At 36.4% G+C, this 128,973-nt stretch overlaps 1 protein-coding gene and 1 long non-coding RNA gene across 10 annotated transcripts; both read left to right on the top strand.

Annotated features, from left to right (window-relative positions):
* Positions 1-8,110: 8,110 nt before the first annotated feature.
* Positions 8,111-9,009, top strand: LOC128093609 (uncharacterized). The gene is made up of 2 exons (XR_008212627.1): positions 8,111-8,818; positions 8,950-9,009. It is a non-coding gene; the product is annotated as an uncharacterized LOC128093609 (long non-coding RNA).
* Positions 9,010-13,911: 4,902 nt separating this feature from the next.
* LOC120414616 (PDZ and LIM domain protein Zasp) lies at positions 13,912-124,132 on the top strand. 9 transcript variants are annotated; one of them, XM_039575847.2, is made up of 18 exons: positions 13,912-14,051; positions 14,482-14,736; positions 30,285-30,322; positions 61,330-61,436; positions 90,760-90,911; positions 94,751-94,919; positions 94,983-95,143; positions 95,200-95,291; positions 99,174-99,369; positions 100,504-100,701; positions 105,620-105,710; positions 109,447-110,013; positions 114,147-114,429; positions 115,102-115,169; positions 116,499-118,789; positions 119,760-119,943; positions 120,003-120,242; positions 122,686-124,132. In XM_039575847.2, exons 4-18 carry the CDS (start codon positions 61,332-61,334, stop codon positions 122,761-122,763), a joined length of 4,875 nt encoding a protein of 1,624 aa, XP_039431781.1. In that variant the 5' UTR covers positions 13,912-14,051; positions 14,482-14,736; positions 30,285-30,322; positions 61,330-61,331; the 3' UTR covers positions 122,764-124,132. The 9 variants fall into 9 exon arrangements, with proteins under 9 accessions (XP_039431781.1, XP_039431777.1, XP_039431772.1 ...); XM_039575843.2 differs by having other exon boundaries at positions 115,102-115,652; XM_039575838.2 differs by having other exon boundaries at positions 115,102-118,789.
* The last annotated feature ends 4,841 nt before the right edge of the window (positions 124,133-128,973 follow it).

The raw sequence follows: 128,973 nt of genomic DNA, 5'->3' as shown, positions 1-128,973 counted from the left end.
CAAGTTTCATTTTTAAACCTTATGAATGTTTTCGATCGATAATTTGTTAGTTTAATTAAACTTGCTCCACCAGAAACACTTTTTTTGTCCTTTCCACAATTCATGAACCACCCTAACAGCAGAAGCCGCGCGGTGGGGAAGGGCCACGAATCGATTGGAAAATTGATTTTTGCAAAGATTTCCACTACACATCCACCGGTGGTGGAGGCGCCTGCCCGCCCACCCACTCGCCTCCTGCTGTTGCTTCTATACCGTTCCAAGACCTGAGAGGTTTTCCTAGGAAGTGACACGCATGAGCAGCGTTGCCGTGCAACATTATTGTTGTCGTGCGACATGCTTTCAAAGAAGCTTTCAATGCATGGTTGCGTTACGGGTTTGGAGCTTTTATGCTGGATAAAACAGCTTTTCAGTCGTATCTGAGATGGTGGCTTTTGTGAGAGTGCTTTGAGAGAGCTTTTATGGAAAGCATTTAATTAGGGTGGATTGTTTCATTAGTTTGGGGATGTTCATTTTATTTACTTTCATTCCACAACAGGCTCAGAAAATTTGTGGCCGAATTAAGTCAACATACGCAAACAGCACAGCTTAGATTTTTCCAAGTTTAATCATTCAGAAACAAAACTTATAGCTTTAAAGATGAAATGATGATGAAAAATGAATGAAAAACAATTACCTTTAAAATCTGTAAATTTGGAATACTTTTTCTTAGAAATTCCTTTCGGTATGCATATTTCTTACGAACTTTGGCATCATATGTTTCAATTAAACAGGTTAATATGTTTTACAAACATTTTTCTTGAAAAAATGTGCATTTAAATTTCTAGATGTACCTACAAGACAATTCCACAATTCGATGCCGATGTTCATAAAACTTTTTCATAAAACTTGTAATATTAGTTGCATCCTTCGATTGCTAAAACTGCGAAAAGCAAAACCGCTAATCTGCTTAGCAAGTCTACCTCTGCACTTAACTTTTACTACGTCCTCAATCAATATTTTTAAGACCCTTCTCAAATGCAAAAACCTATTGTTTACCACGTCAGCCCCTTGAAACCAACTTCCCAAATCGGAAGCAATAAAACCGGCTTGGTATGCTAATAATTGCATAAAAATTCCCCGCGCACAGAGCACACAATCCTCCAGTTAGAACCAGTTTTTGAGGGTTCTCGGCCATGAGTGTGTGCGCGCACCTTTACGCGAAACACCTTCCGAAATAAATGCCACAAATTTCTGAAACGCAAATTCCTTAACTGCCGAAAACGATTCCTCGCCGCCTCTCGCATTCCACTCTCTCTCTCCCCCGCGACAATAAAACCCGATCGCTCCGGCGAAGACTCGGCTTAAGTCGTCGTCGTCGTTTTGTCGGCGCATGGAAGTGTGGAGTTTGTTAGATTTTCCCGTCTTTTGTTTTGGTTCGCTCATTCGTTCCGAGTGTCTGTGCAACACACACACTGCAACGCTTGTTATCAATTTTAAACAGAACACACGCACAGGTGAGCAAGCTCTGCTCTCTATCGGTGGTCTAATGGAATATTTTCATATCAATGAATGGAAGCATAAAGCGCGCCATGCTGCGTAGAAACTGAAAGCATACTTAGGAGAAGAGAGTGCGAGAGAATTCTGAGAGAAGAGATATTTAAGTCTGGAGGGAGAGAACGGTTCGCTCTTTAAGAGTTATCAGATATACAGCGGTGCCAGTTAAAATGTTCCACAATAAGTTTAACAAATATAATGATTTGATATTCTGTAATTTGATTGTTCATTTGTGAAGAGAGCCTGGTATTTTACTTTTTTGTTGTAGATGGAGAAACTACAATGGAACAACAACTTCATATTTTATTTTATTTACCAAATCTTGCCGTAATCTGATCTATAGATTAATGGGTGGCCTGATGTATGCATGAACAATAGGGTGCTCAGGAAATAATACCCTCACAAGTAGAAAACGGTTTTTTGGGTTATTTTAAGCATCTGTGTACATTTTTAGCGTAATTGGTTGAGATTAACCCATTGATACCCGAGCCTGAAGTTGGTGAAAAAAACATTTTTCATACAAAAATTACATTTTTAAATTGCTAATAACTTTTCAAGATCGAGTTTTACAGCTTTGGAATGTTCTACAAAGTTGTAGAACAATAAATTCTCAATGAGAATCTCACCTTAGAGAATATTTGGCTGGAAGTAGTGCACCATACAAACCAACTGTAAAAAAATATGGTTTTTCATACATTTTTTCGATTTTTCCCATACAATCCTAACCTTCGAGTATCAATGGGTAAATGTATCCGATTTTGCTCATATTTGGCCCAGAGTCCTTAAATAGCTCAAGAAACAATATTCAGCAAGTGGAGCGAGGTTTTAAAAAAAGGCATTCTAATGGACAGTCCTAGAAACTTGTCCAAATCATTCAGAACATCTATTTTTTATCGCAATTAGGCCTCAAAACAACCTTATAACGAACAAATTTGAGAGCAATTGGTGCAGACTCGGCTTTTCGCAAAGCATTTCAATCTTATATGGGTCATTCCACCTGAAGTGTGCAAGAAAAAATGCAGATTTGAGAATTACCATCTCCGATTCTGCTCAAATTTGGCAGAGCTGTTGAGACTATCAAAACATGCAAAAATCCCGAATTTCATCCAAATCGGACCACTCTCTGCCGCCACAGAGATATCGAATTTTAAAGTTTTAAGTATTTGAGATTAGCTACACTCGCCGCATATGCTAGAAGCACTTGGGCGCGCTGATCAATAACTGCTACCTGGTTATTTATTGAAATAAGATTTCATCCCAAATAATCATTAGCAAATTAGGCAAAAATTGTATGAAACTGCTGTATTATCTTAAATTAAAAAAAAGTATACGATGAATTTAAGTGCTAGCCCACAGGACAGAGCAAGAACGTCACGCAATACACTTGTAAGTAACACTTAAGAAAAAGTGTACGATACATTATCATGTTAAAATTGTGAAATAACGTGAATAAAACTCTCGTGAAGCATGATTAAGCAAGAGGATTTCTGGAAAGTATAAAACTGAAAAATGTAAGAAAATCACAAAGATTAATCGGATTTATTATTTGATTAAGATCAAATTAAGTGGTGTTGATTTCGACACCGTCCGAACAATTATCTTTTTTTTTGTCAATCATTTCGAAATCTTGGAAGACGATACAGCTGCTGTAAACATGTATCAAAAGTATATGGTTTCGTTTTTGAAATTAAATGCACCAGGGTTGAAAAAAAAAATCATCAATTATTCAAATGAAACTGGCTCACAATATAAAAATCGGTTTAATATGATCATGCTCAATCTTTCATACCGTAAGGCAGATTTTGGGGTGTTTGCTGAATGGCACTATTTTACTACCGCACATGGCAAAAGCTCTAGAACCCATGAGAATTATTTCATCTACTACATCTAGCTCTACATTTGTTCTCGCTTCAAATAAAAGAAATAATTTGATATAGTGGGAAGAAATGAGGAATTAGGAAAAATATGAAAACAATAGAAAAATTTTACTTTTTTTTAAGAGCGAGTTTTTCACCAATGTGTAACAGGTCGTATCGAGGTGCTCCGATTTGGATGAAACTTTCAGTGTTTGTTTGTCTATACATGAGATGAACTCATGCCAAATATGAGCCCTCTACGACAAAGGGAAGTGGGGTAAAATGGGCATTGAAGTTTGAGGTCCAAAAAACATGAAAAATCTTAAAATTGCTCGCATTTCCGTAAAACTTCATCAATTCCGACTCTCTTAGATGCATTCGAAAGGTCTTTTGAAGCCCTTCAAAATGAGCCATAGACATCCAGGATTGGTTCGACTTTTTTTCTTAGCTTTTTAAATTACTGTTAAAAATGGATTTTTTTAAAACCTTAATATCTTTTTGCAACAGCCTCCAACACCCATACTCCCATAGGTCAAAAGATAGGTAATTTCATGGACTATAAGCCTACGATATTAACTTTTTGGCCAATCGCAGTTTTTCTCATAGTTTTTCGATTTTTCTAGAACAAACATTTTACAACGTTAGTTTTTGCCCTGTAGGCCGCCATAGCGGCACTTTTTGGTCTCAATTTTGTCATATTCGGAATCCTCGGACAATTTCACGTAAGTTAGTAGTATTGGAGTTGTAAATTTGATTGGGAAAATTGCCATTTAGAATGAATTAAAATATTTTTTAACTATTTGTTGGATTAGGGGTAAAACAGGTTTTCGCCTACTTGATACAGCATTTGACGTATTGATCACAGGGTAAATAAGATCTATTTCTTTTTTCAAAAATGTTTTATTTAATTATTTTTTAAATCAAATTTACAACTCCAATACTTTTAACTTACGTGAAATTGTCCGAGGATTCCGAATATGACAAAATTGAGACCAAAAAGTGCCGCTATGGCGGCCTACAGGGCAAAAACTAACGTTGTAAATTGTTTGTTCTAGAAAAATCGAAAAACTTTGAGAAAAACTGCGATTGGCCAAAAAGTTAATATCGTAGGCTTATAGTCCATGTAATTACCTATCTTTTGACCTATGGGAGTATGGGTGTTGGAGGCTGTTGCAAAAAGATATTAAGGTTTTAAAAAAATCCATTTTTGACAGTAATTTGCAAAACCTAAGAGAAAAAGTCTAACCAATCCTGGATGTCTATGGCACATTTTGAAGGGCTTCAAAAGACCTTTCGAATGCATCTAAGAGAGTCGGAATTGATGAAGTTTTACGGAAATGCGAGCAATTTTAAGATTTTTCATGTTTATTGGACCTCAAACTTCAATGCCCGTTTTACCCCACTTCCCTTTGTCGTAGAGGGCTCATATTTGGCATGAGTTCATCTCATGTATAGACAAACAAACGCTGAAAGTTTCATCCAAATCGGAGCACCTCGATACAACCTCTAGAACAAACCGAGCATTATTTACAAATACTGCCTCTTAATTGTGTTGTAAAAACGTTGTAGCATTTGCAAATAAATATTTCAAATTTTACCTAATATGGTTCAATTACACTGAGATCAGGAAAAACAGTGCATTCAAAATTACCCAATAAATATTCCTTAAACAAAAAATAGATTGTTCAAGGTATTGATTATCTCAAAATCGTATAAAATTATAAAAATAATTCATCTTACAGAACACCAAGTAGTAATTATTGATCAGCACGACTGAGTGCTTCTAGCAGATGCGGCGAGTGTAGCTAATTTAGGTAATCTCAAATACTCAAACTTTAAAAGTCGATATCTCTGGAACGAAACATATTCCTTTCTGTCAATAAGTGATTCTTATGTAAAATTGGATGGGGAATACGATGGTGAGGTCAAATTAAAAAAATAAATAGGGCTGTTTTGAGATACGGCCATTTATAGTTTTCAATTGCGCAATACAGGTAGAAAAAATATGTTAAATAAATTTTGATCACGGAAATGGATTCTATGTCCAATTTCCTTTAAAATTGAGTTTAAGACCGACCCTCTAAGATTTGTGGTTCCTGAGTTATCGATGTTTGAAGATAGGGGTTTCGCTCAAAAATCGCCAAAAAGTCGATTTTTTGGGAGGACAAAACTGGAGGGGGAGGTCCGATTTGGATGAAATTCGGGATTTTTGCATGTTTTGATAGTCTCAACATTTCTGCCAAATTTGAGCAGAATCGGAGATGGTAATTTTCAAATGCTGTTCCGCTTCAGATGGAATGACCCATATGAGAATTTGTAGCCCGGTTTTTTGTCATATGATTTTTGTAATTTTCATGGTTTACCAATCGAAATACTAACACAATGGCGTTCAAACTGAGAAAATTTGCTAAAACTTTCTCAAATAAAGTATGTTGCTATGTTGTTCAAAGCCAAATATACAGCATTTTTTAAACTGATCTAAAAAGTATTTTTTACATTTTAAACTGGTTTTGAGCACCCTTTATCTTTTGCAATCTCGACTTGATTATCCGAAGGTTTTTTTTTTTTTTTTTTTTTAATTTACTTCATCATTGTTTACAAAAAGTTATCGGGGTCAGTGGTGTACTTGTAAGCGTGATTGCCTAGGCACTCACCCCAGTTTCCCAAAATCCAGAAAAAAAATTGACCTTTTTTGATATATTTTCGGGGACAAAAAACCGCAACTTTTGAGCCATAGGTAAGCCATAGGTCTAAAAACATTCCTTTGTGGACCACCAATCAGTGAGGTACTCCTGGATATTAGCTCCTGAAAAGTGCTTAAAAAGTGCAAAAATGCCTCACGGCAAGAAAAAGAGGCGGTCCTCACCAGCAGGATCGGCAGATTTGCAGAAGCTAAAGCATGCCGAAGCGCTACCTGCAAAGCCAGGCAGTTTGAGCAAGGACGCTCAAAAATTGTCTGGAAACCAGTTCGCTACCCTCCCTGTGGACGTGAGCGAGAAGGAAGAATTTGAACGACGGGAAAAGTTGCCACCCATTTTTTGTGAAAACATCGTCATCGGATTCGGTGCGAAAGTGGCTGACCGGGTTTATCAAATCTGGTGCTTTACGAGCTTCCATTCGCTTGTGTGCTGATGGACTCAAAATTCTGCAACCTACCAGAAAGGATTACAACTACGTTCGGGATTTCCTGAACAACACAAAGATTGAATACTACAGCCATGACGATTAAGGTAAACGCCCCATGAAACAGGTCCTCCGAGGCCTGTACGACATGGATGCCGAAGTGTGCTGAAAGAAGAGCTCAAAACTCTTAAGTTGAACGTGATCGAAGTCTTCAAGATGACGAGACACAACAAGGACATCAAGTATCGTGATCAGCTGTACCTGGTTCATCTCGAGAAAGGATCGACAACGCCGTCTGAGCTGAAAGCAGTTCGGGCAATTTTCAACATCATCGTGACTTGGGAACGTTATCGTCCAGTGCACCGTGACGTGACACAGTGTTCGAACTGTTTGCAGTTTGGACATGGTGGAAGGAACTGTTTCATCAAGAGTCGTTGTGCAACCTGCGGGGGTGAGCACCAAACTCAAGCTTGCGAAACAATCAACGCGAAAAGCTTCAATTGCGGAGGCGACCATTCTACCAAGAATCGAAGCTGCCGAGCTGAGTTTGTAAAAAATCGGCAGCAAGCGACGACGAGGCACCAGCCAAATCGTCGCAAAACACCACCAGGATACACGGACGTGGATTTTCCTGCTTTGGCGTCACCAGGAGCAGGATCTACTCGAGTGGTTCCAAATCTGCAGCCATTGCCGTTGAATCAGCGGCAAAAAGTTGCAGAGAATAAAACACCTCCTGGCTTCAATCAGCAACCGAGCGAAAACCAACCAGCATCAACTAATGAAGGCAGTAATGACCTGTTTTCACCACAAGAACTTTTGAACATTTTCATCGAGATGACAACAACACTGCGTGGTTGCAAAACTCGTGCGGAACAAGTAAGAACTCTTGGAGCATTCATCTTACAATACAGTTCGTAGTTTACTCGTTCTAGTGATGTAATTATTATAAGAAAGTTCAATTAAGACATATTTAAGGTCTGTAAACAGAAATTTTGCCGTCAGGTTACAATTTTTTGAAAAAAGTGATTTTTTGAAGAATAGAAATTTTTCTTGAATATAATCAATTTGGCAACCGAAAGAATTTTTCAATGGTGTTTATTAGGGCTAGTGATTCTTCGCGATTTCGCGGATGCCGCTTAATCCACGTAATTTGCCACTGGCCTTGAAACTTAGTAAATACTGTGAAATGCCGCCACATTTTATATAATTATTAGAAATAAAGCATTGATTTTTTTTATTCGTGCACTATAGTAAAAAAATGCAAGGCAAATTTAGAACAGATTTTTTTTTAATATTGTTAACTACAATATTCTTCAATGTACAGGTAATGCATTGCAAATTTCCAGCAATTTTTTTTGAATCCGCAAGCTCTAATAAAATGTCAAAGAACGTTATTCATAACTACAGTAAAAGAAAAAGTAAACAAAATGAGCTATATTATTTTTAAACTTTGTAACATTATTTAAAATATGGATGAACAAGTTGCATATAACGTGAGATGAATGAGAAAAAGAATTTTCTACGTAAAATATCCAGATCCATCTCAGTTTATAATATTTTGCTCCAGCCACGTCGTTACAGGTGTGTATTTCTTAAAATATCGACTTATTTTCAATCGAACTGCTTGAGTATCGAGTCACATTTTTGATCCAAGTTGATTGAATTTATCATAGCATCACAACACCTGGCAACACTCCCACCAGAACCTGGCCGGCTGGTCTCGAGCTTTTCTCAGAGTCTCTCAACCAACTCAGAGTCGATAGCGCACACTGCACCGGTTTGGCGTCGTCGTCGTCGTCGCTCAAACCAACCTGTGGTGTATGCAACGGGCGGCCGTCTTGACTGCTTTTGGCGTCGTCGGCGTAGGCTCGCTAGCATAAGCTGCTTCTGCTGCTCAGTTTGCATCCATCGCTCGCTCCGAAAGCACCTTACGCGCGCGCGCTCCCTCTTGCAACGGACTTGAGTCTTTATGGTCTTGCGTTTCAGTGATACGCGTTCGTGCGCTTCTGGATATAGTTTGCTGAAAGGAGTTTGAAGTGAAGTTTGTAATTTTGAATTGAAAATTTATAAATTAGATTTAGAAAACAAGATTCTAAGTTTCTCAAAAAAAAAAGTGTACTTGAAACTGTTCTTGAACCGAAGCCAACTATTGGCAGAGTGCTGAGACAACAGTTCTTTATGTTATTTTTAAGCATAAACCAGTAGGTGAAAATAGATGAAACTTTGTTTTGGTTTAGTGCAACTCGGGGAAAGGGAGCTGACGACGTGTGAGAGTGTGTTTTCTTTTGTTCTAGCGAAATGTTTAGGTGAAACACGATTCAGTGAACTGTGCTGCATGTGTGAAAAGTGGTTACTGCAGTTTTGCAGAAAGTGTTTGAAATTCTTGAGGGCAAATTCCAGCTTTTTCTCATAATAGTTTGTTTATTCTTTATTACAGTTTATTGAACTGAACAGAAAACTAAAAACAAATCTAATAAGGAAAATATCATTGTTCAAAGCCAGATAAAAGTGTAAAAAAGGATTATATTTTAAAAAAAAAGAATAAGAAAATTAAAAGAGAATAAGGTGAGTAAAAAAATCTTTAAATTTTTGCAAATTATCAATAATTTTATTTTTTTATTCAATCATATGGTTTATCCTTTCTTGAATGATACTAAATCCTGACCGAATATCTTGATCTTGGCTGCCAATATCTTATTAGATTTTGGTTTTGCCAACTCTATGGGGACGTATTTTGTCTGCAAAAAATAGACTGAATTGATGTTTGAAATAATAAAAAACTGTTTATCTTTTTTAATGTTACTAATTATTGAAAAAAAAAAACAAGATGTATACAATCATTTGTCACAGTAAATCCACAATATTTAAATGAGCAAGTCATAATAAAGCCCAACGTTAATATGTTTTGGTGTTTATAGTTCACTACACTGGCCAGAATACGTGGAAGAAGGGTCAGGCAAATTAGAAAAAAATTGGAGAATATTCTCTGCTCTTCAAAGATATTTTTATGGGGGGCAAACATAGGCACTAAATTTAAAAATAAATAACTGCGACTATTTTCAACAAAGTTACCTTAAAAATGGCTATAACTTGAAATCGATGCAATTTATCAAAATTTCACAGATGTACTTTTTGATTGCAAATGCAACTTTACATCAAAAAATGAAGATTAAAATTTTTAGTGACCGATATTTCGATTTTTTTTAAATCAGTATTGATTTCAAAATTCATAACTCGATCAAAGATATTTAAACACTAGGGGAACAGCATCTAATTTCAGCGTGCCTCTAATGTTGGCAGGTCAGAACTTTGACATTCAATTAAAGCTAATTAAAAGCGTTTTCAACTGAAATCGAGTGATAAATAGCTCAATAACCCGAGCATGGGTAAATAACAAGGGAAATGCGTAATAATACCTTTCTCTGGTATCAATACCAAATTTTGGTATTCCTGGACCCTTTAAAATTTGTCTTAAGGATTATGCAAGAGCAAAATGTGGTATCATACCAATTTAAGGTATTGTTTTGATATTGCAAAATTGCAGAATTTGTCAATGGTCGAACACCACATTTTGGTATTCTTTTGGTATTACAGTATTTTATCAAATTCCTCTGAAACTATGGGAAAATTTTGACCAATTTTGACAGAATAATTAATTTTGCGCTAAAATGATGTCTCAAAGCGAATGCTTTCATTAAAATCCGGAAATTTCAAACTTGATTTTAAACATTTTTGATATACCCGCTACAGAAATGACTTGAAATTGTGGAAAATTTTCTAAGTCAGGATGGCACATTTTGGTATTGAAGTGTTTTATCAAATTCCTCTGAAACTATGGGAAAATTTTGACCAATTTTGACAAAATAATTAATTTGCGCTTCTCAAAGCGAATGCTTTCATTGAAAACCGGGAATTTCAAACCTGATTTTAAACATTTTTGATATACCCCCTACAGAAATGACTTGAAATTGTGGAAAATTTTCTATGTCAGGATGGCACATTTTGGTATTATTTTGGTATTGAAAGGTTTCATCAAATTCCTCTGAAACTATGGGACCATCCATAAACCACGTGGACACTTTTTTGGGAATCTCGTACCCCCCCCCCCCCCTTTCGTGGACAATTTTCCATACAAAAAAAAACTTTTTTGTATGGATCGTGGACAATCGTCATACCCCCCCCCCCCCTAAAGTGTCCACGTGGTTTATGGATGGTCCCTATGGGAAATTTTTTATAAATTTTGACGAGATAATTAATTTTGCGCTAAAATGACATGAAACCCAAAAATGTTAAAGCTGATTTTATTTTTTTTTAAAACGTTGAAATTTTTCTAAGTCGGGATAACCAAATACTTTGAAAAACAAAAAATATTGAAATTTGGTGAATTTCAATTCAGTTTCATTTTAATAACACTTATTTTTCAATCTTGTTATTTTTCAGAATCTTCAAGAACTTCAAGCACAGGCCGTCAATGACAAATGCATTCGATGTGGTGAAGAATATCACTAAGAACAACATGGAATCATCAGGTGAGTAGATTTGGCGATTGCATATGGATCATTTCCGTTTTTTCACTAACTGCAACTGCTGCACTAAAAATGGTATGAAAATACCAAATTTTGGTATTACTTGTGCAAATATCAACGACCAAAATGTGCTCTTGGTTGCCCAGTAATAGATGGTAAAATACCATGAAATCATACCAAAATCATGTATGTGGAAGACCACAGGAATACCAAAATATGATTTTCCAAGGGCGCGGGAATACCTAAAATTAAACCATGGCAATACCAAGTTTTGGTATTCAAGCAATGTTCAAAAATCCAGAAGACCTCAACTTGGTATTGAAATGGTTTTATTTTGAGGTATTATTTTACCCTTGGAATAACACGGTTTGGTAGTGTTGTGCCCTTCCACATACAAGACTTTGGTATGATTTCATGGTATTTTACCATCTATTACTGGGCAACCAAGGGCACATTTTGGTCGCTGTTATTTGCCCAAGTAATACCAAAATTTGGTATTCCCGTGTTATTTACCCCTGCTCGGGAAGAAGTGAGCAAGCATGTTTCTATCAAAAGTTCTGCAAAATTAGTTGTTTAAATAGTGAAAATCAGCAAATTGGATGGAGTTAGGAGCGAGTGCTCAACCTGCCAAACATACGAGAATTTCCCCTACTTACTTTTACTGCTCGTACAACCTCCGGGTCATGAGCTGTCTCCAGATGCGCGGCCACTGAACTCAAAACTTTTTTTCGTAAAATCGCGATAACTCGTGATGTTTATAAGCAAACCCCTTATGTCTATATATCAAAATTTTTGTAATTGTCTGCTCTACAACTTTTTAGAACATTGTTACACTGTATAAAATAACTCTGCAAAGTTAGAAAAAACACGAAATTTAAAATGAAAAATTTTGTTCTAAATGAAAAAATGACCCTTCTTGGTCAATGTAGATTCGAAAAGTACATTAAATTTCCCATAAAATGACATGTTCCAAAATTTGCTACAGTCGAGTAACGGAAAATGGGAGAATTTTTCAAACTTTTTTAGTGTTTTTTTCGATGAAAAATACGTTTTTTCGGAATTCTGAGTACGCCATCAAATCGGGCGTCTAATTTTACATAAAAGTCCCTTTGACACCAAATTTCTATCTCATCACCGTTTCAGGTTGCAAATTATTGCAAACACCTCTTTTTTCGCATGTTCAAAAATGGAAGGGGTCGTACCGCCCCTCCGTCACGAGATATCAAAAAACGGACCTCGGATTCGTGATCAGGGACAAAAGTTACCCCTTAGGACAAAGTTTCACGCAAATCGAAGAGAGGTCGGGGCAACTGCTGTGTGAGTTGGCAGAGAATTACCCATATGTAATGTTGTTACACTTTTATTTATGTATTTTGAAATTCGACTTGACAATTAAGAAAATTTTTGTTCGATATTTATTTTTTGTCACTATTTCAATAACTTGATGATAAATCAATGACAGTTTAAAAATGTCAACAATACCACTGCAACAAAAAATGTTTAAAAAAAGTTTTAGCACTATGTTTTAGGTGTTCCAAAAGTTGAGCTTTTCTCTACCCAAATGGGTGCTTTAATTAACTTTTTAGCATTCTTCTTAGGCGACAGAAGAATGTAAGTAGTTTCACAATGTCGATGAAACAAAAAACAAATTATAACACAGTTGAACCGTTTAATACTGAACAGTAGGGTGCCCAGAAAAATGACTCCCTGCTCCACAAGCAAAAATCATTTTTTTTTGTTATTTTAAGCATCTGAGCCAATTTTGAGGGAAATTGGTTGGTATTAACCCATTGATACTCGAGCCTGAAGTTGGTGAAAAAAGTTTTTCATACAAAAATTACATTTTTAAATCGCTAATAACTTTTCAGGATCGAGTTTTACAGCTTTGGTATGTTCTACAAAGTTCTAGAACAATAAATTCCCAATGGGAATCTCACATTTGGGAATATGTTGATGAAAGTAGTGCTCCGTGCAGGCCAAACAACAAGAAAATAGTTTTTTCATATTTTCCGAGTATCGATGGGTAACTATTGACCGATTTTGCGCATATTTGGCCCAGAGTCCTAAAATTGCTCAAAAAACAATAATTAGCTTGTGGAGCGAGGTTTTGAAAAAAAAATCCAATATTTTGGGCACCCTACTGAACAGTCATTACACTTCTTTGAATCCAATCAACGAAAATATGTGTTGTTGTTGTTGGTTCGTTTATTGAGGCAATTTTAACCTTTTCGGTCGAACAAAAAGTATTTTTCTATTTATTAGTCATGTACCAATTTAAAAATAGCTTTTATTAATTTAAAAAAAAGTTGATGAGTTAAAAAGAGTCACCAAAGCACGTCTGGGTACGTTCGTCTGAATTTCTGATGATATGCAATTGGAAAATAATTTGAAATCATTTCTTCGTGACTAGTTTCTTTATAACGCTAAACAAACTCCTGTTACTAGAATACAATAAGCTAAATAATATCATGCTGCAGGATTCATGTTTCTGATAAATTGAAAACTAGGGTTAGATTAGATTAGATTAGATTAGATTAGATTAGAATTGAAAACTTATTATTCAAACTGTTGAGTTCAAGTGTTATTTCTATAATTTTATTTCTTCATGAATTCTTACCGATTAGCTTGTTAGGCAAATTAGTATTACAAAAAAAAAAAATCAAAACACGTGTTTCCCCGCCGAAACAAATCGTCCATTTGTCCCACCGTGTTTTTCACCCAAATCGATCCAAATGTCTTATCTAGTTAGTCACTCAAACTAAACGACTCAATCCAATCTGTATTTGTACCAACCGCTCTAGGCTTAACCCCCTTGCACATCGTTAGTATTGGTGAAAAATCCCGCTTCACCTCGAAAATCTCACTCTCTCGTGCCGTGAAAAGCGACGGGAAAACTCGCTGGGAAAATCGCGCGCGCTGGGAGTTGCGCAGATTTTCCAACCCGAACCGAACCGTCATTCGACGTTTGACAGTCTAGCGAGCTGGTCGAGCCGATCTGCAAGTGTGCCGAATTGTGAGTTTTTCCGACTTTTTTTTAAAGGAAAATCGCGCGCTTTTCTTGAAAGACAGTGAAAACGAAGAGGAAAAGGGGGAAAAAGAAGAGTGCGCGAAGAAGAATTCGCTTGAGCTTAAGAACCCGAGTTACGTCACGGCCAGCATCCGAGCAACTGTTTAGAGTGAAAGAGTGTGGAAAAGAAAGGAGAGAAAGAAGAGGAGAAAGAAGGAGTGAAAGAGAACGAATGGTGGCGAGCTCAAGATTCGTGATTTTCGGCACAGGCTAAAAATAAAAATTAGCAAATAAATTCGACTGTTTTTTTTTTCTCGTGTGGCAGACAAAAACGAAGTGACAAGCGCGAAAATTCCTCAATTTTCTTGAATTTTCTGAAAAAACGTGATTTTTTGACGATTAATCTACTAAATTTCAATTTTCTACTTTTTTCCAGTGTCATTTTTGTGTCTCGTGTTTTAGTGTTTTCTCAGTGTGGTGATCCTTGCATCGCGTAAGCCCCCCTCCAAAAAAGGGATAAAAAGAAAAAGTGTGTGCGTGACTCTTGAAACACGCGGGCGAAATCCAGTTTTTCCCTAACAAAAAAAAAGGTGTCCGTGTGTAAGTGAGCAAAGAGTCACTTCTGCGAATCATCCGAACTCCGTTTTTTTTTGCTGCTGTTGCGCTGCGCAAGTCTACACTTCATTTCAAGGTGAGAATTAAAGCTCCTCGGCGTACAAGTTAAGGTTGAACGACGTCGCGCGCTTCTCCCCTTTCCGCTAGAGGGGATCTGGCTGCCGATTAAGGCGCAAGGTCTTTGTCCTGTGGCACGATACGATATCGGGGAAAACGTTGATGGTATTTTGTTATGAAGCGGTTTAAGGACATTCTCAGATTTTAAATCATGTAACAGTTATTAAATACAAATTATTGTTCTTGTTTATTACGAAACATGAAACTACACAAAAGTCTTTACTTGGACATTTGTCTACACTTTACTAAATAACAATGATGAGTTTAACAAGAAGTTGAGTAATGAAAAAAAGTTGGTTTCACAACAAACAAAAAATAGGCGTCATCCATAAAGTATGTCACGCTAAAATCGGCCAAAATTAACCCCCCCCTCCCCCCTATGTCACACTTTGTCACGCTGGTTCCGACCTCCCCTTGAAAAGTACGTCACGATTTGTTGGACCCCCCCCCCCTCCCCATCATGACTTTTTGTACAATCTTTATTAAATTTTCAAAAGGTCCTTTCTGCATAGGAAGCCCATTACTCATAGGTTGTTTTGAAAATTTGACGATTTATATATGTAGAATTATTATTCAATTCGGAGTTCAATCGAGGAAGTTTTTTTTTATTTTTAAAGGTTGTGTTTGGATTTTTTTTAATTTGATTTTTAAATATTATGATTTAAGCAAATTAAATCTATTATCAAAAACTCTTTTTCTTAACGTGAAGACTTCCATCCTTGTCATGATTTTTCCTTCAAAGATATAAATTTTGCGTCGCTTTCAATATTTTGACAAAATTCCTTTAACAAGTTGTTTAGAAGAGTGCCCTACACATGCTGATTCCTTTTGGTAACGATTATCCCATTCCTTGTTAAGTTATGGAAATCGTCATTAATCAATGATTGCCAACTAGGACGACAATGACTGTGCCACAAAATTATATAATTTTTGAAGTACAATTAATTTAGATCAAAAATTCCTTCAGTGGCTTCAAGAAGGCAACAACCGACACATGCTGATTCCTTTTGGTGCTGAAATTCGTTAAATTGAATTTAATATACAATATTTTATAGTGATGATTAATTTTCTACAAAAATGTTCAACGGCTTCACCTTAATGCCTTGTATTTTATTTCATTTATGAGTAATTTTTATCAAACATTAAACTTCTTTTTAAATATAGTTTAAGAATAAATTTTCATTATTCAAAAAAAAAGTCTTGCGTGACGTCACAGTCTCACGAACCCCCCCTCCCCCCCTTGTCACACTTTGTCACGCTTGCGACAACCCCCCCTCCCCCCCTAGAGCGTGACGTACTTTATGGATGACGCCATAGGAGATTTATAAACATTACCAGTTCTATGGAGTGTTAAAATAGTAGTTTATGCAACAAGTTGCAAAAAGAGGATTTTTTCAGCACGAGTCGTACATTTATCCAACGAGGTTCACCGAGTTGGATAAATACGACTAGTGCTGAAAAAATCAAGTTTTGCAACGAGTTCCATACAACATTTTTTGCAATTCCGAAAAACACCCATTGAGTGCAATTTTAAGTCAAATTTTCATGTATTTTGTCAATAAATCGTTTACATCAATTTTTTTTTGAAAAGTGTTACTTTTCGAAACAAGTGCTGAAAAGTTCAACTTTTCAGCACCCATTTCAGTGCTGAAAAGTAGAACTTTTCAGCATTTATTTTGAAAAGTGTTACTATTCGATTCTGTTATTTTTGGTACAGAAAAGTAGGCTATTTCGTCGTTCAAGATTGACAGGAAAAATAAGTAGTTTCACGACGGAATTGCAAAAATATGATTTTATTCATTCCTAGGAGTTGTTATCACATTTTTTACATTTCTCTTTTTTTGACTTTGTTGATCGTACTGCTGAGATACAACCTCTTAATGCTGACATGTTGTGAAAAATCAGTTTTTCTCAGTGTCATATTCCCAAGCAGAGGTAAATAACACGGGAATACCAAATTTTGGTATTACTTTGGCAAATAACAGGGACTTAAATGTGCCCTTGGTTGCCCAGTAATATATGGTAAAATACCATAAAATCATACCAAAGTCTTGTATGTGGCTTGAATACCAAAACTTTGTATTACCATGGTTTTATTCTTAGGTATTCCCACGCCATTGGAAAATCAGATTTTGGTATTCCTCTGGTCTTCCACATACATGATTTTGGTATGATTTCATGGTATTTTACCATCTATTACTGGGCAACCAAGGGCACATTTTGGTCGCTGGTATTTGCCAAAGTAATACCAAAATTTGGAATTTTCATGTCATTTTTTAGTGCAGCAGTTGCAGTTAGTGAAAAAAAGGAAATGATCCATATGCAACAGCCAAATCTACTCACCTTATGATTCCATGTTGATTTTAGTGATATTCTTCACCACATCGAATACATTTGTCATTGATGAACGGCTTGTGCTTGAAGTTCTTGAAGCTGCTGAAAAATAACAAGATTGAAAAATAAGTGTTATTAAAATGAAATTGGATTGAAATTCACCAAAATTCAATAATCTGTCGATTGACTCGTTTTTTAAAGTAAATGGTTATCCCGACTTAGAGAAGTTTCAAAGATTTAAAAAAAAATCTTAGTGGGTATATAAAAAAATGAAAATCAGCTTTAACATTTTTGGGTTTCAAGTCATTTAAGCGCTAAATTAATTATTTTTCAAAAATTTCCTATAGTTTCAGAGGAATTTGATAAAACACTTTAATACCAAAATAATACCAAAATGTGCCATCCTGACTTAGAAAATTTTTCACAATTTCAAGTCAATTCAATTCAATTCGGTTTTATTGGTGAATAATCAAGATACAATGAGTTATTTTGAAGTGCATAACAGAGTTTTGGAGTTCCTTACAGCTGTGTGTTGCATCATAATCCATTTAGGAACAATTATTTCTTTAACTAAGGCACTAGCAAGAGTAAGAAAAAACTATAAAAAAAAACTTACAGAAGTTGCAAAGGAAAGGGTATAGAGGAAGAGAAAGCTTATATCTAGATCACAGTTTTTTTTATCTATTGTAGATGTGCTTAATCATTAGCTCCCCGAGGGCCAGAAATTGCTCCGCCTTGTTACGGCAGGTCCGGAACCGCGTTATCATCTCACCCGCTAGAGAAAAAAACTCCGGCAAGGTGAAGAGATCTTCCCCGGTTACTTCTTGTTGGGCCGCATCGCCACTACCGGCAGCGACCACGCTGGCGAACGATCGCCCCCATCCAGGAGGGATCGCTGGGTTGTCCGCTACAATTTCAAGTCATTTCTTTAGGGGGTATATCAAAAATGTTTAAAATCAAGTTAGAATTTTCCGGTTTTCAATAAAAGCATTCACTTTGAGACATCATTTTAGCGCAAAATTAATTATTTTATCAAAATTGGTCAAAATTTTCCCATAGTTTCAGAGGATTTTGATAAAATACTGTAATACCAAATGAATACCAAAATGTGGTGTCCGACTATTGACAAATCCTGCAATTTTGCAATATCAAAACAATATCTGAAATTGGTATGATACCAAATTTTGCTCTTGCATAATCCTTAAGACAAATTTTAAAGGGTCTAGGAATACCAAAATTTGGTATTGATACCAGAGAAAGGTATTATTACACATTTCCCTTGCTATTCCCATTCTCGGGTAGTTAGCTCTCATTTTTAAGCTTGCAATATGTGAAAAGTTTAAAACAAAGTGGTTTGTCATATTCTGCTTTTTCTATAGAAATAATTTCGAAACGAAGCTCTACAATAGTAAATCACCAATATAAGTGTTTTCGGCTCATTTGAAAGGTTACTCTTGATTCTAAAAATATGAAGATATTTTCAAAGAAAAAAGCATAACATTAAACAAAAGTTTGATTTTGAATTGAAAATGAATAATTTGGTAACACTGAAAAATCTCATTGTTGACAAATTAAAAAGGCCTTATCTTTGAAAACTACGATATTGAAAAAAAAATGTCTAAGCTTTTCTACTTTGAAAACTACAATATTGAAAAAAAAATTTCTAAGCTTTTCAGAAATATTCTTGAACGGGTGTTTCTCATCATGAAGTATTTTTAAATTGCCACAAATGTTACGTGAATGTTACGCCTATATATATAGGTCGTGTTCGATTACAAATTTGATTATAAGATGCCTTTTGTAACTCCTAGAAACAAATCAAAAAAGGGGAAATCCTTTCTCAAGATTCAGATCTTCGCTCATTTTGTATGACCTGCCCGAAAATTTGTTTAGAGCTTTGTCATCAAAAACTAATTAATTATGCAAAATGGCATTCTCACATAGGGAATGCATGTATAACTTTCATGCAAAACTAAAAATAAAAAATTAAAAATCTCGAAAAAATAATTCGAAATTCTTAATCGAAATTAAATCTTGAGGAAAATCTATACCATAAAAAGTCTAACATTCGAAAAAAGAACAATGCAATTTTTGATTAATTTTGCATGTTTCAATAACCCACGTCTGTAAAATTCAATTTATTTGAAACTCTAAGCAAATTTCTATGCCTCAGTCCTGAAAAGCCCGCAAAGCCTACCGTATCGAAACCGTTGCTTCAACGGCTCTGGCTGGCACCTTCGGCTCCGATTCTCAACTGGCGCGAAGGTGAATAAACTTTTTTTTTTCGTTTGCAAGTCCTCCTCAAACTCCCTGATCAACTCCACGTCCTCCCGACCCCATCAGCGTTGATCAGCGGCGAGCTGAATTGCTAATTCACAGAACGTTGCGAATTTCAGAACCTCGCGCGCGCCGATTGCAGATGCAAACCAGAACCAGAACGGCTGACCCGCCGCCGCTGCCGCGTCTTTCCGCGTGATCTTCAACGAACTCCTGCAGTTACAGTGCACAGAGTAACAATGGGACTTCTTTTTAGACTTGAAGTCCGTCTAAAGTTGTTGTTTTGTGAAAGTATAAGGATTTTAAATGTATCTCAAAAGTTGTATTCTTGGCTAAATATCAAGTATAGATAAAGTCTTATGAAATTTAATTTGAAGAACTGATCAAACTTCTGCGCGTAAATAGAAGCCTCACTGTAGTGCCTTAAAAAATGTATGTTAGCAGCTCCGCTGCTGGTCACTGCTTTTGCGTGTTTGGGCAAAAAGTGAACTCTCGTGGGGCACGTGGTCCCCCTCTGGTCTGGAATCGAGCAGGTCAGGTGGAGGGGTTGGGAAGGACGGTTATAGGATTGTCCAGCCAGAACCAGTTTAATGAGTTCAGCCGGCGACGCGATCGTAAAAAATACGCGATTCTTTCTGGGCGCGCTCTGCTGGGTGACTTTGCTGAACCTGATTCTTCGTGGTTCATCCCCGATCACTGTTGTACGGCCAGAAGAAGCAGGATTCGCTTCAGGAGTCCAGTGGTTGTCAACCAAGTTTTGAAATCTCTTTTTAGCGTTTAGGGAAGAGGTTTGCTTGAATACCACTGTTTCAGCAGCCTTCGCGATCAAACACCAAAGGCTTGAGGACGAACCCCCCTTCCTTCATGATACGCAAATATCTACTAGAACAAGTCGTCGTCTTCCTGATCATCGTCGCCATGCAGAACTTGTCCTGGTCCCGCCCCGTCTCGCGGGTTGAACGGCGATCGCGCCCCACGGAAGATCGTAGATTCGTTCTGAATAGAAATCGAAACTGGTGCTCCTGCCTCGTTCGACGGTGTACGAAAGTGAGAACGCTCTAGTACTATCACCTTGTGGGCTGGAGAGGAGCCCCGTGTGTGCAGAATTTATAGCCTCTAATCGGCTTGGGGCAACAACTGTGTAAACACCCACTCGCAGCGAAGACCTGCTGGAAACTTGCCACCGATGATCAATTGATTATGCCATGAAGTCGTTTCGCATCGGGAGCTCAGGGAACGGTCCGGTTTGGTTGGTGTGAAGCCTTTGTGGTCAGCTCGTTTTTCGGGCCCCTGATAATGAAGCTTGTTTGTGTGTGGTGACAATACAACCTAGGCGAGGTTCTGTTTTTCGTAGAAATTTGATACTGTGGATCACTGGGGCAGCTGCCTTACACTGCCAAGGTCAGTGTTGTGGTGCGTCACTGGGGCTAATTGATGATGTTTAGTAAGGCGTCATCCATAAAGTATGTCACGCTCTAGGGGGGAGGGGGGTCTGAGAAAGTGTGACATTGCGTGTTATAAGTATAGGGAAAGCGTGACTAAGGGGGGGAGGGGGGATAAATTTTGGCTGATTTTAGCATGACGTACTTTATGGATGAAGCCTAATATCTCTATAATTGATTTGACCACAGTAAATCAAAGCTTATTAGTATTTGGTTAAGTTAATGGCTTGTTTTGAAATTAAGGCAAAATATGAAAGATTGCATTGCTCTTAATTGACAGAAAAAATGAAATTTTGAGTGAAAAAAAAATCAAAAATCACTCCGCAAAAAGAGCCATATTTTTTTTCACCCAAAAGAAACAGCAGCTTGTAGAAAATTTATCGGAGAACATTTTCCTCAAAACCGATATTTTGTATAACCTTTCATACAAAAAAAAACCTTCTTTTTCACAATTATTTTTTTCAAAAGGTCCTATCTGCATAGGAAACCCATGACGGATAGGTTGTTTTGAATATTTAATAATCAAAGCTTTTAGTTGAGTTCTGCTGAACTGTTCTAATTAAAAGAAATAAACCAAAGAATCTGCAATTGACAACAATTGATTTTCTAAACCTGGCTCGTAATTAAAAGCATATAAAACTTTATTTCAATTTTTATTTGAAGAATTGGTAATGTTTGAAAAGAATTAAAAACTAACAGATTTTTTTAACAAATTATTTTCAAAGGACTGTTTTTTTTAAACAATGCAAATACAATTAATTTAAAAAAAACTGGTCATGATGAAAAGAATACAAAAACTCTCAGAGATGAATAAAATCATTTCATAAATAGTCTAATCAACTAGTCACGTTTGAAAGAATAAAAAAAATACAGAAATATTTTTTTTTAACTAATTTATTTTCAAAGCACTGGTCATGTTGAAAAGAATGCATCCTTCGGACGCCTAGAAATGAGCAGAAACATCCGAGGGTCGTTGAAGTGGATTGCTTTTTAGGTCCAAGCTTCAATGTCTCTTAGGAAATTGTATGGGAAATTTTCGGAACTTTTTGAAATATTTTCAAGAATGGACAATCAACTATTTTAAAAAAATCGAAAAACGGACATTTTCAGAAAAAATAAACTTTATGTGGCTTTGTATTGATAACGGTGCACTTTATCAAAAAATCTGTAAAATACTTTTCGACTGAAAATTTGATTTTACATTAAAAGCAAAAGTCATAATTTTTTTTGACTAAAATTTTTATTTTTTCATAAAAAAATCATTTTTTATATCATGGATCGGCAACATTTTTCTCTATATTTCTCTATGGCTCAAAAGTTGTGGTTTTTTATCCCCTAAAACATATCATAAAGTTTCAAGTATTGCGGATTTTGGAACATTAAAATTTGGTCAAAAAAAAAGATTATTTAACAATCGGCATTTTTTCGTGTATTGTGCATCTTTACGTGCCATTTTTGTATGGACAGCTGTATGGAGCCTTGGATGTGATAATTGATGACACAAAATGTAAAAAATATTAATAAAATCCATTTCCGGTTTTGGTGGAAAATTGTTCATTTAAAAAGTTCTCAAAAAAAATATTGTCTTCCATATTGCCTCATATTTGTCCTACAAATTTGCGGGGGTCTTTCGTTTGATCTTTTCACTAATCTTGAATTTAATCTTAGATAAGGTTCTTAGGCTTAAGCTTAAGGTCATGTTTCATATTTTAGCTCAAATCTCTTGTCAGATCCAATCACAGATATTCACTCAAATCAGTACATACATTTTTACTCAGATCTTGTCTCCAGTGTTGTACCAGTTATTGCGCCATATTTTGTTTCAAATCTTGACTTAGGTTCTATTTCAGATCTTGTCTAAGGTAATTTCTCAGAACTTATGTCAAATCTTGTTACAAAGAAATTGTCTCAAATGTTACGTTAGGATTGTATAATATATTCAGATTTTATTTTAGATGTTGTTTCCAATAATGTCTTAAAATTTGTCTTGATTATTACTCAGAACTGCTCTGAGATTTTGACTTGTTCCAGATTTTGTTTTAGATCTTGTGTAATATTTTTTAATTCTTGCCTCAAATCCTGTTTCAGATCTAGTCTCAATTCATGTCTCAGAAATCTTCTCATGTTCTAGACTCTATCTAATGTTTTGTCTTTGTTCTTGTTTCTGAACTTATCTCAGTTTTCTTGTCTGATAGCTCACTTATGTAAATCTTGTATCAGAATAAAAGATGTTTTCTCAAATCATTGATCAGATCATGTCTCTGATCATTGGTATTATTTGGCTTAAACCTTGATTATATATTTTTTAATATTATCTCAGTTTTTATCAACCTTATTTGAGAAAGCACGAAATGTCCTCCAAAGTACTTTTTTCAACACTTTTTTTTTAAATAGCACTATGTACATAGGTTTCGCTGAGACATAACACTCCATTCAACCTAGTTTCCATATTTGACAGTTGTCGTTGTTTGACAGGTGGTGGTGACGTCTGCCGTTCAATGTCTTCCCCCGAAATGAATAATGTTCTGCACGAACCCAAAAAACGTGCTAGAATCATTCTGTCTAAAGCAGTGTGAGTGAACTTCACGAATTTTCCCATCACTCTCTCTCGGGTTCAGCTTTTCTCTCGCTCCGATTTTCCGCCGCAAACCCGCAAGTGTGGCGCAACTATTTTTAGCGCCGACTGTCGGCCACCGACCAGCTCGTCGGTACAAGTTGGGCACGAAATGTTTTGGAGCCGCTCGAGCGGGACTACACTTTTTTGTTGAAAATATAAATATTTCCTCTGGGGCACACGGTACCACTCACTCGGGTTGGCTGACTTTGGGTGGTGATTTTTGTTTTATTTTTTTCGTGTATTTTTCGGGGTCACCAAGGGTATTAAGTAACTCTTGGCGATGGATGGTGAATTTTATGATTTTTTTTCATCTTCTGAAAACCGCACAAAATTGCTCTGGATAAGTGCGTCGTGAATTTCACGGTGGGATTATTGTGCCGGTGCATCTGTTGGGCGATTTTTCACGAAAGTTGTTTTTCTGCTCCAGTTTCATGTTTTTATCAGAGTCATTCATTCTTCTCAACGTCAAAAAAATACAGCAATCTTCACTCATTCATTTCTTTTATTTCACTCATAGTCATGTAATGTTGAATCACGAGTGTGCAACTCATTGGTGAGTGCCACTAGCAAACGATTCGTTACTCACTAATGATCAATCGCTGAATATGTTTGACTCACAAACGCTTTCTTGTCAATTTGAATCGCGATTGAGAGAATGAGTGAGATATTCAGGATCTCTTGGTCGTTAAGTGAATTTTGTGTTTAGTTTGATAGACTCAATGCAATAAAATTCAAATTATGTTTAAACAAGACAAAGCAAAACCAAGCCACCTTATCAGTAGTTGGACTAACCTTCGCAGTTACTTCCCTTATCACTCGTTCCAGTGTGTGAGAGTGATTTGATAAATTGCACACTGACTTTCATTCACCAAGTTCAGCTGTTTTGTTTACCCACCCAGTTAGCTTAAATCCATCAACGCAGCAGCAGTGTGTAACACTTCCAGGCTTGTGCAAAATGAGATCACTTTGGGTGCGAGCACAATTCTTAAAATGCACGTAAAATTCTTGGCACCGCCATTCCAAATGCAAATGCGCTGTCATTTGTGTCATTTTTCAGTTCATTTATGGGTAATGTGTGAAAAAACAGCTAAAACGAGCAATCCAATAACACTTTCTCTGTCCCTGAGCTCGAAGTGATCGCGCAAATGGCTTTTGCAAACATTGTGATGTCACCTCGCTAGTGTATGTGTGCGGTTTTGTTGTTGTTTACTTTTGTTGACACTTAAGTAAATTATGGATAGACGGACACCTACCTCGACGAACAGTTTTTTTTGATTGTTGATTTTGGGTTGTTTGATAGGAGGGGAGTCTTCTATCAGACAGGGTGACGTTTGAGCTTATCGGAATGTTTTTATGACTCAGTAGGAAGAGAGATAAGAATTTCGCGTACGAATCGATAATTTGCTTTGACTTGATACTGATATTTCACCTGCGATGGAAATAATTTAAAATTTCATTCTTCCAAAGGGAACTTTTTAATTGAAGAAAATATGACGTATTTAAACTCAATAAAGTTGGTATCTCCTGATTTCCTCAAATAACAACAAAGATTAAAAAAATATTTTCGTAAATCATATTGCTATTTTTTTTCTTGACGAATGTATTTGTGAGATTAAAATTTCCCCCGAAAATCTTGAAATGGATTCCATGAATTTTCATTTAACCGATCAGTCGTTTATAATCTAATCGATCGCTTAAAGACTTTAACTCTTTGTGTGGAGATTATTGATAAAAAAGCTTTCGCTAATGGTAAAAAATATAAATATTAAACTTTAGATAAAAACGGTTAACTTGGATTTTCTTCAATATTAATAAAGGTCAAATTAAATGGATGATTCAGTGCAAACCTGTAACGAATCGATATTAATTATCTTCCGATATTAAATTACAGACGTTCAAGCTTGAACTTCCACTTCTCAATTCCTCCCTTCATCTCACACCAGCTCACACATACACGCAAGTGTTACACAATCATCTCGTAGGAATTTCAAGTTTAAACAAATTATCCTCACATAAAGCTAGCCCAAACCGCAAAAAAGCGTTCCTCAAAGTGAATTCTCGCGCCAATTTGCCTCACCAAATCGTCCGATCTTGAAGTTCGTACGCGCTGAAAGAGACACTCGCTCAAGTCATCATCGCTCCTCACCAGCCTCTTCGATAAACACACCCCTGCTGGGTCGTTTTGATACTTTATGCAAATAAAACTGCCGCTGAAATTGCCATGTGCTGATGAACCACTTCTATTGAGCGAACGAACAAAAAGTGAAAAGACTTTTGTCTTCGTGAAAATTGAGGAAAATGGTCGGATTCAAAAATACGACTTCAACCACGCAAAAAAACTACAGCAAAGTTAATTATAACATGCGATCGTGAAAAAGAAGTGATCAATCCTCAGACATAAATAGTCCACCTAGAGAAGACGACGTCGACAAGAAATGAATCAAGGCTGAATCAACCAACAAGTGTTTGACAGAAGCTTGGTGGAGTGGAGACGCAACATGGTTGGTCACAACGGTCATGTGACCTCCGATGGGAGTCGAATGGAGATTAACATTTCATTGGGGTGCATCTACCTTTTTGAAATGATGTTTTTCTTTTCCTAATCTCAAATTCAGAGCTTATTGTTCAAGGTTATCATTAAATTTCTAAATGTCAAATTGATTGTTAAATAGGCCCAGTCAAAATGTTTGACCCCAACAAGAATGCAGAGAGGCATATTTTTAAAAATTCGTATTTTTATACATTCTCAAAACAAAAAAGTGTCCCCAAAGAATGCGTGCGATGTTTTTGAACAAACACACACATACATCATGGCGTCGCTTGACAGTTTACAATGGCAAGTCTCTTGAAGGGAGTGAAATAGTTGAGGTGTGATTAAAAATAGCACCTGATCTTGATCTAATTAGACAGCAAAACGGCCTATTCGCAGAGCGCGGCGTGGCTGCAGCCAAGACCAAACCGAACGCAACCTGTGGGTGTGTGTGCGTCCGAGATGTTTGGCTTGTAGAAACAGATGGCGTCTGCGACCTAGAGATGTACGACGTGCGCTAGGATGAGTTTAAAAATGTACACATATATCCAGAGACTAACATGCAAAGTACATGCTAAATGGCGCTTTGATGGGTTTGGGTTGTTGTTGTGCCAATAGAGGAGTTGTTTTGAATGTTTATGTTCTGAAATTGTTTTTTATTTATAATATTGATATCGAATCCTGGTTTCTTTTTAGCTCCAGAGATATAGATTATTAAAAAAGTATTGCAAATACAAATTTCATTAAAAGTTTTTCCATTTTCCCTTTTAATTAAAACTATGCTAAAAATTAGTGAAGCAAATATGAGAAACTTTGAGATTTTTATTATTTGGTAATTTGTTTTTATTTTGAGACGCAAATTCAACACAGGTTTTCAGAAATAAAATCAATTGGAAATTTTTAGATGATTTGCAAACTTAGTGGAAGAGCTGAGTCACAACAACATTACATAACATTCATAGTAGCCAATGTATATTACTAGTCAATCAATAATAAAGCTAGAGGAACAGCATGAAATTCCATCGAGCACCTTATGTTAGCATATCTGCACTTTGACAGCTTCTAATAAGTTGATTGAATATTGAAAATCGGCCAATTTAATGCAATAAAAACTGAACTCTTAACCTGACAAACATATGAGAACTTCCTCCATAATTGGTTACACTTTTTTTTATTAGGCCGCTGCAAATATTTTTTTAAGTTGTCCAAAGTCGAGAGGGAGCAACACAATTTATAAAAAATGAGCTATGGTATAAACAGTGTAACACTTGAATGAAAAAAGCGTTTTAAATGCATTTAACACTTTTCCAGTTCTTTTGCAATCATAAGTTTTCAAAATAGACGAATAAAATACTTTTTGAAGAATTGTACAACGGAATTTCACAAAACTTCCAAATATTTATGTTCGATCTCAGACATGCTAAATATGATTCGAAACGCTGGAAAATACATTCCAGATTGTTTTCAGTTGATTAAACTTCTATCTCCATTGAAATTTAGAAGTTTTTTAGTTTTTTTTAGAATAAAATCCCCCTGATATTTTGGACCGAAGTGGGGACGACATTGACTTTGAAGAATATAATTGACTTTAGCATTTAATGTAAAATGTACTTCACATATTAAAAAAAGGGTTTTCAAGATATTTTCAATCTTAGTTTAATTGTAAATGAAAAATTCCCTCCTTTCTGAAATATTTGTTTTCGAAAAGTTCACAAAATTTCCAATTAAATTGCCTGAGAGACATTGAATATTGGCCCTCTGCTTGCTGAAATAGAATAAATGAAAGAAAAAGAAACAAGAAATTCGATGTTTTTAAAGTTTCATTCAAATGTTTAAACATTCCCACATTTTATAATGGCAAATTCTCGGCAACTGATAGTCCAATTTTCAATGTTGGGAAATGAAACATTTGTGAAATTTTATGATCTTTTCGAAAAATATAAATTTTGAAATTAAGAATAACATTTCAAAAGGTCCAAACATTCAATATTACGCCAATTTGAAATGTTTTTCGACTAAAATTTATATTTTTCCCAAAAATACATTTTGTTCAAAAAATTATAACTCGGCGGCAAATTTTTGTCCATACTCAAAAGTTTCAGCTTTTTTTTCCCCTAAAACATATCAACAAATTGAAAAAATCCGGAAGAATACGGATTTTTAGAAATAGAATTTTTGTAAAATAAGATTATTTAAAATTCGGCAAAAAAATCCGTGTGCATGTTTGCCGACGACACCAAATCGATCAGAAAAATCTTTCAAAAGTAACAGATTTTCGAATATTTACGTACCATTTTTGTATGGACAGTAGAGTGCCCAGAATACGGGACTTTTTCTCAAAACCTCGCTCCACAAGCTGAATATTGTTCCTTGAGCTATTTTATGACTCTGGGCCAAATATGAGCAAAATCGGTTAACATTTACCCATTGATACTCGGGGGTGAATTTTGTATGGGAAAAATCGAAAAAAATGTAGGGTAGAGTAGTCATCAATGAGACACGGGGAACAATGATAAAATGGCTCTCACAAGACGTAGTTTCAACCAATCAGGCTCATATTTGGGGGAAAGGTGTGTCTACTAGATACACGTCTGCCATAATAGTGGCTTTGGTTATGGACGCTCCCTTGCAAAGTTATTCATACATGTTTGATTCTGGGGTGTGAAAGTAAATTATGACTAAAAATTACATTTTCGCTCATAGACTGCCATTAACACAAAAACTAATATTTCTCCAAATTTCTTTCGTCATTTCACAGGGCATTAGTTGGGCTACAATGTCCTTTCATTAGGTTTGGCCAAAATTTAAAATATACCCAGAATCCAGGGCTGTCTCATTGTTCCCCACTCATTTCAGCCCATGGGTAACAATGAGACACTTTGATTTTTCTTCATTAAACTTTTCAAAATCTATGAAAATCTTTCAAAACATGAATTGGAAGTGAATTTTGGCATATTTAGTGAGTTTGAACTTCATTTAACCAAAAATATAAAGTTATTTGGTAAAATATAAGGATTTTACAAAATTTAAATACTTTTTAGTATAACTGTTGTTATTTGAAGTTTCAGGTTGGCAAAATTGCTTAAGAATGTTCAAGGCAAGTCACCTGCAATGGAACAATACAAAATATGATGTTTTACTAGAAAAGTATTGATTTTCGTAGAGTGGCTCATTGTTCCCCACCTGTCTCATTCCCAAGTAACATTTTTTTCCAGGAGTTCTACAAGAGCTCTTCAAGATAGCTACAGCATAGCAGTTTGGACCGCGGTAGGATAAAACTCTCTTCAAGTACTCTTCCAAACTCCTGAAGAAGTTTTGAAGAGAATTTTATCCTACCGCGGTCCAAACTGCTATGCTGCAGCTATCTTGAAGAGCTCTTGTAGAACTCCTGGAAAAAAATGTTACTTGGGATTGTTCCTGCCAAGTGCGTCTACAATGAGACAGTTGAATAACTCTGGCTGTAGAGGTCGGATCGATCTCATATTTTGGTCAATGTTAGAACACATTAAAAGAAAGAAAATGCAACAAAAAGCTCTTTAAAACATGCTAATGAAAAAAATACAAAAACCGTTGAAGTTTAAAAACCAAAAGTGTCTCATTGATGACTACCCTACCCTATGGAAAACCCAATTTTCTTGCGGTTTGGTCTACACGGTGCGCTACTTACATCCAAATATTCCCAAAAGTGAGATTCTCATTGAAAATTTAATGCTCTACAACTTTGTAGAACATACCAAAGCTGTAAAACTTAATCCTGAAAAGTTATTAGCGATTTAAAAAAGTCATTTTTGTATGAACATCATTTTTTTCACCAACTTTAGGCTCGGGTATCAATGGGTTAATCTTATCCAATGTCGCTCAAAATTTACACAGATGCTTAAAATAACCCAATAAACCGTTTTCCGCTTGTGGAGCAGGGGGTCATTTTTTCTAGGCACCCTAATGGACAGCTGCCAAAATTGTATGGATACTTGTATGGGTGTACTAATGACAAAAATGACTTCTATGGTCTTAGGGAAAGCCCCTGCAAAGTTTGAGCCAAATAAAAAGATACAAAAAATAAAAATTAACAGCTCAAAAAAATTCAAGCCCGGAAAGGTTAAATATACTTAGCTAACGAATTTGTTTCAGGACTATTTCAACTATGAATCATTTGCATTAACAAGATGAGTTGAAAAACTTTTTGATGCAATTGTTGTAAAAAAAGTCTTAAAATTTAGATTATTTTAAATATTTTATTTATTTTCTTTATGCAAAACAGATTTAATACATCATTTGGCTAATATTGGCTTTATTTCTAATTTCAGAACCCTCGTCAACACTAGGTGCATTTAATCAAATACAGGTAAGTTCACGAAACTGATTTTATGATCTGTAACCAACAATCAAATCACTGCATCAATAAGGGAGAATGAAACACGTCACCCGGTAAAGACGGTCAACCATCGGGATTTTTCTTTGTAAGAAAGCTAAGTTGAGCTCAGCTGATTTGTTTTGATGGTGCGCGGTTCAACACAAATCCGTGGTCATCACCATCGATTAGACTTAAAAATAAATCCAACTCAGCATACCAGCAACGGGTGAAACGGTAGTTGCTGTGGCTTAAATTTGGCCAAATCGTATGCCCGATACCATAAGCCGCTACAACATTGTAGCTTTTTTTAGCAGTGTAAACAACACTAGGGTATGAGTACCGTTTTTGGACTTCAACAGTTGAAATTGTACTTTTTTGGTTTTGATAAAATGTGTTTAAATTTGATTTCAAAGAACTAATTTCCTCAACTTTGAAGAATCTATTTAAGATTCTTAAACCCTATCAGTTCACCCCAAATTCTTTGAGCTCTTTCACTCAATCTATCTCCCTCGAATCGCCCACCTCACATCAAATGATCTCATGCCAAGGTGTGATCGGAAATGGGATGTGCTGATGCAAAGTGATGATCTCTCGGCAGGGTTCCGCACCGAATCCATTCATAACTCCTTCTTTTTCCCCCTCCAGCACCGGGAGTTTTCGGCAATTTATTCCAAGATTTTGCAGCTAAACAAAACACTTCTTCCAGAAGCTGAAGAAAGAAGTAGGAAGCTCTGTTGGGTCATTTTTTCTTTTTTTGGGAGGACCATCCATACATTGTGTAGCATTTTTTAGTTCGACTTTCGCGAGAGTTCAAACACGGAAACTTCAATTTTTAACGTCATTTACGGACGACCCAACACGTTACCGCTCGATTGTTTTGACTGTATCGAGTGGCAAATTAAACAACAACGTCCTCGATTTTGGTATAATTTTAGAACGGAACGGTCATGTACAACATGTGCTGCTACTGCTGCTGCTACTACTGATTCGCACATTGCTACTACTGGTGCTACTGCTGTGGGAAATAAAAGTGCGTTGGCACTGGGCGAGCCGATTTTATGGGCGTCCTTCGGCGAGAAATGCGGTAGTTTGACGACTTTGTAATAAAAGTTTTAAAACTATCAATTAAGTTTGATTTTTATGATTTTCTAGTCGCATAAATAAAATTGATGATACGCGTTTAATCACCGAATCGACGGTTGTCGAATTCATTGAGAAGTCTGTTGGAGAGTTTACTTGAATATTTCTTTTTGGTGTTAATTTTGCTCGATTCCGGCATTGTCATCATCTTTTTTAAGATTTTATTCTACTCTTGCTATTTTTTTCTTTAGAATTTTTTTCATGGAAAACTTTTCGTTAAATTTAAGTACATTTTATGCTTAAATCTAATATTTTTTTATTTTTCATTGCTAGTTTTAGGTCTATTGAGAAGTTTTCTAGATTTTTTAATAGACATCACACCGTCTTTTCAGACTGAATTTACTAACTAAACGGGACAAACACAGAACACCCAGAGGAGATGGGCGGGAATCGAACCCGGGCCCCTTAGCACACATGAGGGATCGGCAGCCGAAGCCGCTAACCACCGCGCCACGGGGTCCTCAAATGATTTGTGATTTTTTATTTGTATATTTTTTATTTGGATGAAACTTTGTCCATACATTCCTTGTGTCAAAAAAAGAAATTTTAAATCATTAGTTTCTCATACAAGTCTCCATACAATTATGGGGGATGGAACGAAAATGTATGACAACGGGGTATTCCGATCGATTTGGTGTCTTTGGCAAAGTTGTGATTTTGATTAGGAATTTTCGGAAAAAAATATAACACGGAAAAAATATTTTATTATTTAACTTTTTATCACTAAATTTGAGTTTTCAAGATAAGTATTTTTCAATTTTGAAAATTTTGTTGATGATACATCTTTTGAGTCAGAGTGCATAATGGTGCTTGATCCAGGAACATGTTTTTTTAATGTTATTTTTAAAAGCTAAATGAATTTGCAATTGAAAAGAACTTTGCCGAGTTTCTGGTAAAGTGCACAGATAGTTATAGTCACTTTATGGTCATTATTTTCGGTAATTTTAACATTTTTCTTTTTTTATACTTTATGAAAGAAAGCCGCTCCTAAAAATTATGTTTAAAAAGATAAAAAAATCACTATGTGACTTTTAAAACCAAACAATTAGTTTTTGAATAACAGCCTCAAAAATAAGTATTTCTGAAATGTTGATATCTAGAAAACTATTGGTTACATTCAATGTCAAAACATGACACTTTTGTGAAATTTTCTGATCTTTTTTTATAGAATTAATTGCAAAATTGTTTTGCCTGTTTTTATCATTTTTCAATCACAATTTAATGTGTAGCTGGTTTTTTTACATTTTTTACCAAAAAATGAAATCAATAGCTTTAAAATTTAGTTTGAGATGAAACAAAAATTGAAAAAAATGGTCCAAGTTGATTCTTTGAAAATATTGTTTTTCAAAACATAAGTTAAGTTACAAAAACAAATAATCATCAAATTCAAGATTTTTTTAGACTTTTGGAACTTGGTTTCAAAATTATTTGATGGTTAAAATTGGATAATATTTCACTAATTCACAGCGTAAAATTTTCAAGCATTCATCCTGGACTCAGATATGTCAAAATGTCAAAATAAAGAAGGATGTATAATTTGCCAATTGAATTATATTTTATTGTGTATTCTGAAAAGATGTCCCTATTTTGGTCCTACTAACGTCATGATTCGAAATCCGGACACTTAGTACCATATTATTTTTGTTATAGCTGGCAAAAAATCATGTAATAAATTGGAAATGTAGAAATTTCATCAGGATTTAGTTTTAAGAGAATGCATGCAAAATATGTCTTTTCTAACAATTTTTCATCAGAATTTGAAAATTAAAATGACTTGTTGTGCTTCGAATCCCGGACACTGTTAAAAGCTGATTCGAAATCCGGACACTTTTGCTTCGAATTCCGGACACTCGATTTTGCTTATGAATCGCACAAATTTGGACTGAAATGTTAGTGAATGGCATTCTTTAGGTCTCAAATAAGCTGTTAACTTCAAAACAATCGATAGTTTATATAAAAAATTGGGAGAATTTAAGGAAATCAAAAACATAAATTTCTGCTTTGCCTTCCCGCTACTTCGGACGCCTATGAAATATTTCAGTTGAAATGTTTCGCATTTTTGGTAAACTTATAATTTTATTTTATTTAATTGTTTTGGCATTAACTACAGCGTTCAAACAAACTTTAAATGAAAGTTGATGTTAGAATTCATCAAATAACACAGTTTTGACATTCATAATGCGAACTTATATCCAAATAATTGATAAAACAAGTTGAAGTGTCCGGGTTTCGAAGCGTTAGGGAATTCGAATCATGACGTTATGAAAAGCACCCCGCCCTTGTGGATCAATCGAACCGCGCACTGGACTCACAATCCAGAGGTCGCTGGTTCGAATCCCTCGGCGGGCGCTCTAAAATTCTTTGTGTAAATATGGGTATTCGGCGCCGTCGCTCCGTGCCATACTTTCATACACTTAGGAGCCCAGGGCGGCGAAGTCCTTGTAGATAAAAAGGAAGACACTAGTGGTTGGTACTAGCAATGGTGGCCGACAGCTATAAAGACAACTTCATTTTATGAAAAGCATTGTTTCGTTGGATATATTCATAATCAATTAGTTGACAAAGATCAGTTTTATCAGCCTGAATAAGTTGAACATTTTTAGCTCATATTTTGAGAGCTGTTTTATAATAAACATATTTTCATTACTTCTTTTGGAAAGATTGATAACAATACTTGCATCTTCTGGCGAAAAGAAACATGGTTTCGCTTTGAAAACAGTGCCGCTTTTCGAACCCACTTTTCACCACCCAGGGTTACCTTAGCTAACCAATTTCGAGGGTTCTAGTTGAAAACGATCGAGAAAAATTCGAGATTAAACTTCTATAAGATAGATTTTTAATTCATGCATTAAATTAAGTTACAGGTAAAGGACATTTCCAACTTTTTTTCTGTCCTTTTCAGTCAATGTTTTATTAAATTCCGAAGCAAAAAATGTTTATTGTTGAGAGTCCAATAAACAATTTTTGCTGCGGCATTTAATAAAACTTTGACTGAAAAGGAGAGAAAAAAGTTGGAAATGTCCTTTACCTGTAACTCATGTTAATGCATAATTAGGAATCTATCTTTTTAAAGATTTATATCGATTTTTTCCAAATCATTTCCAACTAGAACCATTGAAACGCAAGTTTAAATTATTGGAATTATTATTGATGGATAAATAAAAAATTGCTGCATGAAAATTATTTTGATTCTCCGGAACAAAACAAAAAAGAAATGGTATTTATTCTTAAACTTGAGTTACATGTATTTCTTTTGAATCTAATTTGAAACATTCTAGAGATTCTTCTAGATCAAATTCAGCAAGAATCATCAAATTCGGATAACATTTGACTGAGATATAGCTTATACGATTTTAAATTCCGTCCAAAACCACTTGAGGCTGCAGGAGTGAAACATAATAAGTTTCAACAATATTCATAGTGCACTCCGTACCTTTCGCCAACAACAATCAACCACAGTAGTAGATCCCCATCCGGGTTGGAAGGGAACCAGAACCTGTCCGTAAAACCTGAGCCGTTCAACCACAAACGGCAGCTTGTCGTCCCACCGCACGATCGCAACTAACCTCCTCCTCCTACCGGAGGAAGGGCATCTGCGAAAAGAACAACAACAAAACACACACAAATGGACTGTATTGCAACATTTCGGATGGTCAACGTTGTTTTTTGGGTTACTCACAGTCGAACGGGGATGTTACGCAACTTTAGTAATAACCGAGTTGAAGTTATGTAATTTGTTGTTTTGGTGGTTGGAAATAGCTCAATTATTCTGACCGCGGACTACAGATCTCGGATTAGTTTTCAAAAAGCCGTAAGAGCCATTGGTAAACAAAGTCCTTTTTGCATCGGTATTCGACCTACTTACGAAAAACTAATATCAAAAATGCTCGAGATTGTTCATCTACACGTCCTTCAAGTGCCCCAAACATAAAATAAATGAAATTTTGTTTCATTTTCGAGAAAAACAAAAAATAGTGTCAGAGGTCACGATGGCTTACGGCTTTTTGAAAACTCACCCGAGAGATGGGCAATTGATGTGAAATTTTCACGTAGAATGTTCTCTCTGGACTACATCCAAAGCGAACTTCGTTGACTTTTAGGGATGAAAGTGAAATTGACGTACGTTAACTGCTTATCTGCCAACCATCTCGCTATCCGTGTTGTTTGACAGTTCAAGTCACCAATACAACTTAATCGGAATGAACTCATTCGAACGTGAGTCCATGAACACTTTTTTTCTGTTCAATAAATGTTCTGTCTACTCGAAATTATTTACTGAACCAAGTGTCAAGAGTACAAATTGAGAAGGACAACCCCCCTTCTCCTGAACAAGAATAATTAGGTGCGAAACGTGGCCCCAAAGCCCCGACATTTGTAGTAATTATGCTGTGAACGTCAACATTCAAAATATGTTTGGAAAGGTCTCGCGGCACTTTTCGGTTGAGCAAGACGCGACTACCTCAACAGAGAAAACAACGAGCAGCTCAAGGGGAGAGATCTCCCGAGAAGACTCTTCAAGCGGACGGTACTTGGCTACCGGGCAGTACTACCAGGCTTAAGATGATGCTTGTGCAGACCTGACGTCTACGGCGGGTAATGTTATTAACTAGGTCAAGCCGCGGCTTATGTTTTCGAACATCTACATCGAGTTAGTTTGGCCGTGGTCAGGGGGAGAACCTCCCGTCCCATTGGACAGATCAAGCCGAGAGTTGGATTATGAAATTAATATCTTGAAGTTGATGCGTAGCAGATGGATGCGGGACGTGTGGGACGCGGAAATCGAAGCGATCCAGATCGTCGTGTAAACAGAGCTGCTCACGTGTTCTCTCTTTGGCTGGCGATTGCTGATGATTTCATCATCGGGCCGGATCGTTCTGCATTAGTTTTGGATAAACAAGCCGGCCGTAACGTCAGTGGCGTTTAAATTTAATTTGATTGGTACGAGTTTCGATAGATCACGGATGTCGAGAGGTACACACCGTCTAAAATTGCATGAGTTCGATTTGGGTAATTCTCTACCAACTCACACGAAATCGGGAAAAGTTGCCCCGACCCCTCTTCGATTTGCGTGAAACTTTGTCCTAAGGGGTAACTTTTGTCCCTGATCACGAATCCGAGGTCCGTTTTTTGATATCTCGTGACGGAGGGGCGGTACGACCCCTTCCATTTTTGAACATGCGAAAAAAGAGGTGTTTTTCAATAATTTGCAGCCTGAAACGGTGATGAGATAGAAATTTGGTGTCAAAGGGACTTTTATGTAAAATTAGACGCCCGATTTGATGGCGTACTCAGAATTCCGAAAAAACGTATTTTTCATCGAAAAAAACACTAAAAAAGTTTTAAAAATTCTCCCATTTTCCGTTACTCGACTGTAAAAAATTTTGGAACATGTCATTTTATGGGAAATTTAATGTACTTTTCGAATCTACATTGTCCCAGAAGGGTCATTTTTTCATTTAGAACAAAATTTTTCATTTTAAAATTTCGTGTTTTTTCTAACTTTGCAGGGTTATTTTTTAGAGTGTAACAATGTTCTACAAAGTTGTAGAGCAGACAATTACAAAAATTTTAATATATATACATAAGGGGTTTGCTTATAAACATCACAAGTTATCGCGATTTTACGAAAAAAAGTTTTGAAAAAGTTACTTTTTGCGTTTCTCTTTGTTTCGTCGTCCGTGTCTGTCGCGGGTGACCATGAACGGCCATGATCGATGACGACCAACTTTTTTAAAACTTTTTTTCGTAAAATCGTGATAACTTGTGATGTTTATAAGCAAAACCCTTATGTATATATATTAAAATTTTTGTAATTGTCTGCTCTACAACTTTGTAGAACATTGTTACACTCTAAAAAATAACCCTGCAAAGTTAGAAAAAACACGAAATTTTAAAATGAAAAATTTTGTTCTAAATGAAAAAATGACCCTTCTGGGACAATGTAGATTCGAAAAGTACATTAAATTTCCCATAAAATGACATGTTCCAAAATTTTTTACAGTCGAGTAACGGAAAATGGGAGAATTTTTAAAACTTTTTTAGTGTTTTTTTCGATGAAAAATACGTTTTTTCGGAATTCTGAGTACGCCATCAAATCGGGCGTCTAATTTTACATAAAAGTCCCTTTGACACCAAATTTCTATCTCATCACCGTTTCAGGCTGCAAATTATTGAAAAACACCTCTTTTTTCGCATGTTCAAAAATGGAAGGGGTCGTACCGCCCCTCCGTCACGAGATATCAAAAAACGGACCTCGGAATCGTGATCAGGGACAAAAGTTACCCCTTAGGACAAAGTTTCACGCAAATCGAAGAGGGGTCGGGGCAACTGCTGTGTGAGTTGGCGGAGAATTACCCATTTGGAACTGACCGAGAGTTAAAATGCCTCGAACTGCACTGAACTGTCTCTGGCTTCCAAGAATTCATCGTATCAGAACTATCTTTTCGAAATCCTTCGTTGAGCACCTCTGGTTGCCGCGAACGGAAATGCATTTTTTCACAGCCTTATCTGCCCAGACCGGTGACGGTCAATATCCGTTTCAAATTAAATATCACGTTCTCTTACTCTTGATCTTGATTTCGACTGACCCGAAAAAAAAAACAATCCAACAATTTCAGCAAGGATCCCGTCCAGACTTCAGACTCAACCAGCAAGGCGGAAGAGGAACGGCACAAAAAGGGCACAAAAAGCAACTACAACAAGGAGTGTGCAGAAACTGCATTTAGGCACGTTTTCGCATTTTTCTGCTGATTCGGCTGTGACTTCAACGCCGAGTTCAACTGTGAGTCAGCGACGCAGCAGCATAAATCAAAGCATCAAGCAATATGTTTCGGACGTGACAAACGTCGAATTGCATCTTCACGCAAAACTCGGAAGAAATCGATTCTTTCTAGGTTACTAGAACGGCAGATCGAAAATGAGATTCTCCAAAAATCGCCAATCCGCTACCCGAATCCACATCTGGTTCTTCATTGATCAGCTTGAAGCTCAATTGCAGCCGAAAATTATCCAATTATCTGCTTCATTCCTCCTCCGTGGGGCCACAAACGGTTGAAAGTCCGAACCAGATCGGAACAAAGCGCGTGCAACGAAACGGACGTAAATCATTTAATGAGTGTTAATTTTCATTGCGCACCTTCGAGTGCGGAGGGAGGCAGGGGGTGGAGACTCGTTGAAGATCACGGAACACTGACCAGAATAGAATGGTGGGTGATTCTTCACAGTAGAAAAAATCGATGCAGTAATTCATTTTTTTTAGAGATTTTAAATTTTGTACTTTTTTTTTGTTATTTTTTATTTGGATGATTTTTTTCCATGAAAATCCATAATTTTTTGATAAAAGGCACAATTTTCAAGTTAAATTTTTGTTCGAATAATGTTCAGTTTTTGCATTTATAAAAAAAACACTTCATGAAGCAAAAGCACAACGAAATGAGACATTTATTATCAGACTACTGTTGCAAAAATATGAGTTTTTCTCAGTGTCATCTTATTTTCAACTCGTGATAGCTCGGAAACTATTGGTTAGAATTTAAAATTTGTAGAATGATTATTTTTTATTTTCGAATTTAAATGGAATTTAAAATGAATACCGTCATCAGAGGTGACGTTGGGTCATATAGAAAAGCTTAAACTTGTATGACCCAATCTCACCCTCTAGACTTAATGTCACTCCTGATGACGGTAGAAACCTTTTGATAAGGGTTAAAATGAAATAGCTGGACTTTTTAAAATATTGGGCTAGATTTTTAAATTCAAAGCAAAAAAATCACAAAACTTTTATTTATGAACATTGAAAATCAGACTTAAATTTTCCGGGAAAGAAATGAGAGCTAATTAGGAGAAACTGAAAAAAACTATTTTTTCAAAAAATTCAAACTTTATGGGGCTGTTTCTCAGGACTTAGCAGTCCGATAAACAATGCAACAAATAAAATTGATGGAAATTTTCTCAGCTTTTTAAAAATATGTTTGGCAGGGGTGCTTTTGCTTGATGAAATATTTGTTAAATGCAAAACCTAGAACTAAAAAACGTTTCACTTTATCAAAAATGTGAAAAGTCATTTTCGATTGCAAATTAGTTTGGAAAAAAAACTGTAGCGCAAAAGATACCTTTTTGAGGTTTCCAAAAACTAATCTTTTTTTTTTAATATTTAAAATGCAAAATTAGGAATTCTACTTCAAGTGATGAAAATCAAATCATAAAACCATTTTTTCGGTTACCTATTTTTTCTGAAATTTTGCCCAAGATTTCAAATCGGCCAGAAAATCTCTTCTCAAGTTAGACGTTTGATAAATTTTGAAAAAAAATAATCAAGAATTTTAGCATATATTTTGATAGGAGATATAATCTCGGAAATAAAAAACTAAAAAAAATAGTTTTATTTAAATTTAGATTTGCATTAAATTGTCGATTGCAATGAAACACCGATAACTTAAAAAAAGCATTTAAACTTCTTTGGCCGTTGCACATTTTTTTAGGTGCGATTTTCTCACACGTCCACCACAAAAATATATTAAATTGGCTGTTGTTTGCATCCATAAGTTTTAGAGAAACTAAGTTTGGTTTGTTTTTTTTTAAAGAAAAACTCTATTTGCGGATCACTTTTGAAAAAAAAAAACAAAATGTATCAAAATAATTTCAAATGTACTAAAACAATGAACAATTTACGAAAATAAAATCAGTTTTCATTCAATTGATCTTCGACTTTTTTTCAAAATAATGAAGTTTATTTAAAAGTGAATTTTTGCTTCCTGATTTCTTGAGACATTTTAGTTTTGATTTTTTTTAAGTATTTGCAATAATCTTTATTTTCAGAATGATGAATTTGCCTGTATTTAAAATAAAATGTTTCAGGAAAATTGTTATCACTCAAAAGTAAGACCGTTGCAAATATTTTTCAAAGTTGGCCTGAATAATCAGGGGGCAAAAAAAATATTTTTTTGAATAACTTCTAAATTTTAATGAAAATTAAAGTTTAATCAACTGAAAACCAGTTTAAATGCATTTTCCCGCGTTTATAATCATATTTAGCATGTTTGAACTCCTTTGAAAACATTTTAAATTTTCATGAAATACCAATGTACAGTCCCACGAAAAGTTTTTTTTTTGCGAAAAAAAAAATTTCGTCAATTCCGCGATATTTTTAAAACTAATGATTGAAAAGCAACTGTACGCCTGTGAAATGCATTTTAAAACACTTTTTTCATCCAAATGTTTAAACCTAGGCTTGTAATTTCAATTTTTATATTTTTTTTCATTTTTTTGCCCCCCCCCCCCCCTTCGACTTTGGTCAGAGCCGAGGGACATAAACATCAAAAAATATTTGCACCGGCCATATTATGGAAAAAAAAATATTTTTTTCTATGACCTGCTAACTTATTCTTTAAAAATGTATATTTTATTCATGTTTCTCAAAAAAGATGAACTTCAATTCGATTCGAATAAAGCATTGCAATTTGAAGTAAGCAACTGCAAGAAATATAATTTTAGGTTACTTCTTTACATTTTTAACCAAAATCCAAGTCCAAATCCAATGTTTTCTGGCGTAATTTTTCAATTGAATAATTGATCTGAAATAAATTAATTAGGAATAATACAGTGTTAAGCTCAAACTAAAATGTATTAAATGAATTTGGAAAAAAATATTTATATTTATTAGAAGATAGAATAAAAATTAAAATGCATAATTTGTTGAATTAGGAACACTGAAATAAAAAGGTACAAAATTCCTTTATTCACTGAATTTGCATATTTCCTTATTTAGTAATTGGGTTTTTCTGATTACTAAACAGGATAGGAGACAATTTTTTTTGAATATAGGAATTTGGCACTTTTTTATATTTCAGTGAACATTTGATTGTTCATGAACGGTTGAAGAGGCAAGCCAATTCTAAAAATCATCGCGGGCCGGATTGTGCCCCCGGGCCGTAGATTGGGTAGCCTTGCTCTAAAGCATTATTTGATTTTGCTGATAACATATAATTTTGATGTTACATTTAAAATACTCAAGGTTAAATATGAAGTTAAATGTGCAGATATTGTGCTCTAATTTGACGCACTGTTGATACCATTAAAACATGAAAAAATCTTGATGCACATTCAAACACCACTCAAAAGTTCCGCTTTCATCGTTAAAAATGTCATGACTAATAACTGAAAAGTACTTATGAAGGCAATTTTGAGCTTTCAGTGCTCCTACAAAGTGTCATTGTTTTCAGAATATTAAACTTTATCGCTGTAATGTGAATCTAAAATCTAAATTAAATCTGAGGACTTTTATTTTTCTGTAAAATAAAATGAAATATTTTAATGGATGTGACCAATCTTCTTTCTCTCCAAAATTGATTTCAACCTGATTATTTTTCCTAAACCTGTTTGCAAAACAAAATTTAACCTTGGACTTTAATGAAGATCTCTTTGACTTTTATGATGAGAAATATCCTCTTAAACAGTATTCCTGGTAGCAATTAATGCAAATTTTGGTACCATCGATTGCAATCCTTATACCGTGGGAACCAACCCCAAATCCAACAGTTGGTGATATACGAGTGCATCTTTTTTCTGTACTGCAGAGTCTGCAAAGAGATGCACAAGCGGCTGTAAACGAGTTACGGCCCATTACAATCTCGGGGGTTTTCCCCCCGAGGCACAGCAGCCCCTGCTGTCGTCGTTGCGTCGCCAGGTCAGGCCAAAAAGAATGATTTACAACCCGGATGAAATTCGAGCCCTTTTTCTCGCAGTTTACAAGTTTTATTACACTTCGTTTTTTTGTTGTTGTTTGCTTCATAAAATTCGCACCGAGAAACTCGTCCTGACCCCAACAGTCCCCGTCCCTGGTGGTGGCGACCTTTGTCATTTGCAAGCGGGCACGCACGTCCTGGAGCCTGAACTGCGTTGAAGTTTCTGGGGGTCCCTTCGAAATCGTCGCACGACGGGAGGTCCCAATTTCTCTTGCGTGTCGTCGTCTCTGTCGTAGGTACAGAATTGATTACACCTTTCTGCCATTACCTGGTTCCACAGAGGGGGGTCACGCAATATGCGATTAAATTGTGTCAGCGAAATTTTGGATATGAAGTGTACGTCCGGGAGTCAAAAATTCAGTATTATTCTAGAGAAAAATCAGGATAATGTTGATTCTGAAGCTTTAAAAAGTATACAACATCCTATTGGCTTCACTTGACTGCATCTTTTCAGATATTGATCAAGCACTTCTTCAAGAACGCAACGAATCGTGGAAGAAGATGATCGTGCAGCAAAAACCACTTGCATCAGCCGCAGAACCATGACGGAAGACGACGACGATGACGAGCCGCGGCAACCTGATTCATCGCGTCGCGTCACAAATTTCTGGCATGCCAGCTGCATTTGGTGCAAAAAGGCGCAAGAAGTGAAGAAGGCAAGCGGACTCACGCAACATTACTCGGCTCTCTAGGTTCCGAAGAAACGGCTCGGTTAATCCGTGCTAGGCCGCATAAAAATGGCGTAGAAAATTATGCATTCTTAATGGTTGAGACAGCGATGCACCAGTTGCTCCGGATAGCCCAGCCGGATGGAACCAAGTGCCTTCTCCGCAGGGTTCTCACGACTGAGCGAGCGAGTCACTGACCTTGATGAGCGACTCAATGAGTTACATAATCGCAATCCCCTCCCGAGTGGCTTACTAATCGAGGAACAATTTCAAACAGATCCTGGTCCGCTTCACCACAATGTCCGACTAAACTGTTGAGGTAGTGAGGATTCAACTTAAAATTATGCCGGTCACCCCAGTCTCAAAAATAGATTCTCGACTCGCCATCCGCAGAGAACGGGGCTAGAAAGTGAATTTCTGCGACAAACTAAGAAAAAAAACATCGCTCGAAGGAAAAAGTACTCATCACATCGAAAGTGTATGGGAGAAAAACCGGTCACCGGGGGACAGCAAACTGACCATCGCCAGCCGCACCCCAAGAAAGGTTGCGTAATTTGTTGTTCATTCATGTCGCGGATGACGGAGCCCCGTCGTCGTCAGTCAGTCAGTCAGTTTACTTTGGGGGCTTGCAAATCACTTTCGTCGCGTGGAGTTGGTAAAATGACGTTCAAACGTTCAGTTTCAAACTCCAAAACAATATCGAAAAGCATTACTTTTCGATACAAGTGGTGAAAACTTTGACTGCCTTGACCAAAATAGCAGTCTTCTAATATTTTGTTTCACAAAAAGGTTATATAAAAAGTGTTTAAAATCTATTATTCTGTTGTAATTTTTGATCAAATCATAATTTAGTTTCGTCACGATTAGTCCTGCGAATTCTTATTAAAAAATTGTTCTGCTTGGTGTATTCGTTCGTAGATCCCGTAATTCGATCTGATTTTTCAATTAACCGAAGGTTTCTTAAGAACTTCGGGTAATCGAAACAGGAACAAAAAATATTTCTTGGTATTTATGATTTTATCACTTTAATATCAAATTAGATTTTTGCGACCCCGTTTTAGTCATATTTGAGTGTTGGGGTTGTGGTTGTGTAGATAAGATAAGGTTATGCGGGTTTTCCACCTGTCAATAAATAGTAACACTGTAATCGGATTTTAGATGGAAATATTCTGAAAAGTCAAGATTTGACTTTTTTTCGGGCAAATTTCATCGTGCTTTTTAAATTTTCACTTTTCTAAAAATGTCTATAAAAATTCCTATTTTCACGCTAACTATTTGTTTACAGCTTGAAACCTTATCTAATATATATGCCTTGATATTTTATCGCGCCGCTTATATTTTCTTTTAAATCTTCAATTATTTGAAACAAAATGTGATTCACTTTTTTCACCAAATAATATTAAATCATATTAAATTTTTGTTTCAAACTCTCCACAATATTTTTAACAGACATTTAGGAAGCAGATGTTTATAAAAATTGAATGGGAAATTTGAAGCTAATTAAAATTAAATTATTTAATAGATTAAAATATATTAAAATTATTCTTTAGAATGTTTTACGAAATGCAGAAATGATATTTGATTATTTGTAAATTTAGCAAGCCTATGTGAAGTAAATTATTTTATAACACAAGACTTTTTTTTTATTTTTGTCGAATAGAATGTGAAAGAATGTTTTTCAAAACTTTAATATCAAAAAACGCAAATCAGTTTGAACATTTTTTGCACCCTTACAACAAATACAATTTTATTTCACTTATTTTAATGATTTTACTTTTGCTGAATATGTCGTTAAAGATATTAGCTTTGGAAATATTTTGGCACATTTTTTTTTGAAAATCTCATTAAAATAAAAAAATGCCGAACAATAAATTCCGCTAATAAAAATTCTACAATATTTCACAAAATTAAGTCCTTTTAAAATCTTAAACCATTTCAGCACCTGTCCTGTACACAATCATTTAAAATTACATATTTATACGTTTATGTTAAGCAGATTTCACAGTAATGTTAAATTGCTGTGATATTCCAATGCTTTAACTACAGTTTAACTACATTAAAAAAATGCAATAATTTTCTTACATTACATAAGACATTTATGGTAGGAAAAAAGTTTTTTTCAAAATGTCGTGAGTTAATGTGTAATATTTGAACGACCCCTTTATTGGTAGGCATGGCTGAATGGTTACGCTGTTCGCTTTGTAAGCGAAGGTTCTGGGTTCGATTCCCATCTGCTCCTATCGAGAAATAATGGAAAGAAGGAATTCTGAACACTTGAATATGAACGAAAAATTCATTAGCATACGACGGGGTTCGATCCCCCGTCCTTTGGGTCAGCAGACAAAAATGCTAAGACCATCGAGGCTTAGTTGACTAGAAGGATTAAGAATGGTATAAGAATCCAAAAAACTTGATTGGAATCTGTGAACCTAAGAACAGGACAATAATGCAATATTGAATGCAAGGTTGAATTCAAGAACTTTACTGGTTGCATACTCGTTAGGCGAATATTCAACTTTCAACACGACCAGAATTCACCACAAAAAGCTTGGTGAACCGAATTGGAAACCTCTCAAGATTAATCTAAGAACATACGAAGAATAAAGGATTATACATAAATTTGACCGGCCACATCACTTACCACAGTGAATCCTAGCTTCACACCCATCTTACTAACACCCTCAAACCTCACGTGATACTTTGTCGAAGACGCAGCCAATTTAGCGGTCTTCAACACTCAAGTATCGGACTAAAATTCCTATCCACTTCCCCCGTGTCTTACCACTGGTCTCGGCCGGCGCTGTGATTGACTAGCATGATAGAGACATTTGAAAGTTGCGAAGTGATGATGATTGGTTCCTACTCTTCATCTGTGGTCCACGGAGCAACTCTTGGAGGTCCTGGTCAATAACAGAGTAGCAACTACGGGTAGACACCAATGCTATGCTTTGCTATGCTAATATTTGAACGACCCCTTTATTTTAACCACAATAAATTGTATGAGATGTTGACGAAGTTTAAAAAAAGAAAACTGTAGGATTTTTTTTTCAATTTTTCGTCAATTTGTTTACTCAACGGTGCTTTTTCTTAACTTGAAATTATGAATCTTAAAATGATTTGAGAAAACTTTGCAAAAAAACACAGAATTCCGGAAACAACAGAAGAAGATTTTATCAATTTTACAATGAGACAAATTATATATTTTATGTGCACTTACAAAAATGTGATAGTCAAAAATATGTATTTTTGAAAAATAAATCGGTCACGAAATCGAAACAGTCATAATCTAAACTTTGCAGCTTTGCTCAAGAAAACAAATCAATCAGATAAAGACACAGATTTTCTTATATTAAAAATACCGATTTTGTAAGACCAGGGCGCAAAATGGTATGGAGACTTGAATCAAAATCGTATTCCGAATCATGAACTTTTCAAAACAGGAAATGCAAAGACAAAGTTTCGCTTAAATCATAACGTAGATAACTACTCGTCTTTGTCGATGATTTGAGCATCTCAGTGGAATTATGTTATTTTCAAAATTTGTATTATATAATTTTCAATTTAAAAAAGAGCTTCAATATATTATTCACGACACAAAAAACTCCATACTCAAGATGAATTTACGAGCAGTACCATCCACAACATAACTTTCCACCATAATCCGATTCGCACAAAATAAAAAGACACCCCGCTCCCAAAGAAGCATAAACGATCTCGCGCACACCAACATCGGAGAGCAAAAATAACTTTGGCGCGTGTTTGCGGGTGCTAAAAATAGAACCCACGGTAAAGTTAAGGGAACACCCAGCAGGTAGGTGTCAGACTCCAAACTCCGAAACTCCCCACTTTGCCTCCAAAACGGAGAGCAGTGAGGGGAGTGGAAAATTTGAAAGTGAAAAGGAAAAGCGTGAAAAAGTGACAACTGAATGGTTGCAGTCACACTCGTACGTGGGTGGGTGAGAAGAGGGGGGAAAGGGAAAAAGGGGACTTGCAATTCAATGTCAATGCTGAAGCTGTTGCTAAAGTTGCAACGGTTGAAAATAGGGTCGTCGCAAAAGGTGTGCAGTTCTGCATCACACGGGATGGTTTATAATTGGCTCAATTCAGCAGGTCGTCGTCGTCGTTTTCGACGTCGTTGGGGGTAGACGAATCACCAGGACTGGGATATTTTTGTTGTTGGAAAAGAGCATCGTTGTAGGTGGGATGTGCTGTCTCTGTTGGATTGGAGGCGGTGGCATATGCGAAGGTGAAGTTGAGGTGCATTATGAATTGTTTAATGTGTTGCGATTGTAAGGTAAGATATAGAAAGTTGATTCTGATTTTCGTAATCGAATTTTGTTAACTAAATTCTTAATTTTTATTCTTTTTTTTTATTTTGCAGGAGTTATCTAACTGATTTATCTGCAATTCATTAAATTGCTTAGAACAATGATCTGTAAATATAATCATTTTAAAAACAAACGAGGGTGAAGATATGCTCGTGTAAGGCTTCTAAATAGTTCTTTAAACCATATCTTCAGCGAAGTTATTTGTATATTACTTATGCTAAATTAACTACTTCCCCCAAGACACAGCTTGATTGCACCGAACCGTGGACTGAGGTCTCCATCAACAAAACAAAATCTACGCGCAAATCACCTTCCCTTTAAGCGCGCGCCATTAAGGCTCGACTTTTTGCGCCCGCGGAGAGGTGCAAAATCGCATCCTAACGAGCTTACATTTGCATGCCAAACAGTCGTGTTTTCACACCCTCCCCCTGCTTTTCCTTAGCTCAGAAGACGCCCTTTCGTATTGATGGAGAACTCCCCCCCGAGAGGTGGCCACAGGTTCACAATGGATCCACGGCGTACCTGTCCAAGGGACGAGATCTCCAGGTGTTCTGTGCACGATTGGTTTGAGCTAGGGAAAATGGAAAGTACACTCAGTTACGGTTTGAAAAATGATCAAAAAAAAATTCATTTCCTTCTATACTACTATAAAGTATCAAGCATTGAGTTTAGCAGACCCTTTGGCACAGCTGGAGTCCAACTCCGACTGTAAAGTCCTGGAGTTCAAGTGCAGCGATTGATGAGAGGAAAACTTGTTTCAAATTCAAATTGATTCGAGTGCTCACGCTCGCTCGCAGAAAACTCCAAACACTGATGAGGATGAATGATATCGGCTCCTCGGCGCGGAGTGCTCATTTGTGGCCGTAATTGTCCGGGACTCGGTGGTGCCCGTAAATTACTTATTCAAATTCGACCGCTCGAACCGGTAGATCTCCGAGGGGTCGAAGGTGGCCCCTTTTGTGGAAAGAAAAAAGGGTTTCCGCTCTTTTCAAATCGTGTGCAAAACAAGTCAATGAACTCCTCGACTCGTCTCTTCAACCAGTAAAGTGATATCACGCTAAACCCATTCAAGAAAAACGTACACTAAATAATTGCTTCTGCACAAGTGAAGGAGGAAACTCGCGAGGTTGATGAAAATAAGAAAGATGCTCGAAACCAGCAAACATTTTATGAGACTCTCTTTTTTGTTTCTCTCTCCTCCAGAGAGCAACATAAACGGTGCAAATTGCGAAATCCGAATCAACTTATGCAAATGGATCCCCCGGCAATGAATGGAATCTATTGTGATTCAGTTTTTTTTGCTGTTGTGTTTCGTTTATTTGTTTGAAGATCTGGTGTCTTCTTCGTTTCGCAATTTGCACAAGCTGAAAATTTCCACCACATTATCACTATCGCCGTCGTTGTGCCACACTGAATTAATGCCAGCTTATGAGGTACTTTATTGGATGTGTTTTTTGAAACATGTGCTGATATACACAGAAAAAAATCATGGTAATATTACACCTGGGAAGGGGTACATCTTTTATGTCAGAAAAAAGATGTAATTTTACCTCTGGAAATGTGTAATTTCACCACTTATCTTGTGTAATGGCACTTTTTCAGTCTAAATTGAGGTAAAATTACATCATAAAAGAGGTAATATTCAACCTTCCAAAATTGCAGCTTCCAAATTTACATTATTTTTTACTGTGTAAAGTGTCATATCTTGTTTATTTTCAATGTTTTTTTTGTATTTCAAAGTTTTGAAGCTCTTTTGGAAGGAAATCCATATTTATAATTTTTTACGGTTTTCGCAATTTTAGTTTTCTGGGAACCAATATTTTCAAAGCTCTTGACACTTGTATTCATGACTTATGTATGTTGACATACTTTTGTTTATCAAAACAATTATATGAGCGTGGAATACCAGAAATTAAGTTTTTTTTTGAAGGTTTTTGGAAGATGTGACTGAAAAAAACATTTTGTTGTCATTTGACTAGGATTATTACTAGAGAAACTTTTTAGAAATCATCTGTTGAATTTAATCATAAAAAGTTGTATCAATTATTCGAATAAAATTTGCGAAATGATTAAAGTGTCCAAAATGGTCCCGAAAAGATAAAAACCGAAAAATCCCTTGATTGTGTGTGTGTGTGTGTGTGGTCCAATCCAATACCCGCTAACCGGTAGCGATATTATGGGAAAGTATAGTTTGTATCAGACTTTGTATATGCCGAATGCTGATACAACTTATCTCAGTCCCGGGTATTAGGGGGTGATAGCCCTCGCGCTGCTTCCAACGACCCATTTCAGAATGACAGAGCTCCTTGCGGTCCAATTCCGAGGTCGCTGGGCATTGTTCGGCCCCGCCTAAACATAGAAGCAAGCATCTGAAGGAAACTCGATCTATATTAAGACTTCCAATCCCCTCAGGCAAATCAGGGATCAGCGCGTATTTAATAATATGAGAAGAAGATATAACATGTTTCAACACTACGGATCAATTCACTGCTAGAGTGTAAACCTTCTGATGGTGACTGCTTAGCGTCCCAGACCACCACCAATCCAAAGGTGTGAGTTCGAATCCCACCTGATTCATTTTAGTTTTTATTCATATTCAAATTCCTGATTCCAAATTTCAAAGGTACCGACCGGGATTTGATCCCTGAAACTTCTGCTTGGGAGACAGAAGCCGTAACCATTAAGCCACGGAGCCGGTTGAATGGGACGTGGTTCTCTGTATGGCTTTTTGCGAGATGAGAGCAGAGGACAACAATCATCTCAACGTTTCTACTTTACCCGGGCTAATGACCGGCAGTTCCAGTTCACGATGATTTCCCTTCATATGTTAAAAACCACTTATGATTTTGGCACATATTCCGTTTGTCAGCGTTTCCTGTCATTACTGGCGGGAAAAATCTACGTGGAATCAGCTGTGCAGACCTCAAGTGTGACAGGAATGCAGGTTGAGCGACTCCCACGGGCAAAAACCGAAAAATCCCTTGATTGCCCTTAAAAAATGTAAATTGTAATTTGTAAATTTGTTGAAAATTTTTAAAACCAGGGGAAACATAGCATAAACCACTTTATATTTGTAGGATAAATGTAAACTTTTGAAAACATTCGAAAAAAGTGGTTTATCTAAGCCCAAGCGTGTGGTTCTCCAGATTTTCGCAAATTATTTCGCGATTTATATTTTTTTTAATTATACTTTGTTTATACATTATATCCTTTGTCTAAGAAGCAATTTCGTATCATAAGTTTTTTTCCCACAAGTTTCCATACAATTTTAACTTAAAAAGACATTTGTTTTGCCAAAGTATATGATGGTGCAAAATCTGGTTCAATTAAAAAAAAATTCTACTGAAACATGAAATAATTAAAATTATCTATTTGAAGTAATTTTCAATAGCTATGCTTGATTTAAAAAAAAAATTTAAAAGATCAGAATATTTTACAATATTTCATTGTTTAACATTCAAAATCAAACCAATAGTTTTCGAGATATCGTCAGCTAAAAGTTTTAGAGTAATAAGGCGGCAAATAAAAAAAAATCGAATTATTTGTGTAGCTGCCTCAGACACTAATTGCCGATTTTCAAAGTCACTGGAGAAAATTGTAGGAATTTTTCTCAGATTTTCAACAGTAATTTTTTTTTCAAGAAGTATTTTGAAACGCAAAAAAAACGAAAAGAAATCGAAAATGTATACTCAAATTAGCTATAACTTAAGAACGGTACATTTTTTCAGATGGCAAATTATTTTTTTAAGATGTCTTTTTATTCGAAACTAAAAAAACACAGTTTTATTATCAAAAATTTCATAATTCAAAAACAAGATTTTGCACCATTATGTATTATTTCTGGAAAGATTTTTTTACTAAGGTACCTAAACACATAAAAAAATCAAAAATTTAAAAATACGTTTTTTGGGAATCAATTTTTAAGCAATAAATAGTTAAATAAAATAACTTTGATTTTTTTTTTCGAGTTTCGAAACTTTTTCGTTCAAAGCGATCATAAAACTGCTTCTAAAGATACAGAATTTCATACATTTATTACACATCCATTTTGTGTGAGTAGCCCCCAAAATTGAATGGAAAAAATATATGATGCAAAAGACTTATTTTGACTAACTGAATACTAGAACGAAGTTTCATCCAAATTCAAAAATACGAAGAAGAGTCGATTTGCGAAAACGGAGAAAACCAATCAAATAAATATCTCAACGGGAAAATGTTCCTCAAAGTACGAGGGTTGAAGATAGACGTATGAATTTTTAGCGATTTTTCCGAGGAAATTTTCAAGATGGTATAATATATTTAGGAAGCTAGAAGTGATTTCCTGCAATTATGTTAAACCTATACCATCTATATATATAAAAAATTTCGACGGTTTTGTTCGAACGCGAATCAGTTCAATACGGAGCGTCGGATCAAGGCGCTCTTTGTTGCGTTGGGTTCGTATAAGCCCAAGGAAGGTTCTTACGCTAACTAATTGACACTTTGGCCACTCTGGAACCGATTCCGGAAAAGCTGCAGATTGTATGGGAAAAGTTACGTAAAATCAAATTTTGATCACAGGAGGCTAAATAAGCAAACAAGCATGAAACGTCAGGAAACCAAAAAAGGGCAGGACGAAGTTTGCCGGGAAGAGCTTGTTATATATATATTACAAGCCTTACACGAAAAACTTCGTCTTTTCCTTTTTTCGTTTGTTGACGTTTTTAGCTTTTTCCTTGTTCAGCCTCCTATGATCAAAATTAGATTTTACGCAACTTTTTCCATACAATCTGCAGATTTTCCGGAATCGGTTCCAGAGTGGCCAAAGTGGAAATTTCTTGGCGTAAGAACCTTCCTTGGGCTTATACGAACCCAACGCAACAAAGAGCGCCTTGATCCGACGCTCCGTATTGAACTGATTCGCGTTCGAACAAAACCGTCGAAATTTTTTATATATATGGATATCATTTTTGCCCGTGTGTAAACATGTCAGCGATCTGCAGTTCTCACCAACACATATAATGCTGGCGCAACACTTCAAAGAGAAGAATATGTTGGTGCTCCTTCCTTCTCAATTCATCAAGCGTCCATGGCGCGGTGGTAGCGTGTCGGATCAATAACCAAGAAGTTGATGTTTCAATCCTCGTTCAGTTAAGGTTTTTTTTCGCAATACCAGCAAACAGCAGTCGGCAATGTCGATAAATGTCAATGTCGGACAGATTTCATGCAGAATCTGATATACTTTCATGCAGCCATGCATCATAATCATGCGACCGCCGGTTGGGTGTAAAATTGTTAAATTAAGTTCGAGCAGTTTGACGGCTACGAATAAAGGGACATTAGATTTCTAGATTCTAGATTTTCTAGATAACATGTTATAGATTGATCCTCGCAATAGTTTTGACCATTAGTTATGACTCGGATTTAAAATTTCAAAATTCAAAAATTTCAAGAAATAAGGAAATTATTTTCCATTTCCTGGGGTTTCCCCAACCCCGGGCAATTGAACACTACAGAAATGATTAAATTGAACAAATAGTTTTCACTTTTTATTGATTATTTAAAAACTAACACCAGCAAAAACTCAGTTCCACAATTACCTAATCTCCATCAATCGATCGTTGACTCAATCAAGCTCCAACTTCATGTACACCAGCCCTACCAAGCTCTTGCACTGATGGGATTAGACGCTATCCCCCCTTCGGTAAAGGTGACCGCGTTCTTGCACCACCCGAACAAGTCGCGCTCGATCGCTTCGATTGACCCGGCTCTCTGGAGACTTGACTTGCCAAATGTCTCCTGGACTGGATCGAAGGGCTGAGTTGGCGGCCGGTTTTCTTGACGGGCTGGTAACCTTTTCCAGATCGATGTTGCAACCTAAAACTGGAGATTTAGCCTTGAGCCACGGCAGTTAGTCATCAACAGGGGGGACGGTGGATCTCTGGTGGACTAGATTTGATGTAAACTCTTTTTGTCGTGATTTGCGACTAGCTTCTGGCGTTCTTAAGTAATTTAACTAAATAAATAACTGCAAGAACCTGTTAGATCTTCAACTTGTACACGAAGACTTGGAAACGGTGAGGTGCAAGATTGAATGGACCGATTAAAATGTTCTATTTTCAGCCTCGACTGAAACCTACAGATAGTGAATGTTAGTACCACCCCCTTCTCCACCTGTTTTAGACCACCCCTGGGATGAGAAACAATTGTTTTGCCCTTTTTCCGTAAAATTGCCAACAGTCAGCAAAAAAAAAAAGCCGTTGAACAAAAAAGCTGTGATGTCCGTTGTTGATTTCTTTCACTCTCTCTCTCTCTCTGTTCCACACCTGAAGATCTCACCCAAGATCTTCAGGGAGGGGAGCTGGTTGTCCAGCGATAAAATCAACCCTGAAAAACCAAGCCCAAGTCTCGGAACACGGTTCACGGTTTAGCGCAAATTAAATTGGTGTTGTTCCCGGCGGCGTCAAGACACTGGCAGATGAAATTAGCGTCACTTTGGACCGTGGTGGAAAATCTTCCCGCGCGCGGACAATTTTCATGGGAAGAGATTAGGAGGTTGAAGGGAGAGGCAAATGGATCGCCGAGGAATGCCAACGATTTAGATTGTCCGCGCGCCGAGGAACTCCGGAACACCCGGTGCGGCTCTCTTTTGTGTGGTGCAACAGGTTCAGTGAACTGGGCAGAATCTAGCAGGGCATTGTTTGATGAAGTTATGATTGGAGGAATGGAGGTATTTATTTGTAAGAAGAGATAAAAGTGATAGGTAGCGATATCAGTTTGATTACGTTACGACCTGAGATCTCCAGAGATTTTCTGGAGTTGCCACCTAAGTTACCTAAGCGTCTACCTCCGTAACAAGTAAGAGGTCGAAGGTTTCTGACTTCTGATCATGCTTTTGAGGACCAACTTTTTGCTATGTTGGGAAACTATTAAGCTTGACTTTCCGTCTTCAATCCAGCTTTTCCACCACATAAAATTCACTTTCGCTGTGACAACTTTGCACGCTGCCAGTCTTCCGCGTTTCACTAGTCAATAACTTTTGAATGGAGTAATTAAAAAGTGCGTCAGTTCGTACCAGCTCAGTGTGGCATCAACAAGTTGGTTTCCACTTTCCACACTTGGGTATGCTACGTGAGTGCGTACGAAAATTCCCCCCAAGTGGGCAAACGTTTATTTCCTCTCAAGATTTCCTGCCTTTTGCACCTGTCTTGCAACAAACAAGTTTCAGCAAGAAGCGCATCTCGCATGGTTTAGAGTTGAACACTTTCCAGTAGTCAATCTGTCACCAAGATGTCGCATTTGAACTCGTTGAACTGCCTTTCTACCAAAAAAACAGCTGTTTAGATAAGTCTCAAAACATTTATCATGCTTAATTGGATGAATTTGTCTTCACTTCTAAAGCGAATTAATCACTTTTCCAAGTTCCGATTTCAACCTATCAATCAATTTCCAAGGTATCTCAGGCCAACAAAGAAAGCATCAGGGAAATCTCCTCCTCGGAATGCTATTCAAACTATTTACCTTCCGCCCAATAGGGCACAACGCCCTTCTGAATCCGTCCAGCTGTGCCAATCAAGGGCCGCCGCGGACGAGCAAAATTACGCTGGCCCAGCGTGGGGTCCTCCCAGGAAGTGTGACTCTTCTCGCTATAAGTGTGTTACATGGACGACGCAACTAACTATTAATTCAATTTAATCGCACACGTCGGCGATCTAAACACGTCGTATTTTGCATGCTCACCGGACTAATGAGCAGCAGCCGCAGCTGAAGATCGTCGTGATCGTCAGCAAACACTTTCAACCTCCATGAAGCGCGCGTGAGATGACGGCGACAACAGCAACAGTTGGTTGATGATTTTCGAATGAGTTATTGCAGAAAGTGACGGTGACGAAACGAGTGGTGACTATTTTTTTGCTGATGAGTAACTTTTTGAGAAAGGTTGAAAGGTTAAAATGGTGGAGTTGCATAAAAGCGTTTAATCATTTCTCTAGGATGATTCAAAAGTTCGTCATTGGGGATTTAATCGATGGTTAATCACTTCAATATTAAAGTTTAAAATAATCGTTTAAAAATAAAGGAAACATGGAATTTTACTAGAAGTAGGTTCATGTAATTTTCTTACCTTGAAAAAAATATCAAATCTCAATACCACACCTAATGTTTTGCTTTGAAACAAGATAAATGCAAATTCAAATACTAAAAATGAAACAAAACATAAAACAAGAGAAGTTAAGTTTTTCGTAAAACAAAAGTTGCAAGGGGGGTATAAAATTTTCGAAAAAAAAACTTGAGGGTTAAGATTTTATAATTGCAATATGATTTAAATGCGATTATTTTCCAAAATCACCAAGAATAAATAGAAGAGAAATGTTTTCCTAAATTTGCACAAAAAAAAATTAAAACAGACTTAATTTCCAGTCTTATTTTAAAAAATTAAAGTAGCAGAAAATGCTTTTTCCTTTTCTGCCCTGATTGGTTTAATATGACCAGACATTTTTTTTCTAAAACTAGCCTTTAATTATCGTACTAACTTAGATTTTTTTGCCGAATTCGGTAAATTTACCAAATTTTCCTCTGCTGAACAGTTCGGTAAACTGTAAATTACCGAATTCGGTAGAAACTGAATTTTTTTATTGTTCATCGTACAACCAAAATTCGGTAAAATTTCGTTCATTTTGACAGTTGATTTACCGATCTAAACTTTACCAGTTTTTCAATTACAGAATTCGGTAAAAAAATCTTAGTGTTGAAGTTCCCAAAAATGCTTTTCCCATCATCTTTCTACACACTTAGACTTTTTTTCAGTGAATTTGGCAAATTTTACTGATTTCTCAACTGCTGAACAGTTCGGTAAACTGAAAACCAGGGCTGCGGAGTCGGGTCATATTTCAAGCGACTCCGACTCCGACTCCGACTTCGGCTTTCTGGGTTTAGCCGACTCCGACTCCGACTCCGGCTCCGGCTTTCAGATCCAACCGACTCCGACTCCGACTCCAACTCCGGCCCACCAACTCTAGCCGGCTCCGACTCCGACTCCGACTCCAGCTTTCAAAAAATGGTTGGCTCCGACTCCGACTCCGACTCCACATATTTTTAAATATTTCAAAAGATAGTTTACTATTATTTTGAAAACATTGATAAATAGGATTATTTAAAAACTCTTTAAGTGGAAAAAACCGGAAAAAAGTTTCTAGTTTTACAAGTTTTAGACGTTATTGAAACAGAAATAAAAAAACGCCAGTTTTGAAGGCATTTTCAGAAGAACAGTTTGGTAAGTAAATTTGGATTTATTTACTTAACCTCAAATTTTTATTCAATTAATTAAAAGCTAAAATATTAAATTGTTATTTTTTTATGATCATTAAAAGAAAGCTGGCCTTAATGATTGATTTAACATATAAATTCAATTTGCTCACTTTTAAGTTGACATTTATAAGAAGCACAGTGACTATCATAGTCACCTTGTATTTTTAAATAAAATTTTAAACGAAACAATTTTTAAAGCTCCATTGACATTTTTAAGACGAACATGGACATCACGCCAAGGCTGAAGAAGTTTATTATTACAAATCAATGTATCTAAAAAAATCTTCGTGGTAAGAACGCTTAAGGGGTCCTTTTCAAATATCCGTGACCTAGAAAATATTTTACCTCGGAATTTTGGATTTATTTGAATTTTTTTTATATGAATTTAAATGGAGGCACGCGATACTTCTTGCATCTTCACCTAAAATGAAGCTTTATGAATAGTCGTGCGCCTCCATGAAAATATATGAAAAACTTAGAATTGGACAAAAAAAAAACAAAAATCCACAGGATAAATATTTTCTAGGTCACGGATATTTTTTAACTTGAAATCCTGTCCTATCCTAAAATCTTGAGATTTGTTCAACGATAATTTGCAACAATATCAAAATAGTTTGTTCCATAAATAGTGATTATTATTTATATTTTTTGATGTACCTCGTAACTTTTTTCCTGAACATTGATTTACTTAAAACCACCAAGACATTCGCTATCGGGGTATAAGATGACTGTGTGTGTACTTTTTTCAGAAAGAACTAGATTAAATTTGGTCAAATTTGAGTTTAAAGGGTACATAAATATCGGCAAAAGGATGCAGTCAAAAATCAATTAAATATTTCTAACTACAAAACCAATATCGTTTTTATTAATTTTTTTAATATGATGATACTACATACTTGGGTAAGAGCTGATTAACAGGTTATCATTTAGTGATCTCTAAAAAAATATAAATGGCAACGCAGCGCATGCAACTTGAAAAACAATTAAAAATATGAAAAGTTTTGTAAATTAATCTGTTTTATAGCAAATACTAAAAAATAAACATAATTTTTGTTGAATTTAAGATAACTCCGACTCCGACTCCAACTCCGGGTAATCAGAAATTTTCGGCTCCGACTCCAGCTAATAAAATTTAGCCGACTCCGGCTCTGACTCCGACTCCAGCTGTTCGAGTTTTTACGACTCCGACTCCAACTCCGACTCCAGGCTTCCCAAAAAGACCCGACTCCACCGACTCCGGCTCCGACTCCGACTCCGACTCCACAGCCCTGCTGAAAACTATCAAATTTGGTAAAATCTTACCGAAATTCGGTACTGAAGATCATTATTGTTCATCTTACTACCGATTTGTCGGTAAAATTTTGTTCATTTTGACAGATAGTTTACCGATCTAAACTTTACCGATTTTCAACTACCGAAATCAGAAAAAATCTAAGGATGTAAATACGACCTAAAATTATTTGTTGCTTAATTTAGCCTACTAGTTCTAAATTTGTAAAAAGATATAAAAAGCCTTTTTTGAAGAGTAATATATAAATAAACTTTATGAAATGTTTTCTTGGAAGTTTACAATCAATTTTGAAATCGTCGCCATCCTGCTAACTTGTCGTACGTGCATTTTGGGCCAAATTGAGTTAAGAACGCCATTTTGTGCAGCTCACAATGCCTCACCTTTTGACTTTCACAGATCCCCAAAATTCGATTTCAATCCTGAGATATTCAACAAAAACCGAAATAACTCCGTGCATTTTTGTCACTTTACATATGAAAGTAGTTTCAATCTTGTCGTGCTATCTTGTCACTCCATGAAAATTGATGTAAGTGCGACAAAAGGCCAGAGGGATTCCAGGCCAGGAAAGTCAGGATGCGTTTGTCGCACGTACAAGCTAGACTACCGTAAACATTTGTAATTTTAACTCGGGACTCCAGCAACCAACTTCAACCAAACTTTGGGACAATGCACAGAATGGTCAGCCAAACAAAACGTGTTTGTTATTGTTTACATTGCGTGCTTTCGTTTTTGTTTATTCAAGGTCAAACATTAAAACGCGTTTTTCTCGGAACGTCAAAATGGCGGGTGCGACATGATAGCACGACGACGTCGAAATATTAATAGCAAAAAATTACACGCTTAAATTTTTTTCCGAACTCGGTAGTTGAAAAATCGGTAAAGTTTAGATCGGTAAACCATCTGCCAAAATTAACAAAATTTTAACGAATGTCGGTTGTACGATGAACGACAATGAATTTCATTACCGAATTTCGGTAATTTTTTGACGAATTTGGCAATTTTTAATTTACCGAACTATTCAGCAGTTGAAAATTCGGTAAAAAAATCGAAGTGTGTAAGTTTGTAGAATTTTTTACAATAACTTCATATAAAAAATGCACTAGCTTTGTTTTGGCTAAAAATTAAAAAATCTTGTTTTCTTTGGTTTTTTTTGAAAATGTTTAATTTGCTTTTTAAGAATACGAAATATCACAAAACTGGTCAGGCCATTTATGTCTATTGGTAAATCGTTGTGAACTATCCTCATAGGATAATATTTTTTAACTTATTTTTATATCAAACAAAGACCTTAGTCTATTTACGTATTTTGAATTTTGGGACCAATACATATTTCCATAAATCATTGCTATTTTGCAATTTTTCATGGTAGTATAATTGTCATGATGTTTAAAGCATTTTGAGATACTTGTCACCTAACATTTTTAAGATAAGGCTTACAATTAGTTTTTAGTTTTCTTTGCCTCTCTTAAAAAATGTAGAAACTGTCATGTTTAAAAGAATGCGGAACAACTTGAATTTTTAGATGAAGAATATTTTTATAAATGTTTTTCAAGAACTGCTCATGTTTGAAAGAATGCAAAAAAAAATTATTAAACTTCTCATTTTTTCGAAGAAGCTGCTCATGCTTTTTCTTGAATGAAAAAACACTCAAAAATTGATAAAACTTTATCATTAAATAATTCAATGAATGCTAATGTTTAAGTTCATGGGATTAGACATTATTATTGAAATGCTACAAGTTGCAAAAAGAAGTTAAAAACGTTAAAATGTTTAGTTAAATCACCGTTCAAATCAAAATGACATCGAAAAGTTTTACTATTCAATACAAGAACTTAATAGTCCAACTTTATAGCATCCCTTTGAGTGCTGAAAAGTAGAACTTTTCAGTCGTTGTATTGAAAAATAATACTTTTCAATTCTATTATTTTTTAATGAAGAAAGCTTACTAATTAGGGCGGTAGATCTACAGGTATTACTTAAAGAAGTTCTTGTATGACCCAAAACTTCCCAAGATGTTATAATAACCACACAATATAACCTTCCATACTCACTGAAGCTGTCTTGACTTGATTCGATGACAAAGTCTTAATACCTAGACTTGTTTCTTAGGTGAGCCTTCAATTCAAAATTTCCGGTAGACATTATATATGATTTTTTATCAATCTTTATTTAAGTCTTTCATTTAAATCATGGTTATTCTAATTTTAAATCAATTAAAAATCTTAGTAACTATGTGAATGATGCTATCTAACCCATGATATTCAAAGCAATTTATTCACAGAATCAATGACTCCGTCCTGCAAAATACCAAACCGCATTCATCAATGGGCTGCCCACTGTGTGACATTTATATTTATTAATAGCAAAGTGCAGTTGAGGAAATTGATAAAACTGCCAACCAGCGCGATCGGTCACGTTCTTCCTTGCGCGGAGATTCAACCACCCCACAAGAGCCTTCAAAGAAAGCCCCTTCTGCCTCACAGCCTGAATGATCATCGCTCAATCGCTCGCGGTCACTTCAAAGCGCCCCAACCGAACCACGTGACCGCCCTCCGGGATGGTTAACCCCTAATCAGATTTATTATAAAGTGGCGGTAAACATGATTGAGTAAAATTGAAAAGTAAATAAATATAACGATGAATAATCGGCGGCCGATGTCTGGTTGTAAATAATAATAAAACACCTCTCATTACTGGGCCGGTCTCTTCGGTGACGACCGCAAACAACAGCATCAGCAACGTCCCCAGAGATATCGTCTAGGCTGAGAAACTGCATTCGTTTGAGGAACTTGTAACGAGACAAACGGTTAGCGTTCAAGGGCCTCCCTGCCGCGGACTGCGAAAAGATGAATTTGCATATTCGTGGGTAAATGTGAGCTTCTCAGACCAGACTGTGAGGCTGCGGCTGCTGTGGCGGGTGGAGTTCAGAGCAGAGGAATTGACGTTCTCTGGAAAATTGATTTTTTGAACACATTTAGGGGTACACATCAACCGGGGAAGTTGAGTCTTCTTTTTCCTAAATAATGGCATTTACGGACCCAATACTGAATCAAATTGACAAATTCCGATTTCCTCGAGAACCGGGTGCAGTACGAGAAAGCACCACAGCTCAATAATTGCGGAAAGTTTACTTTTCAACACCACAGTCGATCTCGCGGGCAAGCGACGACGAGCGCGCACGTTCAAGGTTAAGTCTCACTCCGCAACCGCCGCCGCCGTTGAGAAGAGTTTCAGGAAGCGCAGCAATGATTCTCGGTCATCGCGCGGGTTGTACTTGTACTCGCGCGCAATAGAGTTGGCTCACCACATCTGGGGAAGATTCTCGGTATTTGATGGATGACTGATGTAGAAGTTCTAACCAATTCGTTAGAATTCATACATTTTGAAAGATGATTCAGGCAAACAATCGGATGTTCATTGAAGAGTTGAAATTTATGAAAACCTAAAACCCTATTAAAACAAAAATAGCCAGACATCTCAACAGTATCTTGGTTTCATTTTTCATTAATTTGCTCGTTTTCTCTTCTCCGCTCGTTTTTTTCAGATATGGCAAATTTGATCACAGTTCAACTGCGACGAGGCGAAGGCCAGCCGTGGGGATTCCGTCTCCAGGGTGGCAAGGACTTCTCCGCGCCGCTGGTGCTGCAACGGGTAAGTTTAGCTATAAAGAGGTGTTGAATGTTTAAAAAATAAACGATGCTCTGTTTAATTTACTTCGCAAATTGATTAAAACACATTTTTCTTTGTTTGTGTCTGGATATTTCTGGTAAACTGGATTACTAAATTTTTATTAGACATTTTGAGGTAGATCTAAAAAAAATAGTTTTCCAATTTTTTAATATTTTATCAAGAAAAAGCACTCTTGCTAAAATCTTATATTTCAGATTTAGTTGATCAACTGCTGGTTGCTGAGAAACAACCACTTAATGCTTTAATCTTGTAAAAAATAGTTTTTCTTATTACCACTTAATGATCCTTAATTTTTCAACAGACGATTCTATTGAAACTTTGAGATGGTGTATCCTATGGAACCAGTTACATATACGACCAACAAACCCAAAAACAAAATTGTTGATTTTGTTTTTCTAAATGTTAAAATTTTCATCAAATTTTACCTCAAAAAATGCCTGTACCATGAAAATAGTTCATTTTATTAAATAATCTCTAAAACCATTTACACTGGTCCTCAGCCAACTTAACCTCGTGGACCATTTTGACATTTTTTGTGGTATCGAGAACTACTTCTTGTTGTTTATTTCTTCTCAACAGGCACTTATTTTGCCCCAATGATGAAACTAAATTTACACACGTAACAAAGATCTTAACAAGGACACAAACTTAAAACGCAACGTAGTACGAGACACATCTAAGCTAAACACACTGGAAACTTTTTTAAACGCTCTCTTTAGTCCGTTGATGGCACCATTCGCGCTGTAGTTGGTGCGACGATCACTTGTTAATCATAAATAAAAGTTAATGTAAAATTACAAAACTTTGAATGTTGAATTTTTAAAAACCAACTTTTGCATTTTTTTCATTTGATTTTCAGATGTTATTAAATATTTTCCAATTAGTCACAAAATTACAATACTAAATAATCTTTTGAAAACTCGTTCCACATTCCACATCAACCTGTGCTTTAAAAAAAATCCAGCACAGATATAATAATTTCAATCAATCAACTCGACATTTGTTCCCCTTTTTAGCTAAATGGAACTCACTAAACTCTCTTAATTCTAAGGTTTTTGGTAAGCAATCGTAATCTTTTCTAATTCTGCAAATATCTCTGGATTTGGCATCTATTCAGCTCAATTTTGTTTTAACTAATAAAAATTACGGTATTTAAAAAAAATCTGATTTAAATTATAGTAATATTTCTAGTAAATAAATTATTACTAAAAAGTAAAATTTTTTGTTTCGAAAAAATGAGTGTTTTGTTATTTACCAAGATTGATGTTTTTTTTTATCTATTTCATTATGCCGATGTAAATATTTTTTTTATAGTTTTTGTTTGCGACGCTGACCAATGTCAAGGAGAGGAGCAAATAAAAATGTTAATTACAAGCCATGGATTCAACTAGAGAATTATATTTATTTTATTAAAATGCATTTTACATCAGTCCATTTGTTTTGCTGTCATAAGTTTTCGAAATATTCAAGAAATTATGATTTTGTTCCGCGATAAAAAAAAACTTTTTGATGTATTGTACATAAAAATTTCAAAAAAAAATCTAAATATTTTAAAATCTGTCCATGCTATATATGATAATCAATGCAGGGCAATGCTTTTCAAATTGTTTTCCTATTTCCATAAAAAATGAAGTTCTTTTTTTTACATTTTTTGTTTTGTCCTTTAACTTTTCTGGCCATTTTTGAAAGGGATGAGTTAATAATGAAAAATACATGCAACGGCCGTACTTAATGTCTGAAAGAAAACAAAGTCATTATTCTAGTAAATGAATATTCCAGCTTCATTTTTAAAAAGTAAGTATTGACATTAGATGAAAAATAAGCTATGATAACTCTTACAATTTTTTAACAATTAATAATGGCTTCTGAAAAAGTATTTATTCAAAAATTGTAGATGCCTCGAATATTTCCGCAATAAAAAATAAACTGTAATTCATAATTTTAGTCTGAGAACTTCAATATTTTAATTTAGTAAGATTCCAAATGACTTTTTTTTGTACCAAGTTTAATCTTTTGAATTTTTATCATAAATCAATATAGAATAATAAATAATAAAAATTTAAATGAAACATAACTGAAGCACCGAAAACATGTTATATTTAATTTATTTTTTATTTAAATGATAAAATTGGAATTGAAAATTTTTGTTAACAATTTATATTACATTATGTCTAAACTCTATATTTTTATGAAATTTTATGATCGGTGGTTAAAAAACAAAAAGTATAAGGGATTTTTCAGCAACATTTGGGATTTTTCAGCAATAATTTAAATCCATCATTTACGGTCTGTTTGAAGAATTTGAGGTGATTTAGATCAAATTGTACAGTTATGTTTTGTTTAAGTTATGTATAAACGGATCTTGACAGTTTTATCCAATATTGCCGGCATTTTGAGATTCGTGGTTTCCAAATAAATAAAAGATATCTTTTTGGAACTTATTATTTTTCATTCGACGACGACTGCTTAGTTTCATAAATTCTTCAAGAAAAGTATTGAACATTTATTTGATATTTAAATATTGATATTTACATTAATATTATTATCTTACAAAAAATTAAAGGTATCAAATTATAATTCTGATTTCACATTTTTAAATTAATTAACACAATTAATGCAAAATAAATAAAAAAACAAATCAACATCTTAAAATAATTCCAAAATTCTGGCAAATTAGTCATACCTAGATTTTGGTCTTAAAATCACGTAGTTAACGTTCATGTTTCGACAGTTATTATGGAAACTTTTCAGATCCACCTATTATAAAGTACTCCCAATCTCCCCTCGTAACTCCCCGATCGCCAAGGTTGCTCTGCCGGTTTATTTTTTCGCACATTCCTGGCAAGTGTTGCCATAAATTAGCCGAATGTTTATGTTCCGTTTCACCACACCTGGGCGGCGCTGCTCAGAACAATTGTAAGCACAAACAAGAACGGCCGGCGTCGATTCTACCCTAAATCTCGTTCCTCCCCCCTTCTTCTTGGCCCGAGTAACCACATAAACTTAGAAGAAGCCGCTCGGCAGTCTCACACTCTGGTGGTCTTCCCCCATTCAGTAAACCAAGAGAGACGCCAACTAAAGAATGTTGGCTGTTTTTTTGTACGCTAACTCCGGGAACGCGTCAGGTAGACCAACCTGCGAATTCGACTTTGAACAGACGAGGAACCCTGCGGTGATCTGGAAAAGAACGAAAGATAAAAAAAATACAAACCATTTTATGGTGTGTGGTTAGGGCATTTTATTGCACCACCTTCGGATCCGTGGACGTCGGTCTAGACGAGGACGGAAGTGGAAGGACGGAGGTTCAGAACGGGGGCGTACTCTTGGCAATATCGAACGAAGAACGACGACGACTTTGGAAAACAGAAATGATGAATGGATTGCTCTGGGATGTACCTGTTTGAGGAATTTCGTCCCTTTTTGCCCGGGTCCATCGGAACCGATGATCGGTGCGGTATCGGTAAAGGGATCAATGAACTGCGCGATGGGCGATGACTTGGGATTGCGATAAGATGCCACTTTATGGTTGGGAAGATGAGATAACTTGTGATACAAATTGAAAGTTTGAACAATTTTCTGTCTGACTAGGCTCCCGAAGATTCGTCGACTCCGACTTGCCCTCCAAAGGTCTACGTCTAACCACGCACTCCGTGTTTGTCAGTATCAACAAAGAAACAAAACAAACTTCCCGCAAAAAACATAACCTTAAACCGCTGACTCTGCACGAAAGTGAAATGGTTCGTCAATGTTTGCATATCTCTGTGGTCACTGTCCCTTTCAATGACTCCCCTTTAAACGCGCGAAAGCGAAACTTGGCTGAATCACGCACCTCGAACTCCCGCGAAGCCGGCCAGAATTAAGCCGTTGACGGCGGTCAAGCGTTGAAGGTGAGGCGCATGTTTTTTGTGACAATACGTCAATCTGCGTGGAATGTCACCGCCGTGAAAGCCCTTTTGTAGTTCAACGTTACGTGACCTTTCTTAGAACTTGGCGGTTGACGGAGACTCTCCGGTTAAGGACAGCTCACACTTGCGTTCGTGGAATGCACAAGAATGCAGCAGCATGATTCATTGATCAAATTCCTGTTTCCCTTTCTTTTATAGCCTCATTTTTATCAATTATTGTGCTTCTCGTTCTTGTTTTGGAAGGTTGATGGCGGGCCACAGGTGAACGGAGCGCAGCGTTGAGTTGCGTTGTGTCTGCAGACAGAGCAGTGATGGGAAATATCTTTGTTTGTAGTTATTGAAATACTATTCAACTTCAAAGACTGTACCCGACTAAGACAGTAGAGACAATTTTACTTTCAGGATCGTTGCATTCGCGGGTTTCAGACTGGATTTTGTCATGTATACATGAAATTTTACTCTCAGGATCATTGTTAAAAAAGTTTACCTTCAAAAACTGAAGTTGGAGTCGATTAACTATCAACTACTTTGTACGAGAGTACTTTGTACTTTGTTGAGTTGGGCAGTCTGATTTGAAGTGGCAGACTCGCTGATTCTTCCGAAGCTGAAGTCTGAGTTGTACGGCTTCTCAAGACTAGTATTAATCTGCAACTCCATAAACAAATCACCAACGTGCATTTCCCATCACTGTCTCAACCCCCTTCCGAGACCATTTTCAAAATCCTCCTGTGGAATGTTGCCGGTACAAATTGACGATCCGGAGCAAATTCTCTCCCCGTTGCGCGCTCTTCAGCTGCATCGAAGGATCGCGAGGTCTTTCCGCGCGCAAACTTCGTGGTCATTCACACGATCGCGCTGAAACAAGTCCTGTGCATTCAAAGGCCGCCGCAGATCAGAGTTCAAACCCAGACGGTTAATTGACTGCAAAGCCATCAAACACTCGCCTAATAGGCTTTGAGCGTCATAAACGTCGCTGACACAGACCTCGCGGTTACGATCCCGAGCCGGGTCTTTTTGTTTTGTTTTGCTCGTTTGGGGAGGGCAGTTTGCAAGGGGGAGTAGGAGCAGGGTTGGGGCACTTAACACCTGGGGGAGATGATGGCTGCACAAGGGAATTACATCATTCGAAGCGAAGATGTGAGTTGAAGGACTTGGACAGATTTTTTTTTTGGTAATGCTGTCAGATGACCTTAAAAAATTAAAGGAAAAAAAAGCAAAAGAGTGATCGAGAAACCCGCTTACCCCATCGATAGCTTACTCATCGTGAAAAAGTTAGTTTGAAGTTGGTTGGGAATTCCCATACTGATGTTGTTTGAATATTGATTCGCGTGACTCACTCTTACATGATCTATGATCTATTGAAGTTATTCTTTTAAAACCGTCAATAAAAATGAAATTAAAACGCTTAAGATTCTCAATATCCACAGCCCACAAAAAAAAAACAAAAACTGTCAGCAAAATAGAAAAAAAAAATCCTCTACCACTCCTAACTCCACGATCAACTACCGCCTTTCAAATCCAAATAAATGTCCAATCAACCGTCCGCATAGAATGTGTTCCGGCGGACCGTAAATGATTCTTCGATTACAGGCACATTTTTCACCGTCACTTTTTGCGCCAGACACTCCTCCTTCGTCTTCACCAACGCCAACTATCCGATATCTGATGACCTGCTGCTTAGAACGCACCGCAAGCTTGTCCCCTGAACTTGCGCCTCCCTCCCTCGATACAGGACAAACGACACCGCCGGCAGCAGCAAGCAAAGCCACACACGATAAGATAAAGTCACTTTCTTTTTCTGCGTGACAACAAGGATTGTAAGGAGATCGGCGCAGAGGAATCTGGTGAATGCGTACACTCAGTTGCATGATAATTCGAGCAGGGGAAAAAAAATAAAAAAATGGTATAACTTGAGCACATTACAGCCTGGGTGCTGAATAGTGGTTCGCAAAACGGCCTCAATTTTGAACTGTCAAAGTGGAACCAATTTACTGTTCGCCAAAAGTAGAGAGTATTGTGATCGATCATTAAAATTTTTTTATTTTTTTTTTTTTTTTTTTTTGAAAGAATGAAAAATGTGAGGACCTGAGGTTGAAGTTAAGAAACCTTATGAAAGTTGAAGGCGAGGTCGTATTTTTTATAATTATGAATGGAATTTGTTTATGGAGTCGACTCAGTTGTATCCATCCAGAAGCTGTCTTTATTGTTTAATTTGAAAACCTGGTTTAGTCAAAATCTCATCTGTTTGATGGATCAGCTTCGCTAGAAATAGCGATGTTTTTTCGCTGGATCAGGAAGAGCTGCAGGATTCCATAATCAGCCAGGGAATTTATCTGCGACATCGCAGAATTACACTCTTGCCGCAGTTATTCGTCACCCGTAAAAAAGAAAAATCTCTTCTAACCGATCGAAACGCGACAATTTTCCAGCAAAAATGTCAAAAACTAGACAAAATAAAACACATACTACTGATTATAAAACAGCTAATTTACCAGTAAGAAAAAAGTCATGCTTGTGCTTGAACATCCTCCTACTTTGTAGATGTAAACAAAATGGGATCATTCGAAAATCACGTTACGCATTCTCTCTATTCATCACCCAGATTACAGCGAACAAAAAGTGCCCAGTGAAAAATATTGAAAAAAAAAAAATGAAATCATACAAAAATCTTTTATGAAAGTATGAAAAAAAAAGATCTCGAAATGGAAGATATTTTTTCCATAGGTTGAAGGAATTTTATGAAAAAAAATTGAAATACCGTCATCTGGGGCGAATCGAGACTACAGTCTGAATAGGGACAGCAGTGTTTAGAGCATTTAATGGTTTTAAATTTGGAAATGGATGTACACATTTTGTTGGTCTGAGTCTGTTCTAACCGAAACCAACCACAAAAATCAAAATATTGTGCTCCTACATGGTTAAAACTGCTGTCCCAATTCGCCCCATGTGTCCCGATTCGTGGCGCAGGGGTAGCGGCTTCGGCTGCCGATCCCGATGATGCTATGAGACGCGGGTTCGATTCCCGCCTTATCCACTGAGCTTCTATCGGATGGTGAAGTAAAACGTCGGTCCCGGTTTCTCCTGTCTCGTCAGAGGCGCTGGAGCAGAAATCCCACGTTAGAGGAAGGCCATGCCCCGGGGGGCGTAGTGCCAATAGTTTCGTTTCGTCCCGATTCGCCCCAGTTGACGGTACCACAAAAATATCAAAATTGTATGTGTCGGGACATTTCAGGAAATTCTTTTAACAATTTGTGAAATTCCTTCAAGGGTCCAGGGTTGCCAGGTAAAAGTTGGAAAGAATCTGACAATGTTCCAATATAAAATCTGGAAAAAATTGCCACCAGAAATACATCAATGCCATGAATGTTGAAAGAGAGCATTTTTTTTCTAAACATGGAGTTTGTCATCTTTTAAGATAAGACACGAATAAAAGAAATTTTATGTTGGCCCGTTCGTTTTGGTTGATAAAAATAAATATTCAGAATGGGCTGAAAACTTAAAATCTGTCAATATCTGGAGAAAAGCTTGTTTTTGTTGTATTCTGTCGAGCAATTGACCCAGATTTATTTATGAAAACCTGGCAATACTGATTATATTACTTTGTCATTCAACTTTTATTTGTATGTTTTTATTTGATTGAAACTTTAACGATACATTCCTTTTGTCAAATGAAGCAGTTTTACATAATTAGTTTTTCCATGCAAAGCTCCGTTCAAAAAACAAAATTTCTTGATTTTATATCCCGAAATACGTGTTATTTAAGTTTTTTTTTCATATTTTTCAGGAGACAAAAAAAAATTTCTGCAGTAGAAGGGTTTAGGATGGCGAAAATTTAGCATCAAAGATTTTAGTTTTAGAAAAAAAAGTAGATAATAAAAAAAAATATTGTCAAGCAAAATTCAAAAATCATTTGACCAATGATTTGACCATCTTTTTTACATAAAGTCTACCATTTTCAAGTTATAGGGTGATATTTTCAAAAAAGCTAGTTTTTGTCAAAAATACTTCCTACAGAAAAAACAATCCCACAAAATATACTGGTTAAAAGCTGACACAATGTCCAACTATTTTCCTTTTTTCTTAATCATAATGCAGGTTTCTTAGAAACAGCCTCTTAAAGAGTTGTGTCTAAATTAGGTCATATTTTTCACTTGTAGAAATAAACTTTTTGTTCGAATTCGATATAAAAAAATAAGCAAAAGAATTTTTTTATGGAGAAAAAAAATCACAAATATTTTTTTTTATTATTTTCAATTATTTTTTTTTAATATTTTAGGGGACAACAACCCGCAACTTTTGAGACATGGAGCCGCCCAGCAATGATTTTTTGAAAGCAATTTTTTCTAGAAATTTAGAAATTTAGAATTTTTTTTTTTTAATTTTTGTCTGACATATTTGTTCACGTTAAATTATAATCAAAATTAAACAAAAAACTTTGGGAAATTTCGCCGTTTTTGAGCTATAGTAAATAAAAGTTTAATTTTTGACCATACAAGTTTTTCGATTTTTCCAAAGTATCGTTCATAAGAGTTCATTTCTTAAGATACTTTTTTTCGGAATGCAGAAAAAAACATGAAAAATTGAAAGTTGTGGGTTTTGTACATATCCAGAGTTTTTTTTGAAAAGGTCCTATAAGCTATTGTCTTTTATATGTTTATAGGACCTAATCAAAAAAATGTCGAGATATGCAAAAAAATATATAAATTTAATATACCGGGTTTAGGGAAATTAAAAATATATTGTTGAGAAATCGGCAAAAAACAAGTTCCTATCTTTTCTACAACTTTGCTGAAGATACCAAATCGGTCAGAAAATTTCTCCTAAAGGAAAAGATTTTCAAATATAAGCGTACCATTTTTGTATGGAAAGATCGAAATGACATAAAATGGCAAAACATTAAATACACGAAATTGTTCGAAACACGGAATATAAAATATCGTGGCTTTATTATTTGGATTTTGATTACTAAAAGCTAAACTCCCTAAAAACTCATTTTTATCTTAATATGTTTTGTATACGCTTTGGGGAACCAAAAAAAGGAATCTTCTGCGGTAGAGTGTTGGATACTGCAAATATAGTACATAAAAAAAACATAAGAATATTTTCAAACAGACAAAGAAACTTTAAAAACAGACAAAACTGCAACCACATTTCAATATTGGCTAATGTAGCTTGCTTGAAAAAGTTAAATGATTTTTTTAATCTGACGCACATTAAGAATAAATACAACTTTGAGATGTAAAATTACAATCGAAAATAATAGTTTTGAATAGGGATATCGTTTTCAAGTTATATGCATTTTTGGTAAATATTCAATGAGAATGTTAAAAAAACATGTTATTTTCAAAGACTTTTGCTATAGAAATGCACCCTTGCAAAACATATTTTTCATTATTAGAAAAGTATCAAACCTTGGTATGATACCTATGTTTTTCAAAGACTATCCTTTGAGGATTAACAAATGTCAAAGATTGGTAGTGATTCCAACGCATTTCCTTTATTATTTACCCCTGCCCGGGAATTGTCGGAATTATTTTTTCTTTATTTTGCTGTTAAAAGCATTTTATTTTAAATACAAATCTAGCATTTAAATCATTTACAAAAACAATTTTCCAATATTTTTTTATTCTTTTATGACCATTCCAAATATTGAAAAACTATTATTATTTATATCTGTATTATTGCCACAAAACTGTTAAGGTTAAACAAGTTAATTTCACAAAATTCGTTGTTTTTTCAAAGAAGAACTTCTGATTGAATATTTTTCACACAACCTTTAAATCTTTCATTTTCTTTTTAGTACCGTAAACTTGGGTGACTTTGATAGCCCGGGGTGACATTGATAGAAATTTGATTTGGCCACTGATTTTGATACATCCAATGTAACAGTCACATTTTTGCATATATGTTCGATAATAATCTATCCCTTAATGCTTACATACTCAAAATTCTCAAAAATGTTTGGATATAAATTTGACGGGTATTTGAAAAACCTATCAAAGTCACCCCAGTTTACGGTACATAAAAATAGCATTTAAATATTTTTATATCATCCTTTGTTAGTCAGTTTCAATTAAGTTTCTATCACACTAAGTGTACTCAAAGTAAACAACAGGTACGAGGAGGATACGATATCGCATTAAAAATGACATCACTCTGAAGACCCGCGCCGCATCGTCCTCTTCGGTAGAACTTGTCCTAGAACGCTATCCCGGAGATTATTTATGACCGGTCGGAATCTGTTTGAAATAGAGTTCTTTTTTTTTCTGCTGCGGTGCATTCTTGCGGTCAACAGGACTGCGATTCGTAAGGTGATCGGTGGTTGGTGGAAGCAGCCGATATCCACTAAGGGACCATCCATAAACCACGTGGACACTTTTTTGGGATTCTTTTACCCCCCCCCCCCCTCGTGGACAATTGTCCATACAAAAAAAAATCTTTTTTGTATGGATCGTGGACAATCGCTATACGACCCCCCCCCCCCCCCCTAAAGTGTCCACGTGGTTTATGAATGGTCCCTAAGTGGAAAACTATAAATCTGCCCCGCGCGTAATTATGATGCTTTTTGTAGGTGGACCAACTAATCGAGCGACTTTTAGAGCAACCGTCTAAGATGCACTTCCAGCAGAGATAACATCGCGAATAAATGCTTTTGTTGATGGAGGATTTTGGTATCTGCCTGGTGCAGCAGTTTATGGTTTCATTGTCTCAACACGGCGGACAGGCCGTGAGACGCCGCCCCAGGTTCCAGAGGAGCGCGGGCGCGGTTTGATCGGGCCGATAGTTTTGTTTTCAGTGTGTTATAATAATACCGCCGTCACGTGCCGACTGGTACTAGCGGATGATTAGAGAAACCGCTCGACGGCAGGTTCACGGCCAAACTGGTTTACCCGGGGATGACCGTCAGCGAGTGAGGGTGAATCTTTCCTGGAAAACAAATGATGGATTCCTTATTTAAATTTTGCCAGTCAAGGTGAGAATAAATACGGCATTTTTACGAACCACAACTTGCAACCACGCGCGTTTACGTGATGGAGCGAGTTTTGAGTATGTATCAAACTGGAAGACGTGCTGTCTGAAGTAGTGTTGATCAGTCCGGGAGTGACAATTACTGGTGCTGCACTGCTAGATAGTCATTTATGCAACACGGTTGATGTTTTAAATTCAAACTGTGATCGCTGCAAGTGCTCAGGAATTCAATGATAATTCAAACATACAAAGTTCAATGAACAATTTGAAATTGTTGCTTTTATAAACTCAGCATTTAAAGTTTGATCAAGCGCCAACTCCAAGCAAATAATCTGGGACAAGTTTCACTTTCAATCAACATCCAGTTGTGACCTGAGAAGAACAGTTTGAGGTTGATGTGCTCTTAAATTTCCACTCCACAGTCCGTTGACCGTAGCATGCAATTATAACCTTTTGGCACGCAAAATGCTTCACCGCCGCCCTGGTCCGCAATCTTTATTAATCAATAAATTAAATTAGCAACTCGACCTGATCAGGGCCTGACCGGCTGGTGAGCAAATTCTTGCTCACCTACACGCGGACCCCACCCTTCAATGTTTGCACAAAAGTGAAAGAGAGAGATCCAAACTGGGCCATTTGGGAGATAAAACGAGCTTCCAAAGGGAGGGGGGAGGCGACACTAGATCTTGCGGGGTAAAGAATATTAATTATTGCACGGTGATAAATACCGGTATCAACCGGGACTCGAACTCGACGACGGATTGTGGTCCAAGTGGAGACTAGACCGCTAATAGATCGGCGTTGACGTTGTGGAATTGGACACTATTAGGGTGCGAATTAAGCACCGAAAATAAACTTTTCTGTTGTGAAACTTCTTTAAAAAAAATGCCTACTTTTCATATCCAAAAAAGTACTTTTCAGCATCCATTTGAGTGCTAAAAAGTTCAACTTTTCAGCACCTGTATAAAAAAAAACAAGTTTGACCCTTTTCTTGATGGCAAACGAAAGTTTCACTGCAAAAAAAACACAATTCGAAAAAAGTTTCAGCCTTGTTTCACTTAAAAACTATATTTTTAAAAGTTTGTTGTTTTCTTCAAACTGTAAAATATTTAAATTTTCTCTCCGTGTACGCTTGCTGCACTCTGTCCGAGTTTTGTACCGTTTTGCCGCCAGCCACCGACCGGGCCTAATCGCCGTTCAGGGGGGCGCCTCACCAGTTCAAATGCGTGTGGTATACCGATTAACCGGTGAGTTGCTCAACATACTAACTTCTAGTCCACGAGCGGAGCTAGTTGGGCAGTTAGTCGCAATCGCGACGACGCCGTGATGAATAAATAATCCTCTCCCCGTATCAAATGGTGTTGACAAATATTTGAGGGAATTTAGCTGATTACTGAATTTATTGCAACACGACATGAAGACGGTGGCGGCGATGACCGTGGATGCTGGACACAGCCGCCCGTGTTGGAATTTGAAATTTATTAGGATCAGAATTGGCCGCGAAGGGTTTTCTTGCGAAAATGACACCGCGCGCGGCCAATTAGGTGACCCGTGAAGAAAAATTGCATCACCTCGATGGTTGGCGGTTGCCATGCTAATGCCGTCTCCAAGAAGTACTTCGAGTCTGTGACTCTGTGCTGCGTTGACATGAATTAGATCTGACGGGAGATTAGCACCACTTTTCGATCGCGACCAAGGGTTAGACGGACTGGATTTTATAAAGAGCGTGTGGCAGTAATTATGATTGATTAATTCCACGGGACGCTTGCACAGACACATGCGGTAAGTGGTGGACAAGACACCAGACACTACTAGATCAGTGCAGCCAGATGACGGAGGACATGTGCGCAACCAAGACGTGGGACGTCGGGAGAGCACCTGTTGGATTCGTGTCAGGTGTGGAGTCTCTTATGGACTTGCAGACTACAGTATCATGAGAGTTTTTCAATAAATAAGTTCTACGTAAAGTAAATAGATTCTGTATCATGAAGAAGAATACACTACACAGTAAACTATGGTAATATTACCTCTGGGAATGTGGACAGATTTAGTTTCAGAAAAATGCCTCGAAAGAAGTGTAAATTTACATTATGTTGTGAGATTTCACTTTTTCCACAAAATACAGGTAAAATTGCATCGAAAAAGATGTACTGTTCAACCATCATAGTTTCAACCTTCTAAGCTCAGGTTATGTTCAAAAACAAAGCATATTTAAGTTGAAGAACACATTTTTTTTTTTTTTTTTGAAAAAGTTATAAAACCTTTGCCGATGGTTACAAAAAACGTGCGATATTTACTGTTGATGCTTCATACAGGCTATGAATCCGCCAAAAAAAAGTTCAATTTCCATTTCAATTCCATATTACATAGTTAAAAATTGTGTACATTTGAGATGTATTGATTTTGAAGGTGTCATTTACTCTTTTATGATGTAGTATTACCTCAATTTATACTTTGAAAAAAACAAAACACTGGAATGGTGGTAAATTTACACATTTACAGAGGTAAAATGAGCATGAGCATGAGCATGAACATGAGCATGAGAATTATACATTTACAGAGGTAAAATTACAATTTTCATGTCAGAATTTTCCATTTTCAGATGGAAAATAACCACGATTTTTTTACTGTGTATATTGTGAATTTTTAGAAATATAATACACACAGTCTTCTGGGAGAAGGTACATCTTTATTGCTAAATTATCCTGAAAAGAGGTAAAAATATCACAAATATGTAATATTTACTGAACATTTGTGTCAGAAAAAATGAATGTATGACAAAGTGTCGATAGACATATGGTCGAATGAGCAAAAGGTCGAATGCCAAAAGGTCAAATGGACAGAAGGTCGAATGGACAAACGTCGAAAGGTCAAGTGTCGAAAGGTCAAGTGTCGAAAGGTCAAAAAGTCGAAAGCTTAAAATAATATTTTATTTTATTTACAACTAATGTTTGAAAGAATGAATAAAAATCTCAAAAATAGAACAACCATTAAAAATGGAAAAATACCAATAATTTTTTAGAAGTCGGGCATTTTTTTTAAAGAGCTGTTCATAATTGAAAGAATTAAAAAACTCCCAAAAATATTTAAACAATCAAGAATCGGTAGGTCAAGTAGGTCAAGAGTAGGTTATTTAAAAAAAACATAAAATAAAGCTAACAACATATTTTAGAAGTTGGACTTTATTTGAAAGAACTGCTCATGTTTGAAAGAATGGAAAAACTCATGAAAATAATATAACAAGCTGGTAAAATTTCTTCTTACAGACTGAAAAAAATCACAAAATAGTTTGGAATTCAGATTTTTGAAATAACTGCTTATGTTTAAATTTTTTTAAAAACCTAAAAAAATACGATTGTCCTTTCGACCTTTTGTCCATCCGACCTTATGTCTTTCGACCTTTTCCATTCGACCTTTTGTGTATTCGTCCTTATGTCCTTCGGCCTTTTGTCGCACATCCTCAAGTCTCTAATACTAAAAAAATCTAATGCTTTGAAAATTGGGCCAAATCATACATGTAAATCTGTAAAAATGTTAAGGGTTTGTGTGATCACAATCTTTTAAATGACCAAGGCCAATTTTAAAAATTCGTGAAAAAAAGAGATTTTTTATGGTTTTCATTTGCGTGGCAACCGTGGATCAACTCAACGTTTCGAGAAAAACTATCAAAAAGTTTGAAAATTCGCTTTACACATGAGCAATTCTCTACCAAAACCGGAAATGGATTTTATTTGTATTTTTTGATTTTGTTCAAACTTTGTGGGTGCCTTCCCTGTGACCAAATAAGCTATTTTGTGTCATTGGTTCACCCATACAAGTCTCCATACAATTTTGGCTGGTGTACAAACAAAAATGGTATGTAAATATTCAAACAGCTGTAACTTTTGTGTGAATTTTCTGATAAATTTGGTGTCTTCGGCAAAGTTGTAGGTATTGTTGAGGAAAATTGAGAAAAAAATATGTACACGGAAAAAAAAATTTGCAGATTTTTTTATCAACTTTTTTTTTTTACTAAAACTCAATTTCCCAAAATACGTATTTTTTGATTCTCGAGATTTTTTGATATGTTTTAGGGGACTAAAATCCGCAACTTTTGAGCTACAGAGAAACATGGTCAAAAAATCTGCCGCCAAGTTATGAATTTTTAAAAAAATAGTGATTTTTGGAAAAAATCCAAATTTCATGCAAAAACAAATTTGAAATCAATTTTTGATGCAAAATTGAATTTGCAATCGAAAACTACTTTACATTTTTTTTTGATAAAGGGCTTCGTTTTCAAGATATAGCCACCGAAAGTTTGGTTTTAGCAAAATATTTGCAGTTTTTCGATTTTTAAAAATAGTGACCATGAGCGACCATTTCTAAAAATATTTTTTTTGAAAAGTTCAGAAAATTTGCTATAAAATTGTCTAAGAGACATTGAAGATTGGACCTCGGGTTGCTGAGATACAGCCGCTTTAAGAAAAAGAAACACGAAAATTGAAGTTTTCTAAGTCTCACCAAAACAACCCACCATTTTCTAATGTCGATATCTCAGCAACTAATGGTCCGATTTTCAATGTTAATACATGAAACATTCGTGAAATTTTCCGATCTTTTCGAAAAAAATATTTTGAAAAAATTTAATCAAGACTAACATTTTAAAAGGGCCAAACAATGAAAATTACGCCCATTTGAAATGTTAGTCTTGATTTAATTTTTTTCAAAATATTTTTTTCGAAAAGATCGGAAAATTTCACGAATGTTTCATGTATTAACATTGAAAATCGGACCATTAGTTGCTGAGATATCGTCATAAGAAAATGGTGTGTTTTTTTGGTGATATTAAGAAAACTTCAATTTTCGTGTTTCTTTTTCTTAAAGCGGCTGTATCTCAGCAACCCGAGGTCCAATCTTCAATGTCTCTTAGACAATTTTATAGCAAATTTTCTGAACTTTTCAAAAAAAATATTTTTAGAAATGGTCGCTCATGGTCACTATTTTTAAAAATCGAAAAACTGCAAATATCTTGCTAAAATCAAACTTTCGGTGGCTATATCTTGAAAACGAAGCCCTTTATCAAAAAAAAAAAATGTAAAGTAGTTTTCGATTGCAAATTCAATTTTGCATTGATAAATAACTTCAAATTTGTTTTTGCATGAAATTTGGATTTTTTTTCCAAAAATCACTATTTTTCAAAAATTCATAACTTGGCGGCAGATTTTTTGACCATGTTTCTCTATAGCTTAAAAGTTGTGGATTTTAGTCCCCTAAAACATATAAAAAAATCTCGAAAATAAAAAAAAACGTATTTTGGGAAATTGAGTTTTAGTGAAAAAAAAGTTGATAAAAAAATCTGCAATTTTTTTCCCGTGTACCTATTTTTTTCTCAATAGTCCTCAACAATACCTACAACTTTGCCGGAGACACCAAATTGATCAGAAAATTCACTCAAAAGTTACAGCTGTTTGAATATTTACATACCATTTTTGTATGGACAGCAGCCAGCGCCGTACCTAGGGGTTGGCGCAGTTGGCGACCGCCAAGGGTGCTAGCCCTTGGGGGGCGCCGGAATCGATGATTGTACAAAATTTGCATGTCAGTTATAACATTCCCATTAGGTATTCGAAACAGAAGGGGCGCCAAATCATAAAGTAGAACTACAAATAACTAGATTATTTGGCTTAAAAAATAAAAAAAATATTCTGGGGCGCCAAAATCAGTTCTATCAATATTTCAATCGAAGTGTTTTTGCAAATTAAAACCTAATTCTAAATTTATTTTTTCATCAAAGAAGGGGCGCTTAAATGGCAGAAAGTTGAAGGAGTTCTAGAAGAGCTTCTCAAAATAAAAACAGCATTAATGTTTGGACCGTTGCATAATGAAGTTTGAGTAATACCTTCCAGACTAAAAAATTGTCCAACTATATGATATTTTCACGTTAATTTTTCTGTGAACTACAATCAGCCAAATTGTGAAAAAATATAGTAATATTTTGAGCTTCTTTGAAATAGGAATTATTTTAACATTTAAACAAATACCTTTCTTTTGAAATTTGGACATTCTTGAGTTTTTTAAAAATGGCTTTTGAAATATTTCCAGCACGATTTCCCCTTTTAAGCAACTTCGTGCATTATAAATTACATGCGCTTTTCCAGAATACTAGAGTTTTAAAATAGGAAAACTGCTGTAAATTATCACCAATACCCGGGCAGACGGTAATAACATAATTCATGCCATTTCAATAACAAGTAATGTTAAAATAACAGGAAGTGTTATAGAATATTCTTGCAAAATCCATTTCATCCATCATCCAAATCCATCATCCGAATCCATTTAAAAATCACAACTACGAATAACAAATCTTGTTATCAATAACACAAAATGTTATTGGCCCACTTTTTTCAAATATCAAAAAAAAATATTCCCAAGTTATTTCCGTCTGCTCGGGTAAGACCAATATAATCAGAGCACACAAGCTGTTCTGAACATCACTTGTTTAGTTTTAGCTTAACCGGTGTTGTTAACTTTTTAAATTTAAAGAAAAAAAAATATATTTTATATTAATATTTTAGGTTGAAAACAGGTTTGCTTTCTGCAAAAAATAGTTAACTTGAATATTAAATTTGATTTAACGAATTAAAAATAAATTAAAATAAATACCGACGAAAAAAATAATGCAAAACATTAATAATTAAAAAAAATAAAATTATGAAAAATATTCTCAAGCATCGTATGGGTAAATCAATAAAAAATAATAGAAATTTCTTATCTTCATATTTATTTAGCAAATATAATGCTATTATTATTATCATTAAAATAAGTTTCATCATGAATTGCGTTGAATTTTGATTGATCTTCAATTGATTTTAACGAAATGTGGCTCTGCCGCTACATATTGAAAAATTATACATCGATGCCGGAGTACTTTTTTGTACTGAGCTTGCTGGGATTCTTATCTAGATAGAACAAGAGAGAACACGGGCATTGACTTATATTTTTTTTTTTATTTTGAAGAAGGATTTTTTTTTCTAATTACACCGAAATGAAATCCAAAGCCAAATCAACTAACTATTTTACAATTCTGGGAAAGTACTTTGTTTATACAATTAAATTAATACTAGATCAGATCAAATTAAGCAGGCATAGAAAATATCAAATTTGTTAACAAGTTATAACAAAATTTATGATGATGGAGCATTCTGTGCATTTATCTGAAAAATAAATTTTAAAAACAAAACTATGATGTAAGAATCGATTTTATGAAATCTTAGAAAATATTCTGCCAACTTAATTCCTACAATAATTTTAAAATCGACCGATCTCATATTATTTGAAAAATAAAACATAAAATAACTGTGTTTCTGAATTTAACCATAAGGTCTCCAAATGCAATTATAAAATCAAAACTCATTGAAGCAATCATTGAAAATTAACATCAATTTATAAAAATGCTTGTAAATTTGGGAGGGGCGCCAAATTGATGCTTCGCCAAGGGCGCCGTGGACCCAAGGTACGGCTCTGACAGCAGCCAAAATTGTATGGAGACTTGTATGGGTGAACCAATGACGCATAGGGAAGGCCCCCACAAAGTTTGAGTCAAATAAAAAAATACAAAAAATAAAAATGGTCGAAATCGGCCGATTTCGTAGAGAGTTGCTCACATGGCAAAATTTCAATCTTAAATTCAACACTTAAATCAAGAAACATCTTCGTGAAAAATTCAGAAGTGATTGGAAATGTTTGGATAATATTCTTCAATGTGTAATTTTAAGATTTTCTCGTCACGTTTGTGATTTTGTCAAATTGTAGCATTCTTTAAATTACCAAATAGAATGCTCTGTTACTTAAATCTGATGCATTATATGCATAACTTATCTGTGATTTTGTTTAACTTCGACATAAAACTATAACCATTATTAGTATGATTTACGACTCACTGATTGTAAAAAAAAGCTTCTTGCTGATTCAACAAGCCCATTGACGCTACCGCAAATGCAATTCAACTTTGTTTTTTTTTTCACCGCCGTCGCATCCACTTCCGATCGCGATGTTTTACTACCAGGTCAGCATACGACAGCAAGAGCTCTGCACTGTACCTTTTGCAGTGGGTAGAATGGAACAGTTGAATGGCCTCTTCCCTTACAAGTTTCCTGCAACCTGAAGTGGCGGCGTAAAAAAGTGCGCACTTTATCGGACTGTTTTATTCTAGGTCATAAATTACCTTCGCTTCTTGTGATATGAGGCGTTCTTTTTTGCATTCATTGTAGTCGTTTTTTAATGCATATTTTTGCTGTCGCAATGTTGCATTTTGTAGCATTTTACTACTTACCAATATATACCCAATGTTCACCAACATATTTCGGGCGGTTCCAGTTTGTTCGGCAACAATTTATTCTATCAGGCAGCAATTCATCAATCGGATCTAAGAAATTCATTAGCTGGCCTCACGAAACCCTCAAAACTGGCCACGATTGACACTGCGCTCAGTGATAAATCAATCAATTCCCCTTAAGTGGCCTCCGCGTGTGTGTAATTACACTTCTCGCACATTTGTTTGATTGAAAATGCCATTCCGCAAGACCTTTAGCCTAGACTCCGGTCTACCTGAGCCGGAGTTCGACATGCTTGCAGTTCCAGCTCGAGAACCACTTTCTGGCATTCAGGGTGGGGTGGATTTATTGTTTGCTTTCCGTGACTTGATGGGTTGTTAATATTTTCCACCGCAGTGTTTATGAAAATGGGTTCTCTGGCCCCGTGGCACACATAGAAGGAGAACCGGCGCGTCACGGATCGAGGTGACAACCGACGTATGGCAGGATCGTGATTATGTCACATTACTCTCCTTGAGAGCGAGTATGGGAATGAGCGGTTGGGACACGGAGGAAAATCTTGCAGGTATTTCAGCATCAATTAATTTACCATAACCATAATTTGGTCAATAGTGGCGCCCGCCACGTCATAATACAGATCTCTGTACCGAAAGAAAATTATTTTGTTTAATTTCTAATTTGAGCAGCGACCGACTAATAGGGGTTTCTCGTAAATCACTAAACCAATTTAAAACTCTATCGCCATACATCACTAGCCTTCAACGACCCCAGATCGAACCACTATTCCGATCAATTTCGTAAACAAAAAAAACGGACTGAATAGGAGGGCTGGAGGGCCCCCAATCGACGTCGCCAGTCCCAGGTGACGATGGATTGGATCTCTCAATCGTCGCGACCCCGATATTGAAGTGAGCCCCTCGCGCTAAGAGGATTGTTTGGCGGTTAATTCATCAATATCTTACGAATGACTCACCGGGTAGACGACTGGAAACGGGATCCTGTCGATTAGTAATGGACCCGCTCGATTAGTTTGGAAAAAGCAGCTGAATTTCCACAAAGTCATGCGAGAAAAATTTCATATTGTGCGGTCAGTTGTTCCTTCTCGTTTTACGCCCAGAGAACCCATTTGGACGCGGTCATAAATTTATCATCTGGCCGCTGGACTTGGGACTTCATGTGTGTGCGCTGAAGTTGTTGTTCTGTTCTAGGGACGGAGTCCATATTTGACAGGCCAATTTGTAACTGTTGGCGAACGGTTATGGACCCACACTGGGTTAGGTGGTACTAATTTATGCCACCGTAGACACGCGGTAGCCAGCTAAACTCGAGAGTTATTGGAGTTTTGCATTAGTTTGTTCGGTTGATTTTCACTGATCGATATGTTTAAAGTGATTATGTAGTTTTAGGTACTATATCTAGTTGCTTTATTCTCTACTCAGTAAAAAAATCATGGTAAAACTACAGCTGGGAAGGGGTACATTTTTCAGAAAAATATGAAATTTTACCTCTGACAATGTGTAATTTTACCACTTTTCTGCTGAAATGTCGCTTTTTCAGTCTAAATTGAGGAAAAATTACATCATAAAAGAGGTAATATTTATCCTTCCAAAATTACACCTTCGGCGTCATCCATAAAGTATGTCACGCTCTAGGGGGGGAGGGGGGGTCTGAGCATGTGTGACATTGCATGCTATAAGTATAGGAAAAGCTTGACAAAGTGGGGGAGGGGGGGGTAAATTTTGGCTAATTTTAGCGTGACGTATTTTATGGATGAAGCCTTCCAAATTTACACAAGTTTTTACTGTGTAGTCGCGATAAGAAAGCTCAAAAGTCACCTCCACGTTAATATCATAACTCTAAATAAAAAAATCCCAGACGACGAACGCCCAACAGATCATGAGTCATCGCATAACTTCGGATACGTCCTCGTCCCCCATCTTCGTTTTAGTTTCCTCTTTATCTGCATACCCCAAATAAATTCAAAACAAACCACCGACATTCAGATGTTGGATTTTCCAAACGCTCTTTGCACCACGTGTGACGAAGTGCACTGTGAAAAAGTACGGTTTAAATTTACATTTAAAAGAATGTAATTTTTGTTTTCTTATGCTTTTGGTCCTTACAACGTTTTTTTGGTTCAAACAAAAACTAGTAAATTTACATGTAAAAGTTTGTAATTTTTTTTTCTTGTGCTTTTGGTCTCTACAAAGTTTTTTTTTCAAACAAAAACTTGTAAATTTTTCTTATGCTTTTGGTCATTTCAACGTTTTTTTGGTTCAAACAAAAACTTGTAAATTTACATGTAAAAGTAGGTATTTTTTGTTTTCTTTTGTTTCTGAGCATGAGCATGAGCATGAGATACCACTTTTTGTTTTCTTTTGTTTCTGATCGTTTTAACGTTTTTTGGTAAAAACAAAAAGAAAAAAATGTTACTGTGCTCATATTGATCTTGCGGGATGACGACACCGATCGGCTTCAAGGTTTCCTCGAAATGAGTGGCACTTTCCGGTTAAATATTTCTACGTCATCTATCTTTTTTTTTCTTGCTTCTCCTCCGCATTTGTCGGAGAAGTGATGATTGGTTCGAATTAGTTGTAAATTATCAGCTATTTCTACAAATCGGTTTTTCTCGAGAGTGGTCCGCTTATTGCTTTTTCCGAGGGATTAGTTCTGTTCGGGGTTTTTCGGTAGGGAATTGGTGCGTTTTAATGCTTAAATTGATATCGAGCCGAGAAATTCGGTGTGCGTTCATCAATCATGTAGTGCCAAAAAAAAATCACTCAAACGTAATCCAACACGCTTTCGCCGTCGATTCGATGGGAGCAAATTTATGAACTAACGTAAAAAATTACGACCGGAATTACGATCTTCAAGCGAAGGGAGCAACAACTACGTTGGAACAGTGTTGCCATCCAAGGCAAAGGCCTGGTCGGTGGTCAAATAAATAATTTAACTTCCTGAGGGTCAGTGGAAAAAGGAAGGCATTTTTAAGTGTTGCCACAATCAGACGATGTGAATCGGTGCAATTCTCTGGAGTTTTGTATCCTTTGAATATTTACAAAAATCTCCAAGAAACTTCAATTTATATCCGAAAAAAAAAACAAATTGCTCGATTGCTCAAAGAATTTCCAAGGCCACAAAAAAAAATTCTTGTAAATAAATCGAATTCCTGAGGTGATTCAAAAGTTCCCACAACAAAAAGTAAGAGTTTCATTCTCGCACTTTTTACAAGTTCGAACACACCAGACGAAATAAAAAAAGTTTATTTCTTCCCCTGCCATAAAACTTCCCCACAGAAAAAAACCAACCTTCAGGGTCTCGTGTACAAACTTTGTTGTCCCCACATATTACAACCAAGTTTGGCACGTAGTAATCACAATAATGCAGACATAAACTCCCCGCGCTGGATCGAAGAAGGAGGAGATCGGAGCAAAAACGTCGGCCGCCCAAGTTGATTAAATATCGATGGGCGGGAAATTGAATTGCTCGAGTTGCCTTTTTTTGCTGCTTCTTTCAACCCGAGCGATGCACATACTTAACATTCCGGTCTGGGTGTTTTGGTAAACAATTTGGTCAACATCCACCCGAAAGTGGTCACGAAGGAGCGCGAAGGTGGCGCGCGGTGTTTTGGGCGAATTCAGCGAAAGTGAAGTTGGAGTACTTACTCACGTATTTTTGGGTTGTATTCTTTTTTTGTTGACTTGTTACGGAATTTTGCTGGTCAATCGACGATTGGGGATGGTGCTTAAAATGTATTTGGTGCGATTGAGTCATAAAGAGAATCTATGGTTGAATTTGTCGCATCATCATTAAGTTAGATTTCATAGTAAATTAAAATAGTAAACTGAATTTATCTTATTATTTTTATATTATCTTGATCGAAATTTCAAAATTAATCGTCTTCAGCTCACCTAAATCATGATTTTTTTTTTCAAAATTTATGTTTAGAAAACATTTTTAATGCACCATTTTCTTGCTATAAATATTGAAGTTGTTTTTCATGTTCAGTTTTTTTTTAATTTAAAAAATACCTTTTGAAGAAAAAGCAAAAAGTGGGCTGATAAAATTTCCAACAAATTTCTTTTTTTTATGGAGTGCTGGTTGCTGAGATACAGCCTCTTAAAACTTACAGTTTGTGAGAAATGAATTTTTTCTTAGTGTCATTATATAAGCCACCATTTTTCAACTCGCGATATCTTTGAAAATTTTAAATTTACTGCTCTTTTCAGCAACATTTCATTATTCTTATAGAATCAAGAATCACATTTTGAACGGACTAAAAATTTTTTTTTACATTCAGACATTTTGAGCTAGATTTTAAACCTTCTTTATGAGGGCTAATATGATGATACAGTCATCCCACATATTCGGAACACCCACAAATTCGGAACACTTTTGTGATAATTTGTCAATAGCATGGCAAATGCAGCTTTTCTCTCGGTCATACTATTTTTTAGGACCTTTATTTGGACATTTTCTTGCTATTTCACTAGTAAAAGTAGTACCGTAAACCGGGGTGACTTTGATAGGGTTTCAATTTGTTTTTAGAATATTTTCCAACAGGTAAGGTGTTTCTCAAGATTATTATTTTTAAAACATGTACTGGAATAGGCCACACAAAGTCCATGCACTATTTCGGAACTAAAAGTTTTTTCAATAATGTTTAGAAAAATAGTTACGTTAAAAATTCTAAGTTTGAATTCCGGGGTGACTTTGATAGTCATAGTTTTTCTTGTTGAAATCATATTGAAGATGTTCAAACTTCATTTGTACGCTAAATGTACCATCACTAAAGTAGCTGATGTAGTTTTTAAGAAAAAAAAAATCAATGTTTATATTTAGTTAACTAAGTGTATAAGCTTTAAAGCAAAATACATATAAATTTTAGGTAAAATTGCTAAAAAGTCGGAATTTTGCCTGAAATTTGTTAAAACTAGTTTTGTTTATAAAATTATCGATTTATATTGCATTTTATACTGAATTCGAAGCACGAATCACAAGTTTTCACATTTTACATGAAGTTTGTTCAACTGAATTGCCTATAACTTTAGAGAGTTTTTATAATCTTGTTTCAAAACACATATTATTTATTTTTTATAAACTTTTTTAACCTTCTCCTAGTGGAAAATTGTCCAAAGAATCCGAAAATGCATTCCGTTTTCCGATTAAAAATCATGTTCAATGAGAAAATCATGACACTTTGAGAAGTTTAAAATAATGACTTTCATCAACATTTTCTTAACTATAGTTAACTAACTTTTTAAACTTGTCAAAATTTTATGAAAGGTTCTTCTTGAGGTACTTTGAACACTTCTCTACTACGGTCAGTATGTTTCTAAACCATTCCTTACGTATTTTAATTGTACTCTTCATTTTGCGGAAAAATCGCAAACCTATCAAAGTCACCCCGGCTATCAAAGTCACCCCGTTTTACGGTACTTTTTGAACAAAAAACTTCACTTCAAGACTATTTTATCCTGAGCAGCAAAACACTGCCTCCAAATTGCCTGTTCCATGATTGTGGGATGTTATTGTGCCTCCCACAATTGTGAAACGCCTGAATTTAACTGACATTTTCACAAAAAAAAATGTTATCAGACCATGGATAAAACATCACTAAGCTTGAGTTTCACTGGTTGCAGTGTGTGAAGTCATTATTTTGTTACAAATATGAACTCCGATCCAAATATGATCCAAAGTTTGTTTACATCCGTAAAAAAAGTGTTCCGAAATTGTGCTTGAAATCCACAATTTCGGAACACTTTCTTCAAAAACTTGATATAAAAGTTAAAATATGCAGTTGTTCGATACAGCATTCAAAAGATCGCATGAAAAGCTTTGAAATGAAGGTAAAAGCGAATCATTAAGATCAATTATCGATTTGCTATGATTTTTTGAACATTGGCCGATCTGTAAACTGTTCCGAATATGAGGGATGACTGTACTGATAAAACAATATTGTTCACAAAATATATGCTTTATGATGCTGTGTCTCATAAACCAGCAGTCTCATCAATAAAAACAAAGAGAATTCAATAATTCCATTTGCAAGTTTGATTCAGCATCGTATTTTTTTTTATTTCGCTTGATTTTTTAAATACTCAGCCTTACAACCCCTTAAACAAATTAAAAAATCGAAAATTAAAAAATACGTATTTTGTGATTTTTTTATTGCAATAACGCTATTGCAAATATCCTATTTCTAGTTTTAAGCCACCTATGGCTTAAATTTCAATTTTCATGGTTTTATTTTTGTAATCGATTGTAATTCAGAATACATTGAAAAACGCTTTTGAATGCATTTAAAATTATGTTAAATAATAATTTAATTAGTTAATTAAAATGCATTCATAATAAAGTTCAAAAAATCAAATCAAATTATTCGCTCTACAGCATTGTCTTGGCGTTCTCGATTGCGAGATTCCTACTCGAAACTAGGTGTTCGAAGGCTTGATTGTTAAGGCAATTACAAACCTCTTTTTACACCATAGCTTCCATCCACCCCGGGATTCGAACTGAGAACCATTGGATTGTGAGTCCAACTGCCTACCAGCGACTCCACCGAGGCTGGACCCAGGGAAACGACTCCTACACCTGGACTGAGCTAACGACCTAACCTCTAGGTTAGACCGGGACCAACATTTACTTCCCTGTCCAACGGAAGGCGTGATCAGACAAATCTCGTCTCAAAATTTGTCACCGGGACCTTCTGGGATCGAACCCAGGCCGACTGGGTGATAGGCAACCACGCTTGCCCCTACACCACGGTCCCGGTTATAATTAAGTTAGGTATTTTAATTTTTTTTACAATTTTTCATCGTGGGACCACTGGTCGGTACAAAACGTTAAAGTTTAGGATTATTTTATATTTTTTCATATTTTGCATATCGTTTAAAACAGAAAAACTGTAAAAAAATATTATGAATTTTGTGATACTTTTTGTTTTGATATTTCAAAAAAAAGGCTTGAAATTTAAAATTTATTTATTTATTTTGCCCATTTTATTTGACCAATCCGCAAAATTGCATAGAGACTTGTTTGGAAAAGTGACTTCTCTTAACAATAAACACAAAATAAAAAATCTCGAAAAATTTCATTCTGTCATTGAGTCGAGAGATTTTTTAAAGATTAAAAAAAACCTGATGGGTAATTCTCCGCCTACTCACACAGCAGTTGCCCCGACCCCTCTTCGATTTGCGTGAAACTTTGTCCTAAGGGGTAACTTTTGTCCCTGATCACGAATCCGAGGTCCGTTTTTTGATATCTCGTGACGGAGGGGCGGTACGACCCCTTTTATTTTTGAACATGCAAAAAAAGAGGTGTTTTTCAATAATTTGCAGCATGAAACGGAGATAGAAATTTGGTGTCAAAGGGACTTTTATGTAAAATTAAACGCCCAATTGGATGGCATGCTCAGAATTCCGAAAAAACGTATTTTTCATCGAAAAAAACACTAAAAAAGTTTTAAAAAATCTCCCATTTTCCGTTACTCGACTGTAATTTTTTTTGGAACATGTCATTTTAAGGGATATTCAATGTACTTTTCGAATCTACATTGACCCAGAAGGGTCATTTTTTCATTAAGAACAATTTTTTTTCATTTTAAAATTTCGTCTTTTTTCTAACTTTGCAGGGTTATTTTTTAGAGTGTAATAATGTTCTACAAAGTTACAACAAAGACAATTACAAAAATTTTGATAAATAAACATAAGGGGTTTGCTTATAAGCATCACGAGTTATCACGATTTTACGAAAAAAAGTTTTGAAAAAGTTGGTCGTCGTTATACATGGCCGTTCATGGCCGGTCACCCGCGACAGACACCGCCCCTCCGTCACGAGATATCAAAAAACGGACCTCGGATTCGTGATCAGGGACAAAAGTTACCTCTTAGGACAAAGTTTCACGCAAATCGAAGAGGGGTCGGGGCAACTTTTCCCGATTTCGTGTGAGTTGGTAGAGAATTACCCTGATTTGAATTAAAGTTATGTTGAGCTCGAATTTTAATATTTTTTAATCAGAAAGTATCACAAAACGCTTGATATGCAACTATTCAAAGTGATTTTGCATCAAAGAATTCTTGAAAGAATGAAAGTCTTTGTTTTTTGTTTTCTGATCCTAAAATTCCTTTTTTTATATTTAAATTGCCCAATTTCATCGAAAAAGAAAGATACAAGTTTAAAAAATCTATTCCTCAGAATACCAATCCCCAGATTTCCTTAAAAATAAACAAAAAAAAAAATAAACAATTCTCCAGATTCACTATTCTTTTTGATAATATTTGATAATTAGCAGGTATAAAAATGATTTTAAGTTTTAATGAAGATTAGAAGATTTGAAGATTTGAAGATTAGAAGATTTGAAGATTTGAAGATTTGAAGATTTGAAGATTTGAAGATTTGAAGATTTGAAGATTTGAAGATTTGAAGATTTGAAGATTTGAAGATTTGAAGATTTGAAGATTTGAAGATTTGAAGATTTGAAGATTTGAAGATTTGAAGATTTGAAGATTTGAAGATTTGAAGATTTGAAGATTTGAAGATTTGAATATTTGAAGATTTGAAGATTTGAAGATTTGAAGATTCGAAGATTCAAAGATATGATCTCTATGAATTTCATTATTTTTCTATTAAAAAAATACTTAAATTTTAGTAAAAATTATGTGTTATTTATCAGTTAGTCTAAATCGATTTGTTTAATTTTTTTGAAAATGATTGTCGTCTTCTTAAGGATTAATATTTTATTCAGAAATAAAAATACAGAACCAACAAGCCCACAACATCTCACACCTCAGAAGCATTCCACGCATTCCAATGCATTAACCCTTTGCTACAACAATCATTACCTGACACACGCTTTTGACGAGAAAATTGTCGTTAAAAGTTCTAAACACACCTCCAAAGTGAACGGCTATTCTTCCGCCTTTTAAACGAAGTCGATTGTACTAATTTGTTCAAATAGAACACCACCTCAGGCGTACAATTTCTTTGCGAATGCTTCTACAGTTTTTTGTACGGTAGAGCTCCAATTGTGGGCCTCAGCCGAAAGAGACAAAAAAAGCTCCCTCACCAAACTGTGGGAAGCTTTCTCACATTCTGGGATAATTTATCGTCATAACCAGAAACATAAATAGAAGTCGTCCAACGAAGACCTCGGCCAAGTACCCAAGCCAGTATCGAGAAAATGAAAGTAAATCGCGGACGGTACTCGCTTCTAAAAGAGTCACGCCGCTAATAGCTTCATTAGCAATGAAAATCGCTCAAAGCTGGGAGCGACGACGGCGGGTTGAAACACAAAGAACTGCAGCAGCAGCGACTTGCGACGGGATGAAAACGTGCCCCAAAGCTAAGGTTGGGAGGGGGGGTAAAGAAGGGACGGTTTAAGCTTCAAACATATCGCCAAAACACCCCAAAGGGTGGTTCTTTGAGAAGGGGTGAAAGGGTGAGATTTATTTCAAATTTGCGGGTTATACCATTGATTTGATAAAAATTAAGCAAATTTACTATCGAATGAAAGTTAATTTATAAAAATAACGAACGACAAATATTATTCTAAGTTTAAGTGACGTTTACTATTTCACCCCACCCCACCCAGATATTAGCACTGCAGACTCGCTGTAATCTACCGCGGGTTGACCCCACTCGGATTCATTTCCCGCTGCTAATATACCTTTCGTTTACTGCTCTGTAAGGAATGAAAAGTGAAAAGCACGCTCCCAGAAATAGAATCTATTTACGATAAATGATTTATTCGAGCACGACTCACCACCACCGAAACCGGAGCCAATGCTGGCAATGAATTCTTGGCAGGAAATTAAAACAAACAATATGTTTGGACCGACGATGGCCCCCCAAAACAAGCAAGCCGCAAATTGAAAGTTTGCCCAGCCAATTAACCTTAACTTGGCGCGGTCCCTTTCGCTGCTCATAGTTGACTTCAATAGTGGATTGTTTGCCAATAGTGGCAAAATTTACATTCAACGACGATATTTTAACGATATTTGTGTACGACAATATCCGCACCATGAGGACCGGACGACCACTTTAAGTACATCCCAGATGAGTAATTCTCGCCGTATTTTTATTCCTCTCGATTTGCAGGTAAACGGTGGCAGCGTTGCCGATCAGGCTGGTCTGATGCCCGGCGATGCCCTGGTCAAGGTGAACAGCACCGACGTATTCAGCCTGCGACACAAGGAAGCCCAGGATGTGATCGTCGCCGCCGGAAACTCGTTCGAGCTGACAGTATCCAGGTGAGAGCTCTTTTTTTTTGTAGTTGAATTTAGAGTTTGTCGCAATTAATAAAATCGTGATTTCAAATCGTTTTTTGGCTGTAGGACAGCTCTTGTATCAAGTTTGAACTTAATGTATGCCAAGCCAGTTAAATTGCTTTTAATTTCTGTATTAAAATTTTTAAAAGTGAAATTTAATCAAGAACCAGTGTTTAATGCAGGAGTTTCCAGAAGCATTTTTCACTAGCCAGCCTGCCAATTAAAATTACTCAAATTATACTGAGCTGATTTTTTTAATTACTTGAAAAACATAACTACTTTTCACATCAATAAAAATTTTTTTCAAATTTTGTTTGACAATATTTTCCTTTTTTTTCATGCATCATTTTTTTCCAAAATACATATATCCGGTACCAGTTTATACACCATCCAAAACTCAAACACAAAGATGCCTTTTTAGTCCCTTAAAACATATCAAAATTTGTAAACAAAAAGATATCCAAATAAGAAAAATAATTAAAAAAAAATCTCGAAAAAAAAATTCTAGAAGTGAGAAACCAAAATTTATGTTTTTGAATCGTAGCTAAATTTCACTAATTTTTTTAAAAAAGTTAAAATTCTCCGAAACATCGAAAATGAAAACTGATGGCTGATTTTGATTACTTTTGTAAATTCATATATTGTCATTTTCATTTTTGCAATACCAAACTGTTCAATTTTTCAGGAAATTATATATGCTCCCCAAAAACATACTTCAAGACTGACGAAATAGTTTACACCGAAAAAAAAGTTTAATTTTGAAAGACTGAAATTTTGGTTGGTTGAATATTACCTAATTTTTGAGTATTATAACATTAAAAAAAATGTGTAAAAATTTGAACCTAATGAAAATTCATCAGAAACTGATGAATAAACATCAATTCCTGATGTTATATTACACATTTTTTTACACAAAATCTGTCACTATTTCCTAATGAATATTACCATAATTTCTTTCTATTTATTTAAAAAAATGTTTTGTTTATTCAAGTTATGGTAATTATGAAACGTGCAAATTGTCTGCTTAAATAATATGAGAGTTTTATTATTAAAATTGAGCTTGGTTATTTTTTTTTATTTCACATAGCAAAAAAAAGTTGATTTTTAGAAGGTTGAAAATTTGGTTAGTTGAATATTAGCTCTTTTTTGAGTAATTATACCTTAAAAAATGTGTAAAAAGGTGAACTTGATGAAAAATCACAAGAAACTAATGTAAAAATAAACTTGTTTCTGATGTAATATTACACATTTTTTTTGACACAAAATTTGTCAACATTTTCTGACACTACCATTTTTTTTCTGTGTAATTTATTTAATTTGTTCTTGTTCTAGCATTACTTGTATACAATTGCTATTCTAAGCTGAGATATGGACTACCTTTGATTAGTTTAAGTTGAGGCAGAGTTTCAGTTCCAGAAAAGAAGAAGCCATAAAAAATACATGCATTATTAAATCCTTTTAAAATGTTAACATGTTATGATGAAATCTTATTAGCTTTTTAAACTGAGTATTGAATTTTTAGTTAATCAACATAAAATTTTCCAAGTTATTTTTACAATGTTTTTACTTCGTTGAATTTTCGTGAAAATTGATGTTCGAACTTATGGTTCCGTAAAAATTGCAAGCGTTAAGCGTTAAAAATTACAGAGCCCTGTTATATTAATTAAAATTTATGCAGTGCATTTTGTTTTTAATATTGCGTTTGACATTGAACTTAAAATACTTGGAAGCCATTCGCTCCGAAATCAGCTGACTTCAAGAACTTTTACGTCTTTATTACTATTTTGCTGAAGCTTTGTGGGGGCTTCCCTATAACCAAAGAGGGAACAGTGCATCATAGGTTCGTCCATAAAAGTCTTCATACAAATTAGGTAGCTATCACAAAAATGGTTTGTAAACATCGAAAATCTGTACCTCGGGAAGAGATTTAGTATCATCAGCAAATCTGTAGGTTATGTTGAGGGCAATTCCAAGAAAAAGAAATCACACTTTTAAGATATATTTATGATGAAAAACACCAATCATTTTACTTTTTATTTAGTCAAAACTTGCCTTTTTTACCTCTAAAAAGAATTTAAATTAACGAAAACATAACAAAATTTTGATTTCTGTGGATTTATTTATTTTTAAAACGTTACTTAATCCACCCTTAGGTGGTTGGTGCCTTCCTCACATTTAGAGAATAATGCTATCCAAAAAAGATACTAAAGGACGGACCTTTCAGTGTTCTATCAACTTGATTCAAACCATCAGATTGGGTAGTAAGATCATCATAATTCAGGGCTCTTATGTGCCTATAACTTTTGATAGGATTGTCAGATCTGCAATCTATTGAGCTCGTTGGAAAGGTCTTTCGATTACCTATCCAACGACCAATCGCATGATAGATCCGGACAACGTTCTCATCAAAATATCTGAGATTCTGCCTCTAAAATGTGTATAAATAACACATAAGTGCTTATAACTTTTGATAGGGTTGCCAGATCTGCAATCTATTGAACTTGTTGGAAAGGTCTTTCGATTACCTATCCAACGATCAGTCGCATGATAGATCCGGACAACGTTTTCATCAATATATATGAGATCCGGCCTGAAAAAAGTTCATAAATAACACTTAAGTGCGTATAACTTTTGATAGGATTGTCAGATCTGCAATCTATTGAGCTCGTTGGAAAGGTCTTTCGATTACCTATCCAACAACAAGTCGCATGGTAGATCCGGACAACGTTTTCATCAAAATATATGAGATCCGGCCTCTAAAAGGTTCATAACTAACACTTAAATGCTTATAACTTTTGATAGGGTTGTCAGATCTTCAATGTCTTGAACGCGTTGGAAAGGTCTTTTGATTACCTATCCAACGATAGGTCGCATGAGAGATCCGGACAACGTTTTTATCAAAATATCTGAGATCCGGCGTCCAAAAAGTGCATAAATAACACTTAAGTGCTTATAACTTTTGATAGGGTTGTCAGATCTTAGATGTTTTTGACGCGTTGGAAAGGTCTCTTTATTACCTTTCTAAAAATGTATAGCATGGCGGGTTTTCTTACAAAAACCACCCTTTTTACAATCTTCCGGACTTTTGTCAAAATCGTTTTTTTAGCATAACTTTTGAAGTACTTAATTAAACTTTATAATTTTCAAGAGCGACTTATGGGACCCAAAGACGGATCCAATGAGACCAAAACGGTCCAAATCGGTTCAGCCAGCGCCGAGATAATCGAGTGCATATTTTTTGGTGCACAGACCCACATCCCTACACACACACACACACACACACACAGACATTTGCTCAGAATTTGATTCTGAGTCGATATGTACACGTGAAGGTGGGTCTAGGAGGTCAAATTAAGAAGTTCGTTTTTCAAGTGATTTTATAGCCTTTCCTCAGTAAAGTGAGGAAGGCAAAAAGGTTATTAAAAACCAATTTATTTTTCTGAAATGTATTTTTCAGAGCCGTCCTCAGTTTAACCTTCAACTTTACTTTACTTTACTCAAATCGATCTGAAATTCTAATGTAATAACAATAATCTTATTAAAGCCTCGACTTAGTTAGGTCATTCCTACTCTTTATTTTTGGTTGGTTCAGTGTTAAAAACATGGTTTGCTGGCAGTGAAGTTTTACTTTATTCGCTGTATTTTTTTTAAACATATTTTTTTAAATAAATAAGGCAGTTGCAAATGTTTTTCAAAATTTATGTCGCCCTTCCCTTCGAAATCAGTCCAAAAAATCAGGGGCCAAAAAAAATTGTTCTAAAAACTTCAAAATTTTATTGGAATTACAAGTCTAATCAACTGAAAATTGTTTTTACTTGCAGAGGCACCGCCTGGCGGCCGTCGGTCACCCCGACCGGATCGATCCCGTCCCCCTCGCCGTCGCTGCCCGGAAACATCACCCCGGTCACGAAGACCTCCCTGGCAGCCACTCCCCAGCCCGCGCAGCACATTGGCAGTGGCCACAACCAGGCCGCCAAGCCATTCCCAGCCGTTAGTATAGCTTGCAAATTGTTTTTAAAGAAATTATTCTAAAGAAACGTATTTTGATTTTAGCAACAACAACAGCAACAGCCTCAGGAACAGGTCAACGGTAGCGATCCGATCAAGAGCATCGTCAACATGCAGTACAACACGCCGGTCGCCATGTACAGCGACGAAACCATCGCGGAAACCCTGTCCTCCCAGGCTGAGGTCCTGGCCGGAGGAGTTCTTGGGTATGAGCTTGAATCTCGAAGTCTTCAAAACTTGATTGTCACCTCCCCACTTTCAGTGTCAACTTCAAGAAGAACGAGAAGAAGTACTCGCCGGCCAACTCCGAGGTGTACAAGATGCTGCACGAGCAGGGTGACAACCCCGAACCAGGTAATGATGAGGCACGGTTCGCGCACTACCTCGAGCTGGCTTACATGCTGAAGCTACTGAACGACGGTGGTGTCGGGAACATTTTCGCTTGCGATCGGTTGATCGACTAGGGAAATCTGCCACAAAACAATTGAGTGCTTTCAAAAATCATTCGCGTGGGCCAACTTTCGGTCCATACTTAGTGTTTAAGTTTTAGCTAATGTCCGTCTAGCAGTGTCAGTTTTTCACGGAGGGATCCACATTTATCATAATTGAGCGCCAAAAAATGCAGAATATTCTCCCTTTCTCCCGTCCGGATGGATTTCATTCACCAATTAACCATATGAATAACCGACGGCTATAACATTAATCTAACCCCTCGATTTGGCAGCTAGTGTGGATTAACATTTTGCTTTGGCTTGCAATCAAAAAGACTTACTAATCCTGTCTGTACTTTCCAACACGCGACAAGGGGAGGGTGGCCTTCGCATGGTGTCCACCCTGTCACAAAATAGTACGTGTTGAATGAGTTTTGGCTCACGATCAGCAAATTTCATGGATTTTTGAAAACATCTATAAAATGCAGTTAATTTGGCCTTCATTCACCGAATAGCTGGATGGTGGTGACAGATGAGATGTGTTTTGGACTGAGTCTTAACTTGACCAACTAGAAGCAGTTATAGTTTTGGCACACGTGCCATTTTTGATTACGTGAAACCGCTGCCAGCGAAACAAGAAGCATTCAGAAATTCATGAAATTGTGTTCACTTACACGCTACAAACTTAGAAATCCGTTAGCTATAAAAGAGCATCTGGTTTGAGTGGAGTCGGTAAACTTCAATCTTAATTTGCTGCAAATTCTGAATTTTATTTAAATAATAATAAATTCATAGAAAATAAATCAATTTATTTAAATATAATCTAGAAAATTTAAAGAATGCATGAAGTATATTTGTCACTTATTTATACTTGACTTTAAATTACGTATCAAAACAAACAGTTACATTTGAGTTACAATGCTAAATAATAACATCATTAATGTTGTACTACATTGAAATGTTTCCAAAACCGTCAACATTTGTTTCGATTTTGGGAAAAATGTTGTCAATTTTGGAAACATTTCAATGTTTACAAATTCGACAACACAGATTTACAGGATTTCTATCCGTGTATGAGCTTTTAAGAAATGTCATGACAGAGTTTCCAGATCACCAAATTTAAATATGTAATTGCTAAGCTTTTCAAATCAGTTTCAGTACTAAGAGGTTCTGGCTAACACTTTCAGCAGAATTCCACTTATGTCATAAGTGACAGTGACAGTGACAGCCAAAATCCGTGACAAATAGGAAGATAATAAGTATCTGTTCAACGATGATATTGAAGGTCGATTAGAAAGCAGTTTTAATTTAAATTCACAATATCTGCGTTGCCTTGGACTCTAGGAAATTGATGTGATTTATGTTCTCATGACTGATTTACATACTTACATAATTTTAAAATTAATCTGAAGATTATTGCAAATATTTTCCAAATAATTTAAAATAATGCTCATAATCAAACGAAATGCAAAGCTTTGATTCATCACTTTATGTTTTTACAAGTTTTTTTTAAAGCATTTATTTCAAAACTCCAAGTAGCTAATAACCGTAAACTGATAAAATTCCAATTTATTTTTGTTTTGTTATTTTATTTTACACAAGCTCAATGCACTCTTTTTATGTAAAAGTATTTTCAAAATTTAAAAAAAAAGTTGCATTCAATTCTGATTTTGAACATCGGGATGACTTTGATAGTTTTAGTTTTCCTTGTTAAAATCAGTATTCAAATTTTATTTTTTTTTTTGTCAAATGTACCATCACTAAGTTTACACAAAAATCAATGTTTTTATTTAGTTAGTTATTTTTTCCGGTCGGAGTTTGATAAAAAAAAACATGGAATAACAAGCCAATGTCTCTACATTTGAATGAAAGAAGTGTTTTAAAATGCATTTTAAACTAGTTCAGTTGCTTTGCAATCATAATTTTCAAAAGCCCAATATCCTAAATGCGATTCTAATCGGACATATTTAATTGATTGAAATTTTGAAATTTATTGATTTTTTCTGATTTTTTGGGCCGATTTCGAAATGAAAAAAACTTTAAAAAATATTTGTAATATTTAATTAACTTTTGGCAATTTTATTTATTAAAATACCTACAAATTTGAGCTTAAATTACTTTAGTCAGAATTTTGCCATGAATTGTTTAACACTTTTTTAATATCATTTTATTGAGCATTTGTTTAACTGAATCAAAAGTTGTCACATTTTGTATGAAATTTGTTCTATTGAAAATGTCTAAAAAAATTTTTCAAATTGTGTTTTAAAAACACATAATATGTATTATTCAAAAACTAATTTTGTTTTCTCATAGTGGGCAATGGAACTTAGCTCTGTTCACTAATAGCTTTTAGATCCTTTTGAAAATTAATCCTAATTAAAGATTGTGTGCGCGCTTGGAAATAGATAAATATTGCTTTATCAAATAATGATGATTAAGAAAATATCAATTAAGTCCAATAATTAATTAAATTCTATTGATTTGCTTTTGGCAAAATTAATTATTTTGATAAATATCAAAAAAGCAAGAAAATTATTAATTTGTTAAATTAAAAAAATAGTTTTCTAGACTTGAAATACGGTAATATTAAAACAATATTAAAAAAAAAATCAATTAGGGGAAAGTGGGGCAAGTGCAACAAGCTAAGGAAATGCTCGTTATAACCCATTAAAAACGTTGAAAAAATCTGTTGGAATGTTTTATAATCATCTTATTCCAGGTCTTAACTAAGATTTTGATAGAACAAGATTTAAAATATCCTGTTTTTTTATGTAAAAACTTTATTTTCAATTTTTTGATTTTTCGTACTTTTACTCAACTAGTGGGGCAAGACGAACAACCCGTTGGGGCAAGAGGAACAATGCATGAAACAACATGTTAATTTGCTAACAATTGAACTGTTATCACTTAGATAATTGAGATTAGAATGTATTTGAAACGTTTCTTTTATTTTTAAATTAAATAATAATATTTTACTAAAAAATTGATCGTTTTTGCGAAAAAATATTGTACTTAGATGATAAATAGTATTTTTTTTAAAATATCACTATATTTTGTAGGATAATTTTTAACAATTGTTTATCAGTTTTTAAGTACTTTTATGTATTAATTTCCCAATAAAATATGTTGATGCAGCAATTCGTAATTTTTCCATACTAAAAATCCATACGGTACACTTGCCCTACCTGATCAAGATTTTTTAAAAGCTCTCAACAAAAATAACCAAAAGTTAAATCATACTTTATAATAGGTGCAAGTCATTGGTAGGGACACTACTGATCTAGGAAAAATAGCACTTTGATAAAATGAGCCTTAGAACGAAACCTAAGCCTTATTTTGTACTTTCCAAATATTTTAAGAAAACAATGGTTTTGAAAAAACTTCATTAAATCTTATGCCCCGTGGCGTTTACGTCGTTTGGCGGTTATGTGTTAGTAGAATCAGCTAATTGCATTGCTAGCAACAATTCGTCATACTGGAAATGATCAAAATTGTAAAAATTACGGCCGTACGAACGTTTGTTCCTCTTGTCCCATATGATCGTCTTGCCCCACCCTCCCTAATCTTATTTATAGATTTTTTCATAATTATTATTTTATAGTAAAAATCAGCAGCAAGTTATCAAAATTTAAATGATTACGAATTAAAACTTGGGTTATCAGAAAATCAATTTTGTTAACAATAAACGGATGGCTCTTTTATAGTTTAATACTCTTAACACATAACAACATTAACCTCAAACACTCAACCATCGATACTAATCAGTCAAGTCAATTTCACCCCGAACGTACCACCCTCCAACCAGCCAACCATCATCACCAACCACAGCAACAGGTTCAGCAACAGCAGCAGCAGCATCAGCATCACTACCAACAACAGCAACAACAGACCAACTCGGTCGTCACCAAACACGTGACCGCTCCGGTTGACAAACCCCCGTCGAACACCAACGGTCTTCCGGCCGGTCAAAACATTTGCAGCTCCTGCGATCGGCTCATTGTGTAAGTGTGCGTTTGTGTGCGTGGTGGACCTCCCAAAATGCGGTGTGAATGTGTGAGTGAGTGCGTAGAAAACGGGTGAACGTAAATTTACAGACGCAGGTTTTACAGGGTCATACTTTACAGTGAAATGTTGCTTGAAGCCGTGTTGCCAGCTCCGTTGTGATCGTCTTCTGTTTGATGTCGTTTTCTTCTGTGTTGGCGTTTTGTGGTGTTCAAGTTGGCAGATAAGATCAAGTTTCCTATTTCAGTTGCAGGTGTAAATAATGGTTCCACGTAGTCCTAATCGAGTTCATTATCTTTCTTATTTATCTTTCCTCCACACTTGTCATGGCGTCGGTTTCCCTCGAATCGTGTGTAAATATGAACTATATTTCTTGCAAATGTGGCAAATACTTTGAATTCTTTTAACACATAACTTTGCAAACCAAGCCGATGGCGTCTACTCAAACAAATCTCATTATTCGATCCACAAACTGGAATCAGCCTCGTCACATTTCTATGCCACCCAAAGTCACGCGATCGGCGGCTATGCCACTGCGGGTCGTCTGCCAGTAGGTTCTCTGACGAAGCCAAGGTCGCCGGTTCCGCCGCAGATGCTCCAGCAGCAGCCACAGCAGCAGCTGCCTCGTCCAGTGGCCGCTCCCATGATGCCAGCTCCCGCTCCACGACCGGCCCCGCAGGCTAACCCACGGGCCGGAATCCCGCCCAGGATCCACCCAGAGTAAGAGACACCTACCGGACACTAGCGGTCCTTCCACCCATTTGCGCGAAACAGAACAATAGCCTTCGAGCCCACCCACCGTTCACAAAGAGGAGTTTGCTTTGTTGTATTATAGATTGAACCGAAGATTTTCGTTCTTTTATACAAGTTGCGTTTATTGCATGCGAGTGCCCGTGCTAACTGGATGAATGCGAGAGATCGAATGTCCCACCTAATTTTGGATGGTTCCAAAAAACCCGGATCAAATCTCTCTGTTCAAAGTGCATGATTTTAATGAGTTTTGTTTTATTTTCAAAAAACCGTGTTGAATTTGTGATTGTTCTCGTGACATACGACCCACCCACAACTCCAAAAACCCACCCAAATACGAACATCACCACGCCACCAACTCAACCCCAATACAACAACCCAAGTGGTGTGTTTGTGCGCATCAAGGACAAGAACCTGCACGCTGATTGCTTCAAGTGCGCCACCTGTGGCACGTCGCTCAAGAATCAGGGCTACTTCAATCTGAACGGCAAGCTGTACTGCGACATCCACGCCCGTCTGGCGGCCCTCCAGAGCCCGCCGCCCGGCACCAACGGGATGGTCCCCGTTACGATCCCGAAACCGTACGTATGACAATGACCGGATGGGACGCAATCAGCGGGCGCGCGCACACATTTCTTCCCGGCCATTCTTCTGCTTTCTCTCTCTTTTTCTACTCTGCTTTCCCAGCTATCTTTTCTTTCTGTTCTCTCTACTCGCTTTCCTCTTTCTCTTTTTTTTGTTTTCCATCAGAATTAGGGAAACTCAACTAGTGTTTGAAAACTACCAGTTACACTGTTTTGACGTATAAAATTACACAAAAAACAAACACAAAAGACGATTAGAATTTTAAGTGCGAACTAGTTCATAAGGACCTTGTAAATAGAACCGTGAATATGTGATAAGAATAATGAGTTAAGAATAATTCGACTAGTACAATTCTGCCAAAGTGAAGTTGTTTTTCACCTGTTGATGTTTGAGCAACCTCTGGCTGGAGGATTCCCGAAATCACTTTTAAAATTGTAAGTTCAGTTAGACGCTAATGAATGTGAATCATATCATTCAGAAAAAATATTGTTGCTAAAATAGATCATTATGTTCGAATGTTGATCATTTATTTCAATAATCAAAAATCATTCATTTTCAATAACTGTAAAAAAATAAAGAAAAAATAGGGGGACAGGGGGTAATATGCACCCCCTAAGGGATAACTGTAATTTCTCAACTTTAGCAGCATTTCTGTAAAAGAATTTCGCTAGATGTTTTTAAACAACTTTTATTCTACGGCATCCAAGTGAAAAAAGTCATTAAAAACCTCAAATTTGTTTAAAAATAACATATTTCTGAAAACATTTTTGATTCATTTAAAAAAAAAATTGCGTGGAAATACGCACCACAATATTGGGGCAAAATGCACTACAACAACGGGGCAAAATGCACCGGGTTAAAGCAGTTTTCACTAGTCACCACTAGATGACACCGCTGTTTTTACAAAGGACCATCGCAGCGATGCATATTGCCCCGACCACGCTTTTTGTAGAAAATTGGATGGAAAATACATTTTTTGATAGTTTTGAACTCATATATCTATAGAATAATGAAGACTACGGCAAAAACTATATAAATCAACATTAACAATATCAATAAATGCTTTTTATATTGTCAAAAAATCGAAAGTTCAATGAAAATTAGATGAAAACACAACATTTTAAATTTTGCAAATAATTCAAGCTGTTTTCATACTACGAAGCAAAAATGTTGCAAGTATTCTTTTGCAATGTTAAGCTTCCAATTTTGCCCCGGGGGTGCATATTACCCCCTCTCCCCCTAGTTTGGATTTCACAAAACTATTTTGAATTTTGAATGACTTCTTCTTTGAAATCGTTATAAATAAGGCAGCTGAGCAATTCTCTACCAAAATCGAAAATGGATTTTATTTACATTTTATGAATCGGCTCAATCTTTTTGGGAATACTTAAAATCGTTTTATAATATTTATTTTGAATTAAGTTGTATTTTAATTATTTAATACAATTTAAGAAAAGGTGTTCAATGTAAGAATTTTTGATCTAGTGGACAAATTTTAATATTTCAAATACTTTTGTTTAAAATAATATTTATATGAATTCTGATTGTTTCAAAATATGGAAAATATCATGTGTACAGGAGCAGTTCTCAACGGAATCGGTCTATTTCTTTATTTTTAATTTTTGTATTGTTTGATCCGGCTGAAACTTTTTTGGTGCCTTCGGTATGCCCAAAGAAGCCATATTGCATCATTAGTTTGTCCATTTAATTTTCCTTACAAATTTGGCAGCTGTCCATACAAAAATGATATGTGAAAATTCAAAAATCTGTATCTTTTGAAGGAATTTTTTGATCGATTTGATGTCTTCGGCAAAGTTGTAGGTATGGATATGGACTACACTGAAAAAAAAATGATACACGTTAAAAAATTTTTTGGTGATTTTTAAATTTCACTTTTTGTCACTTACAATTGATTTGCAAAAAAACACTATTTTTATTTTTTTAAATTTTTAGAGGACATAAAATGCCAACTTTTCTGAAATTTCCAGAATGAGCAAAAAATCTTTGACCGAGTTATGAGTTTTTGAATCAATACTGATTTTTTTCAAAAAATCGAAATATTTGTCGCAAACATTTTTCACCTTCATTTTTCGATGTTTCAATATTACGCCCGTTAAAAATGTTTGTCTTGATTTGAAAATTCCAAAAATATTTTTTTCGAAAAGATCGGAAAATTTCACGATTGTTTTATATTTTAACATTGTAAATCGGACCATTAAATGCTGAGATATCGAAATTAGAAAATGGTGGCTTGTTTGGGTGAGACTTAGAAAACATCAATTTTCCTGTTTTTTAACCTTTGCATGGCAATATCTCAGCAACTATGGGTCGTATCAACAAAGTTCAATAAAGCAAAATATAGAGAATTTTCTCAGCTTTTCAAAATTTTTTTTTTCAAAAGTGGGCAAACACGGGCACTAATTTAAATAAATGAAAAACTTCGACTATTTTCAAAAAAGTTACCTAAAAATGCTTATAACTTGAAAACGGTGCACTTTATCAAAATTTCACTAAGGTACTTTTTGATTGCAAATTCGATTTAACATCGAAAAATGAAGTTGAAAAATTTTTGGGACCAATATTTCGATTTTAAAAAAAAAATCAGTATTGATTCAAAAAATCATAACTCGGTCAAAGATATTTTGCCCATTGGGGAAATTTCTGAAAAGTTGGCATTTTATGTCCTCTAATACATATCAAAAAATAAAAAAATAAAAATAGTGTTTTTTTTTGCAAATCAAGTTTTTGTGACAAAAAGTAAAATTAAAAATAACCAAAAAAAAATTTACCGTGTATCATTTTTTTTCAGTGTAGTCCTACAACCTACAACCTTGCCCAAGACACCAAATCGATCAAAAAATTCCTTCAAAAGATACAGATTTTTGAATTATCATATATCATTTTTGTATGGAAAGCTGCCAAATTTGTATGGAAAATTAAATGGACAAACTAATGATGAAAAATGGCTTCTTAGGGCATACCGAAGGCACCAAAAAGTTTCAGCCGGATTAAAAAATACAAAAAAAAATCGAATGACCGAAATCTCAGAGAATTGCTCACAGATCATTTTGGAAGTGGTGTCGAATCAACTCATTTCGGTTAAAATTACATTATTTAATTAACAGCAACACTATGGGAGGCCTTTTTCTTCGATTGTTGTTAATTATTGACACTGTAAAATTTATATTTGATTTTTTATTGAAAGCAATTCGGTGCAATTTCAAATTCAATTTTAAAACCAAAATTTATGTTTTTATTTATTCAAAAAATCCTAAATTTGTCGAAATTAAAATGTCCCTTATGCTCTACAGCTCTAAAGTTGCCACTTTTGGTCCACGAAAACATATGAAAATGAAAAAAATGTAGTGAAGTTTGTCAATGCTTGACGAAAATATGAAGAAAATTCAATGAAAAAAAATTCCTTATCCAGAAACAGGGGTTTGAACGTTTTCATGGCAGTATTACGGACAGCTTCCAAGTTTGTATGGAGACTTGTACTGAGTAATCAAAAATAGCTTATGTGGGCTTATGCAAGATCGCTTATTTATATTTGTATTTTCAATCAAAATCTAAATAATTTATTCGAAGGACTAAAACAATCGAAACATTTCTTCACAAAGTAAACGTATTTTGAATGTAAATATCACATTTTTTTATGGACACTTTTAAGGAAAACTAAAGATTCTAAACGATTTTTTATTGCATTCTTTTAACACAAATTTCGAATTTCATGACCCCAAAATCGTCCGACTCGATAGGTTGATTTCCTGCTAAAAACCAGATTTGACTACATTTTCTCAGATCATATAGAAGCACTTTCGATGTCACATTATAGTGAAATAAATGAAAACTAGACAACTTTTTTTATTGCTCTTCATGTAAATAAATTGGATAATTGAGTTGTGATTTTTGTATCAGTTACAAGATGTGCGTAAGTTTATTATTTACTCAATTCCTTTGATTTTTAAAAATGGATTGAAATATGTTAAAATTGATGAAACAAAATCCTTTTTTCATTAAACAGTCCCATTAAAATTTGGCTTGTTTGTTAAATTAAAAAATGCTTTCAAATATGATAATAATATAATTTCCCACTAAGAAAAAAATAACTGTTTGCTCAAATCAACATTTAATGTTTCGTAATCAAACAAAACATTTTATTTCTCATTTTAATAGGTGAATAATCTTTTTTAAAGTAGATTAGCAGTGAATTTTCTGAGAACATGTTAGGAACTCTTAAAATATTTATAAATTTGATTTATTATTGGTCAAACAAAAAAAATTGTTGCACAGGCAACAAAAAATCAATAAAACAACTTCCTTATCACCAAATGCAGCAGCCGATGCCCAAACAAGGTGACGTCACCTTATATTCCGTTCGATGGACTGCGCGCACTACTTGCCGCACCAGGTTTCAAGCTCAACTCGAGCGCCCACTTTTATAGTCATCATTTTTTCCCGGTATTTGTACACACCTGAATCAGCAGCAACAGCAACTCACCTCACCTCAACCTCAAGCATCAAACGTTGCATTTTTTGTTGTTGATGTTTGCTTATACTATACCCTGTACTCGACCGCCAAACGCACCTTCTACCTTCTACATTGTAAGTAACATTCACACACACCGAATTCGTTCCCATCGGTGCGCCGCCAATCAGTCAGCTCGCGCCAGGTCGACAAATTGGTAACGACTTTTTTTCGGAAGAGGACTCTTTTTTTTCTTTTTCATTTGTTTTATTTTTGAACTTTTCTTCTGTAAGTGCCACTTTTTCGCGTTTTTTTCATCTTTTTTTACTTCTTTTTCCTATTTTTTCGCTTCACTTTCCTCTCTCTGTGCCATTCCGTGCTTTCTTGTCTCATTTCTGTATTTTAAGTTCTATTTATACTAAACTGTCTTATTCTTCACCCCTCAGTGGACAGAAATCCGGAGTCCAGGCCATCTCCGCCGCCCTCAATGCCCACGCCAATCTGAACGGCCGCTCCCAGTCGCCCTACGCCGCCAATGTGAGTATTGTTATCAGTGAATTTATTTTTATTATTTTTAAAAAAAAGTTTGGTGTTGTGTGCATTGTGTGACTTCGTTGTTTGTGATTGTGCTTTTTGTTGTTTTCAAATGAGTGACTCTATTTTTAACCAAAAACGTCGACCAACTAACCGTTTCGCACCAGTTTTGACACGATTTAGGGGTGTTTTCGAGAAAAACGCCAAACACATTCAGAGATACAGTTGTATAGTACACGCAGGTGTAAATAAACTTGGAATTATGATAATTCTGTCAAAATTTAACAAAAAAAAGGTTTACAAATTGTCAATATTTCTTGAAAATTGTCCTGAATCAAGCATTTCTAAATTTTAACAATTTGTTGTAAAATTTCATATAAGAATTCCCAAAATGAATTCTCCGAGAGAAAGTAAGATTGACATGATTTATGAAAATTTTGATTATCAGTCAAATTTCAATTCAATTTCTTATTGCCACTGCTCTCAATACAATCCTAGAGACATCTCGAAGCGTCGAGTCCGACCATCGATCCGCGATTGCTCTCGGTGGCCGTCACATGATAACGAAACCGAACTCGTGGTGGGGGGGCGGTGTTTTCCTCCAACCCAAGCGGAAAGGATACTGGCAATGAAAAGTGAGGAAACGGACACTTTTCGCGCCGAGGCGACGACAACTACGGGTGGGCTAAAATTAAAAGCTGTGCTGTCTTTGTTGACGCAACTGATTTGCTAACCGACGGACATTTGTTTTGCAATCATTATTTTTGTCTGAATTTGGGAAATTTTTTTTGTCTAGTAGGAATGGAAAACATGTGAAGCATTTAATAATTGAATAGTTGAATTTTCTGTTAAAATGCCTAGAATATAAAAACAGATTTTTGTGACACTCTGTGTATACAGGTAATAAATTATTTAATTAAAACCTAATTTTTTTGTTTTTTGTTTTGCATTAATCGACTAAGCTAATTTGAAATGAATAATAATTAAAAAAAAATAATCACTGTATTTTGGAAAAAATTGGATTAAATTTTTGATCTTATCATTTCAATAATAAATTAATTACTTTCAAACAAACAGGATCACTTATTTTCATTTATATATTTTTTAAAACATAGCAATAGCTCAAACTTCAATTTAATCTAATTGTTTTGAATAACAATACTTGAATTCGATTCTGTTTAAAAAAATACAAATACTCATATTCTATTAAAACTAAAATTGATTTTGAAGTAATTACAAATATGGTTTCGTGAACTTAATTTTGAAGAATAATTGGAAATACATTGAAGCAAAAACTATAACAAAATACATTAGTTTAGTTAGGTTTGCTTCTGAAAACATATCAAAATATCAAATAAATCATATCAAAAAGATTTTCCTAAAGCTTGTCGTTATTTTCTGATCTGTAGTTCTTCACATAAAAATTTATTAAAAGCCAAAAAAAATTAATCTGATAAAAAAATACCAATGTGAAATGAAAACTATTTTGAATCGATTCTACTGGTATTTTCTACAAGATTTTAGGTTATTAAAAGCTGACAGAAATGAATGAATTCATTACAAAACACAAAAATTGCGTCGGCCTCAATATAATAACGAAAACGTCAATGATTCTAATACTTTTAATTTGTAAAAAAATATATGAAAATGAATTCGTTTGAAAGAAGCAGGCTGCATTTTTTTTTATTCTTTGGACAGTTTTCCACTAGAAACCGATAAAATCAGCTTCAGAATTACAAGTTATTGAAACAGCTTCAAAACTATTTTAAGTCTTAAGAATTTTGAATTGAACTTTGTTTTTAAATGTAGAAAATAACTTAATGATTCATGTCTAAAGTACTCATTTTAGTACTGAAAAGATCAACTTTTAAGAACTTAACCTAACTTAACATAACCAAACACAAGGACGCAAACTTAAAGCTGGGAAAAAAAGTTTTTGTTTTCTAAAAAAGCCTATTCTTAAAAGTTTTTCGGAATTGCAAATAATGATATTTGCAGCTCGTTGCAAAACTCGATTTTTTCAGCACTCGTCGTATTTATCCAGCTCGGCCGATCCAAATTCTGAATAAATCATGGTAAAAATCATGATGATGAAACAAGTTGCAAATTTTATGGACTGCTACACGGAGAAAAAAGAATTCCCAAAATCGTGAACAAGCGTTCATGGAAATGGGAACCACGAACAAAGTGTTCAAATTTCATGTGACGTTTTTCAAAATCGTTCCATGGGATTTGAACACTTTGTTCGAGGTTCCCATTTCCATGAACGCTTGTTCACGATTTTGGGAACTCTTTTTTCTACGTGTAGTTTAAGAAAATATGTATTTTTAGATGCATTTTTAGCAAACTTTAATAGCCTTAGCCTCAAATTGGTATTGATTTTAACCAAAGTAAATAAACTTAGTTGAAAATATTTTTTTTGCAATTCCGTCGTGAAACTATTTACTTTTCCTGTCATTCTTGAACGACGAAATAGCCTACTTTTCTGTACCAAAAATAACAGAATCGAATAGCAACACTTTTCCAAACAAATGCTGAAAAGTTCTACTTTTCAGCACTTGTTTCGAAAAGTAACACTTTTCAAAAAAAATTGATTTAAACGTTTTATTGACAAAACACATGAAAATTTGACATAAAATTTCACTCAGTGTGTGTTTTTTGGAATTGCAAAAAATTTTGTATGGAACTCGTTGCAAAACTTGATTTTTTCAGCACTCTTCGTATTTATCCAACTCGGTGAACCTCGTTGTTAACTTAAGTTGAAAATGTATCCTTATTCCATTTTTGTTTTGTTTCATTTCTTGATACAACATTAAAAGGGGTAAAAATGCGTCAAGCTTGAAAACTTCCCAACACTTAAACTCTATAATTTTAATATCGATTCGGCTTTTTTCCGCTTCTAGTTGATAAATTTTTGATTCAAATCACCAACATTCTTTTTGAAAACTAGTCTTCATGTAAAGTGGATCTGATTTGTGATTTTTTACCTCAATAATAAGCTTTTTAAACATTGCGTGTTAAATTGACAAATGCTTTTTCTCAATATTTAATCACCTCCATTTTGGATTTGAAATTTTATTAATCGACGTAGAGCTTTTTTGGGCTTATTTTTGAGTTAAGACTGCGTAAAAAAGTTGTTATTAGAAAAATTTGAATGTCCGAAGATTCAATTATACGAAAGGAACTTTTTTTAAGCGAATGGATATTTTTTAGGACTTTGGTTAATCGGGTCTCGACTGTATCAATGAAAAAAAAGTTTATAAAAAATACCGCATATCAGAATCACTGCTTTTGCCAGCGGTATTTTGGTATTTCTATGCCTTTGGGCTATGTTGTACTAACTAGATAAAAATCCTAACAAGCTTAGTACAAGATACCACAGAGGCATCGATTTCTCAAACAGTTGATATTTTATGGATGGCAACATCGATATTTCTAGAGAATTTCAATTCAATTAATTGCCAGAAGAAGAAGAAGAAGTTAAAAAATCTGAACTTCAGAGTATCTTCACAACAAATCACCAACACCAGTCATCAAACTCAATCAATGACAACTATTCATTAACAGATTTTGTTCTCTTCCTTTTCTCGTAACCCATCGCAACGATTATTTTTTTTCTGCATTGCCAATGCTTGCTCACACCCTCCCCTGCATGATCTCACCCACCCACCAACTGCGCGTGTGTGTGTTTGCTCGTTCGTTTGTCTGTGTGCGCACGATCCCTTGTGTGATAACACAGCTGCACCTACCACCACCGCCGCCTCCGACGACGACCACAATCAGCAGCGGCAGCAGCAGCACTCACCAGTCTCCGTCACACTCCCGATCGAGCAGTACCACCTCGTCGAGCGGCTACTGCAACTCGAGCTCGCTATCGCCGGTCCAGTCGAACAAAGTGTCCCCGCTGCACTCGCGCACCAGCTCCGAAAACGAACTGCACCAATATCCGGCTGCCAAAGCGTTGCCAAGTTGTGCCACCACCGTCTACGGAAGTGACTTTAGCTTTCCCCCGCCGCCGCCACCACCGCTGCTGCAGCTGGCCACCGTACCCGCGGCCGGAATGGAGAATCCGGAAGTCGTCCCCCAGCAACCACCCCCGGTCGAGCCCGTTGATCCGGCGGCGTTCGGTCCGAACGGACTGGCCGTTGCGGAACCAACGGCCGACTCAACGGACTCTGCCGGGGCCGCCGCTGCTGGCTCCAACGGGGACATTACGACAAACGACTACGGCTTTCTGTACAAAACCATCGGTGGGGCCGTGATCCGGAGTGTGTTTCCGCCGGGAGGTGCAGGTTCCCGCTACAAGGTAGGTCGCATAACGCATTGCGCTAAGGACACTAACGGGGCAAGGTAGACCTTCGACGGGTGTAACTTCCCCGTGTTGGGAAGGGGGGCTTTTACATAACCATTGCTCAAGGATTGTGCGTGGTGAAGTGTGTGGGGATATTTTCACCCACGAGTGAGTGAAGACACTTGGCAGGGGACCAACGGAATGTTGATCGCGAGACAACATATCCGTTCGAACGTGTTACATTGTTACGGCGCGCGGTTCATTGTCCATCCTTCGGTGGCCACACGATCGCCCTCGTGTCCGAGGATAGTGGGGACGCATCGTGGCCAATATTTTTTTGAAAATTATATTCATGACATGAGTACAGAAAAGTGTTTTAAGCTAAGAAAACTTTATAATTCTGAATAAGTTTTCCTTTCTTATAGAGTTCTATAAAATAAGCAATTTTTTATAGACTTTGGTTCCCAATAAGGAAAAAAAATAAATGATTAAATTCCTTTAATTTGTATGAATCTCAAAAAGCAAAGGAACATAATTTTGTACTTTGTATGGATTAGTGATTGAAGAATTTTCACTAGCCTTAGTGATTTTTCATGTTCAAATTATCACCTTAAAGGGTTTCACTGGGCAGTTTCTTTTATCTTTTCTCAAATCATTGATAAAATTAAAGTTCAATGAAACATTTATTAGATATTTGGAAAAATTTCGATTACACTTATGTATACATTCGCAAATAAAACGTCAGAAGCTGTGAACTTTTATGTCTCTATACACCCAAAACTGGCAGCGCTAATCTGAGAGAATGATGGTCTCGAGTCGAGAGAATAGTGGTACCATTCACGGACGCAGAGAACACAGCTCGAGATGGGCGATAGAACTATTCTCTCGAGGTTCATTTGCAAAAAAAGTTCATCCGTCAAACAAAAAACCAAAAGTGTCGACAACGGGAATCGAACCAGAGACCTTTGACAAACCAATCCAATGACTTAGCTGCCTCGGCCACCACAGCTTGGTGACCAAGGAGAAGTCAGAAGTCGATGTATGACACTTGTTGGAGATTTATTGATTCAACTAACGAATGAACTCATTAGTTATGATGGTGTGAGTTGATACCATTATTCTATCGATTTTGGCACTGAGCCCTCAATAAATTTTGAGAGAACGATTATCTCGACTCTAAATTTTGGGTGTAGGCAAGTGACAAATTTTTGTAAATAACTTGAGAACTATTACTAGCTAGTGCAAATCAAATTTTGACGCATGTGCATTTTGGGCAAAACAAGGTTGAAATTTTATACAGCTTTCATTACTCCACCTTTTGACCTTCACAGATCCCCATAATTCGATTCCAATCCTGAGATATTTATCAAAATAATAAAAACTCCGTGCAATCTTGTCACTCTTCATATGACAGTAATTGCAATCTGATCGTGCTTGTCAAACACTGCAAGTGCGACAACTGGACAATTGCCCGATTAGTGGAAACATACCCTTTCTAGTTAAACACCTATCTTCGTCAAATGGAAAATTTGATGCTCAATTATAGCTCCAAAAAGACTATTTAGGCTATAAACTTAACAGCAACAGCACCGCCTCGAGTAAGCACGCAAATGTATGCTACTTACTGGCCAAAAGATCAAATTAAATGCACTTTTGATCATAATTTCTATTTTGCGAAACCATTTCTCATCATTTTGTTGGCACACACATCCACACGCAAGATGAGAGCTTAACTGCTTAACGAAAGTCGTCATCAATATCTTTTCACTTGCGCAAGCGTTTTCAAATCGCTTAAGATATGAAATTGCTTCCAACTACCGGTAACATGTTCTTTAGAACATTAGTTAGTCACTCACTTGAAAAATAATCCCGAAACATGTAAAAAGTCAGCAAGCGCCATCAAAAAAACAAACGCGCCAAGTCTTTTGACGTTTGACTTTTGCCGACCCATGGAGGATGAAAAAACCGAGCGAGAAGCGAAGACAAAATAAGAACAATGGGTGGCCACCAACACCACCAGCAGCGCCTGTTGGAGTGAACCAGTGATGCCAGGAAACTATCTTTATAAATGCTTCTTTTGTGAGTGTTCGCTTGAAACTTCATCACAATTGGCAGCCCTAAGCAGACCAAAAAGAGCGCTGGAAGAAAAAAAGAGCTAAGCTGCATTCTCGTCTGATTAGAATACTTTTGAAATTATTTTTTTTAAATGCTTGTAAAAGGAATAGAATAAGTTTTAGTAAAAGTGAACATAATCAGAAATTTTAACAAAAAGTTGCTCTACTCGTTGATGTACTTGGTTATCCAGATTATCCAGCATGATTCAAACACGACCGCTTATAAGCCTTGAAATTTGTATATTTCCCCTTCTTTATATATTTTTGATTGTTACTCGGGAATCTTGCAACCAAACATTGAGACACTGCACAGAGCTGTCAGCCAAACAAAACGTGTTTGTTATTATTGACATACTATTGTTTTGTTTATGCAAGGTCAAAAACACGGTTTTCTCTGAACCTCAAAAAGCAATGTGCGATCTCGCCGAAATATGCTCTACAAGAACTCTTAATTTTTAATACCTCTCGATTTGCAACAAAAAAACTTCCTTTTTGTATTCTTTTTTTTTTCATTCTTTCAAGTCGTTTCATAAATTTGCTTAGTGTTGCATTGATAAAGTTTTCAAATTCAGGATCGGTTTGTATCCATTTTCTCTTGATTCAACGGACTCATAGTTGGCCTAAATACTAGTTATATTTTTGCAAAATAACTCCTACAAATGTCATCCAGATTGATAATATGAGTCTCTTCTTCTGATCGACTAACTTTAAATAATCAATTTGAAAAATAAGGTTTCAATTTTGAAACATAATTCATTATAATGATAGATTTTACAAAATTGTTGATTCTTTGACCAGATTCATGCTCACTGTGCGTCTTCGTGGCCTCCTTGGAACCATCCCAGGGCCGTAACCGGTGAGGAAGTGCGTCCGCCCAAGTCGACAGACTCCGTCAAGGATTCCTCCCTGTCGGCACGACTGACTGCTGTGACTGACGACGATCGACAGCTCGCCGTCGTCGTCGCCGCCTCCGAAAGAACGCGCAAAACTATGTGGGCTAGCCGTCAGGCTGGCTTGCCGTTGACCGGCATCGAAATCGAGATCGATCTGATCGCCGGCACTGGGTCAACCTACCAGACCGCCGGCTTGGGGGTGCGGTGGGTGTGGAAAAATAAAAATATAATTGGTTTTATTTAGAACAGATCGTTGACATTCGAGCGCGACATGGTCTAGAAGATTTTTCGAAGAGACTGAAGCTGCTGCAGCAGATGTTGATGCACGACTTACGATGGGCGAAATAGTTGAGATTGCTGAGCGATGAAAGATTGCTGCTCACAATTAGACAAAGCTTTTTATTTTGAGGTGCAGAATTAATCACGCGGCACACGTGACAGCACGAGAAACTTGTTGATCAGCTGAGGGACCGGGATCGATTTCCGAGCGCAGAACCGCACGTGATGTGTCATTAGTAATCACCAGACTGTGGCCGGATATCGGATTTCGAAAACCGCTGTGACTTTGACTTGGTGCATTCATGCAAAGTGAGATTTTTTTTTCTTGTGGCTGAAACACTTTATCGTTTGTCATATCGATCAGAAAATTTTGATTTCAATATTGCACTTTTTAGTACACGATCGAGTTGGAACAACCCATAATTGGCGAATCCAAATTTTTGACACACAAAAATGATTTTTTACAATTGACCTTGAAAAAAATCAATCATAATTTCAATTTCATTGAACATGTTACATGAATCGAAAGTAATGGCTCAATCTGCTATCAAAATGAGATACGGTAAGTGCATGCTCCACCAGCTGTTATTTGTTTGAGAAAGACATTTTTTGCAACTAATTACCGCAAATAGCTTACAACTCACAGCGAACGCGTCAACAAACGATTACGCAGGACTGTTCGTCTCTAACGATTTATTTTTACCACAATCACCGTAGAAAAAAAAATAAAAAAAATACCCTCGTCAACGCATCCGCGACGACAGGTTCATGACGCCAGCCTGTTGGCGCCAAAAAATCACAAACGACGACACTAACCGTTCGTTTCCAATTTCTTCTTCTTCTCCTTCCCCTCCCCTCACAGAACCAGAACAACATCACTCCGAAACCGTTCGGAGCCGCTCCGAGCCCGCTGGTTCAGCCACCGTCGTCCTTCCCGCCAGTGGCCGGAAGCGTTCCAACGCCGTTCTCGGCGGCCATCACTGGCCAGGCTCCGGCCCCAGCTGCCGCGGCTCCCCAGCCAGCAAGCTATCCTCCGGCCCCTCAGGCCGCCGCCGCTCCGGCCGTTCAGGCTCCGGCTCCGGCCCCAGCCCCAGCTGCCGTGGCCCCTACCGCCGCGCCTGCTGCCGCTGTGCCAACTCCACAAGGTTGTTACTCATTTGCGATCGGTTCATACTAAGTCAAGCCCCGATTACTTGGTTCTCTAGCCTCACTTTTCAACCTCTCACCAACAACACTCAAAAATACATACTTTTAATTTGTTTTACCCCTTATTTTGTTAGCTAGTCGTAAGATGATCATTTCTTCCCATTTATTTCATATTCTTTGAATGATTTTACTTTAAATATCTCCCCCATCGACACTGTAAATCTACCTTCGACATCAACAACAACTCCAACAACAACAACTTCGCAACCCATTTAAAACCACGATCAACCGTCACACAGGAAAAACCTACTTTTACAATAAAAAGTCAGTTCATCCACCTAAATTTAATTTTAGAGGTACGATATTTAGCCGCTTGCTGTACACGATACCGAAACGCTAGTCGCGCTAAATGTCACCACTTGCACCGTCAACATCATCTCGAGTTACTTTCTACTACTATCTAGTGAACCGCGACTATACTAGGCTGCACCAAGAACGCCGCTAATCTCATCAAATTGCACGCAAAGTAACGCTTCTCTAATCATGCTTCGCTTCTCTTCTTTCTCTCTCTCTCTGCTTTCTATCCCTAACCTACGCTACGCCTGCTAACACTGACCATCCTCCCCCATTCCCCCTCTTCTGCGCGTTTTGTCCCCTCCCCACCCGAGAAGGCGCGTACGCCCACTATCTGGATCCGGAGTTGTACGGTGACGAAGAAGACGACGGTGACGCACAACAGGTACCGGCCGAATCTCCCATTCCTCCCTTTGCTTGGCCCCCGAAGCGCGTCGAGGACGAGAAAGTTCCCATCGCGACCCCACTCTATGTCCCACCCCCGGAAACGCAACGCGTGGTCGTGAAGCCGCTCGTGTACGTGCCTCCGCCGCCCAAGGAGAAGAGCAAATCACCGCCCAAGAAGGAGCAGCAGCAACCGGAAGAGGAGCAGGAGCAGCAGGAGATAGAAGAGCCGATCTGTGTAGCCAAGAGCGTACAGAGCAAATCGGCGCCCGAACTGAGCAGGAGAAGAAGTAGTGCTCACGAGCAGCAATCCCAGCAGGAAGAGGAGAGCTACGACACGTACACCATGACCACCTCGACTTCGGCATCCTCCGAAGAGTATCGAATGTACTCGACCCAGACGTCGCAACCGATCGTCACGTACTACGACACGCCGGTCATCGAGATGGACTACCCGTTCGGATCGGGTCAGCGAAGTACCCAGGCAAGTACCGGCGCCATGTCGGACGCATCGTACACACATTTCGTGTTCCGAGATCCACCGATGGAACCCGAATCGGTTGAACCGTCGGTCGAGCCTTCCGTGGAACCGGAGCCGATCGTCGTCGAGCCGCCCAAGGAGCCGACCAAGGCGCAGAAACGGGTCGAGTTTGTCGAGTACCGGAAGGAGCTGGAGCGGTTCCTCAAGGCGGAGCAAGAGGCTAGCGAGGCCGCCGAAAGGCTACGCAACGAAATCCAGGAGGTTGCCGAAGAGTACACGATACCACACTACCAGCTGCCGGCGATTGATTCCGCCAAGCCGGCCAAAGAGTTGCCCCGGCAAATTGTTCCCAATCCCGTACCGAAGCAGTGGCAGAGCAAGCTCGTTCAAATGCTGTGCATTGCCCCGAACGATCCGGTTCGTCTTACCCAGGAGCAAATTGAAGAGGCAAATTTCATGAAATCACGCAACGAAGCGTACATTCGCGAAAAGGAGGAATCCAAGATCCGTCAATTGGAAGCGCTCAGGCGACAGGTCGACGCCCTCGAGCGTCGCATGGGTAAAAAAGAGGAACCGGAACCCGAACCATACCCCAGCATTCCGCACCCTCCGTTGGAAATTCCACGAAAAGGTGCCGTAATGGCGAAGGTGCTTGCCTCTTCCACTACTAAGGCGGAGCGATTCCCCACGTATCTTCCCGCTCCGGTAGTTCCACTCCCCGAAGAATCCGCTCCGTACGTCCCAACCTTCAAGCCCTCGATGGAACCGATTCGGAACGACAAGATCTCATCCTTTCGCGTTTCGCCCTTCCTGGAAGCGTTAACCACAGCCCCTTATACTCCGTTTCAGACCTTCGGCACGGAGATCCCTTCGCAGATGGAGAACATGCCCGTATCGAGCGGGCGCATCTCGATGACCGATGCACTGGCAACCGTCTCGGAGCGGCCCTATACACCGTTCAAGGAAGTCAAGTTTGAGCGTTCCGAAATGTATCAGAAGCTGCTCCAGGAGCAGCCCTCGATCCAGACGGATCCGGACAAAAACTTCTCGGCGTTTGCCAGTGTAGGCGGTAATCGTACGCCGGTACCGTTCAAGCCGATCATTCCGGAAATCCGCGTTCCGGAGCCGGAACCCGAACCCGAACCGGAACAGGTTGAGGAACCACCACAACCTGAACCCGAACCGGAGCCGGAGAAGCCAAAGAAAAAGCTTCCTCCCTATCCGAGAAAGGACGCCGGAGCAGGTCACTATTCGCTCGCTCCAAAGCGTGAAAACGCCAAGTCACCGCTTAACCAACCGGCGGAGATTCCAACCTACCAGCGCAAGTGGTTCGAGCTGCCATCGCAAAATCCACCACGCACACCGGAACCCGAAGAACTGCGCCAAAACGTCCCGTTGGCATTTGTAGATACTCATTCTCAATCCCATCTCGCTAAGCCTATCGCACGATGCAACGCTGTAGATATTAGAGACCAAGTACAGTTGAAGAAAACCAATCCGTTCACAACCATTCACAACCGTACTATCCCAGTGGCGCAGCTGCCGACCGCGGTTCCAGAAGATGACGCCGAGTTGGCACACTTTAACAATGCGCACGGCCGCCTGCAGGCCAAGGGCGTCGTATTTGACCGCGGTCAGTCGTTTACACCGTCGTTGATTCTGAGCAAGCACTCGACCACGATTCCGTACTACCAGCACCAGCTGGGCTTCGAGGAGTACTTTGCCGAATCTAAGTCCTTCGACGGGCGTAACACCCCGTTGAAGCAATGTCGCAAATCTCCCGCTTTCGGCCCTCCGCCGAATCCACTGAAACCGGCAGTTCCGCCCTCGCGGGAAAACATCCCGATCGAGTCGGGACTTTATCTGTCCATGGGTAAGCTACAGGGAACACCGTGGTACGCTCACAGCGACCATGTTCCGGGGGACATCAAGCAGAAGATGCAGCAACAGCAGCATGGTATGGGTCCTGGCTACACCGGGTACGCCCAGCAGCAACGAAGCGTCCACTACCAGGAGCAACCGGTGGCCGTTCGCACCGAAACGCAAGGCAACACGACCGTTCAAACTCGCTCCCAGGAGAGTGCACTGAGGGAGCAGGCTTCATCCGAAAGAACCATCAACAGCGCCAGCCAGGTAGGAAATGCTTTGATCCAGAAGCGCACCCGGATCGTTGAGGAGCACGAACACACTCAGGAAGCCAGGACGGTGGAGATTGCAAAGTTCTCGTCCAAAATCAAGGAAGACGAAGTCCCCCAGAAAGGTTTCGTCGCTCAGCAGACCCGAAGGTTCTCGGGCCAGGACGATGCACTGAACATCCCTCCGCAGATGTCGGAAGCAGCTCTGATTGAAGCGACCCAGCCATCCGAACCGCAATCTACGGCCCAATTCTTCCCCCAGCACTCGTCTCAACCGTCAGCTCCCATGTTCCCAACTGCGAACGTCAAGCCGGAAACGCAACCAGCCGCCCAACTCTTTCCCCAGCAAACCTCTCAACCGTCTGTCCCCTTGTTCCCACCCTCAACCAGAAAGCCCGAAGTCATTGGCGATAAATTCCCAACGGTGAGCGCTCGCAAAGCGAGCATCCTCAACATCCAACCGCCCCGATCCCCTACCCCAACTTCCGGCTTCAAGGCTCAATTCAATGAGTTCATGACGGGTGCCGGTTCGCACCCTCCGCTAGAAACACAGAGGGAGGAACCGGAACCAGTTCAGTCGTGGCCACCCGAGCTTCCATCCATCTCGTCTAACTCTAACCACCAACAACCTTCCGTGGCATCGGTTGCCCCGATGAAGCAGGCAGTCCCAGCTGCCGCTCCCCCTCCTGCTGCTGCACAGCAACAGCAGCAGCAGCAGGTCGCTTTCTCCAATGGACGTAGGTCTTCCATTAACAACAACACGAACGCCAACGCCATCAACAACAGCACGATTGGCTTCAGTAACATCACCCTCGACAGCGGTACCGACAGTCATTTCAAGTATTCTGACCGACCACCTGTTCCGAGCGCAGGTTCCGCAGCGTTCAACAAGGGCCGCGCGGCATGCCAGACGACCGCGCCGACCCGCGGCCGTGGCGTCATGAACAAGGCCGTTGCCCCGGGCGGTCGTGTCCCACTGTGTGGCTGCTGCAGTCAGCAAATCAGGTGTGAGGTCCACCCGGACGATGTGTTGATTTGTGTGTTTTTTTTTGAGTGTTGTTTGTTTTGATCTGAAACCGCCTAACCCCACGCATTGTTTTGTTTGCTAACGCTAACCGTTTGACTAACTCTCTCGCTCGCAGAAATGTTCTTCCAGAAAAAGTCTCCGGTTAAGCAGACGGCTCCGTCATTCGCTCCGGGAGCGGCCACCACTCTGCTGGACAGCTCGGTAAGCAAGCTTGCCTCCATCAACGGTAACAGTGACTACCGCAAGCAGGCTTCCAACGTACTCAAAGAAATGCTTGAAGCCCGGCTTAAGAAGCATGAGAGCACGCCGGTTCAGCAACAACAGGAACAGGTTCGACTGAAGAACAAGGAGAATCTCCTCAGTAACGGAGGTGACACTCTCCACAAACGACTCCTCAACCCGTCCCACCCAATGTCCCGGATCATAGACATGTGTGACTCCTCAGTCCCAGCTCCTCCTCCAATGCCCAAAGCAAACGCTCCCTTCCAGCAACCTCACAAAGATCTCAAACCACAACCCGTAATTCCCAACAACAATATCTCAAACATCCTCGTAAACAATGTGGTGTTGCGACCCAAGCACAACAATCACAACGGCAACGGTAACGGGTTGGAGGAAACCCTCGCCCAGCTGTCCAACCGACGCAAAGTAAGTTCCGAACTAACCTCGCATGCGCGTGATAGACGTTCCTATGTGGAGAAAAATAACAACAACAACAGCAGCCAGACGAAGTCGACGATCGCGGAAGAGTCCGCTGCGAAAAAACCCTCCGAAGAAGCGGTTACACCGCCGACTGCGGTCAACAAGGTGCCCATTTGTAACAAGTGTAACCACAAGATCACGACGTGAGTACCGCTGTTTGTTGTTTGGGCTAACCTCGCTTGATTTCCTTACAAATCTTATTGCTGAGACCTCGTCTAACCCTGATTACGCTTTCGCCATTCACAGAGGACCATTCATCACCGCTCTGGGTCGCATCTGGTGCCCGGATCACTTCATCTGCCACAACGGCAACTGCAAGCGCCCGCTGGCCGACATCGGCTTCGTCGAGGAGAAGGGTGACCTGTACTGCGAGTACTGCTTCGAGGAGTTCCTGGCCCCGGTCTGCAGCAAGTGCAACGCCCGCGTGAAGGTTTGTTTCGTGACTATTCGTACGAAATCGCACAGAAACTCAAATTTCTCTTAAAACAGGGCGACTGCCTCAACGCCATCGGCAAGCAGTTCCACCCGGAGTGCTTCAAGTGCACCTACTGCGGCAAGCAGTTCGGCAACAGCCCGTTCTTCCTGGAGGAGGGTGACCCGTACTGCGAGACCGACTGGAACGAGCTGTTCACGACCAAGTGCTTCGCCTGCGGATTCCCCGTCGAGGCCGGCGACAAGTGGGTGGAGGCGCTGAACAACAACTACCACAGTCAGTGCTTCAACTGCACCGTAAGTATAGGCGCTTTTATTTTGAGTATTTTGTGTAAAATTCTGGAGGTTGGGTCAATTGCCGGAAACCGCTCGGCACAATGCTAAATGGTAGAGGTTTCATCCGGTAGAAAACTAAATTGCAGAGAAAGTCATTTGGCAGAAAGGGTCCACAAGCAGAAAATAAAGAGGTAAAAAATCAAAAGGCATATACATTCAATAGAAGAAAAATTAAAAGGCAGAAAAAATTAAAGGTAGAAAAATTTAAACGCAGAAAAACACAAAGGCAGGAAAATCAAAACAAGAAAAAATAAAAAGGCAGTAACATAAAAGAACAAAAAAAAAATAAAAGGCAGAATGACAAAAAAATGTAAAGGCAGAAAAATTTAAAGGCAGACAAATTTGAAAGCCAAAAAAATAAAAGGCAAATAAAACGGCAGACAAATCAAAAGACAGATAAATTAAAAGGTTGATGAAATAAAAACACAGAAAATTTTTAAAACATATTAAAATAAAAGGAAAATAATTAAAATGCAGAAAAAATAGAAAGCAGATTAAAGGAGATTGAAAGACAAAACAATTAATACAGAAAAATTAAAAGACAGAAAAATTAAAAATAGGAAGGCAAAAAAGTTTTATGGCCAAACATTGATCTGCAGAAAAAAAAAAACAGAATTAAATGGCAAGCTGTTCAGCAAAAAAATTAAACGGCAGAAAATTTAGTTAGCAGAATAATTAAAATTTTATATTTCAAAAAGAAAAATATAAATCAAAATTCAAAAATTCAAATAAAATCAAATAATAAGTTCAAGCTTAAAATCATGTTCAAAAATCCAAAAGTTTAAAGAATTAATAATACAAAAATATAAATACAAAAAATCAAAGACGAAAATTGCAGGATTTAAAAAAAAAGATTGGTAGAAAAATAATAAAGTCAGAAAACTAAAAGGCAGAAAAATTTAAAAGCCGACAAATTTTCGAGAAATAAAATTAATGGGCAGAAAAAATTAAAAACATTTAAATGATTCAGCAAAACATTAAAATACAGAAAAAAAGTCAGAAAAATTGAAAGGCAGAAAAAGAATAAGCAGTTAAATTACAAAAAAATATATCAGCGAAAAAAACAAATAACAGAAAATTAATTGAAAATGATTGTTTGTTAACAGAATTATTAATAATAATAGTTTATTTTATAGTTCAAAAATACAAATTTCGATCAAAACTATAAAAATCAAAAAATGAAATAAATTCAAAATAATTAAAATTTGAAAGTTCAAGCTTAAGTAAAAGTTTATAAAATTCAAAGGTTCAAATGATTGATAATAAAAAATATGAAAACTTAAAATTAAAAGACGATGAAATTAAAGAAAATAAAGGTTGAAAATTTGATAACATTCTAAAATTTACAGAACCAGAAATGGTCAATCAGAAATCGCAGAAAGAGTCCACAACCAGAAAATAGAGAGAGGAAAAACAATAGGCAGAAAAACTTAAAGGCCAAAATATTGAAAGACTGAAAATTAAAGAACAGAAACATTGAAAAGCAGTAAAATAAGAAAGGCAGAAAAATACAAAGACAGAAACATAGAAAGTCAGAAAAATTCAAAGGCGGAAAAATTTAAAGGCAGGATAAATGATAAGCAGAAACATTAAAAGGCAAAGGCAGAAAAAATTAAGAAAAATAAAATTAAATGGCAGAAATTTTAAATTTCAAAAAATAAAAGGCAGAAAAAGAAAGTAAGAAAACTTAAAAGGCTGAAAAATTTACAGGCAGATAAATTGAAAGGCATAAAAAAGCTGCAAAATTAAAAGGCAGAAAAATTTTGGAGAAGAAAAAAGATTAAAATGCATAAACATTAAAAGGTAGAATAATTAAAAGGCAGAAAAAAGCAAAAGCAAAAAAAATAAAGGGAAGATAAATGACAGAAAATTGATCAGCACAAAAAACTAATGACAGAAAATTGAATGAGAAAGTTGATCAGCAGAAAAGTTTGAATCAATATTCAAAAATGCTTAAATTTTAAAATAAAAAAAAATGATGATTTGGAATTTGATTTGAAACAGTTCTTACTCGATTATCCAAAGTTTTTAACATCTCGTCCGGAGTGAGATGATCGAATTACGAAAGTTTTATTTTTCTCAAAATTGGGGTCGCTTACCTAAAATATGACTCCAAAAATACTCCAAAGGTTATCTGATTTTCTGTTATACAGGATAGCGGTGAAAATGGCGGCTTTGAAAAATTTAAGAATTTTATGGATGAATAAATTTTGGAATTTATAAATTTAATAATAAAATTATTAAAGAATAAAAAAATAAAAATTAAACATGTTGCGAAACTATGCAGACATGTTTATATGTCGTAACCAGATAAAATACAATCTATATATTTTAAAAATGTCCCAAAAAAAATCGAACAACAAATCTAAAGATTCTTAATTTTATTTCCCTTCTATCATTCCAGAGCTGCAAAAAGAACCTCGAAGGACAGAGCTTCTTCGCGAAGGGTGGCCGTCCGTTCTGCAAGAACCACGCCCGCTAAGCCCAAGTCGGAAGTCAGAAGAATGAACATGAAAGGGTCATCCACGTTGTTTTTAAGTTTTACTTTATTCTCTCTCTGTTCTGTTGCACATAACTTCTTGATTTTCCTTTTAACGATTTACTAGCGTAATAACTGGACACTCGTAATTGTGTGTATGTGTGGAATAGTGCGCCCCCGCAGCGTGAACATTTTGCAATTTTTATTATCATTTTTTTTTTTAAATTACATATACTTGAAACCAAAAATTTACACGAAGAAAGAAAAAACCAGCATCTAGAGCTTTTTTGAATGACATTTAAAAAAATACGCAAAAAAGTCATTAAATTCAACTAACAGTGCTTCTAATTACACAATGAATAACATAATTTACTAATGCAAACCATGCTAAAGCATAAAAGAAAGAGAGACAATGGGAGAGAGAGAGCAAAAGCGCTCGCCACACAAGCACACACCGCATAAAGAAATTGAGAAGCTTTTGGAGTCTTGCGCATCTTGGCCGCACAGAGAAAAACTGGCGCTGCTAGCAGCAAAGAGGAAACTTTCGCGGTGCAAAGCACGCGGTGGAAATGTTTCCGAGAAAGCTCTAGGTGAAATATTTCCACCGCGTGGTCCGCGCCGCGTGCTCGCGCTTGCTAGTGAAATATTTATTACAGGTTAGTTGTAGACGTAGAGGAAAAAGATGAATTAGATGGAGCTTCAGGGCGCTGGGAAAATGCTTCAAGCTAGGAATTTTCTTTCCCCGACGAAGAAAACATGACTCCTAGGCTTGAGGGATTGAAGTGAGCAGCGCGGAAAAAAGGAAAGAAAATTTATATTTTATGTTATATTTATGTGTACAGAAAGAAGAGTAAAAATGCTTTAAATATATTTTGTTACTCACGTTAATGCAACTTTAACATGAAACAAGAATGAAAAAAATAAACATATTTAGCACGGAAAGTTTGTTACTTTAGAAACAATATTGAAAGAAGATTAATACAGGCGAGATCAAATTCTATTTACTTAAGGCTAAAACTGTTAAACCATGTATAAAGAGAAAGCAAAACTGCAAGTGTTTTGAAAACAATCTTCTTTGGAAAAATTGTTAGGTGTAGCGAAAAATTGTCCAAAAAATTTGTGTGTGATAAAATGTAAAAATTACGTTTTTATTTTAGCATTATTTTAAACCAAGAGTTGTAGAAACATCAAATTGACTTGGCAAGAAAACAAGATCAGAAGAAAAAAAAACTAAACAGATAGATTTATTTTGAAGTATCCCGATGTAACAAGGCGTAACCAACCAAGCTCGGCGAAGTGTGCGAAAACATGCAATAACTTGTACTGTCATAGGTCGAAGATAATGAAATAAATATAAAAGTCGTACGTTGTATCTCTGTTGTTTTATTTTTGATGAGAGATAATCCTTACCATTTTTTGAGATTTAGGAAAATATATGAGGGACATCCATAAACCACTGGAAATTCCAAAAAGTTACACGAGTTTTATGAATGACATCTGTGTCAAGTATAAACCACAGACTAACACAGAGTCACCACTACCATTTAATTTTTGGTTCACGGTTATTTAATGGAATTTTATGTCAAACACATCGTTCAAAACTAAACAATATTGAAAAATGTTACTTTTCGATACTAGTGCTGAAAAGTTCAACTTTTCAGCACCCATTTCAGTGCTGAAAAGTAGAACTTTTCAGCACTGTTACTGAAAGGTATTAATTTTCCATTCTGTTATTTTTGGTAGGGAAAAGTAGGCCGTTTCGTTTCTGCAGAAGGGCAGGAAAAGTTGACAGTTTCACAGTGGAATTGCAAAAAATGGTTTATGCAATTCTGTCGTGAAACTACTTACTTTTCCTGTCATTCTTGAACGACGAAACAGCCTACTTTTCTGTACCAAAAATAACAGAATCGAATAGCAACACTTTCCAAAATAAATGCTAAAAAGTTCTACTTTTCAGCACTCAAATGGGTGCTGAAAAGTTGAACTTTTCATCACTTGTTTCGAAAAGTAACACTTTTCAATATTTTTTTGATTTAAACGATTTATTGACAAAATACATGAAAAGAGGATTTTTTCAGCACTCTTCGTATTTATCCAACTCGGTGAACCTCGTTGGATAAATGTACGACTCGTGCTGAAAAAATCCTCTTTTTGCAACTTGTTGCATAAACTACTATTTTGAATGAAATTTTATACCAAACATCCATGTGCTAAGTAAATTCACCTATCAAAACAAAAAAAATATTGAAAAGTGTTACTTTCCGATATTAGTGTTGTAAAGTTCAACAAAAGCACTCATTTCAATGCACAGAAAAAAATCAATTCCCGTAATCGTGAATTAAGTTCACGAATATAAGATCTACGAAGGAATTTATTCATGAGTATGGTGCATTTGCACCATAAACGTGAATATATTCCTTCGTGGTTCTCATAATCGTGAACTGACTTCACGGTTTCGAGAATTGATTTTTTTTCTGTGTGCTGAAAAGTAGAACTTTTCAGTACTTGTGTTGAAAGGTACTAATTTTCCATTCTGTTATTTTTGGTAGAGAAAAGTTGGCCGTTGGGTGGGGTTCGATCCCAGCAGGTCCCGGTGTCATTTTTCGGGTATAGATTTGTCTGATCATGCCTTCTGTCGCACGGGGAAGTAAATGTTGGCCCCGGTCTAACCTAGAGGTTAGGTCGTTAGCTCACTTAAGTGTGCATTTTCTGTCAATACGGCATGATGGCAATAGTTTTGCAAGAAACTTAGCTTGGATCACACAATTTTTTACAAAAAAAAAATACTTCTTGTAATGTTCATCTAAATTTCCATTATTGAAAATGTTTTAAAATGGTTTCAAATTTATTTCAGCCGAATATTAACCATCACATTTAAACCACGGGTGCCACTAAGATTATTGTTTGCATCAGAAATCTGCTTTCTCTTTTTTGCAAAAGTTGTTTAACATGCGATTTTTAGCTGTTTTTTTTGTAGACTGTCGATGCCATTGTCAGCCAACATATTTTGCTGGGAATGTGACAGCTTAAGCTCGATCTTTGTTTGCATCAGGGCTCTGTGTCGGGAATTTATTAATTTTTTAGTTAAATTATGGGTTTTGCACCAAAAATAAGAAGACCTTAAGGAAAGTTTAAAAATTTACTTTTGCCACCTTTTTCAAATGTTTTTCTTTTCTAGTAATATTTCAATTCAATTCGGTTTTATTGGTGAATAACCAAGTTACAATGAGTTATTTTGAAGTGCATTAAAGAGTTTTGGAGTTCTTTTCAGCTGTGTGTTGCATCATAATCCATTTTGGAACAATTTCTTCAACTAAGGCACTAACAAGATTAAAATAAAATAAAATAATACTTACAGAAATCTAGTAATATTTCAACGCTGAAAATAGAAATAAGTCATTCTAACCTAAAATGTATTCATGGTTTCTTAAAAATATCAGTTTTAATTAAATTCCACAAAAAATATATACATACTCCACTGTTAAGTAAACGCAGTAAAAACATTTACAAATTTAAATTTTAATTAAAAGTTTTCAAAAAAGTATTCTTTTGTACATTTGTGCAACCAATTCAAGTTTTTTCATATGTTTCGCATTCCTGCAAAATGGAATATTTTGTTTCCTGATGTTATTATTTAATCGTATATTTGATTTCGTTTAATTTAATTTGAAACAATCGAATAAAATAAATTTGATTGCTTCGAAAGTATTTAATAGAAATCAGAAAAATAAGGTGTGTATTTAGGGTTTTGAATTTGGAATTTAATCTTATGCTTATCTTTGTGAATTGACTCTTCTCATTCATTTAACATTTCATGAACGGCAGTACCGGCCAGTCATTGTACAATTTTCAAAGGCGGTCGCAGGCCGGTTTTAATAACTTCGCGATCCAGATTCGGACCGCGAGCCGTAGGTTGGGCACACCTGATTTATATAAATTTCTCCATAGGGACCATCCATAAATTACGTAGACACTTTTTTGAATTTCTCAGTTTATTCAAACATCTTTTCAATTTTTGAAAATATTCCATGTACAGTACCGCAAAAAGTTGTTTTTTGCTTTTTTTTTTGTTTTCGTCAAATCTTACATTGAAAACTAATGATTGCTGAAATACTGAACTAGTGTGAAACGCATTTAAAAAAAACTTTTTTCAGTCAAATGTTTAGACTATGGCTTGTTTAGACTATGGCTTAAGGCCAGAGCCGAGGGACAAAAACTTTTGAAAATGTTGGCATCAGCCTTTATTGATTCTGAGAACATCAATATAGAAATGATCAAAATTAAATTCAAACATTAAGAATGTATGAATTTGAAACAAAAACATTGCTAAAGCAAAACAACAACAACTGAAGGTTTTCTATTAAGGGGTACATGCTACATGTAAAAAAATCACAAAATTCATGTTACAATAAATTTATTGAATCTACTAAAAAGATAATTTTAAATCGCTTCGGAAAGTTTAGTGAAGATATTACATGATTAAACTAAGTTAGAGACGATTTTAAGCTCAACATTATGCTGTGCGCAAAGCGGACTGTCAAACCTTCAGAGCGTTTTTCTCGAAACACCGAGTAGATTTACGGGTGCCACGATATCTCGAGATTGGATAAACCAATTTGGCTAATATTTGGAGTGAAGACTCTCAAGACATATTCCGTGTGCATGACGAAAGCCGATTTTGTAATTTTGCTTTTTAAAAAATACAAAAATCAAAGACTGACGATTTTTTCTATGGAAAACACAAAAATATTTTTATCTTTTTTTTAATAAGTTTTTTGAATATCGACCTTCGTAATGCTCACAGGACCGGTTTAACGAGTGTTCACAAAAATTTTGAGTCGATTTGGTCAAGGCAGAGTTAAGATATCGTGGCACCCGTTTTTTGAAACTGCTAACTTCAAATAGCTATATCTCGGCAATGATAGAACCAAATGTCTTCAAATTTGTTTTGATGATAGATGAAAATGTATATTTGAATGCCCTGAAAACAGATTTTATATAAAATTAAGTGTGAGCTCACATCAACCTCTGATTATTTTTATAGATTTCCGGAACCGGTGGCCACATTGTTATGCTGCGGATTTAAATCAATGACAACTCTTTAAGCAATGTGGTTCAGTATAAATAAGTTGGTCATAAATTAATTTCTTTATTTATTTTTTATATGACCAGAAAAGCTTATTATTGGTTTTTTGTCTTTGATAATGTCTAAAAAGTACACAAAAAAGAAATTGACGGAAACAAAGAATTTTACATCAAGTCAATGTTCAATCTATGTATATATATAAAAAATTTCGACGGTTTTGTTCGAACGCGAATCAGTTCATTACGGAGCGTCGGATCGAGGTGCTTTTTGTTGCGTTGGGTTCGTATAAGCCCGAGGAAGGTTTTTACGCTAACTAATTGACACTTTGGCCACTTTGGAACCGATTCCGGAAAATCTGTAGATTGTATGGACAAAGTTGCGTAAAATCAAATTTTGATCATAGGAGGCTGATAAGGAAAGAGCTTAAAACGTCAACAAACGAAAAAAGGAAAAGACGAAGTTTTTCGGGTAAGGCTTGTTTTATATAAACAATAATAAATAATTGGCTCTACAGTATTGCCTTGGCGTTCTCGATTCTGCGATTTCTGCTCGAAACTAGGTGTCCGAAGGCTTGATTGTTGAGGCTAATGCAAACCTCTTTTTACATCTAAAGCTTCCATCTACCCCGGGATTCGAACTGACGACCTTTGGATTGTGAGTCCAACTGCTTACCAGCGACTCCACCGAGACAGGACTCAGGGAGACGACTCCTACTTCTGAATTGAGCTATCGACCTAACCTCTAGGTTAGACCGGATCGGACTAACATAGGAACGTGGCGTTACATCGTGCTGCCGTCTGGTTTTTTAAAGTGCAAGAGTGGAAAAGTGCTGAGTCATCGTCTAAAAATAGACGGCGTCCTATCTCCCCCAGTAAAATGAAGTCGATAAAGTAGTCGGTTTTGATGGAAAAAAAGTGGAAAACGTGGTCTAAAAATAGCGACGCCATCCCCCTATCTCCATCCGCTTCCCCTTGTCTTACCACTGTTCCTGGCAGGCGACGGTATAGGGACGTGGCGTTACATCGTGCTGCCATCTGGTTTTTTTAAGTGCAAGAGTGGAAAAGTGCTGAGTCATCTTCTAAAAATAGACAGCGTCCTATCTCGCCCAGCAAAATAAAGTCGATAAA

The sequence above is a fragment of the Culex pipiens genome, chromosome 3 (assembly GCF_016801865.2).
Source record: "Culex pipiens pallens isolate TS chromosome 3, TS_CPP_V2, whole genome shotgun sequence".
Classification (NCBI taxonomy): Eukaryota; Metazoa; Arthropoda; class Insecta; order Diptera; family Culicidae; genus Culex; species Culex pipiens.
This window is presented reverse-complemented; position numbering and strand designations above follow the sequence as displayed.

What these genes read in the sequence shown, in the direction of transcription:
- LOC120414616 (XM_039575838.2), top strand. Translation starts at nt 61,332, where the DNA reads ATGGCAAATTTGATCACAGTTCAACTGCGACGAGGCGAAGGCCAGCCG. An exon ending in GGGTGACAACCCCGAACCAG is followed by an intron (nt 95,292 to 99,173) that starts GTAATGATGAGG and finishes CCCTCCAACCAG; the next exon opens with CCAACCATCATCACCAACCA. An exon ending in CCCGTTACGATCCCGAAACC is followed by an intron (nt 100,702 to 105,619) that starts GTACGTATGACA and finishes TTCACCCCTCAG; the next exon opens with TGGACAGAAATCCGGAGTCC.